Source organism: Podarcis filfolensis (assembly GCF_964270895.1).
Source record: "Podarcis filfolensis genome assembly, chromosome: Z".
Classification (NCBI taxonomy): Eukaryota; Metazoa; Chordata; class Lepidosauria; order Squamata; family Lacertidae; genus Podarcis; species Podarcis filfolensis.
In genome coordinates, this window is record NC_139617.1 from 24,298,092 (window position 1) to 24,422,138 (window position 124,047).

Here is a 124,047-nt window from a genome sequence, read left to right on the forward strand (position 1 = left end):
CTTGCTTGGAGATGTGGGATTGAACCTGGGACCTTTGGCATGGAAAGTTCTACCACTGTGCTATACCCCGTCTTCAAGCATCTCTGTGGATGCACAAATTTCTTAATTAATTCCTTGCAGTGTTGCAAAAATATGATGGGCATGTATTTAGTATAAGACAAGGAGTATATATTTTAATAAAGTGCTTTTAATTTTCTGACAGTAAACATACCATTTTCTTGTAGTCACACGTGTTCCTCATTTAGGAGACCTTCCGGAGGCAACCCTACTGGATCATAACTGAGGGCTCAGTAGGATTGGTCAAGTTGGTTGCCGTAGAATATGTCTTGATGGAAATTAACCCACAGACCAAGAGAGACACAAGCAAATGCCCTAATAATCTGAAGCCCAGCTTCCCAATTACAGATATTCATTCCTGCGTTAGTTATCTTGCATACTAATAGCAAACTCATTCTCCAAGTGAGGACCATCCATGCATAGGAGAGAAGTAGCAGCATGTTTGGAAGCCCAAGATTTGCAGAAATGCAAAACAAAAGAATCCTTAAGAGAGGGAAATCCCAAAACACTCCAGGCATGCTCAGAGGCTACATTGTTCGACTGTTGTACAGTGGGAAATGGAAAACTAAGGGCAAGGGGAATGAAATGGAGTATCCTGAAGGAATGGCTGTCTACTCGGCTAGTTGGCCCCCTTTATAGGAGCACTCTATGCTGCAACATTTTGTTGAATTTAGCTACAAAGAGCTATCATATTTTCCAACCATGATATTAAGATCTATTCAAGTAAGGCAACAGATGATGGAAGCAATCTTAAAAGACAAATCCTACACAGTGGAAAAAGCACTGTCAGGTTTTTGAAAATATGCAGATGAAGAAAGGGGGGGGCACAGTCTATTGGCATAAAGATAATAAAAAAGCTTATGGCTTACCAATACAATCATTTTACTAAGTTGCTGACTTTACTGTAAAATGCTAGCATTTTATATCCAGTTCCTCAATTGACTGACACGTAATTATAATTTTACTAGGTTAAAACTTCTTGAAGAACTCTCAGTTGCATTCAAGTCATTGCTTCAGCAAAGGGAGAGGCCAAATGTTACGACTATATGAAATGTAAGGGTTGATCATTTATTTAAGTTGTGCAAATTGCCTGGAATGTGAAAATTTCAATGGCAATCATATTTTGTGTGCAAAACTCATGTCCTCACATTTTGCCGCAATGGTTTGAAAGCCTTTACATTAGCCAGTATTTCCATTGTGGATGAAAGCAGAACATTAAGAGTGCTACACTTAAAAAGCACGTTGACTTTGCTATTACTTTATGAAAATGCATTGTTACTGTAATTTTGTACTTATTAGCTTTTTTCCCTTCTTAATAGTCACATTGAAAGCAGCGACTAGGTTCACACAAGCACATTTGAAACAAATGGGGTTTGTACATGACTGGTAGTTGAGCCAGACCACTGGTCCATCTAAGCCAAATACTGTGTACTCCTACTGAGAGCTGTTCTTCAAGGTCTGAGTTTCTGAGACTCAAGGTCCATGCAACTTCATATGGGTGCAGACAACTTTCAAGTAACCTGGTCACAAGCCACTGAGGGCAGCCGTCCTTAACCTAATGCCCTCCAGATGTTTTAGAGTATAATACTGATCTGCCCTGGCCAGCAGCTAGTGGTCAGGAATGACATAAGTTCTATTCCAAAACATCTGGAGGGCACCAGATTGGGGAAAGGCTGGTTTAAGGTGTGTAAATCAGCCCTTTAAATTGAACCCCAAACCATATAGGCAACTAATGAAACTAGTACGGAACTGAAGCCCACCTGACCTCCACAAACAACCTAGAAGGCTTTCTGTAGTAACTGAAGTTTCTGAACAGTCTTTAAAGGTAGCCCCACACAAAATGCACTGCAGTAATTTAGCCTGGGTATAACCAGAATGTGTGCAAGTGAAGCCCCTCAATGACCACCCATTCCTCCTGCCCACAAACTACGAACAGTTGACATTATACTTTTACTTGGGCAGGCACAATGGATGTTATTTGCAGGCCCTGTCAAATGACATCTCATCAAACTAAAAGGTCCCCGTGTTTTCCAAACTCTGGAATTATTTAGTGATCACTGAACTTACTTAATCCTTTCATTGCACTTGGGCAAGCAGCTTCCACCTGCAGAAAGAGCCTTTATCCAGCTCTGCCAACAGACGCTGTGCCCAGTGACAAAGCCCTGGCAGGATGTAAAATATTGCCACAGCATGTTGCCCCAGACATCATCTCCCTCAGGGCTGGAGGGGTCCTGATTAATTTGTCTATACTGTTGTGTTCACTCCCCATTTCAGAAAAAGAACTAGATCCTTTCTTGCATACCTCTGTGCAGTATTCACACCTAAGCATAGCATAATGTTAATCCAAAATAAGAAAGACCACCTCAGCTGGCACTTCATCTACCAATGAAGATCAGAAATATAAAGGGATCCCGTTGCTTCAGAAGGATAGAAAGGAGCACACTGGGCAATTTCATCTTACTTTATTTTGCACAGCACCACAGTCACTTGTGTTTAGATTTTGCAATTATATATATATAATAAATGTTGGGCTGGCTTTTGTGTTGCAAACATCAAAAAGCTAAGCCTGATTTTGCTACTGGGAAAATTTAAATATTGTTTTCCAACAGCTGTGTGAATTATTTGCTTTGTGGACTATGAACTGTTGCTGATAGATATGAGTTGTTGTGGGAGGGGGTTTGGGGGAGGTAAATAAAATGCCTGCAGCTGAGAGAGAAGGTGTCTAATCCAGCCTTCATGTTAAGTTGTCTATTTGCAGGGAGCTTTTAATATGGAGAGGTGTTTATAAAAACAAAAAACATACTTTTTGCACAACCTTCAGTTTGTGGTTTGTACAGCCTGTTTACCACCTGCTTCTGCCTAAGAGATACCCAGGAACTGATAGATAAAAAGCCCAAAGGGGACCATGTTCACACATACAAAAAGATACTTCCTCTTAAAGTCAATTACCCTAGCAGTAAATGTTATCTAAGCTACTGTATGGAAGTGGGGGGGGGGACTACAAGATGGAGTGGGCTAAAGAGAGAGAGAAAAAACTAAACAAATTAAAAGTATATTTCTCCTCTGGTCATTTTAATTCATTTTGGTTTTCCACGATCATATAAAGTAGGAAACAACAATAATACAACAACAGAATAATCAAGTTGTGTTTTTTTTGTCAAAGCATATAAAACATATGAAAGCTAAAAGCCCCAGCACAAACTTCAGAAGAACAAGGACTGAGTAAAATTTTGCTCAAGAAATGCAGAAAAAGCGTAAAATACAAGTGCACAAAAATACTGGAATGCATAAAATAAAAAACTACACATTAGGTAAAGCATTGTAAAATATACAGGTTTGCAAAAATTGAAACCGGTGGGAAGATTTGGGGGGGGAATGGGTATAATGAATACACAGACAGTGTCAATAACACTGAAAGACAGAGAAGGGGGGAAATGGCAGTTTTAAACTGAGCTTCCTTTCCCAATTTTACGTCTTCACTTTCTTGGCATCCTTTTTTCCAGAGCTTTCTATGGCAGAGTCTGCTTTTCTTTTTTGTGACTGGAAAAAAAAGGTGAGAAGGGAGAGAAGTCATCATATTTTTGTCCATCTTAACAATGTTTGATGCTGAATGTATATAAAGGTAATGAAATCCAATAGACCATGAAGTTGCCAGTTAAAATAACAACAGATCCTAGATTTCTCTGGATTTCATCCATGTAAGTTCAAAAGCAATCTAACAGAGGCATTGAAAGAAGATTCAGTTTTAAAGAGTCCTAACTTCAGTTTTATGTCTTAAGTTTGCAAGGTACCCAATTTGAGTATAGCACAGCTATTCCCAAAACCAGTAAGAGTGGATGTTCTACAAAGGTTAAGGATAAGACTGATAAGACAAGGAGTGGCTAACTTGGTGCGTTCCAGATTTGTTGAACAGCAACTCAAATCAGCAAGAATACTGACCATGCTAGCTGATCAGAAACATACACTATTCTGTTTTATTGTTGCAGATGCTGCTGCTATGTCATATGTGGTTATGCTTGTTAAATAGCATTTGCCATTGACTGGGCAATGAAAGATCCATCAAGAATTCAGTTTCTAGGTATCAGTGGTCTACGAAGCGCTAAGGAAAGTCACATTAAACCACCTGTGCTAGGAAAGTGCCGTATTTTTCGCACCATAGGGCGCACCGGACCATAGGGCGCACCTAGTTTTTAGTCGGGGAAATCAAAAAAAAAAATCTTAGCCATAGCCATAGCCCCGTGCAGCCTCTCCCTGCCGGAGATGGATCCCGCTGGCTGCTTTGGCTTCCTCTTTAGCCCCACGCAATCCCTCCCTGCCGGGAGAGGCTGCGCAGGGCTAAAGAAACCATAGCCCCGTGCGGCCTTTCCCTGCCGGAGGGGTTGCGCGCGGCTATGGAACTAGCCAAGGCAGCGAGCGGGATGGATCCCGCTGGCTGCTTTGGCTTCCTCTTTAGCCCCGCGCAATCTCTCCCTGCCGGGAGAGGCTGCGCAGGGCTAAAGAAGCCATATGGCACAAGCCTGCATTCGCCCCATAGGACACACACACATTTCCCCTCAGTTTTTGGAGGGGGAAAACTGCGTCCAATGGAGCGAAAAGTATGGTAAATGTAAAGGATGACACAGGGGGTTGCCCCTGTCATTCTACTTTCCTATTATCTACCCTTGTGGAAACCAGTGTGTTAGAGAACTGAGGATAAGCCTTCATCAATACTCCCGTTTCTGACTCTAGCATTTTTGTATTGTCATGCTGTAGCAAGTCAGAAGTGCCAGGAATATGGGAAGGAGGGGATACAAAAGCACAGCTCTTCTGAACTTTCCCACCCTGACAGGTACATTGGTCTCAATGGTCTACAACTGCAGCAAGCTTAAAAATCACCAAGAAGGCCTCCCCCAACCTCCCACTTGCCTTATTGTCACCAAGTGGAACAGAGGAGGGGAGCTGGAGCAAAAGAAGTGGGATAGGAAAGTGGCACATGCACAGAGCTTTCCTCCCCCCATAAAACACTCCATAGCAGTGGTCAGCAGTTGGTTTTCCCAGAAACCATGAAGGTTTCCACCAAGTGGACCAGGTTTATACAGAAGCCACCAATATGACCTTCATCTATTCCCTTTCTGAAAGCAAGGGACCTGAAAGCAAGCTGTGGCCTGATGTCCTAACAGCAGGTCTCTTTCTGGCAAAGGAAGAGGAGAAGGAAACCTCTAAGCATGCTGTGCTATGATTTGTTTCTACCTCAATAACTACAGTACTTTCAAAGTAAGCTACTATTATAGTTCATCTACAAAGCCTGAACCTTGAACTTACAAAGCCTATGACCCACATACTTTAGAGACTGTCTCTTCCTGCATCCAAGGTGGGAAACTTGTGGCCCTCCAGATATTTTTGGGAAGTCCAACTCCTGTCACCCCAAGCCATCATGGCCATCTTAAGGGCCACAGGTTTCCCAGGCCCAATTCAGTTAACATCTATTCTGTGTAATCTGAACATCTGCCACTAAAATCAGGGACCTTGGAAGTGAGGAATTATTCCACCTTGTTTTCATTCCAGAAGGACTGTAAAACCTCTCTACTCATCCTTTGGACTTCCTAAAGTGACTCTTCTCACTCATCTGCTAGTTATTTATGTTTTTAAAATCCTATTTATTTAAGTACTGTTTTATGTTATTCCTCTCTGCATTATAAGCTACTTTGAAAACATGCTGGAAAAGTGCAACGTAAGTATTTCAAATGTTTGGAAGGGGTGCTGATGATTGATTACCGCTGGAGCTTTTGTTCCCCGCTTTTTCTTTTCAGCTCTTTCCTTTTCCTCAATTTCCATATTTTCTTTTTCAATGAGTGATATGAGTGTATTGCAGCGTCTCTGGAGTTCCTGAGAAATAAGATTAATATATATGTGTATATATATCAAATTCTGTGACAACCTCGCCAAACATACAGAGACATTAAGCAAGCAAGACATTCAGAGGAGAAGGTGCAGATCACTCATACCTGTCAAAATTCTAAAATGACACCCACAAAGTCCTTTTAAAATGTGTTTCATGTTAGCAAAACGTATTGTTGATTGTAGCTTTAGGGTGCAGTACAGAGTAATTAAAATCAATGGGTATTTAATGATAAAATTCAATGGGATGTTGACTTTTTCTCTAATTATGTCCTATGAGATTCTACAGCAACTTATAAGGGCTTTACAACTTACAAAGAGACAATACAAATTGCCACAGCTACTGATTTCAGCAAGACTCTTCTAGAGCTTTGCACTTTAGACTTGCCGAGCTGGCTCATCTAAAACAAACTGCAATAAAAGCATGACTAACACCTAAATGAAAATGAAAATGTGCTCTATGGCATGCAAAATGTTTTCAAAAAGTGCATGCATGCAAACACACACACAGAAAGAAAATTCCGTTATCATTCATTTTATGGCAGCCTTTTTACCTTTTCACTCAGTTCCATATAAAACACAGTATCTCTTAAAATAATTAATATAAAATAATTCAGAAACCTTCTGAAAGAGCACTTCAAATCATCCTGCAACACTTCATTTATATCAAATTTCAAGATACTGCTAAAATAAATTGAGATTATGTTTTTAAAAATGGGCTGATTCCACCGCCACTGTAGTATAGTTATTAAATATAGATACCCAGATTCAAATAATCAGTCATTAAGTTAGTGTCCATGGTCCAGTCACTCTCTCTCAAACTAACCTACTTCACAGGGCCACTGCAAGGAAAACAATGGGGGTGGTAGTGAGCTCCTTGAAGCAAAGGCATATACATGTAATAAGGAAATAAATTTTAAAAACAATTAAGAGTACAACTGCTGTACACTACTCCTGGGATCGTTTTGGGATGAAGCATGTTTATAGAAATTTAAATTATGTATAACTAAATAAATAATTTTTTCAGCCTGTTTTGGAGTACAGTACAAACACACAATATGTGCATTTAACTTGCATGATCTCAACCATGTGTAGTAGAAGGCAGGCTGGTTGAAATTGCGCAACTTAAATTCAAGCACGCTGGGTCTGCCTGCATTATCCGGCGCATAAAGAGCTCTTAGGCTCTCTGAGAAACTGTCACAACATCTTGTAGGGCCATCAGTTCCCACAAGAGCATTCCTAGCCTCCAAAGTCCATCCGTCAAGCAGGCCTTGCCCAACAAGCAATGCAGAGAGCAATGAATCATCCCTAACTAGCCGGAGCAGCGGTCAGGGATGATGGGAGCTGTAGTCCAACAACAGCTGGAGACCAAAATTTGAGAAACATCGCCCTAAGCTCCAGGTGGTTAAGATATGTTAAGTGAAGATCTTACAATGTATAAGGGATTATCACCAATAACATCAACCAACCAAAGAATATAATTTCCTATCATATGTTAGGCCATTATGTCCACTGTTGTCTTTGACTGGCATGAGTTCTATGAGGTCTCTGTAGCAGAGGTCTTTTCCACTGCCTGCTACATGATCCTTTTAAAAAGTGACTGCCAAGGATTGACCCCAAGACCTACGGCATGCAAAACACATGCTCTAACTTTCCTCATTGTAACCCACAGAAAAGTTTTCAACTGCTTTTCTCTACAACCTCTATAAGAAATGTCATTTGTAGGAAAAAAGGGAAAAGCAGGTAACCTAATGATCCCCTGAAGTCAGTCATTTTCAGCTCAGTCTCTGACCCCAGTGCTGCGGGTATAAAAGTCACGCCGTATCTATGCAGCTGTCTCATACAAAGGAGTTTTCTTAAAAGCCTCTATTTCAGGCAGAGGACAGAGAGGCTGTTCTCAGTTATTTTTGGCATCTTCTGAGTTTAAAAGCTGCACGTCCGCATCTTCTTTGCACTGAAGCAAACCAGAAACTGGGTCCTGCATGTACAAGCTATAGGATTCACTGGCTTCTTACGTCTTTTCTTAGGAGGAAAGACCTGCTATTAAGAGTTGCTCTGTAACAATATAAAACTTTCTGGAATATCAAGCACTTCACATTGCCTCAAAAATTACCCACTGCTCTAAGCCAGAAACTCATTTTCAGTTGAATATTTCACACACATAGAACAATCCCAACTGTCAAGGGGCGGTGAGAGGAAGAACAGGATCAATTAGAGGCATGGGCACTTTTTCCAGTGAAACCAACATCCCATTAAAAAAAAATTAAAAGACAGTATTCTTTAAAATACAACTAAAATTTGGGATACATGAGAAATGAAAACACATTGCTTATATTGTAAATGTCACATGAAGTTCACATTACAAACCTTTTGTTTAAGATATAGTTATAAAGGGTTGTGGTAAACTAAACCCTACTCAGGGCATACCAAATGAAATGAGTCATGCTCATTAACTTCAATGAGTCTACTCTGAGTAGGATTAAGATAAAAAACCATCCAATATGTTTGTACGGGGATGTAGTTAGCAGTATGCTTCCTGCAGTATGCTTTATGGCAAGACTCTTTTTTCTGATTCTATGATTTCTCTGGACTACAAATGTTCTTCAATTGAAGTGATGTCTGCAGTTCAGAGCCCAGAATCTTTCTTTTCTCTCTCTCAATAAATCCACAACACTAATTTGCACCGAGGGTGTGTGTCGTATATGTAGGAAAAGCAACAGGTGTGGTGATGTAGAGCAGAAAAGTGGTCAGCAGAGAAAGGGTTATGAAACTCCTATCAGTGGGAAAGACTTTAGCAAAAGCTGCTGAATCTTGGCTTAGCTTTTCTCACAGGACAGCTGTGAAGATACGGAGATTACGAATAGTAATCATTTGCTATTGACTTACATAAGGATCAGAAGTGAAAGAGCAAGATTGACCAAAAAACACAACCACCTCAAAACAACAAAGGGATGGGGGGGGGAGAGACTAGGCAACTTATCTGCACTTACTGCCTTTAGATTTTTCTCCCGCTGAACACCAAGAGTATTGATACAAAAATCACTTACAGCTGTTTCTTTTTGCCTCCCACAAATCTGTACCTGCGGGTTTGATTTTGACATAAGACGACATGGGAAGGACGAACAGGAGCACCTTTGTTCTTCCTCAGGAAAACCAGAGGAAGAAGAAATTTGGTCTCCCCAATTCTGTAACTGAAATATAAATGGCTTACAGCTGTTCTATCTTCCCATGTGCTTAACAGCATACTGTATTGTCAGAATTGTTACATTCAAAGTTGTCAAAAGCAGGGAGCTGATAAGACTTTCTAGAATACTTAAATTTTAAGCTGACTGTGTGACTGAAACATGCACTAGATTTGTGGGGGGGGGATGCATGCATGATGGAAGAAGCATTCTGAACATGCATCAGAGACATGCATGAAATCATTTTATTCTGTGTAGGTTGGAATGTGAGAGTAAACACAGACACCACAATTTCTTTAAAATGTCAGGTTTTCAGGTGCTCTTTCTCTTCCTTACTGGTATACCAACATATACAGTGTTTGTGACAATGGATACATTATGTATGGCCAGGGAGTATTCATGATTTACTGAAGATTACCAATGTCACTGATACCACCACAGCAATACATGTAACAAAATCATCAATAATATCTGCTGGTGCTTCCAGAAAGCCTAACGCTCTGCCTCCGGAAAGGAATTTATGAGGAGCACTGAATAGGACACCAACTCCCACATGTGCTGAAGTGCAGGGCTTAAGGACAGATATTTCATTCCAGTGCCAACCGCAGTCTCCATTTCTGAAAGCACTCTCAATTCAGGAATTTTCACATTTCCCAACTGTTAAAAAGTAAATACAGCACTACTTCTTTTGGTCCTCCTTGTATGAATTAAACCTATGGAAATAATATCCCTCCTGCTCAGCAAGTAAGCATGTCTGGCTTTGCTAAAGCTCTAGTAGCAATTTTTTGCATTTCTGTCTATGGTGTTCCCCCCCCCATCCATATCTTATTGACCCCCAAAGCATACAGTCAGTGAATGTTACAGACCTCTTGTTCTCACCACACAATATTCCCTTGTATCCTAGGCTTTAAACAATGTTGTACTTCTCCTACCCACATCTTACTAATGAAGCAATTACAGCTATCCCTAGATACACTAGAACCCCCCCCCCCACCAGAAAATAAACTCCATTGTGCTGGCACTCAGCACCCTAGATAGTCAACGGAGTAAGAAGAGGAGGCATCATAACATTATCATTTAACTTATTAAAAATTGGAACTTCCAGCAAATGCAGAAAGTATCAAGTAAACCTCAAAGGAGGAAGTGCTGTTCTCCACTGCCATGGACAAAAGCCAGGGTAGCCAACCTGGTTCCCTTCTGATGTTGTTGAACTACAAATCCCATCATCCCTGATCACTGGCCATGCTGGCTGGAGCTGATGGGAGTTGGAGTTCCACCACATTGTCTCTCTCTAATCTAAACCACCAATGAAGCAGAAAGACAAAAGAACACCAAAACTTCAAAGGAGAAATCACAGCCCAATGATTCTGCACCAATGGGAAAGGAAGTATACAGAGAACAGTCATATGCACGCCTTAAAGAGAACAGATATGCGATTCAGCGGTGCGCTTACCATTCCCCTCTCAGAGTCACAAAGAAGAAGGGCACTTATGACAGCAGAACATCTAAATGTGAAGTACAAAGTCTGGTGCAGAAAAACTAGAATTTTATAGAAACCATCAAGCAATTTATGAGCTCATACTGTGTAAGCCATATGCTTGCATGAAAATAAGAAACAAAAAAGGATTTATATTGGTTTCTGAAGAGAAGTTTTCTGAAGAGAAATTTTCAAATAAATACATAGAGGGGAAACATGGAAAAAATAAATGTATTTAGGCAGAACTAGGGAGACATCTAGTGGCCATCAGAAAGTAATGATGAATTTCTAAGTAAAATGCATAGAAGCCTTGGTTTTTAAGTATAAGCATTTTGAAATAATTCTTAAAAGATTATAAATTTTCTACCTAGCAATCCTTTACAAAAAGAAAATTCTAGGAATAAATTCCACTGTGATATGATATCATGGGCTACTGAGGCGCGACAGACTGGGACGGGGGGGACGGGACACTCTAGTTCCATTCCCTACTCAGCCATGAAGATTACTAGATGGCCTTGGGCCAATCACATATAAAATCATCCTAGCCTACCTGACAGGCCCCTGTGGAAATAAAAAGTAGGAAATATATGCTGTCTTGAGCTCACTGGAGGAAAAGTGGGATATAAATGTAACAAGCAAACAAATACATATTTTGGTTGGATAAACAAGGTATGAACATTAAGCCAGACATTTCTGACAAGACAAGTAAGAGATAGACAACATTTTGAAAAAACTACAAACCCAACATTATCAGAGACCGGAACTGAACAACCATGCCCTGAACAACCATGCCCTGAAATGCAGTCTGTAAATCAGGTTAAAAATAAAGATTTTTTTTTAACTAAGTCCTTTTGCATCAGGCAAATGGTCGTGCAAGTCCAGCATCCAGTATCCCCAGCAGCTAATTGGATGTCCACAAGCAAACTAACAGTCCTCCCCTGCTGCTGTTCCCCAGAAATTGTTATTCAGGGGCATAAGCTTCTGCACACAGCATATAGTCATTGTGACTAGTACCCACTGGTGATCACAGCTTCCATTATTATTTACTGCCCTTGTAAAGCCATTTAAGCTAGTGGTCAGCTTCACATCATGTGGCAGCAAAATCCATGCTTTAACTATGCAGCATGTGATTCCATCTGCCTGTCCTGAATCTCCAGCCAATCAGTTTCATCAATGATCCCAATGAGGGGGAGAAAAAATTTCTTTATCCACATTCTGCATAATTTTGTATACCTCTTCCCTAACCTCTTACTTATCTTTCTGCAAAACCCAAAAGTTGCAAATGTTGTGATCTTTCCTTACAGGGAACATGTTCCAGCCTCTTAACCATTCTGGTTGCCCTTTACTGCATGTTGTTGTTGTTTTTTTTCCATTCTACAAGATCTGAGCTGTGACCATGAGAATTGCATCCCATCATGATCAGGCTTGGAATTTCAAGTGGAAGAATAGCGACAGCCAGGACTGATAACTCCAGCTGAAGTGGTATGTAAAACACCATGCATAGGAACTACTTGTCCACAGTACATGGTAAAAGGTATACTGCCTGCCAATCATAGGTGTTCAGGCACTACTAACCCTTTGGACATATTTGATCCTTTTGGGAAGCATCCTCAAGGTAACCCTTCTTGGAAGACTTTAGCCAATTTAACAGCATTGAAACCATTATTTTCACACTGCTTCTCCAACTTTAAAGCACCAGACAATAACATTCCTCTTCTCCCAGATCTTTGGCTAATTAAACAAACAGTGGCCTTTTAAACTGGGGGGGGGGGAGGGTGTTTGTTACTATGTTCTGTATTTTTGTAATTTTATATTGTAAACCATCTTGAGATCCTTGGGGGAGGGAAGTACAGATTTATTTTAGTAATAATAATAATTTAAAAGTTATTCCTGAACAGAAGAGAAATTGTCCATGCAATAACAGAAGTGGACAAAAAAACTCAGCTTAGGCTAAATGAAATGACTCTTGGGTTCAAAAACAGAAATTCTACTCTTAATGAAGTGGCATATCTTTCCCTCAAGGCTTTAATTAATTATCAAGAGAACCGTTGCTAAATTGCCACTGTGAAAAATATGTCATCCTCGAAACAACTCTACCATACAGTCTTCCTTCAAAAAACAAAAACATTACAGGATCAACCACATATAACAGATGTTAGTTGTGCAGCACTGCATGCTTCTGGGAAGTACTCCAATTATAATAGCAAACCACAGAACTGCATCAGACACCAATATTAAATCAGCACGTCTATTAACTAGCTTTTTAGAGCATACCCTCCTACCATCCCACAACAACTTCATGTTTTGCTATAAACATAGAAGAAAAACTATTGGCTTCAAGGTCTATCTTCCTATTTTATGGTTTGTCAGTTTTTCTGGGAAGAATTATTCTATGCATCAGCTGATCCTGGAAAATTAGAGTAATTTTGTTTACTTACTGTTAATGAGTGAATGTACAATTGTACCAAAATCGGTCTTTAAACCAGACACTGCATCTGTGACTAATATCAGGATCAGGACAAACTTCCAGATGGCAGCTTCTCCAGATATGGTAGCGCCAGAAGAGAAAGCAGCCAAGTGGTACTTCCTGTTCATGTGGGCTTCGTTTTATATTGGCTGTCTTCACATTACCACTGCTGCTGAATCTGTAGTGCACCTACTTGTTCATTTGCGTAGGCACACACACCCCATAAGACTTTGGGTGCCGAGGTACTTGCCAGCATCTTGACTGGACAGGGCTCATCTTGACTGGACAGGGCTAGGGACATGCGAGAACTCTAAGACTAGAGTTTTAAATGCACTCGTTCTCATACATACTCATTCTGGTGCTCTTGTAGAGTGGTATAATATACATACAGACCAGGATGGAGAGCTTGGTATCCTCTAGATTTTGTTGGACCACACCTCCCATGAGTCATGATCATTAGGTCATGCTGTGGGGGACTGGTTGGAGTTGGAGTCCATCAACATCTGGAAGGGCTCAGGTTCCCCATGACATAATGATTGATTTAATAGCTCTATATTGCTTTTTGATAAAAGTTAACAAATTCAAAACATAAATCAGTGTAACACAATGAAACACAGGAAGACCTAAAACCCTTTGAAATAAAATAAAAACCATGCAAAAACTAAGCTCATGTAAATCAACACTATTTACTTACCATTGCTGTCCTAGATTTGATAAACCAGTCAAATCTAAATTGGGGTGCATTGCGTACACACTGTCTTAATTCTTCATACACGTTTTCTTTATCAAATCCCATTTTATGCAACATGCATATCAAGAATCTATCTTCTTCTTCTGTGTAGTTTTTGCCTTTGTTTGTTCCATACTGTATACGCAGCTGATGAAAAGGTGCTTTGTATCTAGCAATCTAAAGGGAAAAAAGATTTTTACTAGGAATGTGCATATGAATATTATTCAATGGCCATTTATGCTATTTTAGCTGCAGTGGGATTATACTAAAGTCAGCAGCCATTAAATCAGCCCCTAATCAAGACTTTATTTAGCCAGTTGTAAGACTAAAATTGTTACAGCTGGTGTAACAATCCTAATGTGTTTATACTGGGAATTTCAATCCATATGGCTTAATAAAGTTAAACTACTTATCATAGAAAAGAATAACTTTGCTCACCACTGAATTAGTGTAAGCTTTGTACTGAAAAATTAGAAGGGGACTGAGAATACTTTATCAGTGGGGAACATAACCATATGCTGGTTTCTTAGGGAAAAAATTAATCAGAGGAAATATTAATTTGTGGAAAAATTACTTTGACATCCAGGGCTTTTTTGATGCTAATTCGCCTCTGTATTCTGGCCTCCCCTCGTTCAATCTGAGCCATGATCCTCTCAATGTCCTGGAGTTCATTGCAACGTTCCCAAAAAACAGCTGAAAATTTCAAGCGTTCAAAAAAACACCTTAAATGCTTTGTAATAAAATAACATTAATAACTACTTTTATATAATTAAAGCTTTTACTCTTTCCCAATATTGCCTAACACAGTTTAAACAAGGTATATTATCATATATATATTTAGAATATTTTTTTAAAAAACTTACAATGTAGTGAGTTGGACTTCATACAGAAAGTCTTTTTTCCACAAAGGCTCTAAGTCCCTTAAGAAATTTGCAACAGAAAGCAAATGCATCTCTGATGTGATTTTGTGGAAATATATGAAATAATCTGAATCTCCTATAAGAAGGAACTCCAGATGCTTGCTCCAGAAAAGGCCCGCTGAAAACAACCAATGTTACATACAGTGAGGGGGGAAAGTATTTGATCCCCTGCTAAATTTTCTCGTTTGCCCTCTGATGAAGAAATGACCAGCCCATAATTTTAATGGTAGGTTTATTATAGCTGTGAGAGACAGAATAACAACAGGAAAAACCCCAGAAACCCAGAAGACAAAAGTCAGAGATTGATGTGCATTATAATGAGTGAAATAAGTATTTGATCGTCTATCAACCAGCCAGATGGCAGGCTACTTGATATCTTCACTGTATGTAACCAGCTGAGATTAGAAGCACCTGCTATAAGGGAGAGGTCTTACCTGTAATCCCAGCTCGTTACAGTACCTGTACGAGACACCTGTCGACAGAAGCAATCAATCCAGCAGATTCCAAAGTAGCCACCATGACCAAGACCAAAGAGCTGTCCAAGGATGTCAGGGACAAGCTTGTAGACCTGCACAAGGCTGGACTGGGCTACAAGACTATTGACAAGCAGCTTGGTGAGAAGGTGACAACAGTTGGTGCAATAATTCGGAAATGGAAGAAACACAAAATAACTGTCAACCTCCCTCAATCTGGGGCTCCATGCAAGATCTCATCTCGTGGAGTTGCAATGATCATGAGAACGGTGATGAAGCAGCCCAGAACTACACAGGGGGAGCTTGTCAAAGATCTCAAGGCAGCTGGGACCATAGTCACCATGAAAACAGTTGGTAACACACTACGCCGTGAAGGACTGAGATCTTGCAGAGCCCGCAAGGTCCCCTTGCTCAAGGCAGCATATGTACAGGCCCGTCTGCAGTTTGCCAGTGCACGTCTGAATGACCCAGAGGAGAACTGGGTGAAAGTGTTGTGGTCAGATGAGACCAAAATCGAGCTCTTTGGCATCAACTCAACTCGCCATGTTTGGAGGAGGAGGAATGCTGCCTACGACCCCAAGAACACCATTCCCACCATCAAACATGGAGGGGGACATATTATGCTTTGGGGGTCTTTTTCTACTAAGGGGACAGGACACCTTCACCGCATCGAAGGGACGATGGGCAGGACCATGTATTGTCAAATCCTGGGTGAGCACCTCCTTCCCTCAGCCAGGGCACTGAAAATGGGTCAAAGATGGGTATTCCAGCATGGCAATGACCCAAAACACACGACCAAGGCAACAAAGGAATGACTCAAGAAGCAGCACATTAAGGCCCTGGAGTGGCCTAGCCAGTCTCCAGACCTTAATCCCATCGAAAATCTGTGGAGGGAGCTGAAGGTTCAAGTAGCTACACATCAGCCTCGAAATCTTACTGACTTGGAGAGGATCTGCAAAGAGGAGTGGGACAAAATACCTCCTGAGATGTGTGCAAACCTGGTGGCCACCTACAAGAAACGTCCAACCTCTGTAACTGCCAACAAGGGTTTGGCCACCAAGTACTAAGTCATCTTTTGCAAAGGGATCAAATACTTAATTCACTCATTATAATGTACATCAATCTCTGACTTTTGTCTTCTGGGTTTCTGGGGGCCTTCCTGTTGTTATTCTGTCTCTCACAGCTACAATAAACCTACCATTAAAATTATGGACTGGTCATTTCTTCATCAGAGGGCAAACGGGCAAATTTAGCAGGGGATCAAATACTTTCCCCCCTCACTGTATAGAGCTAACTGAGTTGTTTCACAGGGAATTGGTAGACGAAGGGGGGTGGAATTGAGCAGAAAAGAGACAGAAGCAAACTGCTTAGTAGTCCCCCCCACTTAAACTTCTCTACTCTCAATCAAAGCCTCCGATTACAACTTTACATTAAACATGAGCATGCAAATATACTCTAAGCTCTGGCACAGGATGTCTATCATGTCATAAAATCATAGAATTGTAGAGCTGGAATGGACCCAAAGGGTCATCCAGTCTGAAGCAGCCAAAGATGTACAGATCCAGGTTCAAATCCTTACTCAGCCATGAGACTCGCTGGGTGACCTTGGAGCAGTTTGCTTCCTTTCTTTTTTTTCCAGTGCTGTACCTCAGTGGGCAACAGGCAGTCAGCATGTGGTGTTATGTGCGTGTTTGTAGGGAGGCAGGAGCAATTTCTAGTGTTTTCCAATAAATGGCCGAAACTATTTAAAAACACACCTCACCCTTGAAAAGGTACGGCTGAGGCTGCAAAACAGAATTATGTCTGCATACATTAGAACTGCATTTTGGGTTCTTCCAAATTCCTATCACTCAACAAAATCATTATCAGCATTATATTGCTGTCAAGAGAAGGGAAGAATAAATCCAGCCGCTCCGCCCCTGCTTTGCCATCCACAGCGGTGGCAAATGAAGCATGTCACGATCTAAAAAACAGTGCAGAATAGTAATGGCTAAAGGGTTACAGAGTAGCATTCTCAGCATAATCCCTCTGCAGATTTTAAATCTCTCCATGCCGGGACCATGCATTCTTTCTACACTACACATTCTTCAAAATTGCCAACCCTTGTAGAACTACAAAGGTAACCCAACAAATATAACCATTTTGGAAATATTGTTTTAATTATCCAAGATATATTTGGCAAACCTGAATATTCAATAACTTCTTCAGGTGACTTTCCTTCCACTTCACGGGCAATATTATCTATATCATCTCGTCCATATTTTTCATTAGCTTTAATAAACTGGTTGAAGTCTCTTTTGTTCCAGTTTGTAAAACCCTGTTAAGCAAGAAGTTGCCATTAGGTGAAGGAGGAAATGTTTTGCTAGATCTTGCATCTTAGAAGGATACAGTTGGATTTGCTCGTTAATGCTTCGGTACAATGTCACATAATAATTACAGGGGTTAATGATCTTGCAGGATTTCCATAAACATCTATTATCCAAGGTTTATTACTCAGTCATAAAAAGTTGAACGAGTTATTTTTGCACACAGCTCCCCATGCATCAGGGAGAGAAGCTTTTTATTCACGCTTGTAAATGGCATTTCTTCGAAGAAACAAAGTTCAATTCAAATCTTAATGGATTTTCACTTATATCACACTTGAGCAAGCACAAGTAACAAATAAAATTGCAAGAGTATGAGGGCACTTGTCCAGATGTCACTGGCAATCTCCTGGGCATCCTGGAACTAAATGCAATAACATTCTGTTTTGAATACTTACAAAGCAAATGGTGAATGAAATGAACACCTGGATAGAAAGAAAATGGAGCCAAAACACCCATTTCCCTACACCTCCTCTATCAATACAATTGCAAGAACTTCTTGTAGCAGATGCAAAACAAAACAAAACAAAATACCCCAAAGCTAACATTGTCAGAATTTTAAAATCCCTCAGGTTCTTAACCCACTAGAAGTTGATTTATAAGTTACAAGAATAATGGCAACTTTTAAAAAAGAACTTCATGGAGTTTCTAGTAAAAAAAGCTTCCAAATTTCATCTTTATCGTTTTTACTCCTAGATTCCATAGATAATGAATGTCGGACTAACTGCAGACATGGCACTCAATTCACATGGTTGTAACAAACCAACTGTAAATTATTTCTGACACTGTGCATACAGGAGAGCAAACTGTTCTATACAACAGATTGGATCCAAAGCTTCCATTGCTCCAACAGAAAGTCTTCCCCTGGTGGAAAAAAAACCTTCATAGGTCAACAAAAGCAGTTCTTCCATCAAATAAAATCTACTTTCATCAGAGGAAGGGAACGTTTGTATCCACCACAGTTTAACAAGGAATGTCTGAAAAGAAAACCAATGGCAATGAGAGGCACCATATCTACATTTGGTTTTGCTGGTTTAATTCTAATTGCTTTTGGGTGAATAAGAAGTGAAATGCATATTTGTATTTCAAATATTAACAGAAGCCTATAACAGCAGCTCTTCTATTTATATTCTGTCCTTAATACGTGACAAAAAGAGGAAGAATGCTTTCAACCAGCGAAGGAGTAGATAGAGTCATATGGCTTTGGCTTGATCAAAGGTATTACAGAGAAATAAGAAAAATTCCAGGTACTTTGGTATAGCTCTACTTCCAGAGAGCAATACTAGCATTAAAGATTTTTAAACTGCCTACACAGAAACTAAGAGTGATGTGGCTGATATTGTACTTTCAAGAGATTCACTTCAATCAACACAAGGCAATTTAAATTTTCAAAGGACAATTACTAAAATAACCATTTAAGAACACCACTCAAGAATGTGACTACTTACATGCAGAAAAGTATCAGAGAATGTGAGCAAACCCTGCACTTCCTTCCTTATAATATTTAAAAAGTCAAGTGAGCTAAAAATGATCTTCAGAGTAACCCAAAAATAATTATGTAAGTGTCAACAAGACAAGTTAAATGCATAAAGTAAATCTAAGTTTTGAAAGCTGAAGTGGACAGCTAAAGAATGCCTCATTTGAGAGTGCCAGAACCTATCCACTGTAGTGTACACAACTATGCTATTCGAAGGAAGATTAATAACGTAATCATTGCAAGAAGAAAACCATTCACTCTGAGAGAAACAATGTGATCTTTCCAAAGGAACTGTCGAAGGACTTGAGATTCAACTTGACTATTGTTGAGTTCAGCTGCTCTCTTCTCTGAACTCTCATCCACCTGCACCTTTTTGTGGAGAGAAATCACCTGACACACCAGCGACAGCTTAGCAGCTGCCATTTTGAAAATAGAAGAGCCTAACCAACTTTCTCAGTTTCTACACACACACAATCCAAAACAGAGGCACTGTAACTAAATCCCTTCAAATTAATGTAACTATGAGATAATTTGTAAGATCAGATGATAGTATCTGCAGTTTTCCATAGGAAATCTAGTTATCACTGCCTGCGTTTACTGCACATGGCTGTTATCAACCTTTTTTCATCACAATCTAGCTTGTCACACAGTAAGCACACAAGCTTGTAAATGTTCTTCTTTGTTTATAAGTTCTTCTTTTGTTAAAGAAAAGAAATTTAAAAGCCATTTACCTGGGTAAGAAGTCTTTCTTTCTCTTCAGTCTCTTCTGAAGTAAGAGGAGCTGACTCATCAATCTTCCGCTGTTCCTCTTTCTGTACCTGAGCTGCATTTGGGAGGTCAGGGTTTCTGGGGACCTAAAATCAGTGGTGGAATGAATGTATAGTAAAAGAGCAATGCTATTAAAGGTTCTGTATATAGTCCTATCCATCTCCCTTTACTGCCTTTTTGAGAAACACTAGTCGGGTGGGATTGATGCGCTTCTCATCTACTGAGTATTTGTTAGAGAAGGAAATATTTCCCTAGCATGTGGCCGCTGGTGGAGAAACATCTTTTACTTGTGTTTACAGTCCTCAGAAAGTTCTTCAGGCAAGGTGAATGTAGCATATCATAACTCATCCATCTATATTTGTCCTTTTATAGCTTGCAGGCTCTTGTCCATGGAAATGTAATGATAACTGCAACTAGCAAGCAACCACTGCACCTCAAGAGGGTTTTCTTCAAGCCTTTCAGTATTCCCAGATACCACAAACAAGAAAGAGAAGGGGAGGAGGAAATGTATGTGTGTTACTCCAGCGATTAAACAGTGAAGAAGACATTAATTTCTACAGTTAGGGTAAAATGGAATGAACACAAGTTGGAATTATCTGATATCAAAAGAATGTTTAAATGTGTTTTTAGTGCTCTTTATTTCTTTTAATATTTCTAACTTTTCCCCAACTACAGTGATTATTAGAACCCCAAGGCCTTTTCGGCAAGCACCAACCTTTTCCACACCTGGCATCATTTACAATCATTATCACTGAAACTGATCTCATGCAACTGGACCTGTCAGTGCTCTGGACACCTCAGCTGAAACTGTATCAACAGTGGTATCAAGTTCAGAGTGAAAGTGAACAACTTTACCATCGGAGTGCTTAGAAAATTTGTCAGAGCAAGACTCTGATGCTCCATTGCCCATAACCTTTGGGGCATATCTCAACAGTTCATTAACCACTTGGAAAAGCTCTCCTGGGCAGCTAGCTGAGCATGTGAAAAATAAGAAAAAGGTGGAAAAATAAGCCTACTTTGTGCCTACCATGTGGCAGTGATGGCAGCAATCATGTGCTCAGTGCTATTCTCTATGAGATTTCTGGCACTCGCACCCCAGCTGTCACCTGTTCTGCTTCCTTGCCTGTAACTCTCCTGAAAACAGGGGCAGGGGGAGTAGTACATGTTCCTTGTCACCAAAAAAGGGCATATAGGATTGATTGTGTCCTCCTCACCATTCTAAACTGAAAAAGAGCCTTGACAAGAGCACCAGCCATGTCAACTGGAAAATACCCCAGAGCATTCAGTAATCTTTATGATTCCTTAAGTCTCTATGGGCAAACCATCTCAGTAAGTCCCCCCACCTTGTGGGAATGGCCTGGCATGGGCAGGGGGGTGGGGGAGAAAGAACTGCCACTGTCAAGCCAGGCATTGCCAGGAAATAACTCATGCATGGCAATGGAAACACTAAAATACTCCCTACACACTATAGCAGAAAGCATATCAAGGACCTATCTTGCCACATGCATTTGAGCCGTGATGTACTGAAACAAGCTCATGATTGTGATGGTGACCATGAAGTCCCAGGCAGGTGCTTTTAAGGCAGACCCAGTGTGATACTGGAAGTCTCCCGGTATCTGCTCTATCTGGAGTAGGCCATCTTGGCTATGGAGACTGTTGGGCAGTGGGATGGATAGTACACCAGCAAAATCCCTGCTTTGTTCTTTGAACTGACACTAGGCACAGATCCTCAAAGCCAGCCCCCATGCATAATCAGTTTCCTGGTTCAGATAGATTCTTAAGGAAGAGCCATAATGATCCAATTGTCTTGATGCTGCATAAAGAACCCAGGAAAGCAACATAGGGTTAGATCAAGATATCATGGCTTCCCCACCCAAGTCTGAATAATACACGAGAGGTTGGGACCTTCCTCTCCAATAAGACTGTGGATGATAAATGTCTTACAGTGGATGACCTGGTGACCAACTTGGTAACTTTCCTAGTAAGGGCTGTGGGAAAAGCCAACCTATAAATCAATCTCTGCCTGTGAGAGAGATATCTTTGAAATTAATACACAGCTGATATTTGACGCCCAAACACTTGGCCCATATTACACACTATTGGAACTGTTTGACAGGTCAAATAGGATCTTAAAGAACAAGTAAATTATTCTCTCTCTCATAAACTAGAGGTGATGAGAGGGCAACAGAAAAGAGATCAATTTGAGACTATTTAGTTTCCCTTCCTTGGATATAAAAATGCACAGAAGCCCAGCAAGATGGCCCCAGCAAAATATTGGTGTGGATATCCTGAAGTCTATGTGGAGAAATTCAATCTTTAATTTTTCCATATTTGCTAGTCAGAAACTCTGTATTTTCTTTTTTAAAAAAAATAACTGAAGGGCATCATAACACATTCAACATTAAATATTCACATACTGCTTTTGACAGCTTATTAAGTTTATATTAACTGTACTGTCATATTTCATATTGCACCTTGAATTGCAGTGTGGGGTCTTGGTCCTGTTTATCTCTGTGAATGAAGTGGGTGGGGCTTTTTTTGGTAGTTTTATTTATTTATAGATATCTGATGACTGTAATTTTTGTAATACATAAAAACTCAGTAAGAACTTTATTAAAAAAACAAAACCTTGGTAACTCTCCATCCATAGCCTGTCAGACCTATAAGGAAGACACTTCCATACCCGCACCCCACCACTCTTGACACTTCTTCCTGGAGGAAGCTGACACTATTTGGACCCCGGGGTGGGACTGATGTTCTGGGCTACTGAGCTAGCCCACTACTCTGCCCACACGTGTTCTGTCTTTTGAACACCATATGGTCACCAGACCAATTTGAGGAATCAGAAATTGTCCAGAGCGCATGACCTCTCCCCCAACTGGATGGGACAAATAGTTTTATTTGTGTCACTAAGATCCCAGGTACACTATGGAAAATAATGTTATTTTTGGGATTGTGAAATGGAATTCAAGTCTTAGGACATAGATCTTATACATAGGTAAATGTAGCTAATATATTCTTCAGAAGGAAATATCGCTGATTTTGTTCTGTTTTCTTCTTTTATTCACAGCAATCCTTTGAAATTATATCTATTGTAGTGAGGAAAATGTGCCCATTTCTACTACACACTTCTGAATTCATTTTAAAATGATACTTAACTTCACATAACTGCTATTGAAAAGTAACACATTTCCTATCCATCATATCTAAGAAGCCTGAGAGATATCTTCATGCCAGTTATTTCAGGACAAGAAACTGGAGCTTACCTTATCCCTGACATTGGTTTACAAAATGATATTTCACTGATTTCAGCACATATATAATCTTGGCTTCATATAGAGCATGTTACGAGGCAAATTGTTACCATTGTAAAACCATTTTTAGAAAGCATGGAAGTAATTTTGCCTGTGACTATATAAATTAGCTACTGAATATTTCCATTTAAGCATGTCAGTCACAAAAGCAAAGTTTAGAAACATAGAATTAAATAGCTCTGATTTTATCCTTTGAAGATGAAAGACCATACCAACATATTGTTCTTTTCTAAGCACAATATTACTATTCATACAATCTATCTACAGTGGTACCTCGGGTTAAGAACTTAATTCGTTCCAGAGGTCTGTTCTTAACCTGAAATGGTTCTTAACCTGAGGCGTGCTTTCGCTAATGGGGCCTCTTAATGCCGCTGTGCTGCTGGCATGCAATTTCCGTTCTTATCCTGGGGCAAAGTTCTTAACCTGGAGCAACCACTTCCTGGTTAGCGGAGTTTGTAACCCGAAGCATCTGTAACCTGAAGCGTCTGTAACCCGAGGTACCACTGTAATCTATGGTTGAATTTCTTTTGACAATGTGCCAAAAATGCAAATATTTAATGGGATGAATTTGGAAGGCTTATTTGGAAACAATGCATAGAAATTGTAGGGGCAGAGCTGTCAAGCAGGACCAAAGGTGGCAGACAGTAGAACCACTAATGTGGAGGCCCAACCTGACAAAATAGCACTCGGAGCTCAACAGCAGTAATCCTAGAAGGGTGTAGTGGTGGTAGCTAGGGGACATCACTGTCACCACAAAATATTCACACAGCCTTAATGGCAGCACTCTTGCTGAGGCACGTTCAAGGCACCAGAATGTCTGCTGTCCCTATTCCTTTGTGGGTTAGGATCAAGCTTTCTATGATTCTAATGTCTTCCCCCAATGTTTTTGTTTAATTTAAAAGTCAAGCAGCTGCAGGAAGCCACAACTGGGATCAGAAGCTTACATAGAGAGGAGACTGCTCCTCCTTTTCCTTGTTAAAATCACTTTTGATTGTGTTTGCTCTCACTCCACTTCACCCTTGAGCAAACAATGTAATTTATAATGTCCCCCATTTACATAAGAGCAGGTCATCTAATCATTTTCAAAATGTGGATATATGGAAATCCACATTCCTGCTTCATATTAGGGAAGGGAAGGAAAACAGATCCTTACCTTGTAGCCTATGGTCTTGCGATAATAAAGAATCTCTTTTTCAAGGAGTTCAAACAACCGTGGGGGAAAGAACTGGAAATCTTGAATATTTGGCTGTTTCGGAGGTCGTGGAGCCTTTGAAATTAAACATATATACCATTAATGCTACATGTTTGTCTTTGGACATGTTGCAACATGTTTTTATATAAAAAAGGTTATTAAAGGCTGAGGTTGGTGTAACTAGTATGAACTACCAAACTGTCCTCTCACCTTTGGGATTTTTGGTTCACTAACTCGAAGGGCTTCTCTGAAATAGGCATCCACAGCATAGTTGGCTTTGCGTTCTCGTTTTGGAGGCTCTATCCATTCCATCATGCTCAGCTAGAAAACAAATAAGATCAAAACTTTTTTAAAATACCAAAAGATAATTCTAAGTAGCACATATTTAATTGCTCAATTGGTATTGTTGACAGAGGTACTTGTTTTAAGACAAGACTAGAATGCAGAAGACTGGAATGAAGACTAGTGCATGTTTCAATAGATATTAAACTACCTGCATTGCTATGAATGGATAAAATAGCGAATCACTTAGTTCAAGAGGGGTTACTTTAGAATAGCATTTCTTTCAGGTTTTGTTTTTTAATTTCCAACTCCTCTTTGAAACCTGGTAGTTTTTGAATAAGCAGAAGAAATAAGTTTTGTATGTTTTCATGTTCCTCTTGTAAGCAGACAGTAGACTGGCTAACATTCAAACATGAATTATATTATTATGTCATCAGCACAAATACAGTGGTGCCCCGCAAGACGAATGCCTCGCAAGACGGAAAACTCGCTAGACGAAAGAGTTTTCCGTTTTGGAGGTGCTTCGCAAAACGAATTTCCTATGGGCTTGCTTCGCAAGACGAAAATGTCTTGCGAGTTCCTGCGGGGTTTTTTTCCTTTCCCCCCCCTTTTTCTAAGCCGCTAAGCCGCTTATCCACTTATCCGCTAAGCCGCTAAAAGCCGCTAATAGCGCTAATCCGCTAATCCGTCAATGGGCTTGCTTCCCAAGACGAAAAAACCGCTAGACGAAGAGACTCGCAGAACGGATTCTTTTCGTCTTGCGAGGCACCACTGTACCAAACTTCATTGCCACATCCTAATCTGCACTATTAGTGAATTATTATTTTTTAAAAAAACCCTCTCTCACAAACAAGGAGAGAAACCAACAAAACATTCCAAACACATTAACTTGAAACCAGGCTCATAATCCTTGCCTCGTTAAATGAAGCGGGTAGGCCTTATGTTGCCCTGTTGCATGAACTATAACAGAACTCTAGAACAGAGTTCACTTTTCAGCAAGTTTCTTTCACTTAACTTAAGAAAACTAGCAGTTCTTTGCTTTAACGGAATCTTCCAATCCAAGGTCTGCATTTATTTGTAGGCTCTTAAAAGAATGTTAGACATCTACCATGAAATAATTTGCTGCTCTTATAGCTTTATTGTCCCATTTCGTACAGTGATAGATTGCTTTCATGCATTTCTTTTCTTCAGTTATTATTCCCTCACATTATGGACAGAATCCCATTCTAGTATCTTTCTGAACAGAGGCCTCTCAATCTGCCTACATATCCTTTTAACTTCTGTCTTACAGTATTTTTTCCTCTGCATATGCAACAGTTCTACAGTGTTCATGATGAATACATTTTACATTATTATGGACTCCCTCAAAAACAGGTAAGTGAACTGAGTTAGTTTTCTAATGTGAAACATACAATTGTGTCTTGTTACAGCAAGCTTCATTTGTTTTCTCTGAATGTTCAAATTCCAGGCATCAAAAGAAAGATGTGTTCTCAGGACTCTTTCTTTTTGATAGATATACTCTAAGCCTGGTTAATGCCCCTACAAAGTGCTATAGGTAAAGTGAATCAAAGGGGGGAGAGTACATTGAAATCCTACATCTTCCCTACATAACCTGCTCTGAATATTAGGAGTGTTTGAAGTGGAACTATATTCACTTACCGTATTTTTCGCCCTATAGGACACACTTTTTCCCCTCCAAAAATGAAGGGGAAATGTGTGTGCGTCCTATGGAGCGAATGCAGGCTCCTTGGCTTCAGCGATAGCAACAGGAAGCCTCTGAAGCACAGAGGGAGCGCTCCCTCTGCACTCTCCAGGCTTCGCGTTGCTGTCGCTGACGCCTGGAGAGCGAGAGGGGTCGGTGCGCACCGACCCCTCTTGCTCTCCAGGCTTCAGGAAGCTCTCTGCAAGCCATGGGAGCCCGGCGGGAAGTCGCGCCAGGCTCCCATGGCTTGCAGAGAGCTGCCTGCATCCCGAAGCCTGGGGCACGCAGCGGAGCGCACCCCAGGCTTCGGGCAGCATTCCGCAAGCCATGGGAGCCCGGCGCGACGTCGCGCCGGGCTCCCTAGGCTTGCGGATAGCAGCCTGTTCTGGGGGCTGGGGTCGGGGGAAGCTCAGGCTTCCCCCGCCCCAGCCCCACGTCTGGGGCGGAAATAATTTTTTTTTCTTTATTTCCCCCCCAAAAAACTAGGTGCGCCCTATGGGCCGGTGCGCCCTATGGGGCGAAAAATACAGTAACAGTACAATGCAAACACATTTATACTTATCAGTACAGCAGAAAGGTACCTTTTGTTTTCCTCTATAATCTTCACCTTCAAAATTGTACAAACTCATTTCTGTGTCCATAGTGAAGTTTCGGAGGGAGCTCTCACCCATTTTTTGCAAACGCTCATTCATTTCAGCTGTCTAAAGCAGGCCACCAAAAATAAAATGAAGTTAATCTGTAGAAAAGCCATTTTTCATCAATAAAACATAAAAACTGATTTGATAAGATACTTGAAAAGCTGAATCAGACAGACTTGATTCTTTTTTCTTAATTCAAAGCAGATGATTTTTATAGAGACAGAAGATGAGCAACAATGAAAGTAATGGTAACATACAGAATCATCCAAATCCTCTCACCTTTTTTTCACCTCTTTCTAAAATAGTGGTAATATCTTCATCAGTCAGTTCACTGTCCTTGGAAGCAAATACATGTGTTGCTCCATGTCGGATCATCTGTAGCATTTCATCTTTTGCCAGTTTATTAGACTGCTGATCAATAAGTCTCCCTGACACAGGAAACAAAGTCACAGTTTTAATGCAAAACTTCTCAGCTTTTTCATACCAGAGTTATAAAGGGACTCCAGTTAGAACCTGTAGTAAGGCAGAGGGGTAAGAATGAATCCTAATACATGATTTACAACCCAAAAATGCATAAGTTTTAAAAATAATTTCTATAGGTGTAGGTAATGAGCTAAAGTAAGCTTCACATTAAACTAATGCAATTTTATAGATTCATCAAACTAACTCTTGAGCATTTTTTCTTACTTCAGAGATGGAGAACTTTTTGGCTCCATGGGTCAGAAACTTATAAGGATCAGCCTAACTGGCCAAATTTGACCAGTGGGGGAGGATGCTCACCTGACAAAATCTCTTGTGCGGCTTTGCAACATTCCTCCTACAAGCCTGGCCAATCCGAGGTTTAAAAGGGAAACATGGGGAGATTTACAAAGGCTTTAAAACAGCCCCTACACTCCCATTTCAGCCTCTTGAAACAGTAGTGTCCTGTTTGAGGCGCTTCTTCTTTAAGCAAGAGAATGGGCAGCAGCAGCAGGGTAGGTGCTCACCCATCTCACTGCTGTCACTGCCCATCCACTGACTTTTGAAGCACAAGCTGCTTCAAACAGGGCTTTTGCAATGTACTTTAATTCTTGTTCATCAGATGATAGGAATAGGCATGCAGCCAATAAGGGATTAAATCCTTTCCTCCCACCCCAGTGACATCAGCTGATGGGGGTGGTGCAGTCTGGGGAAGATGGCTTCATGAGCCAAACTGGACTCTGTGGCAAGCCAAGACTGGTCCATGGGCCGAAGGTTTGCCACCTCTGCCTTGCTGTCACTGCTAACGAACATAACGTATTTGGAAGGCATAGCCTACTTGTTTGGCATTGAGGGGCACATCAGAAATGTAAGATAGAAGGATGCTGAGCATTCAGCGTGTTTCAGCTGTATTACATTAACATAACTTAGATATTTTTATGACCACAGTGGCCATTCAACTAACATTTGTGGACAAAAGCATTTATTTTGCAATATTCTGGTTCATATGTGAAAAATATGAGACAGGCTTTGAAAATCTTTATGACTTCAAAATCAGAAGAGATGTTGAGCAAAGAAAACAGTCTTCTTTTACAACCATTTTTTGTTTCCAATCCCAATTATTTCACACAGTATTTTTAGAACATCCCCCTGGAATCCTTAAGTGCCTAGAGCATCCAAAAGCTGACATTCTAACAAAGATGTTGCAGACTGCAGAAAAATCCCTTGAGCTTATGTATGGCTTATGAGTTTTATGTTGCCCACCCAGCATTTATATATTTTATTTCTTTTTTAAAAAAACTTGATAACAAATGGGATGCCTGACCTACATAATGTTTCATAGTCACAAAGTTTCAACTACTTCAATAGAGCTTTCACCAGCTGAAAGCTAAGTTCTAATCTGCTTTACAAAATTAATCTTTGCTAACATTAAGTCAATGATTAGAGTAACACTTTACATATCCTAACCATAAAAAGCCTGTTGGTTTTGAGGGTCTTCTGCGTGAATGAGTAAAGAGTGGCCAATAATTATCTATGCTGAAATATCCATGCTACGAAAGAGCCTGATTTTATCTTAAATAATTGCTTTTTGTTTGTATAACAACTCACTCATCTCTCCAAAATAATTGTGTGTGGGATGACAACTGGCACTGTGACTCTTTTTTATGACACGAAACAGAGATGATCAGATAGCAGCTTGCCCAGCAAAAAAAATTTAAAAGCTGGGTTTCCTAGGTGCATTGCAAAACACTCTACTAGAATATCTATCTAACTATCTCTTCCTTTTCATGACAAACATTTGCCGCCTCAGGCACATGATGACCGCGGCCGGTGCAGGGAGGGCCTCCAGAATGGACACAAGAGACTGGTATTGAGTTGAATTATGCCACAACTTTATTGATTACAGAAAAGGAGGTTTGGCTATGGCAATGGGCATGTATCCAGCAACAGGCAGCCTGCCTGCTACCTGATAGGAACTCAGTGGGGTCAACCTTGTGCTGCTAAGTCGCCCCCAACATGGATTGGGTGCCATGACACTGCACAGGCCGCCATTGGGAGAGTTGAATTGGCCTATTTGTCTCCCTGTGGACTCCCAGACAGTCACTCCTCTTGGACCCCTCTAACAGGGTTCCCTTAAAACAAAGAACTCACCCAATGCCTTATCCACCAAAGTTGTGACGGATGCTATGAGGTAGGCAAAAACCTGCAAGCTGGCCAATTCGTTTGTAGAAAATTCCTCCCTATCCCCGAATATGGCAACCACATAAGCCATAGCAAGCTTGCGCGTTTTCCCCAATGGACAATCCCTTAACAGTCTGAGCGGGTGGGAAAATCCTGTGTCGATCTACAAAGAGGATCTGCACCTGGCCACTCCCTTAAATATGCCAGGGGCGGGCTCAGCCCCCATGCTCTTCCCCTTGATGGGCCTTGCAGGCACTGACCACCCCTACCTAGAGGTCCATTGCAGCCGGAGGGGGGTGGCACCAGGTGACCATCCACTCCCCCGGCCACGTAGGAAGGTGACAGGCTCCCCGGACCAGCCGCGGCCGTGCCATGCGGCAAATGCCGCCCACCCGGAGCCCCAGGTGAGCGTCTATTTAGCCACTAACAGTTAAATATTACGCAGTACCTTGCTGTATAACTATTGAGTCTAGCCTCAGTTTTATCTCAGCTCTCTCTACAATTCTCTCTTCAACAGTGTTGTCTGTGATAAGTCGGAATACTCGAACTCGCTTCTTTTGACCAATACGATGTGCTCGATCCTAAATCACAAAAATAGCAAATTTAAATAAAAGCATCCTGGCACATCTGTAATTGAAATTCTGACAGAAGAAAAAAAAACCACACTCTGCCCTGTAATTATTAAGGTTAGCACAAATGAAAATATTTTTCATTGTTGTTTATTTTAATTGTTTACCCTATTTTTAGAAGTCCTTCAAAGCTGGCATGTATTAACATATTCTGTTTTCTCTTTTTCTCAATTCATTTTAACGGCAGCAGCTGCACCAAGACTTGAACTGGGGCAAGCCATTGCAAAATCTACTTATTTTTTTCTTTAACAGCATGAGATACCACTTTTAAACTTTTGCTTTTTCAGCAGGCCTTCAGCTTAGTTGAAGCATGGGAAACAGGTAGCCTTCCAAAGGATATTTACTGGGCTGCAACACCCATAGTCCTATATCCTGGCAGAAGCTGATGGGTGCTGGGAGTCCAACAACATCTGATGGCCAACATGTTCCCCACCACTATCTCAGATTGTTAATAGTGTTTTAGCTCTCCCAAATGATTGGCTTCTATGTGCTTCTGTTTTAATATTTATTTAATTATTTATTTGTTATTTTGTTATGATTTTAGAGGAAATACAACAGCCTAAGTGCTTAAAAAAAGCAGAAAAGTGGATATAGATATCCATTTTTTTAAAATCCATTTTTTTAAAAAATGGATTTCCTAGTCAACAAAGGCTTAGCAACTGCTGCATTATCCACATTCAGAAATATTCTGTTAACTGTTCTCTTTCGGGTCTGTGCAATGTGGCTATGCCCAAATGCATCAGTGTGACAATGTGCTGCACTGCATTGGCACTTCTATGTGTGTACCTATGTTCTGTCTATGAGCATTTGACAGACCCCTATATTGAGATACTAAGACTCCACTTCATCCTTTAACTCTTGCATAGCTCCTTGGGATAAATTCCCCAGTCCACTGCCAAATCTACAACTGAATAGACAGCTACTCCTCCTCTTAACAGGGAATAAATTGGACATTTTTTTCTTCCCTGGATCCCTGCAGTTGTTATGGGCTCACAGCTGCAGGTCCTATTCATACCTATAGTGTGGTGCTGTTGATACCAAGGTCGCAGGTTCGATCTCCTAAGGGACAGCTGCATACTCCTGCATTGCAGGGGGTTGGACTAGATGATCCTCAGGTTCCCTTCCAACTATGATTTTATGATTTTAACACCAACCATGATTTGGTATTATGAAAGATAGGCCCAGGTGCTTCCCCTTCCTCTTATGTTCACCCACACCTGTTTGTTATTACACATGAAGCAAGCCAAAGCCAGGTTCCTAGGCTCTTGGCTCTCTGAAAGATTGCTCCAAGCCTGCCTCTCAGCTCCACCGGCACAGCCTATCAGTTCTAACTATCCTGTTGTCACTACAGTAGGAACTCTAGCTTTGCATGAGACATACCAAGAGTACTCACCATTGCTTGTAGATCGACTTGTGGGTTCCAGTCAGAGTCATAGAGGATAACAACATCAGCTGTTGCTAAATTAATCCCCAGGCCTCCAGCTCTTGTACTCAGCATAAAAATAAACTTTCTGCTGTTGGGAGCATTAAAGGTGTCTATTGCTTCCTATAAAGGGAAAACAATTTAAATTGCGGGGATTTCATGAAAATAACCTGTTTATGGGGTATTAAAATTGCAAAAGTTGCTTATTTTCCCTGGAAAAGCTGTTGGGCTAAATATGGACAAAGTAAGATCACCATGAATCAAAATAATTTCCTTCAACTTCACTAGTACCACAAGGCCCCCTGAACCAATGAATCACAGATAACCTTCTAGATGCTTATTCCTCACAGGTACTGTGTAAATGCATCTTTCACTTGACTGTTTAAACACCAATTAGAAGACTGAATGATATGAAAGAAACTCAAAGGACCATTTAATAACCCTAGATCAATCCCTGTTTATAAGGCATGCCATAAAAGAAATCCTTATTTAGCAAGATAGCACTCAGGGAAGCTTAAATGCCAACAGAGAAATGACTAGCCACCGTATAAGAGCAACTGGACAGCTACTGTCAAGGCTCCAACATGCCTCCAGGATAGAATGGAATGAAAATCCAATGAGCTACATAAATCCTCACCTCTCTCTCTTCATGCGGTGTTTGCCCATCTAATCGACAATACTCATAGCCCCGCCACATACAATAATCTTCCAGTATATCCAGCAGACGGGTCATTTGGCTAAAAATGAGAACTCTGGAACCTGAGAGACAAATAAGTTCTAAGAAAACAATTCATCACACTGCTGAACTTACACTTATATTAAATAAAAGTGTGTTCTCTGTCCCATACACTGCCTCTCCATTTTACTCTATCCTTTCTTCTACAGCTTCTGGTACTGCTCCTTCCCCTCTATAACTTCCCAAGTCCCTTCCCCATACTAAAAACTAGGTTTCCCCATTCCAATCTGATGTCTTCTGCTTCACTGGCATCTCCCTAGTCTCAGGAATTCCACCCCAAAGGTCTACAGCAGTAACAACTGGTCTTCTCAATTTTGGATCCTGATAATTGCAGCCCACTACTTTTCGTCCATTTAAAATACCACTTTGTACACATCTATTTGGCTAAGGTGTAGAACCCTGGGTAGGTGCAATATGTGCCTCTGCAGAACACAGACATATTGCACATCACCTTGGGCTGCCCTGCTGAAGGCCAGGTCTTCTACAAGAGTAATGGCAGGGTTTGTTCCCAATACATTACTTTAAGGTCCCCATTTTTAGGCACTGTATTCTTTGCCATATGAATAGATGGATAAATTAAAAGGGATAAATTCATAGACCCACCCGCAGTGGGAACTAAATCTGCACTCTTTCACAGTTGACTCCAGGTTTTTCCCCATCTAGGCTGCATCCAGAAATGCATCCCATTTGCCCCTTTTCATTCAGTGGGATCCACCAGAGAACCTTAAAATTTCTTTCCCTCATAGTTTCACCCAGGGTTCCGTTTACTTGGTCACGCCACAATGACGAAATACATTTCTAAATGAACAGTGACTCATAACAAGCCCTTCTTACCCTGCTCTTTGAGTTTTGATAGTAATTTATCCAGAGCAACCATTTTGCCACTGTTGGTCACAAGATGAGTATCAGTGGTATACGGTGGGCCAGGCTCGGCACCATCAAAGAGGTATGGGTGATTACAGCATTTCCGCAGCTGCATCAGAATGTTCAACAGCCGCATCTTATCCATTTTTCCAGCCGAATTTAAGATATCAATATCTTTCATTAGAATCTTGGTATACCTAAAAGGTTATTGGACAATTTAAAAACAACTCTTTGTCCTTGGACGTATGAAAGCATACAAATATGAAGGCATCTAAATCCCAGTGCTTTACGTATTTACACAGTGGCAACTGGCATTTATTTAAGTGTGGTTTACGTCTCTAATATTATTTTATTTTTCTGCAAAATGTGATTCTAACAAAGATTCATTAGCACTAGCTGCACACCCATCAAATTTGACAGTGGTTGGGGACTCTCCAAGCACAGACTAGGCCACTCCAAGCACAGACTAGGAGAAAGATAGGAAACAATGGGACAAGTTTCTGCACATTCTGAAGCCCCCAGTTGAGTTTATCCTGAAGTGCTACTATGGGCCAAGCATGGGCAGGAAGCCCTGCTACACGACCATAGTGAAACACAAATACCCATGTCCAGCTTAGCTCAAACACAACCTCCTGCCCCAAAGCTACTGAATCTGGATACTAAAGTGGTAGCCAAGAGATATGCTGCCTCCTTCATCACACACCCGCAAGCCAATTCCTGGCTTACAGGGAGGGACTGCATCTCTGACACCATTCCACTCTTTCTCTGTATACAAATTTCCTTAGTTCCATGTTAGAACTGAGGAAAAATTGTTTTTATACCTAAGGTTCACACCATGTAGAATGGCCTTGCTTCATCTCATCCTGAAACCAAGTTTCTGTCTTCTGTTTCTCTGAGGTGACAGCTCAGAGTATAAAACACAGACAGAACATAGGGAATTGGTTTTATTTTTCATCTACATAGATACCTGTATGGATTATAATACTTAGCATTTATATAGTACATTTCAAGTGTAGAAAGTGCTTCACATACATTGTCTCAGTAATATTTACTATAGTACTGTAAGGTAGGTCAGTACTATTATTTCTCTATTACAGACTAAGGTGCGGGGTTGGGACTGAGATGTGGTAGCTTGCCCAAGGCAATTTAATGAATGTGTAGCTTAAATCATATGTAGGTTTGAAGCGGGTCTTTACTGTTAATATGTTATAGTCACTATGTTAGGCCAGTATAATAGACTGATTTTAAATTAAATTTTAAAAAAGAATCTTACCATTCCCTCTGCATTTTGCTGAGTCCTAGATAAATTTTTACTTCCTTTTTAGGTGGCAAGCTCTTCTCCACCTCAGCTTTTATACGCCGTAACAAAAATGGCTTCAAAACCTAAAAATCAACACATCAACACATTTTACACATTGCTACAACTCTGCGTTTCAAGTATTTGTTTTGCCAGTGTCCTAGACTTCTTATACTGCTCTTGTGATGCCTTTTCCTAATGCTAATTTTTTGAGGCTACTTGAGGTGGGAGAGCATGCAGAATACATGACCATTTCTCATGGTGTTTCTAGGAGCAACAGGAGCAACTAGAAGCCCCGTACACAGAATGTATCTCCTAAAGACCTTGGTATCACAAATTGTGAAAGGGAAGTTTCAAGATGCGCTTCTAAATACATTTACTGAGTGTATAGTATAAATAACTGGATGCTTTGCTTCTGTTGGGAAAAGACACAAAGGCACACATTAATAGTTATGTTAATACATAGTAAACAAATGGCTGCCTCACCAGAATTCCACAAATTCTGTCTTATATCACATCACAATATACACAACACATTTCTCAGAAATGTACATTAAGATGTTACGCTAAGAATAATATACTATTCGTACAATACAATGGAAGAGAAATTAAATTTATTTCAGAAAGCAGAATTGCCATACTTACCGCGTGAAGTCTCTCTACAAGTTTTTGATCACCAAGGCAATTTTTAGTGTCAAACCATGAATCAAAGTCCTGTAAAAGTTATGTTGTTGTTACTGGGTTTGTTGTTACTGTGTTTGTACTTTCAAAACTCAAGGGGAAATTTTAGTAAACTAGAAACGAAGCTGTCCACTGGAAACAGTGTGTCAAGTTCTTCCCTTCTTTAACATCTAGTAAAGCATACCTATGCCCTGACATTATTATATTTCTGCCATGGATGTGCATCACTAGCAGGGGGGCGTACGTGAACAGGCACAAGCAAATGTTGTTACAAATTGTGAAAAGCATCCCTGTGTCTCATATAATGTGCAGATCCACTTAAAATGTGGCCCAAAGTGGCTGAACCAACTTCTCAAAGCAGTTCCACCTACCCCTCCCTTCAAATGCTCGTGTAGACTACACTGACTAAAAGCTAAGTCAATAGGAAACAATGCAGTTCAGATACACCAATACTATAAACTAATACTTGCATCTGAAAGATGCAATGACGATTTAGTCCCTCTCCTCCTGTAAAATGTCCTCTACCCACACTGACCATTTCAGTTGCTCATTATGCAACTTCACCATGTAACAGTACAGTCATACCCATGTTACGTCCACTTCATGTTACTTTCTTTCAGGTTATGCCCCACGGCGACTTCCGGGTTTCACCGCTCGCACATGCGCAGAAACGCAAAATGACGTCACGCGCATGCACAGAAGCGGCGAATTACAACCTGCCTGTGCGCAGATGCACCACTGCGAGTTGCACTCTTTTCATGTTGCGAATGGGCCTCCAGAACGGATTGTGTTCGCAACCAGAGGTACCGCTGTATTAAGAATCTGCTACATAATTTTTTTCCTAACTTCCCTCTCTATTCATTTACCTTCTCTTAAGAATGTAAACCATTATAATATGATAAAAAGATAACTTAAATTATTGGCAAAAGTTAGTTTACCATATAAAGTGTGCAAAACCAAAAAATAGGACTTTAACATAATGTACAATCTCACCTCTGCAGAATTGAAGACATCAGGCAAAAGGAAATTGAGCAATGCCCATAGTTCATGAAGATTATTCTGTAAGGGAGTTCCTGTTAATAGCAACCGATTTGTTGTCTTGAACTCTCGAACAATTTCAGAGAGCTAGGAAATTTTTTAGAAGAGCACTTGTTACTACTACATTACTACCATACTCCAGGATACATTTTATACAAATGAAAGTACATACAAAGTATTTCAAAATGAAGCTCCAAACTCCCATAACCTAAGATAATAATTACAAGCATTATTAATAGTTCAGATGTAACAGTTAGTGTTTTAAATTCTTCATTTTTTCCCTGCCTGCCATTCTGAAAGGAATTATTTTTTAACTTCCTATTTTTTTACTTCCTATTGCTTCCTATTTTCTCAAAGTGTACAAAAAGTTATCCTTCCATTCAAGAGTTACCAGATTTTTCCACTATCCTAGTATTCTGTAGTATTTCTCTAGGTATCTACAGAAATAAAGCTTAGGCTCACCTTAGATTTTTCATTCTTGATTCGATGGGCTTCATCAATCACCAGATACCTCCAGTTGAATTTTTTGAAAACAGACTTCTCTTTAATTACCATTTCATAGGAGGTAACACACACATCCCACTCTCCAGGCATCATAACATCACGGATAAAAGCAGCCTAATGAAAAATGAACATGGTAAACACTTCTAGATAGGTAAGCTGAATAGGGCCACCTAACTCATTTGGAAGCTGCTCCTGCAGCCATATACTAGTTATAAGGGGAAAGCATTTCACAAAAATGAAGAAGAAATGGAAGGTGGGGAGGAAATCAAGTTCCATAAAGGCTAATACGATGACTCACCCCCCCAGTAAATAAATAAAAATCAATGATGACAAATATATATTTAAAAATAAAGGAGGGGAGGGATAAGTGAATGCCTCTTCTCAGATGAACCTTGATGTGACATATGCATCTTAAAATGAAGTATGTCATTCATTAATACATACAAAACTTTTATATCCCGCCCCTTCTCCAAACGGAGTCTGAGGGGGCTAGCAAGAATAAACAACACAGCCATACAAAATCTGATAAAAAGTTAAAAAACAAAATCATAGTAAAACAATAAGAACATTAGTGATGTGTGGTTTAACGTGTAAACTGCTGTGCACAATTATGATGCTATACAAATGCAATGGCGGAAAGGCATTACACTCCCAACTTGAAAAGCAAGTCACTTCTTTACATAGTGCTCACTTACCCTGGCATCCTTGTCTCCAATGAGACAAACGGCACGTAGAGATGGAACCCAACGTTTAAATTCATTCATCCAGTTGTGCAAAGTCGACTTGGGGACCAGAACCATGTGTGGGCCAGGAATGTTTCGGTAATGTTTCAGATAGCCCAGCAATGCAATTGTTTGCAGAGTCTTTCCTAGACCCTACAATAGTATTAAAAATTATTTAAAGTTATGCATCATTGTTAGCAGCACTGAACTGATTTCCATTTATAATAATGAGTAGAAAAGTTTACGAACATGGTACAATTTATGGAATAGAAATCTGCCATAATTTCAATATATTGCAATATGCAAATTACAACTCTGGTTAGAGTTTGTTTTGAGATAATAAAACTACAGCTTCTCATAAGCATTCCTCTGCAATATGCATGAATTATTACAGAGAATGAATTTTTTAATTACATTTTGCTCTTAGCCATGTTACAACTGAATATTTGAGTCTCAGTCTGTACTACTGCTATGCATTATGCATCTTTTCTTTGAATTACACACAATTGTTATTCCTTGACTCTCTGAGTTCAGTAAATTTTCTACATACCAAAGAGAAAATGCCCACATAATACTAGGATATGCTAATGGCAGGCAAGTTGTGATACTTATCTCCTCTGTCACCATACTGAATTCTATTTCCACCAAAGTTCAAAAGACCTGCTGTCAATGAACCCATGAGAAATCTTTCATGAGCTCAGTCAATAGTACGTCAGTTTAGACATAGTGATCTTCATCTAACACATCATGGGTTTGTCAGAGAGAGCAAGCATTGTGCTGCCTTCTCTCGTCTTCTATGCCACAACAGTATTAATTCTGCAGTTTGTTAAGCCATACTTTCCCATTTCATCTGAACCAGGAAACTCTGGTTTATTAATCCTGAACTATAAAAATAAAATGAAACCATGATCAGATCCTGGTCCGTAGTTCAAGATTAATAAACCAGTTTCCCAGTTCAGATGTTATGGGAAAGTGTTGCTTAACGAACTCCAAAAGCAATGTATTGTGGTGCTCATAATACAACACTCTTGATCAAATAAACCATGATTTATTAGACCAAGATCATTATGCCTTAACTGGCAGCACAATTCACAACTAAGAAAATGAATGGGACATTTACTATTTCTTTCAATAAGGGTTGGGAACAGTTCGCAACCATTTATTTATAGTTGTCATCTTAGCAGCCATTACCGTATTTTTCGCCCCATAGGACGCACCGGCCCATAGGACGCACCAAGTTTTTTGGGGGGGAAATAAAGAAAAAAAATTTATTTCCCCCCCAGGCGCTTGTGGGGCTGGCAGCGGGGAGACGCACTGTGCCTCCCAGCTGTCCCCGGAGCTTGCGGGGCAGGCAGCGGGGAGAAGCGCTCTTCTCCCCACCACCCGCCTGCAGACCAGGTCCGGGGACAGCGGGAAGATGCGCTGCGCCTCCCAGCTGTCCCCAGAGCTTGCGGGGCAGGCAGCGGGGAGAAGCGCTCTTCTCCCTGCCGCCCGCCTGCAGACCAGGTCCGGGGACAGCGGGAAGACACGCTGCGCCTCCCCACTGTCCCCGGAGCTTGCAGGGCTGGCGGCGGGGAGAAGCACGCGTCTCCCCGCCCTCAGCCTCCAAACCACATCGGGAGACAGCGGGATGGCGGTGTTCCACCTCCCCGCTGTCCCCCGACCTTGTGGGGCTGGCGCTGCGGCTCTCCTGAAGCCTGGAGAGCGAGAGGGGTCGGTGCACACCAACCCCTCTCGCTCTCCAGGCTTCAGCGAAAGCCTGCATTCGCCCCATAGGACACACACACATTTCCCCTTGATTTTTGAAGGGGAAAAAGTGCATCCTATAGGGCGAAAAATACGGTAATTACTTTCATTACCTGGGGCAAGCAACAATCATGTAGAGGCAACCAGACAGAAAGCTCAAGTAAACTGAGGGTCAATTGGTTCTTCTTTCCTGTCACCCCAATCAGGCACCACAAATGACTAACATGGACATATGACAGGATAAATTTGTTCTTCCATGAATGCCATCAGGGAGTCACATTCTTCTAGCCAATTTCATCTGACTAGCTTATTAGGAATCATAGCTTATCAGAATCACAAAGATAATAAGAAACACCATTGCTTTTAGTAATAGCTGTATGATATCTGAAGACAATGGATTTAAAATCTTACTCCAAATATTCTCCAATTAGCTAATAATTATGGGCTAAGTACGCTGAAGAGACTTATTCCCAAAGTTGTACTAAAACCACCTGGATTACTTAAAGCATAGGAAATGTGGACTCCAATCTAAAACTGTTCTTTAAATTCATGAGAGTTTAAAAAGTAGTTTGAGGATTTGACAAGGGAGACATCATTGGAGGTCCACATCTGGCTTATGGCCACTGACTTCAATGAGAATTACATTTTTATTTAAAACCATTTTTTTCTGCTTGGAGAATTGTCTTCTTCCAAGAGATATACACTTCACTTCCACCCCAAAGATGTACTCCAAAAAGAAAGCTTTTTACCATTTCATCTGCCAAAATGCCGTTCACGCCATTTTCATAAAGGGAGATCATCCAGTTCAACCCCCTAACCTGATAGTCTCGTAACGTTCCTCCTTTAACATCTGCAAAGCACATAAAATGTGACTTTTTATCTATATGCTTGATTATAATATTATTTCCTAACTCGTTTAAGAAAATGGAAAAAGATTTTAATAAATATACTCACACGAAGGCGATTCCTCAAATCTAATACACACATTTGAGGTTTTTCGACTTTCTGAAAGTAGCTCTTCATCCTCCTCTTGCTCTGTGCGCCTATGGCGATAACTGAAGAAAAAATGAAGAAACTAGTCAAACCTATGATGTGCTTTCCACAAGGACCTTTTTGTATGCCACAAAAGTCCTGCCTTTTTTCCTGTAGTAGAGCAAGGAATCTCAAATAAGTTGCTCCTCTAACTCACTCCACAAGGAAGGACTATGTGAATATGAAACATGTTCATTAAAGGGTGGGACAGCCCCTGCCCCAGTTCCTTCCTGCCTACTCAATCAGCCATTTCCTCACACGTTTGGTAGCCCTTCATTTCTCTCTTCACTTCCTTTTGGGGCTACTCTTCATACATGGGACAGGAAAGGAGGATGAATTTAGACCAGTGTCAGGACATTATGCCTACCATCTTTTCCCCTCTCTAGAGCAGCTGAATTCAACTATCTTGGACAATTCTTCAAGCCATGCATCAAAGTGATGCTGAGGAGACACGGTGGTTTGAGGAGCCTCCTGGATGCCAAGACCAGCAAAGCAAAAACCATCCTCAGCAGTGGCCATGAGACAGATACTGCAAAGGCCAGTGAGGTCATGGTTTGCTTCAATCTGCCCAACAGGGCCTGATCTATGACCACAGAGGGTGTTCATACTTGAAGAGGGTATCCTCCCGCTATTAAGTCCCCGCACCTCGAATTCTACTGGAAAACAAAAACCCAGGATTGGCCAGAGAGAGGTGCTTCTCACTGGAGGGTAGACCTTTGTGGGCCTAAGAAGGGAAGTGGGCCTAGTGGCAGTGCACAATCCCAAAACAGTAAAAGGCAAAAAAAATCCTCATTGGCTCTCTTCTCCCCATGCCAATTCCTGGCTTACAGGGAGGGACTGTATCTCTGACACCATTCCACTCTTTCTCTGTATACAAATTTCCTTAGTTCCATGTTGGAACTGAGGAAAAATTGTTTTTATACCTAAGGTTCACACCATGTAGAATGGCCTTGCTTCATCTCATCCTGAAACCAAGTTTCTGTCTTCTGTTTCTCTGAGGTGACAGCTCACAGTATAAAACACAGACAGAACATAGGGAATTGGTTTTATTTTTCATCTACATAGATACCTGTATGGATTATGAAGTGGGCCTAGTGGCAGTGCACAATCCCAAAACAGTAAAGGGCAAAAAAAAAGCCTCATTGGCTCTCTTCTCCCCATGCCTGAATTTGCTGGCCATCTCAGCTTCAAGAGACGGCACTTTCACTCTCTCAAACCACACCCCACCCTTGTCAGGCATAAAAGCCATGATTCGTCCAGCACAGAGCTGGAGAATAACACAGTCCTGAGGCAGCCAAGCTGCAGGGACAGGCAGGGTAAGCAGCAGGCTGCAGCAAAGGTATCAGAGCTTAATCAGCTTCACCCTAGCCTAAGAAGCTAGACCACAGGACCCCTTTTAATGAAGGCTCGAGCCATGATCCTCGCCCCAGCAGCAAACCTAAATCAAGAGGAAACAGGTTCTGCATAGTAGGTGTGGTCCAGTTGCCATGGGCAAGGAGACACCCCGGGAGCCTCAAGTAGAGCATCTTCCATCTTCCATTCCAGGAGTATATTATGGCAAAGGTTCATTGCAAGATGAGGCTGTACCACAAAGTCACAGTCACTGACATGATAGCTTACTCTGTTTTTAGATTTTCTAGGGTTTTTATGGTTTTCTGGGAGTGTTCTAGCTTTAGGCAATTTTGCTTATATGTTTGATGGCCAGGAAAGTAACTCCCATGTAAATTGCAAGTTACCTGTACAGGTTTGCATATAAAAGATGCACTGCATTAAACACACATAGCATTTAATATCAAACAGTAATTTAAATTAAAAAGACATACTCTCCAGCCGAAAGTAAGCACTGCTTTTCATCCTTTTTTATTCGTGGTCGTCCAAGTTTCACTTTCAGGGGAGATGTTGGTGATTTCTGCGCCGCAGGTTGAATAAAATGTGCAAAGAGTTCTGTCTGTTTCAACAGGAATTCAAATCTCTTGGCTCGATCTGTTTTCTATATTCAACGCAACAAACACAGTATTTATTTCATTTATCTTTATTTTATACATTTGTATTTCACTTTTTCAGAAAATATCCTCACAAAGTGGGCAAATGCAGTGTAGAAAAATGACCAAACAACAGAGTACAAAAATACATTTTGAAACTTTTAAAATACCTCAAAGCCTTACAAGAATCCATTCATAAAGAAGCATGGCAGCAAAATAATATATGAAATACAATATAAACTGCACTCTTCCTAATCAAGAATACAATATTTTCTCAACTTCTGTAGTGTAAACCTGAAGATCTCAGAAAAATCTCAGAAAAATACAAGATAAAAACACAAATTACATAATAAAAACAAGAACATAAAGAAACCAATAACACCCACCCACCCATTAACACATTTAAAAGGATACAGGATGTTAATCAGCCAAAGGTCTGACTGAAGAAGAATGTTTTTGCCTGGCACCTAAAAGTGTATAATAAAGTCACCAGGTGAACCTCCCTGGAGAGAGCATCCACAAAGGGAGAGCCACTGCAGAAAAGACCCATTCTCATACTGCCACCCTTTGGACCTCTCATGGATGAGGCATACCAAGAAGGGCCTCTGATGATTATCGCAGGTTCCCAGTAGGTTCTTTGGGAAGAGGTAGTTCCTGAGGTATTGAGATCCTCAGCCATGTAAAACTTCATAGTTCAAAACCAACACTTTGAATTGGGCCTGGAAACTAATTGGCAGCCAGTGCAGTCAGTCCAGGATTGGTGTAACATGCTCAAATTGTCTTGCCCTGTGAGGAACCTGACCACTGAATTCTGCACCAGCCAAAGTTTCTGAACTGTCTTCAGAGGCAGTCCTACGCATAACACATTGCAGTAATCTAACCTAGAAGTTACCAAAGCTTAGACAACAGAGACTATCACTGTCCTGATTATGGGTGCAGCTGGGCTACCAGCCAAAGCTGATAGAAAGCACTCCACACCCGTGAGGCCACCTGAGTCCTAAGCGACAGCAAAAGATCCAGAAGTACCCCCAGGTTGCTTACACACTTCATCCAAGGAAGTATAGCCCCATCAAGAGCAGGCAACCTCCCATCCATCCTGTTTAGGGAACCACCCACTAAGAGTGCCTCATTCTTATCTGGATTGAGCTTCAGTGTGTTGGCTCTCATCTAGTCCATTATCAAGGCAAGACAACAGTCCAGCATATCCACTGAAGGTTCCATGGAGCCAAAGAGCAGTCCCCATCCAAGTAGAAGTGGAACCACTGCAAAGTGGTGCCACCCAGGGAACCAATATGGCTCTACGAAGCAGGAAAGGGCACCCAGGAGCGATCATATCAACAGCCCAATCTATTCAGATGTTCCAGAGGTCAGCCAGCGCTTAGACAGGAGCACCCTTCATATCAGCCAGAATATTCCACAGAACTGTCTTGAAATCCACTGGCTCCATTAGCCGCTGAGGGCGGACCATTCCAAAAGGTCCACTGCCTCTGCAGAGAGGAAAGGGTGCTGAAAGTCTAGATCTCAACACGAAGTGATCTGACCATGACAAGCAACTGATGTCAATATCCCCCATCTTCAGATTACCCTTTCTGCCAAGTTGAGAAAACAAGATCCAGAATGTGACCTGCAACATGCATTGGACCAGTGACATACTGTGACAGCCCCATGGTTTCATGGCATATGCTACACAGTTCTTCTTTTGTAAGGATGGCCTAAGTAAGAAACAGCTGGTGAATTGTAGTGGCTATGAAAATAAAGCTGCAATCCTATACACATTTACCTAAGAATAAGCCCCATTAAGATGAGTAACAACATTTTTTTTATTTGTACCCCACCCATCTGACTGGCTTGCCGCAGCCAACATATATAAAAGCATGCTTAGGAGTATACATGCTTACACTGTGAACCAAGAAGTCCAGAGTTCAAATTCTGTCTCTGTCACAAACACACTAGGTGACTACTAACAAGCCACACTTTCTCTGCTTCCCATCTCCAGCATGGTAGCAATATTTATCATTATCCAGCTCTACAAGTCTATCTGTAGCTGCTTCTGTCCCCTCCCACTAGAGACTAAAGCCTGAAAACTAGACTATGACAAATGTCAGACTAGAACAGGGAAGATCTGGACTCAAATCCTCATTCAGCCATAAACCCACTGAATGACCTTGGATCAGTCACCCTTGGGACATCCATCTTTCTCTCCCCTCCCGCCATGGTTTCTTCCTAAAATGGCTACAGCCAACCTGCAAATGAAAAGAGAAAGGAAAAACTGATCTGTCTGATTTCTCCTGCTCTCTGGCCGATCTCTCTCCCCACCTTTCTCTACGTTTTCCATCTGAAAATAGTTGCAGTCAACCAGCAAAGCACAAACAAACGAAGATATGGGAAAACTCCAGCTATCTGAATCAGCCATGTGTGTAGTGGGGTTTGGGCATATTTTTTTATATTTGAATAAATGGACAACAAACATTCAGATAGCGGGACCTGCATGTATATACAAATGCTAAGCAGTTTATTTTAATTTAAGCTAAAAAGGAGGATAGCATAACATTTCACCACATGAGGGCAACATAACACAGCATAAAATTTCTTGATGCTTTGAGGCCTTTTGTGGGGGAAAACATTTAACATACAGGATTTGAAAAAGAACAGACTAAAACTGAGCAGAGCTCTATTTAGAATAATAAGCAAGAGCTTCCTGTATTTTCTGTTTGCTTCTTCCTTTGCCTTTCTGTCTTTTTGAGACACTGCTCAGGAAGTATGCTGAAGCTAAGGTTTTAAAGAATGAGCAAAGGGGAGATACAAATTTCTTCAAGTCCAAAAATAGCATACACTCTGTAGTAGGCACACAATAAAATCCTACACATGTCTATTTAGAAATAATGCTCCCAAGTAAATGTGCATAAGATTACAACCACACTATCTTTCTACAAACTTGGAAGCAACAATACACAACTCCTTCAAAGAACCAGGAAACCAGCCAGGTGTCAGCTGTTTTTAACTTGAAGACTGTCTTAATGTTTGTCTCCTTACTTACAGGAGTTATTGAGGCAGATTTTGAATACTGGCTAACTGAAAAGTCCGATTCCATTAGCAGCTCTGAGAAACTGCAGGATGGCTGCTATAATGTTATCATACTTGGGCAGCTGAAGTTAATTCTTGACAGAATTTCATAGAAACAAGTGAATGATTAAATGTTGGTTATCATTCAGTTTCCTCTTCAATGGAATCTGTAGACTTTCAGAGCTAATTCTTATTTAGCAAGATTCATATCAATAAGAGTTTCTAATATGGATATTTTCTTACGTTGTACTATACTTTCGCTCGACAGATCCTAAGCATTAGGTCTTTCTATACCACAATAGCCAACATGGTGCCCTCCAATTCTCATCACACCAGCCTGCATGGCTAGTGATCAAGAATGGTGGTAGCAGCAGTCCACACAAAATCTGAAGCGTAACACACTGGCTATCTCTGTTCTATACTGTACTATACTATACTATACTATTTTATATTTTATACTATACTATACTATTTTATATTTCATTCAAATTGTTTAACTTTATTGTCAACAGTGATCTTCATCTTTAGGGGTTTTCCCTCTCAAGGGAAAATCTCTTCTTTTTCTCTACCAAGAAACATTCTAGCAATAGTGAAAAGCTACTATAAATTTCAAACATAATTACAGATTTGCTTGAAATACAAAACCACTGAGTGCTGCCAAAAGTAAAGTAATCAGGCTGGAATGGTAACTATGGTTAATGGCATCCAAACAAAGCAGAATCTGGAAGCCAGCTTGAAATCATGGCTTCATATTCTGGCTTGTTTGGAAGACATTAGCCATAGTTTCCCAATTCTGATATAACAGAAAGCTATTGTTAACTGTAGCTTCCTGGCTTCTCTACTGACTCATGCAAAGGAATGAGCAAACTGGTTGTGCATGAAGCTTGTTCCTATCTCATCTTATTAAGCTAATATTTGATTATGCAAATACAGTCACTGTTTGAACAACAGAGGACAGTGTTACTCTATACTTTTAATGTGTGGAAGAGAGAATTTCAGGAGTGCAACTTTCCTCACTTTTCTGACAAACTGCATCTTCCACATAGTCTTTAAAACTAGTACAGTAGTCTACTCTTCTCTTGTGTATGATCATCCTAAGGAAAGATCACTAGAATATTAAAAAGATTTGTTGAGCATCAGTTTTAGAATCAAAACAATGATTTCTCTCAAGGCTACTGACATGAGAAAATGTTTTTACTTTTTAAGCAGTAGTAAAAACTTCTCACACCAAATGACGGAACCTCGAATAGATGATGTTGTTTGGATTTTAAAAGACATGTAAGACAATTATGTGTAACACAGACTTACTCCGTTCACATATAAAATGGGGGTAGAGGGATCTAATTTTAAACAAGCACAAAGAAAAGTGGACCAAAACCTGCCCTTTTTATTGGCTTACCTTATTGCACTGTGTAACTTTTAAGCAGTTTTCCAACAGACTGGGTCCAATACTACAAATAGGGTAGGAAGGGATAAATTTGCTAAAATCTATGGAAAGCAGTAAAGTAAGATGGGTCTTATGCTTCTTTTGGGTAACAGCAGACTCCTCCACCTCAGCTTTATTATATGTGAAGATACAAACAAATGCCTCAAATTTCACCACACAATTACTTGGGAGCAAGCCAGAGATAGGGGAAAACTGAATTCCACGTAAGCATGCACGGGATAAGGCTGCACATACTACATACACAAACTTGTTCTAGTGATTGATTTGGTGTATTAAGGATCCCCTGAATGGGTTATAGCTTGCTGTTTTCACTTTGGCATATATGAACATCAGTTAAATTATCCTAATTTTATTCAGATACACGTGTATTATTTTTATTTATTTTACTTGAAATACTGCTTAAAAGTGGAACTTTAAAGGGAGGGCACATGTTGTGATCTGCCAGGGAAATTCAGCATTTTAAGTTCATTTATGATGTAGTTTTATTTGGGTCTGGGTTAATTTCAAATGATGTCACCTTGTGTTACTCTCAGACTGTTAAACATTTGTTTTGTGATGGTATCATGAATAAATAATATTTTTAAATGTTTACATATATGCACTTTAAAGCTTCCTAAAACTGTCTAGAAAAACAATCTGTTTTATTTTAGAACAGTTAATATTATGTATACTAATATTTTAACTTCTGTTTTCACCACAACCAAAGCTCAACAAAAACGTAACAAATATATTATCAGATAAACTGCTATATCAGAAAATTTACCATCTTTTCTTCATACTCTGGATCAACATCTTTTTCAGATTTAGATGCCTTTGGAGGGGGCTTTAGTTGAAATGGAGGATCATTTCTCTGTAAACAAAATGACAAATTCTACAATTACTGTGGGTCTATTGGAGGACCAAATTCCCCATTCAACTCACCTCCCCCCCCCCTTGCCTCTGTAAAAATCAAGAAAATACGACTTCTGAAATGAGGGGAAGAACTTGTTTGTGCATTCAAAACAATGCATATACCTCCACCACACCCACTGTGAAAAGTTTCCTGCACTCAGATACCACATAAATTGCTTAAGATTCAAAGAGTGATACAAGTAGTTGTGCCTATGGGCATCTGAACTTAAGATTTTCAAACAGCAACACATCCCTGTGACATATTGTGCACTGCTTTTAAAACTGAGGAAAATTTCAAAAACACATGGTTGTATAACAAGGGGAAACATGTGGGCTGTTGAAAAAGGGAAGTCAAAATTGCACTGGATATGCCTGAAGTTGCTCTTTAGGCTCTTACACAGGGGCAGGGAAAATTCCAGTGCTTTATTTTTTCCAAGGAACATTTTCCATTCCATAAGATCATTAACAGCAATGAATGGATACTAGTTACAAATATATTAGGCACACCTTCCAGTTTCAAAATGTTCATCTTTGTTTACTTAATATAAGTAAAATAAATAAATAAATAAGATCACTCTCTAGGTCAGGGGTTGGGCTAGTTTCACAGGTGGGCAGGAATGGACAGGTGGGCTGGGAATGAGCAAAACTTGAGCAACTACAACATGCTCAAGTATTGCTGCTTGTTCCTGCTGAACCACAATAAGCCAACAATCATACCTTAAATATGAGTTATAGTTTAGGTGGATATACAAGGACAGCAAACTAAACTGATCATCTGTTCTTTTCAGGTCTCTGTGCCCATAGTGGACAGAAAGTAGGTAGAACCTGGGCAACTGGCCAATGATGGTAACTGCACCTAATGAAAACTCCTAAAGAATGTTTCACTATATGGAATCTGCCTGGCTTTTTATGTTTTTAGGTTATTCTTCTTCTGATTGTGTGTTTATTTAACTGATTGTGGTATTGTTTGTTTATATTGCTGTAACACACTCTGGATGGTTAACAAAAATCATAAACAACCTGATGGTCTACAGATTTTGTTGAACTCCACATCCCATCAGCCTGGGCAACATAACCAATAGTCAGAGAATATGGGAGTTTCAGTACCAACACACCTAGAGGACCACAGCTTCCCCATTCCTGCTCTCAACCTGTCCTGTGGACAGCCTCAGTGCACAGCTGCCGTCATTGCATTTAGGCATAAGCAAGAGAAGGTCAAGAACTTGCAAGGAGGACTGCTTGGTTCTCCCACCATAACTGAGCTTCACAGTCCTGCTCCCAGGACCTTTTGATGCTCTTCAAGGAATCTTAAACCAAGGATGGGGAAATTGTGATGCTCCTGAAGTTGCTGCACACCATCAGTCTCAGGCAGCACTGTCATTGCCGAGAAGATGGTATAGCAGATATAGAATGCTGGACTAAGATCTGGGAAACCAGGGTTCAAATCCCCGCCTCAGCCATGAAGTTCACTGGGCCAGTCCCTCACTCCCAGACTATCCTACCTCACAGGGTTGTTGTGAGGATAAAACAGGGGGAGAGAAATACATTCAACACCTTTAGCTCCTTGAAAGAAATGCAACAAGCAATAACTAACACACGCTGGGAACCACAAGTCCCTCACCCTTGCTCTAGTCCTGCCTCCTACAGCAGCCAACCCGGTGCCCCTGGGAAGCCACATAAAACCTGCACATGATGGGTTGGCATCAGCCCTCGCAAAGCCAACCCCTCCCTCCCTCCCACACCACAAGTGGAATAAACATGCGCCTGGAGGATATACACTTCGTCTGAGGGCGTTTCTTCCATACATTAAGTATCAAACAGCAGATTACTCAGGCAAGCAAGGACTTAGCATGGTAAACCTTCCCAAGTCCCTGACCGAGATGGGCGTAAAACGACTGATGAGGCATAGCTGTCAACCTTCCCTTTTTTGCGGGAAATTCCCTTATTCCAGTGCCGTTTCCCGCTGCTATCCCGGATTGTTAGATATCCCATAGACTGTCCCTGGGATAGGTGAGGCTACTGATCCCTTATTTTCAAATCTGAAAGTTGACAGCTATGCTGATGAAGATCAGCGATCCTCCATTCCAGATGTGCTGGACAGCTGCTCCTGTCATTCCCGAGCACTTTTTGGGCATGCTGGCTGGGCGGCTGATGGGGAGGACGCATCTGGAGGGCCGCTGGTTCTGCAGCCTTGGTGTAAACGAAAAATAAATAAATGGGCGCGCGAGGGTAAGGTGGGGGGGGGTGATGGTCTCTCAAAAGGACGGATGCAGTTTCGTATGCTGGCTCCCCGGAGCTTAGCGCTCCGGGTGGGGTTGTTAAAAAATGAAAATAAAGTGTTCCTCTGAGCATACGCAGAGGTTTGAGGTGATTGTGGCGCGCGATCTAGAGGCCGCCGCCGCCCTCGTCCTCCTCCCCGTTTCCCGCGCCGTACCTCCTCTGGGCCGCCGGGCTCCTGTGAGGAGGAAGAGAAAGCGGCCGAGGTGGAGGGCTCCTCCTCGACCTCCTCGCAGCCCGGGCTGGCAGCGGCTGGGGCCGGAGCCGCTGTCAGTGCTGTCGCCCCCACCGGGACAACGACGTCGGCCTCGGCAGCGTCCATTTTGTGTCTCGGCAACCACCGGTCGGTAGAGCAGGAGTTGTGGGGGCAGGAGGGGGGGCGGGGTAGGGACCCCCTCAAAACCCGCCCCCCTCCGTTGGCTCCCCCTCCTTTTCCTCCCGCCGCCCTCCCTCGGCAGCGACGGGTATCGCAAGAAACCGCGAGAACGACGCTGAGCGCTTTCGCGCGCGCGGGAATGGGAAGGCAAGGTTGTGGTTGTTATGGTTCGGAGGAGCGCGTGACGCGAGACAGGAGGCTCCTCCCCCTTTGGAAAACTGCAGGGGCGAATTTTAAGGGTTGCTTCCAACGGCATCGTCGCGCTTTTAATAGTCAATACCGGTTAATTAATAGCATTTAGTCCCGCTTGAGCATTTATATTTTTTATTTTTGGTGCTAGGTTCCTTCCTCACTTTCTTTTTTTCCGTATTGTTTTTTTCATAAGGAGCGCGGGAAGCTGCTTAAATCAAACTAACGATCCACCTGGCTCAGTATTGTCTACACTGGTCGGCAGCAGCTTTCCAGGCTTTCTGACGGGGGGGGGTGGCAGACATTGCACCTGGGTCCTAAAACCCGCAAGGGATGTGCTGTTGATGCTGTAGCGCTTAGCCACAGCCCTCGCCCACCCCCCAAAAAACACATACACAAACTTCCTATTTCCATATTTGAATTTCACCAGCTGTTTTTTCTTTGTGAACAGTCCGGTCTTTTGATTTCATACAGCACATATATGTATGTAATGTATATTATAAAGACAATAAATACTAGTAGTCAGAAGGTGTTGCTTCCAACGTTCCTCTTGTCTGTTATGATGACTGCCTTTATCTTTTATACATTTACAGCGCGTTTAGGTGCTAAAGCAACAATAGATAATCTGTTGAGAGGTGGTTGGGGTTTTTTTCCTATTAGCAATTTAAAAAGTGGACGTTTGCAAGGGAGGGGGAAGTTAATAAAGAATCTTCAAATCATGGCTACACCATCGCCTTACATGCATACCGATCCTTATCCAGACAGTCTTAACTCATGCTCGTTGCTTTCCTCCCTTAGTTTTAAACTTCCGACACTTATGATGATGTTATCATACTGACGATTAGCATAAACACCAAACTGATTAATTAATTACTAATGTTCACGAAGAAGATTTGTATTTCCCCCCATAGCTGTCAACCTTCCCCTTTTTTTGCGGGAAATTCCCTTATTCCAGCGCCGTTTCCCGCTGCTTCCCGCTGCTATCCCGGATTGTTAGATATGCCGTAGACTGTCCCCGGGACAGGCGAGGCTGCTGATCCCTTATTTTCAAATCTGAAAGTTGACAGCTATGATTCCCGCCCCCCACCCCTCTGTTCCCAGTTCCCCGCTCTTTCCAAGCGCTCATAACAGAACATGCGCGAGTGACCCCGGAGAGGGAGGGAGGGAGGAAGGACCGAACTGAACATGCGTAAAGGCGACTTCCGAGGCTAGTTCCTTTACGTTGAGCCCTTAAACCCATAGATATAGGAAAAAAATGAAGAGGAGCACGTAGCTTGAACTGCCATTACAAACTTTTTAAACAATTAAATTTCTATACCACCCTTCAGGCGAGGAAATCAGAAAACTAATCTTCACAGTATTCAACTATAAAGCATGTGTCATATCTATTGATGTATGCAGGCGGAAAGTTCAATACTCCAAACATATCGATTTTTTAAAAAATTGTTATTTGTCTGAATTTTTAAAGCAAATTTAATGTGTAGGTTTCAACATGGTCAGGTACTAATGCAATTTGTTTTGTGATCCTGTACACATCTCCCCAAAAGGAAAAGGGTCTTACTCCTAGGTAAAAGTTTAGGACTGATGCCTTGATTTGTCATCCAGCTGTTTGGTCCATTAGGACTGGTAGGACCGAGGGCTGAGAAGCTCCAACAATAGACAGAGTCAGACGAAATGATAGACAGAGCTAAATAATCCTAGTTTTGTCCCCGTCCTCTGAGAAAGCTCTGTTGGCAGTGCAAGACATGACATTAACATTTAAAAACCTTCCTTTTGATGGCGCCCCAGTCATGCCTGCCCTCAGAGGGGAGCTGTCACAAGATCTTGCATTAGTGATTTAGATCAAGAAAATGGTGCAAGAGAAAGAGTCAAACATTATCAGCTTCCATGCCCTGATCCAGCTGAGGAAAGGAGGGACATGCTTTCAAATACTGTAAAAGTAAATGTTATGTACTGAGTTGAATAGGATCCAAACTGCAGCAGTCTGATTGGTCCTAGAACAATAGGATCCAAAATATATTTCAGTAAATATGTAGGATATCCTATCATAAAGGTAAAGGTAAAGGGATCCCTGACCATGAGGTCCAGTCGTGACCGACTCTGGGGCCAACCTTCTGATCGGCAAGTCCTAGGCTCTGTGGTTTAACCCACAGCGCCACCTATCCTATCATAAAGGTAAATGTAAAGGGACCCCTGACCATTAGGTCCAGTCGTGACCGACTCTGGGGTTGCGGCGCTCATCTCGCTTTATTGGCCGAGGGAGCCGGTGTACAGCTTCCGGGTCATGTGGCCAGCATGACTAAGCTGCTTCTGGCGAACCAGAGCAGCGCACGGAAACACCGTTTACCTTCCAGCCAGAGCGGTACCTATTTATCTACTTGCACTTTGAGGTGCTTTCAAACTGCTAGGTTGGCAGGAGCAGGGATCAAGCAATGGGAGCTCACCCCGTCACGGGGATTCGAACCGCCAACCTTCTGATCGGCAAGTCCTAGGCTCTGTGGTTTAACCCACAGTGCCACCCGCATCCCATATCCTATCATAACATCTCCTAAATAATGTATTTTGCCTCATAAAACAATGGTGGGCTGAAGGTATTTACAGTACTGTATTATTATCATTATTATATTTACATCCCACCTTTCCTCTAAGGAGGTTCTCCCCCTCTCCCAATTGTTTCCTCACCACAACCCTTGTGACGCAGGTTAGGCTGAGAGACAGCAATTGATCCAAGCTCACTCAAGGAGCTTCATGGCTGAGCTGAAACTTGAACCCTGGTCTCGCAGACCAACATTCTAATCAGCATTCTAGTTTAGGATGTACTGGTATACAGGTGAAACTCGGAAAATTAGAATATCCTGGAAATTTCATTTATTTCAGTAATTCAGCTTAAAAGGTGAAACTAATATATGAGATAGACTCATGACATGCAAAGCGAGATATGTCAAGCCTTTATTTGTTATAATTGTGATATTATGGCGTACAGCTGATGAAAACCCCAAATTAACAATCTCAGAAAATTAGAATATTAAATGAAATCAGCAAAACAAGGATTGCAAATAGAGCAATATTGGACCTCTGAGAAGTAGAAGCATGCATATGTACTCAGTACTTGGTTTGGGCCCCTTTTGCATCAATTACTGCCTCAATGCGGCATGGCATGGATGCGATCAGCCTGTGGCACTGCTGAGGTGTTATGGAAGACCGGGATGCTTCAATAGCAGCCTTAACTCTTCCGCATTGTTCGATCTCATGTCTCTCATCTTTGTCTTGGCAATGCCCCAGAGATTCTCTATGGGGTTCAGGTCAGGCGATTTTGCTGGCCAATCAAGCATAGTAATCCCATGGGCATTGAACCAGGTTTTGGTACTTTTGGCAGTGTGGGCAGGTGCCAAGTCCTGCTGGAAAATGAAGTCAGCATCCCCATAAAGCTCATCTGCAGAAGGAAGCATGAAGTGCTCCAAAATCTCCTGGTAGACGGCTGTGTTGACCCTGGACTTAATGAAGCACAGTGGACCAACACCAGCTGATGGCATGGCTCCCCAAATCAACACTTCACACTGGACTTCAAGCATCTGGCATTGTGTGCCTCTCCATTCTTCCTCCAGACTCTGGGTCCTTGGTTTCCAAATGAGATGCAAAAGCTGCTCTCATCAGAAAAAAGGACTTGGGACCACTGAGCAACAAACCAGTTCTTTTTTTTCTTTACCCCAGGCTAGATGCTTCTGACGTTTCTTGTTCAGGAGCAGCTTGACAAGAGGAATACAACATTTGAAGCCCATCTCCAGGATCCGTCTGTGTGTGGTGGCTCTTGATGCACCAACTCCAGCCTCAGTCCACTCCTTGTGAAAGTCCCCAACACATTTGAATGGTCTTTTCCTGACAATCCTCTCCAGGCTGCGGTCATCCCTGCTGCTTGTGCACCTTTTTCTTCCACACTTTTCCCTTCCGCATAACTTTCCGTTAATGTGCTTCGATACAGCACTTTGGGAACATCCAACTTCTTCTGCAATTACCGTTTGAGGCTTTCCCTCCTTATGGAAGGTCTCAATGATGGCTTTCTGCACAACTGTCAGGTCAGCAGCCTTCCCCATGATTGTGCTTCCTACTGAACCCATTGCAGGTGTTATCGATTGAATAGCTACTGCACCTTTTCACAATATTATAATTTTCTGATATTGTTAATTTGGGGTTTTCATCAGCTGTACCCCATAATCATCACAATTATAACAAGTAAAGGCTTGACATATCTCGCTTTGTATGTCATGAGTCTATCTCATATATTAGTTTCACCTTTTAAGCTGAATTACTGAAATAAATGAACTTTTCCACAATATTCTAATTTTCTGAGTTTCACCTGTATCTCCTTGAAAATTGTGTGGCTTTCCACCTCCCAGTGGTTTTCCAATACTGACAACAATTGTCACTCTTCTTCCTCCTGCCTTCACATGCTAAATTAGGCCGCTGAGATTAAAAAAAAAAAGTTTAGGGGAAGCAGTAAAAGATATGTGGTTGAAAGGAGTGAGAGAGTGAGTTTCAGTTTGGGCACTGAAAATAAACTGCTGGGCTAAGCATGCACTCAAGAGACAGCATTTTCCGCCTGGCTTCTACTTTCCCAGGTTGCACTAATTGAAAGACTATCGATCATAAGGAACTCCCTTCCACCTCTAGCCCCGCCTCCTCCCTTGGAATTTAATTACATCAATTGTAAATCAAAGCCTTTAACTAACGAGGAATGGACAACTTGTCAATATCTGGCTCCAGAAGAAACGGGCTCTCCTACACCCCCACCAACAGCCCAGTCCAAATTGCAACAAATCGAACTAGTGGTGCCAGCGCCGGGAATTGGCCCAATCTTCATGGACTGCCGGGGAATCCTAGAAGCTATTCATGCAGAGGAATGAAATAAGGTCTTAGCGGGTGACTGCCTGGACAGACAAATTAATACCCCCAAATTAGCCTTTCCCTCAAAAGGCTCCCCCATTCCTCCGCGTCGCGGCTCAATCAAGCCAAACCCAAAGGAGAATCAACTACTGCCCTAAACATCATCTCCTGGAATGTTGCCAGCTGGTCCAGATGCCTCTCCCATTCTACAGACATTCCCTTCTACCGTCAAAACTTTAATATCATCGCTCTCCAGGAGACGTGGGCGGCCAAAAATCCATCACTGGAAGGATACTACACATATGCAGTGAGAGCAGTTGCAGGCAGAGGACCAGGGAGGCTCAAGGGGGGGTTATGCATCCTAATTTCACTCTGCCTAAATGCCACCTGTAAGGAACTGTCCCCTCTAGAGCACCTAGCAATGGCCCTACTCATATCCTGGGGAAACTGCAGACATCTGGAATAGACTGGACTCTTATGTCAGGTTACTGCTAACAGACTATCCGGGAGCAAAGGTCCTGCTGGTAGGCAACCTAAACGCAAGGCTAGGTCCTGACGACCCCAGTTTAGAAACTAAATACAGGCAAAAAATAGGGTACCTTGACGACTTTGGCCCGGAGGCCTTACAACTACCAAGGCAGTCAAAGGATCAGCATTCAAATTTTGCTGGAGCCTGCCTCCTTAAATTCTCTAGGCAGCTAAGTCTTCATATCCTAAATGGTCACACCATGGGCGACATCCCCGGGGAATATACACTCATGTCTGGGGTAAGATCCAGCACAATTGATTATATGTTGGTGGACAGTGAATTACTAACAAAAATAGTGAATTTAAAAGTGCTCCCATTCATAGAGGGGGACCATTTCCCTTTGCACCTCCAGGTGTGTCCGTTAAACGAGTCACCCTTCCTGAGAACAGTATACCCTGTAGAGATCACCGCATTAGAGGGACTTGGTTGCCGAGTCAAATGGACCCCTGCACTTGACTCCAAACTGAAGAAGATTCTAACCTCTGAAAAACTCCGTACAATTTTAACTGGCTTTGGAAATAATCCTAGGCCTGAGGACCCAGTTTCCAAGTATGAGAGCCTGCTCCAACAATTAAAACCCCATCTTTTTAATACCACAGAAAAAAGGCCATCTAAACCAATAACATCAAACAAACCCTGGTTTGATCACACTTGCTTTGAGGCAAAGAAAGCCCTGCAAAATGCTTACAAAGCTGCCCTGACAGCCGAAAACTCTGTCAGACACCAAGCCTATCTTGCCGTCCGTGCCCTAAAAAAAGAGTATAAAGACCTAATACGCCACCAAAAGAATGCCTATACCAGAAAATGTTGGATAGAACTAATTAGTGCAGCAAAAGCAAAAGATCAGACACTATTCTGGAAACTGGTAACTTCTGGCACCCATAAAGCTATTTCCCCCTTAACCTCACAAATTTCCCCTAGCCTGTGGGTCTCATTCTTCCAATCTTTGTACGAGGACGCTGAACCTCCACTACGGAATTATAATATAGAACAACTGGCTAAATGGCCGCCTGTTTCAGTAACCGAAGTGAAATCATATATAAACCAACTGAAAACGGCCAAAGCCCCAGGCTCAGACAGCATTGCGCCAGAAATAATAAAAGCACAGGCGGATTGGTGGGCACCTTTCTTAGCCACCCTCTTCACCTACATAGATGACACTGGCCGCATCCCAAGGGAATGGGGAACAGCCATAATAGTCCCAATCTATAAAAAGGGCAACAGAGGGGACCCAGCGAATTATAGGCCGATTAGCTTATTAAGTGTGATTAGTAAACTCTACTCAAAGCACCTCCTTAACAAGTTTACAGAATGACTAGAGAATGAAGATATTCTGGCAATAGAACAAGCGGGCTTCAGACCCGGAAGGTCCACGACAGATCACTGCCTAACGGTACAACATCTCATCGACAAATACAAATCAGGAGGCCAGGCCTCACTATACGCTGCCTTCGTTGACCTAAAGGCAGCCTTTGATACAGTCTCCAGAACCAGACTCTGGGACAGACTACAGGAGACCAATATAGATAGAAGGCTCCTGCTCTTAATTCAGGCACTGCATGCAAACACGGCTCTTAGAGTCAGGTGCAGTCGCCTAGGACACCTAACAGACCCTATTAAAACCTTCAAAGGAGTCAGGCAAGGGTGCCTATTGGCCCCTCCACTATTTAATTTCTATCTAAATAACTTAGTATCTGCACTCAATGACTCAGAGCTCCACCCGCCGAAGCTTGCAAATCGGCATATTTCGGTCCTGCTATATGCCGATGATGCGGTAATTCTATCCAGAACCCCCATTGGACTCAAAAGAGCACTAAGAAAGCTCGCAACATACTGTGAATCTGAATGCCTCAAAATCAACTATCAAAAGACCAAGATACTTGCTTTTGGAAAAAAACCAAAGCTTAGAAGCTGGGAACTCCAAGGCCATAAATTAGAACAATTCACAAACTACAAGTATCTAGGAATGGTGGTACAGGCCTCAGGAACCAACAAACTACACATAAACTCCATCGGGAGTTCAGCGGAAAAAACCGCAAATTGTATCCTCAAATTCTTCAGAGCACAAGGGGGCTTCTTTGTCCCCGCAGCTCTAAAACTATACAAGGCCAAAACTTTGGCACAACTCCTCTATGGTTCCTGTTTGGGCCCACCTTCCTCTGCTTTCTCCCCACTTGAGAGAGTTCAATCTAGATTTCTTAGAGCTCTCCTCCAAGTCCCCAGATGTGTCTCTAAGACATGGGTTAGATTGGAAACGGGGATGATGAGAGTGGAGGCTAGCATCTGCCTAACATCAATTTACAAATGGCTGACATTGAACCTGCTCCCCCGAGGGAGAGCCCCATTGATCCTCTGTGACCAATTCCAGTCGGGCTGGCAGACTGCAGTTCTGAACACCCTCCGAAAATTGGGTTTTGCCCCTCAAGCCCTTCTAAGTCTGGGCTTGGACCAGGCAAAAGCTACGGTCAGGCAAAGAATATTAGACACCGAGAGACAGCAGGACTGTGCAAGGTGCCCCGACTATAGAATTGGAGAAATCGAGAGATATATAGCCACACCAGCAGTATATCTCTTCTTTCTCGTATCTAGGGATGCAAGAAGGGCCTTTATACTTGCCAGAAGTTTGGCTCTTCCCTCGCCGGTCCTGGATGGAGCATTTAGAAGGGTCCCGTATGCCCAGAGACTATGCACCTGTCCATTGGGAGAGATAGGAAGCCCAGAACACTTGTTCTTTAGATGCCCCTTTTATGAAGAGGCACGTAGTAAGATCTTTGCTCCCCTACTGGTGAGGCTCGCCGACCTCCCACAAAAGCAAAAATTTGACCTTTTGCTGCTAGGCAAAGATCAGAAGATGACATGGACGGTCGCCAGATTCTGTGTACAGATCTGTAGGCGCAGACCATCGCCCATCTCAAAATAGTCTGGCATGAAAAGTCCCAAACACGGCTTCATGGATGATTCTGAGTCAACTCTCTGAGTCAGCTTATAGTTGTACATTGCTGCTAAATTTAGTGTTGTACATTGTTTTAATTGTCTGTTTTAACCATATCTGCACAGCAGTTTTTAATGTTGTGAGTGTCCTCTATTTAAGAGGCTTTTACTCTGCAGGCTCTTATAGTTGTTTTAACTGAGAATCTTTTAGTTCTTTTGCTCTCACAGTTGTTTTAACTGCGTGTCCTTGTTTGTTTTTAGTTCTTATTTGTTTTAGTTATCAGTTTTTTATCCATCCACTATCCGTGTCTAATCCTGTATTTTATCCAGATGTTTTATCCTATGCCTTATCGGTTTAAAAAATCCTAACTGCTATTTTATCTATATGCTTTTTAAACCTGGTCTGAGACCGTAATAAAGTTCATTCATTCATTCATTCACCTGGCTTCACTTTGTGGGTGTCAGCATTTCAGGGGAAAACAAAGTAGATCCCACTGACAAGTCCAAATGTTACCCACTCTTGAAAGACAGCTCAGAAGTTAGTAACAGCAGTGGTGCTTCCTTCCTACCACTAGAGAGCACTAGATCCCTACTTAACACGAGCATGGGGTTTTTAAACAGTAGTAAAACATGGCATTTTTGCCTTTCAGTGAAACATATCCTACATGCAGGCTGCTCCATTAGGACAAATGGGGCACTGCCCCACCAACTTCAGTCTGCCCTTAGCCAGCCCTCACCTGCCTACCTCCTTATTTACCTTCAACCAGTCCTGGGGGTGGCATCACTGCCCGTCAGCTTCCTCCTCTTTACTACAGTGGTACCTCGGGTTAAGAACTTAATTCGTTCTGGAGGTCTGTTCTTAACCTGAAACTGTTCTTAACCTGAAGCACCACTTTAGCTAATGGGGCCTCCTGCTGCTGCCACGCCGCCGCTGCACGATTTCTGTTCTCATCCTGAAGCAAATTTCTCAACCCAAGGTAATATTTCTGGGTTAGCGGAGTCTGTAACCTGAAGCGTATGTAACCCGAGCGTATGTATGTACCTGTATCTATCTACCTATATCTATCTATGTACCTATATCTATCTAACCTGAAGCGTATGTATGTACCTATATCTATCTACAGTGGTACCTTGGATTAAGAACTTAATTCGTTCTAGGTGACGGAATATATGGAATTGGCGGAAATGACTGGCAGAATCCAAGACCTGGGAGAAGAGTTGGTGGAAGAAGACTGGAAGAAATTTAAAGACTATCTTCAGAAATACTGTAAAATTAATGAATGTTAAAATGATGTTGGATTGAAAATAAGTGGCATTAGCAACAAAGTTAATAAGAATATGCAAAAATGAATTGATAATGGATGAAAATATAGTTATAATATGTTAAGATACAGAGTTAAGATAAACGAAAGAGGGTAAGGATTTGCTGATTTGATTATTTAAATGGGAATACAAAAAGGGGAGGTGTGAAGAGGCCAAGGAAATAAGCTAATGAGTTCAAAGTTACAAAAAACGGATTTGTTTTTAATTCTTTGTTAACTATTTGTCTTTTGTATTTTGTATTTTTATCCCTCTTTTTTCTTTTTCATGTATTTTTCTATGTTCTCTTTTTTGTATTTTTTTCTTTTTATATGACCTTTTTTCATTTTGTAAACTTATGTTTGTAAAACTTCAATAAATATCTTTTTAAAAAAAAAGAACTTAATTCGTTCTGGAGGTCTGTTCTTAACCTGAAACTGTTCTTAACCTGAAGCACCACTTTAGCTAATGGGGCCTCCTGCTGCCGCTGCACCACCACTGCACGATTTCTGTTCTCATCCTGAAGCAAAGTTCTTAACCTGAGGTACTATTTCTGGGTTAGCGGAGTCTGTAACCTGAAACGTATGTAACCTGAAGCATATGTAACCTGAGGTACCACTGTATTGCTGTTGCCCGCATAGAACTCAAGCAGGATATCTGACATATATACAGTAGAGGGCTTGAGCCTGTAATATAATGTAATATTTAATAATCGATATACTGTAAGAGGGCGCTGTGGTCTAAACCACAGAGCCTAGGGCTTGCCGATCGGAAGCTGTTGCTCGGTCCCAGCTCCTGCCCTCCAAGCAGTTCGAAAGACCATCAAAGTGCAAGTAGATAAATAGATACCACTCCGGCAGGAAGGTAAACGGTGTTTCCGTGCGCAGCTCTGGTTCGCCAGAAGCAGCTTTGTCATGCTGGCCACATGACCCGGAAGCTGTCTGCAGACAAACACCGGCTCCCTCAGCCTATAGAGTGAGATGAGCGCACAACCCCAAAGTGGTCTGTGACTGGACCTAATTGTCAGGGGTACCTTTACCTTTACCTTTATACTGTAAGAGACCACGAAACGATACAGAAATGAAGAGAGATGTTGAAGCTAGCAGGGTTGAAATTACCTAACTACACTCCTGGTGTCCTGGCGGGGGGTGGGTGGGGACCAGACAGCACACTGCCCACCCACCACATACTATTTGTAACCAAAAGAAAAAACATGAAAGAGGGAAGAGAAAATAAGAATTAACCAGTAGAAATAAGAAGGTAGGAAAAATGGCAAAGAAGGAAAGAGAAGGAAATTGAGGAAATGCAAAAAAGTGAGGGGAACAAGAAAAAATAGAAGTGTCTTGAAAAGAGTGGGGGAGGGATGCCCCCCACTTATTTGGGGAAAACAATTATCTCCCTTCCTTAAGCAATAGTGGGATAGTGAAACTCCCTCCAAAAAGCATAACTATGAAGCTGAGCTCCCACCCCCAAGCAGTGTATAAATTTTATGAAACTAATAATATAATAAAATAGCAAACAAAAATACAAATCATTATGATATCACCTGGAGTACTGCATCCAGTTCTGGGCACCACAGTTTAAGAAGGATATTGACTAGCTGGAATGTGTGGAGAGAAGGGCAACCAAGATGATTAAGGGTCTGGAAACCAAGCCTTAGGAGGCACTTAGGTGTGTTCAGCCTGGAAAAGAGGAAACTGACAGGAGATGCGGTAGTCATCTTCAAATATCTACAGGGCAGTCACGTGGAAGATGGAGCAGGCTTGTTTTCTCCTGCTTTGGGGGGTAGGACTCAAACCAATGGCTTAAAGTTAAAGGAAATGTAAAGGTAAAGGTAAAGGGACCCCTGACCATTAGGCCCAGTTGTGGCCGACTCTGGGGTTGCGGCGCTCATCTTGCTTTACTGGCCGAGGGAGCCGGCGTACAGCTTCCGGGTCATGTGGCCAGCATGACTAAGCCGCTTCTGGCGAACCAGAGCAGCCACGGAAATGCTGTTTACCTTCCCGCCGGAGCGGTACCTATTTATCTACTTGCACTTTGACGAGCTTTCGAACTGCTGGGTTGGCAGGAGCAGGGACCAAGCAACGGGAGCTCACCCCATTGCGGGGATTCGAACTGCCGACCTTCTGATTGGCAAGTCCTAGGCTTTGTGGTTTAACCCACAGTGCCACCTGCGTCCCTTAAAGGAAATGAGATTCCAATTAAACATTAGGAGGAACTTTTTGACAGTAAGAGCTGTTTGACAGTAGAATGGTCTGCCTAAGGAAAGTTTTTAAGCAGAGGTTGGATGACCATCTGTCACAGATGTTTTAGTTGAGTTTCCTGCACTGCAAGGGGTTGGACTACATGACCCTCAGGATCCTTTCCAACTCTGCAATTCTATGATTCAGCAAACTGAAAACATTGCAACCCAAGCCTCACAAGTGATCCATACCGACAAGGGTGGGTGGGGAAGGGGCACCATCACCTTTCCCCCCAGCACTATCCCTTTAGTTATTTATCCTCGACATCCAGTTTAGTGTGTGCAACGCTGCCCATTCTCCAGACAGCCAAAGATGGAAGCGGGGCTTTTCCCTTTGCCTTCAATGTTGCAATGTTTGTTTGCACAGACCGGCCAGCCCACCTTAGCGGGAGTGCCGCTTGTGCTGTCCCCTGCGCCCAGCCCAGGTTTTTCCGCCTGTTGCTCATTTCTTGGGCGCGCTCGACACACACACACACACACAAAGAGGCATAGAGTTCTGGCCAAAGGTCTGGGTGCTGGAATCCAGGCCGGGTTTTCACGCCTCTGCAGCCGGGCTGCTAGGTCTGGCTGTGTTGGGAGGAGGAGGAGCGGAGAAGCGCAGAGGGCGAGAGGCGCAGAAGCGGCTGCGCTTTTGCCAAGAAGGCTGGTCGCCGGCGGCAAGCGCCAGGGGTGTTCTTGCGCACTTGGGAGCGCGCGTCCGCTCCTGCTGCTGATTCAACCCACCGAGCTGCTGCCTCCCCGGCATCGGGAAGCTCTGGCCGGCGACGGTAGCAGCAGCAGCTGCCCAGGTAAGGGAGCAGCGAAAGGGAGCGCCCAGCTTAGTTCAGCCTGGCACGGGCGAAACTTGCCGGGTAACTTTCTAGCCCGCTCGCCTTGCCCAGCAGGGGTGCATTTGCCAGCTTGCTTCTGTCCTCCTCTCCCCGCCCCCACTTCTTTCTCTTGTTTATTGCATTTATAGCCCACCTCCTCCTCCAATGAGCGCGAACTGCTGCGCCTGGTTCTGCTCCTTCTCATTTTATCCTCACAGCAACCCTGTGAGGTAGGTTAGGCTGAGAGAGGCAGTGAGTGGCTCGAGGTCACGCAGCAGGCTTCATGGCTGAGTGAGGGATTCGAACTCTGGTTTCCCTCCTCCAAAGTCATAGTCGCAAAACTCTTCACCGTTCTATTGGCTCTCATTTTCTTCCATTCGGGACCATGTGCCCCACTTTACAGAGACAGTCCTGTGTTTGAAGGGCAGCCGGGTCCAGACCCGGTTTTAAAGTTCAAGCGGACTTCCTCCCCGTTTTCTCCTGACGTTCCGTTTATTTATTGCACATTTTCATCCTGGTTTGTCTGCTGCGGGGGCTAGACCATGTTGCCTAAAGCAGTTCTTATACAACATCGTTTTCTTTAATGCAAACAGTGATGTATTTATTTTAATTTTTGCGATGGACTGGGTTTGTTGTGCAATAGGCACCCGGTCAGCTATAATTAGGCAACCTGAATTTTCAGGTATATATAAATGTTACTATTTTCAAGCGAGATTCAGTCTTGAAAGTGTGCATATTGTGAAGTTTCATTCAGCTATTGCAAATGGCTTGTTGGCAACATGTCTTATCAAAAATTTCCCAGAAAATGTAAATTTGGATTAAAGGGGTGGGTGGGAGCTGGGTGCAATACAGTCTGTCATTTTCACCCCAAGGACTTTGTGTAGTTGTTGCAAAGAAAAAAAATGTATGCATGAGGATGAGCACCCATCCCACTATACTCACTTGCATGGGAGCGCCCCTCTCCCTCAAAAAGAACCTCTAAAAAGGAGAGTCTTGAAGTTGCCCATCACCAGGGATCACCTGGGCAGCAGAATGGTGAGATCCTGGGTGTTCAAATGACTAGTATTATTACTTCAAAATTTGCATGTATTAAAAAATTGGCATATGAACAGCATTTTTATCCCCCTTCAGCAAAAAAGTGGGGGCTCCCAGAGCAACTTATTCTTAAGAATACAGTAATAAGAAAGTCCCACTCAAACTTACAGTTTGAAAGACACAGAAGAAAAGGGAAAGGGAGTGGGAGGGAGGAGGAAAAAGAAAACCCCAGGCACCAGTTCTTAGTTACAAATATGCTCTTAGCTCTTCATGCAGATCGTTATCCTTTTGGGAGGCAGGTGGTGATGCATTTTCTTTCTTTTAGCAGTGCTCAGGTGTGACCTATCTTTCTTTGATTGCTTCACACATCCTCCTCCTTTTTAACTTGCCACTCTGGGTTGGGGACAAATGCGTGATTGTCATGCGGGCAATGCCAGGTGTATGCAGTCATCATACATTGCAGGTTTGTTTGCTCAAGGGAAATATGACTTAATATGCTCTTAAGCCTATACCTTGAATGATCCAACCGCTTATGCATGTGACAAGCACTTGATTGCAAATGTGCAAAGACTAAAGTAGCACATGTGACATTACATGTGTGACTACAATTAACGGGTCTAATTTTTTTAGAAGTTAAAGAATAGCTGTGGAATGAGAAGTGATCAGGAGTAGGACTAAAAAGCACAGGGAGCAATGTTTAACCCTATCCCCTGCAGTCACAGTCCTGATGAAAATCACCCTCTTAAGCTGCTCTTAAACCTTAGTATGCCTCTGAATACCAGGGAGGCATTATGCCTTTGAATACTAGTTGCTGGGAAATCACAAGTGGCGAGAACACTGTGGCACTCAGGTCCTGCTTGTGGACTTCCCAGAGGCATCTCATTGGTCTCTGTGAGAACGGGATGCTAGACCAGATGGGCTCCTTTGGCCTGAGCTTCCACCATATATGTACAGGTTACTAGTGGGGGAGCTGGGATTGGACTAGTTCTCACAGCCAAATCAGAAGGGATGCAGAACCAAGCCAGTGTGCTGTACTGGTTAGAGTGCTGGAGTAGGAGCCAGGAGACCAGGGTTCAAATCCCCACTCAGCCAGTGAAGCCCACTGGGTAACTTTAGTATATGTGCTGCCGAAGCGAGCGCTGGGTAACTTTAGGCCAGTGGGTAACTTTAGGTCCACTGGGTAACTTCAGGCCAGTCACTGTCTCTCATCCTAACCTACCTCACAGGGTTGTTGCGAGGGTAACAAGGGGAGAAAGAGAGAGAGAGAGAGAGATAGAGAGAGAGAGAGAGAGAGGGAAGTGTAGAGAAAAGATGGGATGTGAATGTAAGAGTAGAGAATAAATGAATAAGTATTACTGCAGCTAAGGATAAGGTTAAACCACAGAGCCTAGGACTTGCTGATCAGAAGGTCGGCAGTTCGAATCCCCATGACGGGGTGAGCTCCCGTTGCTCGGTCCCTGCTCCTGCCAACCTAGCAGTTCTAAAGCATGTCAGAGTGCAAGTAGATAAATAGGTATTGCTCCGGCAGGAGGGTAAACGGCGTTCCCGTGTGCTGCTCTGGTTCACCAGAAGCGGCTTAGTCATGCTGGCCACATGATCCGGAAGCTGTACGCCAGCTCCCTCGGCCAATAAAGCGAGATGAGCGCCGCAACCCCAGAGTCAGTCACGACTGGACCTAATGGTCAGGGGTCCCTTTACCTTTTATTACTGCAGCTGTAAGGGGTAGGGGAAAATTTGGACGCCAGGTTAACCCCCATAAGTTTTGCCTCTGTAGCTGTGCCCCTTTTACGACTATGCAACAGAATTGAAACATTGACCAAGGCAGACATTTTGGTTTCAGTGGCAAATCACCTTCTTATCCTTTCTGCCCCCTCTACCCTCCTTGTTTAACATTCACCTCGAATAGGAGTTCTGGTGGAGTGAAAAGATTGCACACTATTTTGTGACGATTTTGATTGAACATAATAAAGAGATTTTGGATTTCCCCCCCAAAAATAAAACTTTCAAATTATTATAATGATGTAATGTATGGGTCATCTTATACTCGAAGGTCTGAAGGAAACATAGATAATAAACAAGTAAATGCAAACAAATATTATGTACACACAGAGAGACACACTGATCATAGGAGTGATCACATGAAATGTCCTTCCAAGTACACATTTCCCAGCATAAAATGGGGTTGGAGTGTTTTTGTTGGAGTTTCTGTTTTGTTGTTATATCTTCATTTTAGATCTTGTGATTTATGTGGAAATTGTTCAGTTTGGTTGTGTATTTGTTGATGTTTTATTTATTGTTTATGACTATTTTGTTATGTTGCAGTTACGCATTTTTTTATGTTGTAAGCCTATTTGAGCTCAGTTTGAACTCTGTGTTAGCCAACCTCCCTTGCAGGAGTTGTTCAGGTTGTTGTAACGATAAAATAGGGATAGGGAGGGGAACCATGTATGCTATCTGGAGCTTCTTGGAGGAAAGGTGGGATAATCAACCCATCCATCCATCAATGCAGGTGGTTCCAGATTCCAGGTAGGACTGGTAGGACCCATGTTCTGACTAAGCATAAGGCAGCTGCCTATGTTCTTATGTACCATTCCCCTTGACTTTGGGTAGCACTTGCTAATCTGTTTCAGGCAGCAAAATGACTTGGACTTTCACCTGTTACAAATTACAACAGAACCATGAACCTGAAAATTAAAATACATCTCTAGTCTTCCTAAGTGTGCTTACTTGAAAATCCATCTCATCAAAACCACAACTGGAGCAAAAAATGTTCAGGGTGGGAGTTTCCATCTGAAATACACAGTTATGTCTCTTCATCCTGAAATCTGATGTTGAAATAGCTGGGGGAGTACGAACATAGTTATCGTGCCTTTGGGATAGATATGTGATGGGAAATACCAGAACAAACCAAGCAGCAAAGCTTCCATTCAGAAAGGGCATTCCTGAATGAAAAGCTTTGCTCGCGGAATGCATTCCTAAGCGCTTCCTCTCAAATCTATTCTGAGACAGGGAGGCAAGAGAAGGCTTCGTGCCTAATGATAAAAGGAGGAGGGTGGACTTGGTCTGAAGGCACCTGGTCTGGTCAAGATCTGGATGGGAGACTGCACATGAACTCTATATATGCTGCTATGGGTTTTTTTCCAAGTTATATAGAAAAGTAAAGATAGCTGTGTTGGCTCATAAGAAACAGGAAACAAACAAACAAACAAACAAACCATGTTAGGGTGATACTTTTATTAGGCCAGTCAAAATGCTATAAAACAATGTGCAAGCTTGGGAGTTCTCCAGAACTCCTACCTTTGTTTATAGTCTAATCTGATGAAGGATTGTGGGAAACGCAAAAGCTTGCAAGCTATTTTGTGACATATTTTGGCCAATTTTCATTGGCCTTATAAAGGTGCTGCCCTCATATGGATGTGAGTTTGTTTGAGTTTGTTGCTCTTAACTCTCCTTCTCCCTGCCACCCAACCTCTTGTGCATTTCTTTTTCTCATACATAACCTCTTTTTCTTCTCCTTCCCAGCCTCTAACCTTGCTCTCTCTCTTAATCACCACTACTTAAATTCTGTGTGGGGGTCAAGTGTGCTCTGCCTACCCCTAGCTTTTAGCTGCCCTGCCCTCTGTCCTGTCTTGCATTCCATCAGTCCCACTGCATTCAGGCGTAAGTACTTCTTGTTGTCAAAGGAGTTAAGATTCTGCAGTGAGGTTTGTTTGATTCTGCCTTCCTTGCTCCTTCGATGAAAGTGGAGCGTCACAGTTCAAATAGAAGATTCCAAAGTTGCGGGAGGCTAACAGCCCTGCTCCCAAGATTTTTCAGTATGCTTGGAGGGCTATGATAAGATGGAGCACCTGTGCCCTTCCAGATGTTGTTGCGCTCCAACTCCCATCAGCCCCACCAGCTTGGCTAGTGAGCACTTTGTGATGGATGTTGGGAGCTCAGCAAGGTCTGGAGAGTCACACACTCCCCATCCCTGGTTTAGTCCTCCCTCCCAGCTCAGTACTTGCAATGCATCAGTCAAAGTGTGCACAAAGTAAGCTTTCGTAGGATTGTAGAATTGTAGAGTTGGAAGGTAGCATGAGAGTCATCTAGTCCAACCCTCTGCAATGCAGGAATCCTTTGCTCAATGTGGGCTTCAAACCCACGACCATGAGACTAAGTGTCTCGTCCTGTACTGACTGTGCTATCCCAAGCTTTGCTTGACGTCTTTATCTGAACGAGGTGCCGTTTAAGCCCCAGCCTCTCTCACTTTCCTGTTGTTCATTACAGGGCTCATTTCATGATTTTCTTCTTGAGAAAATGTACTCTCCATGCACATAATGAATTTTCTCCACCTGGCAAGGACAATGTGCTCATTGTGTCGCTGCCTCACTTTTGATTGCACTATAAATCAATAGTGTTATCTGCAACTCAGAAAGGTTGTAGCACAACCAAACGAGCAGCAAATTATCTTGAGTAACCTTCCAATAAAGTCACACGAGTGAATAAAAGCCCATTCTGACCATTGTCAGCTTGCTGTAAATACACCTTGGGGAGTAAAGCACAGGTCCCCTTGAACTGAGAAATCAAATAAATGTTTGGAGGTGATGCCAAATGGAGCCATTTGTCTTTCAAGGAGCATGTTGAGATGATACAGATTGGGGCAACAGTTTACGGAAGCTGCCATTTGGCAGGCACCACTATTATGCTGACTGATGTGCGGCTGGTGCAGTTGAATAAACTGGCTTGTTTCAGATTGTTCACCTTGAGCAACTGCAGATTGTTACACCTGTGCAACCTTTTAAGGCTTTGATTAATGCTATGCAAACCATAACTTTTAGCACTAGTTACAGTTGCAGCTTGTTCTCTTTTGCTTGCCAAAGGTCAGCTCCTTTGAACCTGTGAGGTGGAAGCACTGAGTGGCTCAGAGGTGGAGCTAGTGAAGTTACATACATGCCTGTTCACCCGCTTCCAGTTGCAGGACATGCACCTTTACGATACAATAATCTTTATTGTCATTGTCCCATACAGAACAACGAAATTGAAAATCTACATCAGATTTACATACATTACAGGTGTGCTACTCCAGTGGGTGCTCCCAGGAGCTGGTCTCCTGGTCACAGGTAACGGGAACTTACACATAGGCACCTAGGGCTTCTCTAATCTCCAGTAACTCAACCACTGAGGGAGATCATTTGCATATTCCAGCCAATGTATGTTTTGTATGCAAAACAGAGGCACGAGAAATAGAACTTTCCAGTTTCCAGTGTTGCATAGGACAACAGCTTGGAGATCTGTTCAGTGTCTCATTGTTCCATCTAACAATATGGAAAGTGAAGAGGCTACATCCGGTGGCCTAGGCTGGTTAAACATGCTACACCTATAAAATCAACACTATTTCCAAATATTTAAACTACACCAGTTAAGTCTCTTAATGTTCCACTGTCATTATGGGTTCTGAGTAGCGTTTTGTATCCATGCAAATGGTGTAGGAATGAAGTCCCTTGTGAGGAACCTTCAGAGGAGTGTGTTTGTCACATGCTGGTGTTGGATGAGGCAGGGGGCAAAAGTAGACAGAGGAATGGATGTAGTTCTTAATTTCTAGTGTAGGCTACATTCCAGTCACTAAAGTCCAAGTGATCAACATTTCACATCTGCACCCCTCTCCTTCCACCTTTCGTCCATTAAACAAGAGGGGATGTGCTGGAACATTTTATTGCAGGTCCCACCTGTTGTAACCTAATAAGAAGTCTTGACAGCTTGGAAGTAACAAATTGCTTCTTCTTCTTTTTCTTCTTTTGCATTGCTTCCACCTTGAAGCTGGATAACTGAAACAATAAAAGCTTTCAGGGGAGCATTTCTGAAGGGTGAGATTATTTCTTGATATTGACAGAGTCAGGCCTTGACCCTCGGGGTGAAAAAACACAGGTGGGAGAGCTGCTGTTTTGTGATAAACCACACAGCTCTCTTTGTTTTCCAGTGAGTGTGTGCCAGCTCAGCAATTCCTTCTACACTGAGCTGGAGTTTTAAGGCGTTTGAAGCACACCTCATTCACTTTGGCCAATAATGGACGTTTTCACCTTTGGTTGGAGGTGATGTGCACGACTGGTTTTTCACAATTTGGCCTGTCTTGGGTAGGATGCAATAGATTAAATAAGAAGTTTTTTTAACCTCTGCTCAGAACTTTTGCTTCAATATGGGGAGTGGGTGATGCTAAAGCAGAGTTAACCTGTAGCCCTTCACATCTCAGAAGTGGAGAGAAATTAATGAGGGAGAGTATGAAACTCAAGAGCTACCAGCTACTATTTTTTAAGTACATTGACATCACCCCCTTCCACTAATTCCCCCCTCCGGCAATTAGAATCACGTGAGGCAAATTAGAGGAGATGGATTTACAATTTAATATTGCGACAGGTGGTGGCACCTGTTCGCCGATAAACCTTGGCTTAACACCACCAACGAAACTTCCATCTTATTTAACTACCTTATCTGTGGTGATGCACAGGTATGCCTTTATAAAGGCTAGATTCAATGTTTTCCCATCAAACGTGTTGGGTAACAGACTCTCCAACGGACAGATCTCACTTCTCTGTGACTGTAAAAGTGGATCTATAGAATCGTTATATCATATAATCTTCTGTTGTCCATTATATTCGGCTTCACGGTCCAAGTTTCTGGCCCCATATTTATCGAGAATTTCTGACAGACCTCAGGAAGCCCAAATAATATACTTATTAAACGACGAAGATACAAGTAGATCCCTTGCAGTCGCTAGATACCTGATTAATGTTTTATTTCAAAAGAGGAGAAATGGATCACTGTATGACTCTGACAGAGCTAAACTTAAGAACCATCAATAAGTGCCAGAACTAAGACGCATACCCCCCAAAATCTGATGGATTTGAATTGCGGTTTACATAGAGGGAGCTTATTGTGTATAGTGTTTACTTAACTGAAGTAAAATTGGTTTTATATGGGTGTTTTAACTTGGAACTGTTTAAATTGTATTGTTTATGGATAAATTTTGATGTATTGTTTTCGATATGGGCCAATGGCCGCAATAAATCTATAGAATAGAATAGAATCACATGAGGAGGAAGGAGGAGCAGTACTTGCTGGGTCCCTCCCTTGCCATCCCATTTTCTGTGGCCCCCACCCCCCTGCTGCCCATTCACTGGAGCCGAAGGACTGAAGAAAGATGCCTGCTCTGTGTGAATAGGCCACACTTCCACCTTATATTTAAATCACTATTATACCACTTTAAGAGTAATGGGGCTGTAGTTCAAGGATGTTGAAAGCTGTTAGGAGACCTCATATTCCCCTCACAGAGATCCAAATTCCTAGAGGGAGGGAGGACTGTTTGTTAAACCAAACTGTAGATCTCTGAGGGTAATTGGCAGGGTGTATCTCTAATACCGCTCAACATCCTTAACAAACTACAGTTCCCAGGATGCTTTATGGGAAACCATGGCAGTTAAAGTGGTGCAAGAGTGCTTTAAATATATAGGGTGCAGATGTGACCATAGACTTCCTGCATGATTTAGAATCTTGAACATTCTGTGAAATGTAGGTCTAACAACTCTCAGGACCATAACCAACCAATGTTCCCAGGATGCCCTGGGGGAAGCATGATCATTCCGGGGTCTAAATCATACACGGGACCTACAAAAAGAGCCAGGCTTCCTATCTCAGACGTTTAGGCCCAGCATATGGACAGATCCATCAGGGGATGTGTTCTTGCTCTCTCCATGCTATTTCCAATGCATCAAGAGAAATGACTGAAGGGAGCTGCTATGTTGCTGATGCAATGTAAGAACAGTGGAGCAGCCCCTGCTCTCTGCAGCTAGTCACTTTCCTCCGCTTGAGTTTTGCTTCCACCCTCGAAAAGCTGTGTGTGATTCATAGCCTGTCCTATATCACGTACATGACATTACTGGCCTTGAGTGTGTTGGATGACGCTGTCTCAAATTCAACGGCCAGTCCAGGCATCTTCTGCAAATAGGGCTACATCCAATGCTGAAGTTCCACTGGCACAAAAGACACCTGTGTGTGCTGGAACGCCTCTTCCTCTCCTGTCCTCTTCAACTTCCCACATTCTTTCAAAGTCAACTCTGGAGAGTTAGGGAGCTGGAGGGAGAGGAAACAGAAGTCCCATTGCACAAGTGGAATTCTGTTCATTGTTGGATGCAACTGACAAAACTGAGGGGGCACCATTTTGTTCTTTGCCTCAAGCAGCACAATACTCTATTCAGGGCACCCAACTAAATGACAGTTTGTCATGCTATTGATTGGCAGTTGTGTACTAAACTGAGAGGGCAAAAGCCCAACACAGTAGAGGCCTTGATTTTTTACTTTTAACGTACCTTTCTCTCCTCTCTTTTTTCTTTCTTTCTTTCTTTCTTTCTTTCTTTCTTTCTTTCTTTCTTTCTTTCTTTCTTCAGGCTCATAGCACAACACCTACCCATAACAACCACATGTCCTGCACAAGATAGGTTAGGTTTTCTGGTTGTATGCACCACTTCCGTGAAGTGATTTACATGAAGTTTGAAAGCAAAGAATAAGAATTCATAGGGGTCATCCACATTACCACACACACACACACACACACACACACCGGTGCTTTAAAGCACCATCTCCATGTGTGGTTTTGGAGAGGGTTTTTGCCCTGGTGCTTTCCCAGTGAAAACCCACTCTTTGCCTCTGAATTGGAACAAATGACAATTCACCATTTGCTAACAAAACAGATTGCCGTTTTCTCAGATTAAGGATTTTGTAGGGAAAGCAGCAGGGCAGGGGAAGCACTCAGACACGGCGCTTTAAAGTTCAGACCTGTGCCTAGAAATTCAGCACGAAAGGAAACCTGGATGAGCCCATAGTCAGGGGGAAAGCATCCAGTCATTTGTGTTCTCCAAATGCCCAGGAAACCAAAAACAACTTTGCAGTGGTGACTGGTGCGCATTGGAACTGGTAGGATGGGAAGCTGACAGTGGGTTGAGCTAGAGCCAAAGCTAGCTAATTCAAGTTTCGTCCCCTTTCTCCTCCCTGAGGAGTTCTACAGTGACAGTACCTAGAACAAGGAGGAGGAAGTTGACAGGCCGTTCCACCCCACCCTACCCCTGGGCTTGCTGTTGATGGGGCAATGCTCTATTTTGCCTACTGGGACAGCCTCCAATTGCATCTTTGCTTGGCACTGAAACAATGACAAAGTTGGCACCAGGTGGGCCTCCGCAGGGAGCGCATTCCATAGATAGGGAGCTGCTACAGAAAAGACCCCTTTTCTTCATCACCACCTTCTGGACTTCCCTTCTTACCATATACATAGGGTCTGGGTAGCTTATATAGGGATTGTAACAAATAAGGACGTATTTGCCAATATGTGGTAAGAAGGTAATGGAATTAATAAATATTGGGGAGAGGGAGGAAAAATAATGGTATTGTAAGAACGGTAGCAAATGCGACCTACAGATGTATTTGATTTGAGTGCTTCTAAGGCATGAGAAGTAGCAGCCCAGGGACTTGGCTCATGGTTGCTAAAACTGGGGAAAGTGCTAGCCAGTTCCCACAACTGATCCGTGGCTAAGGAGGATCTAGGACCTTATGTTCATGAACAAAATTACCAGTTGTAAATAACATGGGAGAGGTAAATTTGAATGATTAATAACTTTCAAAAGAAACTAAACACTTACTCTGTTTTCCATTGGAATCAGAACAAAACTGATTAAATGATTTCTGTGGATATATTAAGCATGAATTGATTTTGCTGCAGTGTCATATATTGATATTATTAATATTTTTTAAAAAAATAAAAACACACAGTGCCCAGGACCAGTCAAGTTGAGCCAAAAAACCTGAGTCAGAAAATCTGAAAAGTGCCTTTTCCTGGCAATGAAAATGTAATAATAATTCTTTGCTACCTTTTCATTATTCCCAGAATCACCCGCTGCACCCTACCTAATGGTAGGGCTGGCCTTACATATGTAGGGGAACACTGTTGTTGTCGTTATATAATGAATTAGTAATTATTATCATTTTACTCCTGCAAGTGCCATAAAGTTTCAGAATCTGTTTCTGCATCAGTTTTTGCTCAGTCCCTGCTGGGAACAACTTGATGTTTCAGTGCAGAATGGATTGTACTATGTTTTCAAGTAATTCCATTGTTTCACCATTCGTACTGCTATACACTCATGGCAAGCCAATCTGTCAAGTCACCCAAGGACATGGGGAGGTAAAATAGGAGCTACTTAGCAGCATGCAGGATCAAAATGTATCTCAGCATGGCAGGCAAGATTAAAAATGTCTTCTCTTTTGAAAACCAATTATTTATTAACTGCTAGAATGGGCTTTAGAACAAAGTGGTATGCATTGGTTTAGAGGTCTGTTTAAAGAGAGATGTTAGGTTGGCCACTGGACTGAACATCTTATATAGCTGCTCTGTATTTACTTTTATAGAAATATTTATATGCCACTTAATTAAAATAACCTCCTTAAGTCAACTACATAAACTAATATAAAATGTATTCTTAAAAAAAGCAATTGCAAATGAACTTCAAAATGTTAGATATATTAAAATTATCAAAATATAGATCGGATCAACAGTTTTAAAAACAAATGCGATATACAAAACATTGTTATAGGTTGGAGGGCTGTCCTAAACAAAACAGTTTTTGACAGGTGTCAAAAGCAGGTACCCATGTGGTGCCTGCTTAATTGTTGTTGTTTAGTCGTTCAGTCGTGTCCGACTCTTCATGACCCCATGGACCAGAGCACGCTAGGCACTCCTGTCTTCCACTGCCTCCCGCAGTTTGGTCAGACCCATGTTGGTAGCTTTGAGAACACTGTCCAACCATCTCATCCTCTGTCGTCCCCTTCTCCTTGTGCCCTCCTTCTTTCCCAGCATCAGGGTCTTTTCCAGGGAGTCTTCTCTTCTCATGAGGTGGCCAAAGTACTGGAGCCTCAGCTTCACGATCTGTCCTTCCAGTGAGCACTCAGGACTGATTTCCTTAAGAATGGAGAGGTTTGATCTTCTTGCAGTCCATGGGACTCTCAAGAGTCTCCTCCAGCACCATAATTCAAAAGAATCAATTCTTCGGCGATCAGCCTTCTTTATGGTCCAGCTCTCACTTCCATACATCACTACTGGGAAAACCATGGCTTTAACTATACGGCCTGCTTAATATCAATAGGCAAAGAGTTCCAAAGTTGGTGCGGGCTGAGAGGTGCATCCAGCTTAAAGTGCATCCGAACTGCAGGTTCCAGACCTCTCTGCCTGCTGTCTGTACTAATATGGAAGGAAATGGGACAAAGCAAGTACCTTGGTGGAGCAGATGCCTCCTTTACCCAAGCAGGAATGACTCTGCTGCTCCCACTGTGACTGCTAGACAGAAATACAGTTGTATTTATGACATTGGCTGGGTGATTTTGCCCTGCAGGTGCTATTAAGTCAACAGCATGCGAACAGGAGATTGCAATGAAAACTTTTATGGCTTCTTTTTTCTTCTTTTTTTCTGAGGCCTCTGGAGGCTCAGAAGCATGTAGAACAAATATAGCACAGGAAATGCACAAAGTGTACAAAAGCCTCATCTTTATGGCTGAATGCACGATATGCACACCATACTGGCAAACAGCTTCAGACTCTGTTTGCTTTTGCCAGCTGGATACTGTGAGTTTAGCAGCACTGAAAAGAAGGGTCCAAAAGACTGGTTTCCTGAAACCCCAGCATTTTTTGGTCCGATGAGTTTTCTCGGAATTATGTATAGCCTGGGAGTCATTCTGGACTCACAGCTGTCCATGGAGGCACAGGTCAAATCTGTGTCCAGGGCAGCTGTTTACCTGCTCCATCTGGTACACAGGCTGAGACCTTATCTGCCTGCGGACTGCCTCACCAGAGTGGTGCATGCTCTGGTTATCTCCTGCTTGGACTACTGCAATGCTCTCTACATGGGGCTACCTTTGAAGGTGACCCAGAAACTACAACTAATCCAGAACGCGGCAGCTAGACTGGTGACTGGGAGCGGCCGCAGAGACCACATAACACCGGTCTTGAAAGACCTACATTGGCTCCCAGTACGTTTCCGAGCACAATTCAAAGTGTTGGTGCTGACCTTTAAAGCCCTAAACGGCCTTGGTCCAGTATATCTGAAGGAGCGTCTCCACCCCCATCGTTCTACCCAGACACTGAGGTCCAGCACCGAGGGCCTTCTGGCGGTTCCCTCACTGCGAGAAGCCAAGTTACAGGGAACCAGGCAGAGGGCCTTCTCGGTAGTGGCGCCTTCCCTGTGGAACACCCTCCCACCAGATGTCAAAGAGAACAACAGCTACCAGGCTTTTAGAAGACATCTGAAGGCAGCCCTGTTTAGGGAAGCTTTTAATGTTTGATGTATTTTAATATTCTTTTGGGAGCCGCCCAGAGTGGCTGGGGAAGCCCAGCCAGATGGGCGGGGTATAAATAATAAATTATTATTATTATTATTGAAATATACTCAGAGTCGCAAAGTGATTTCATGCTCTTTATTCAGCTCATAGTGGTGAGGAGGAATGAGTGAATGAATGTCCTCTCAAAGTATCTGCTTTATATACATTATTTACACAATGGGCTGCACATGATTGGCTAATTCCGGAATTCTACTGTAAGCCAATCAAGTTGTGGATTCACTTCTATCTGGAGCATGATTGGGTGGTTCCTGCCAACCAATCATACTGCTGCATTGTTCTAGGACCAATCAGACTGCTGCCTTTTGGATCCTATTGTTCTAGGACCAATCAGACTGCTGCAGTTTGGATCCTATTCAACTCAGTACATAACAATTATTATTATTATTATTATTATTATTATTATTATTATTATTATTATTGTAGAACCTTTTTTAGCACACATAGTTCAGACCTTTAATGGAGCCGGTTGCTATCTAAATAAATAAATAGTGACAATTTAAAATAATATTGTAAAGTATTGCAACTTGTTACAATTTTTAACTTAACTTATAGAGCTCTATATTTGAGGAAATTTACCCAGAAGTAATTCCCCTTTTGTCCAATGGCGCTTAGTCCTGGAAAAGTATGTTAACATGCATAGGGTGAAATCCTGTCCTCAGAAATAAGCCCATAGAATCAGGGATGAGTAAGAAATGTAAAGGTGAGTCTCCTTCATTTGCAGTTTCCCAAACGGCTATCGAAATTTTCATTGCCTTTTTTTCTTGCAACTTTCATTGCAAGTTTTCTCCAGCCAAGTAACGTTTACCAAAAAAATGCATGCACTAGGGTGAAGTGTGCATTAAAAAGCACATGTCAGTGGGTGTAACATACAAATGTGAATTATATCAAGGGAAATTGCTTTGCAAAATCCCACACGAAAATGTGTGTTTTAGGATAAATTGTCATTTATCCGAAAGTGTGGAGAAGTATGAATTTTGAATTGTGATCGTGCTTCAGTTTGCATATTGTTTTGGAAAGTGTGAATTGGGTATGTTCGCCTTCAGATGTGAACTGAACTGAATTTCTCTCTCCCCCCCCACCCATCCTGAATTGCAATACAACAAGGAGTCTTACAGCAGCTTGCAAATTGACATATGCTAGCATTGTGTCATAATCACCTTGTTATCCTTTAGACTACAAGGCTCTTCTTGGTAATCCTCATAGTGAGCAGATGCCCTTTCCTCCTTATTACAGTTAAGTTTGATCTGGCTGAAGCAAATGGGTCTTTCCTCTACAAAAACAAAACATTAAGGCAGTTTGTGTTGCCTGCCTACTCACTTGGTTTCTCCATGCAACTAAACTTAGGCTAAGATTATATCTCATTCTCATGCTGCTACAACAGAGAGATTGTTTGCAGTGAAACGCACACACAGTGTTGCTTGCTCGAGGCTCATGTGCTCAGGAGTAAGTAAACATCCTTGATATTCACATGCGATCACTGCATTTATCTAAAAAGGCATCTCATTGGGGTTGTTTTTTTTATTATTCCTCTCTTCTCAGGAGCAACTGAACCAAACTGACAGACTTCTCGGTTGAAGGAAGCAGATGCTTAATTCTCTCCTGCATCCAACAGCTGCCCTGTCTTCTCATTTGGGTGCCTGGGAAAGCTGACTCATTTACACTTACACCCGCACGTGGACAGAGTGAAAGGAGGAAAAACTCACTGGGAGCTGCAATTGTTTTGGTTGACACAGGCATGCCGTATAGAGGACCAGAGCCTGGAAGAACAGATCTGTGCTTTGAAACAGTATCCTGGATCCTGCAGGGGGTTCTTCCCCAAGGTATGCCAGAGTAAAGTGCTCCCTACTGCTCCCTGTACATTCTGACTCAATACATAAAAACTATATCCCTTCAGGCTCTCTATTCTGGTTTTTCATGAGCCCCTCACCACTGTAGCTCCTGCCTCCAAAGTGCCAATGCTTTGATTGCCCAGAGAACGCCAAGGGAAAGATGCTGGATCTCAGCTTCCTCACAGAAGAGGAGTATGGGAAGCTGATGAAGGTGCTGCAGAGGGATGCTGAGTTGAAGAAAAGGGATGGAGATCGTATCAGGTAAGAAGTCAGGGCTGTAGCAAAGTATTTACAAATTCTGAGAGGTTAAGTTTCTTGTAGTGATGATGGTGATGATGGTGGTGATGCAGGGGTCACCAGCATGGTGCACACAGGCACAGTGGCACCCTTAATATTTGCCCCTGGCACCCAAGAAGCCTCTGACCCCTCCCACTCACTTCCCCCTTGTTCATGAGTTGGTAAGGGTGGTTGCCTCCCCTGCACCTTGAAAAGTACTGCTCAAGTGATGCTCTTTCTCAATTTCCTCTTTTATTTCCATGTGCTTTATTGAGCTCACATTCCACTGGATTTGGCTTTAACCCAGATCCCCTGGAAAGATAAAGTGTGTGCGTGTGTGTGTGTGTGTGTGTGTGCATGCATGCACATGCTTTCTTCTGTTTTGGTGGGGATCTGATCTGGGAGAAGTGGGAGAGAAGTGACCAAAGCAGGTGGCACCTATGGTACCTGCTCAAAAATCTGTATGTGCCCCAAAACCTGAAGTTCAGTTGTTCTCCCTGTGACAGCAGGTTTGCTTTTTGAAATGTGAATGAAGCAGCATACAGCGCTGCGAGAAAAAGGGCAATTTCCCGTATTCGTGCTTGAGAAGCTGTCCATTTTTCTAAAAGAAACCCCCCAAACTACTACATTTATGCTTCCATCCTTTCCAAAGAGCTTGGGGTAGTGCATGTGTCTCCTACTTTTATTATCACAACAGTCCTATGAGGTAGGCGTAGCTAGCTGCTTGGGAGCCCAGGGCAGCGCAAATGCCCTGCACCTGGGGGTGGGGTAAGCTGCCCACAGGGCAGGGCAAGCTGGGGTAGATCACACAGTGCAGAACCTCCACAGAGTCTGCAAGCCCCACGTTGCCGTTTCAGGCAGCGCAGAGCCTGCAGGTGCCCAAGCCGCCGCGTCACTCCCCAGGAGAGACATGTGGCTCGGGCGCACTGCAGGCCAGGCCCCGTGATCACCATCCTCAGTGATGACACTCGGGGTGGCCCCCACCCCCCTTCCCACACCACCAGGTAGGGGGAGGCTTAGAGACAGGGGGCTAGGATTACTCAGCTTGAGTAGGAATTTTAATTCAGGACATCCCAGCCCTAGACCCCTTACTGTTGTTAGTATCTGTCTGTCTTAAAAGACAATGGAGTGCGCCTCCGGAGGTGAAGTCAAATCACTCCGTTAGCAGCATTGCAGTGACCTCCCCAGGGCACAAGCCCAGGCAGGGTATTTGGAGGTTCTGGGCTGCCCAGACAACAAGACCCCCATCCTGGTCTTGCTGATGTGGTCCAAAGGAAAGCAGAGCAATATGTTTGGCACCAGCTTGGTGTACAAGGTAGCATCCAACCGGCTTAGGGACTCTACTCTGGATTTGTGTAGGGTTTACTCCTTAACCTTTTCTTCTCCCGAAGATATCGTGCAAGGCGTTGAAGGGTCAGAGTTTTCCTTCTCCTAGATGGGCTACCTCCCAGGTTGACGAGCCCCATCTGTCCCTCAACCCATTATACCCCCACTAAATAATAGTTTGACCCAAGGCTTTCTTAAGCTGGAACTCAGTTCTAGCACCTCTCAGTGCAATTGCCATTATAAGAGAAGAAGGGAAGTTTTCATGGTGAGTTCCAGCACCTCTTTTCCTAGAAAAAATAGCACTAGTATGACCTAGCCCAAACCAGCTTTCAGTGACCTGTGTGGGAATAGTGATGATCTCTGCCCTTATGGCTGCCGCTTCATGAATTCTTGCAAATCAGGGATGGAGGAACTGTGCTCCTCCAGATGTTTGTTGGACCAACTGAAATCAGCCCCAGCCAATATACCTGATAGTCGGGGGTGATGGGAGTTGTAGTCCAGCAACATCTATAGAGGCCTGGCAGGGGCTGATGGGAGTTGTAGTCCAAAGTTCCTGCAAGGGACCAGGTTGTCAAAGGCTGCCCGGGGGATGGGGGGAGGTTTACTGTCCCTTTTACAAATGGCACCTTCCCAACCTATTCGTTTACTTTCAAAAACTGAATGTTTCTTGTTGGCGGGAAAATCTTTATTGGACCTTCTTCCAATAAAGTCTAATATTTGCACACTGGTATAAAACAGTGAAACACAAAATAGTCGAGCAGAGCAAACACAATAAAAAGTCAATAAAGCAATAAAATCAGAAGAGAAAGTGGGAGGAGAGACGATGAAAACCAACTGACATGCTGCACGTCCTGGACAAATCAAAATGTTTTTATTTGGCACCAACAAAACCCAACAAATTTGGCCTTAGGAGACTCGTGCAAAGGATTTTACAGCAACTGTAGTCCTAAATTAGCAGTGAGCTGGGAATTTCTCCAATTTCTTTTCAGCCATTCTCCAGTTGGGCCACATCCATGCTATACAATCAAAACACTATTATACCACTTTAACTGTAATGGATTCCCTCAAAGAATCTTGGGAGCTGTAGTTTGTTAAGAGTCTGCAGGATCTGACCAATGGTTCATCTTGTGCAGCATCCTGTTCTCAAGGGGCCAGCCAGACGCCTGTGAGAAACCCACAAGCAGAGGTACAATTCCCAGAGTTCTCTGGGAAGAGGGATTGATTGTTAAGCTACTCTGAGGGATTGTAGCTCTGAGTGATCAGAGACATGGTCTGGAATATCCCCCCAAAGGCAAAACTCTCCCTATGGCTAAGCTGTTCGTAGTGACTTAGCAAACTCTATTCTGGTTTAGGAACACAAGTTATAATTCACTGACAGACCTTTTCTTCATGTAGAATGAATGTACATACACGGCTTCACAATGGCAAGCTTCACTCCCAACCATCCCCATATATTCTCATTTATTTTATTTAGCAAAACCTATATACCACTTGGGACGCGGGTGGCACTGTGGGTTAAACCACAGAGCCTAGGGCTTGCCAATCAGAAGGTTGGCGGTTCGAATCCCTGTGACGGGGTGAGCTCCCGTTGCTTGGTCCCTGCTCCTGCCAACCTAGCAGTTCAAAAGCACATCAAAGTGCAAGTAGATAAATAGGTACCGCTCTGGCAGGAAGGTAAACGGTGTTTCCATGCGCTGCTCTGGTTCACCAGAAGCAGCTTAGTCATGCTGGCCACATGACGGGAAGCTGTACATCGGCTCCCTCGGCCAGAAAAGTGAGATGAGTGCCGCAACCCCAGAGTCGTCCGCGACTGGACCTAATGGTCAAAGGGACCTAATGGTCCCTTTATATACCACTTAATCAAAGAGTATCTCTGAGTGGCATACAAAAAATGGTGTAAAATGTTCATTCAAAATTAATAAAATCAGACTGATATATTATTAAATTCAGGACTTTGGCTCGGCCAGTAGAAAAATAGAAATAAAATGATTTGTTACTGTTTGTTCCTGGGACAAATTTAGGGTGTTGCTGGTAACATATAAAGCTTGCCAAAGCTTCTGACCACTTTATTTGAAGGATTTTCTTAGCATATATATTTGCCCACTCAGCCACCTTCAACTGCAAAACTGGCACTTTTACAAGTGTGATATAATATTCTGTGAGAAATACATATTTTAGTGTGGCAGCACAAGCTCTCTGGAACTCCCTGCTTATTGATATTAAGCAGGCAGCTTCTCTGGATTATTTTTGACGCCAGCAAAAGAAAAGGTGTTGGGTTTTTTTAGGCAAGACTACCTAGACACATAGGGCTCATCCACACTTCATTTTGTGCCCCTTTTCTAGGCAGACATTCATGGCTGCCAGATCTGTATCCAAGTGGTTTTGTTTTGGATTATTTTGGTCCTGGTGGTTTCCTGGCGGGGGGGGGGGGACAACATGTTTTACTACTGAATCAGAGCAGTGGCAATCAGATTTCCCACAGATTGCTGTTTGTTCCAATTCAGCGGTAAAATGCAGGTTTTCTCTGAGTGCCTCTGTGCACTGTGTAAATGCAAGGCTCTGGCACTGATTTTCCTTTTCATTTCTGCTAAGGCGATTGGAAGGCTCACTGAAGGATGAAAAGAAGAAGAAATTTGTGACTGGACAATGGTTCCATGAGGTGAAGGCCCAGCGCTTCCAGGAGGCATTGGAAGGCCCAGAACTACTCCGAGCATCGATTAAAAAGAAAAAGGGTAACTTTGACCGTAAGTACACAGTAGTAAGCCAGAGGCACGGTTCAGATGATCCTCTAAACCAGTGTTTCCCAAACTTCAGCTGGTTTTGGACTACAATTCCCATCATCCTTAGCTAAGCAGGACCACTAGTTAGGGATGATGGGAATTGTAGTCCAAAAACAGCAGGAGTTCCCCCATTTTGGGAAACCCTGCTCTAAAACATGGTTTGGATGGCAGAAAAACACCACAGCTCATGTCCTCCCTTCTCACACGTGTCTTACAGAAACTACCTTCATAATTTCTAAGTCCTGTTGTTGGAGCACTAGCCATTGTTTGTCATCATAGCAATCTGTGGTTAGGAAGCTTGCTAGGTATGTTACCTGTAAGTCACCTTGGGTCATTTTGAGAAAAGTGACTAAGAATGTAATAATGGTGACAATACTACTTTTATTATTATTACTATTATTATCAACATTATTATTTCTCTATTTATTGTTATGGCCAAAGAACCTCAAAACAACATACAGGAAGGTTTAAAACTCAAAGTGATGTTTTGAGCGCCTGAAGTTTGCTTCATTTGCAGCTCTAGAAACCCAAACACTTGGATAATGTTTTTGGGGTTTTGCTGGCCCCAAAAGTAGGAAAGAGGATGATGTATGTCGGGTTCCTTTAATCAAGATGGAAACAGTTATTCCTGCTTCTGCTCTCTCACCTATACCTTCCAGCTAAAATCCACATGCATTAACATTCATTCTCATATTCTGGCTGTGCTTTAGCACATGGAATATTTTTTGGAGTTTAGTCATTTGTATTTTCCAGTGGTGTAGTGGAGGCAGACCTTTTCCAGAATAGAGGTAGTGACATCTACCTCAGTGTCAGGGTAATTGACAGGCTCTCCTTGCTCTAGCACAAGAGTCAGCAACCTTTTGGCTGGTCCACCGTCCCTCAGACCATGTGGTGGGCTGGACTATATTTTGGGAAAAAAAATAAAAATGAACAAATTCCTATGCCCCACAAATAACCCAGAGATGCATTTTAAATAAAAGGACACATTCTACTTATGTAAAAACACGCTGATTCCCAGACTGTCCGCGGGCTGGATTGAGAAGGCGATTGGGCCGCATCCAGCCCCCAGGCCTTAGGTTGCCTACCCCTGCTCTAGCAAGTGAAAAAGGAGATAACAAGGCTTTCAAGTTTGTTTGCATCAGGTTAGCATATGGAAAGTCAGAGTGAGGAAAACAATCAAGCAGTAGCTGAGTACTTCAAGTTTTCTCCTTGATAGAGTTCCTGCTTTCACATGAGCAGGGTCAACACAACACTTTTTTTGCTAGATGATTTGCATTTCTAAATAAAAGCGAAAGGTGGCATTTCAGCTGGCTCAACATCTTTGATTAAAACTCAGTGTGTTTTGCAAGTTGTGCAGTCAGAAGTAAGCCCCAATGACTTCAGTGACTTTTATTTCCAGGAAACTAAGCATAAAACTGCAGTCATGGTGATCCTAATGAATAGGGTATACTACTTTGCCCTTAAACACTTTTGGGTGTGTGTAGGGATCAACACAGAACACATGAGCAATATTCAAGATGCTGGTGTATGAAGCCCTATACAGCATGCGACCAGGATACCTGACAGAATTATCTCTCACCTTGTATTGCCAGTCGATCACTGCATTCTACAGGCAAGGGCCTCCTGCAGATACCATCTTATCAGGAGGTCCATTACACAAAGTGTGGGAACTGGGCCTTTAGTGTGGTGGCACCTACCCTTTGGAGTTGCCTCTCCTTAAATATTAGACAGGTGCCATCTCTCTTGTCCTTTTGGAACCTAATGAAGACCATCCTCTTTCAACAAGCCTTTTAAGTTGAGGTGTTTCCCATTCTGCATCTGTATGGGAAGTGTGCTTTTAAGATGTTTTTAGTGTTTCTCTCTTGTTTGCTGCCCTGGGCTCCTTTGGGAGGAAGGGTGGGATATAAAATAGGCAGAGGGCCTTCTTGGTAGTGGTGCCCCTCCCTGTGGAACACCCTTCCATCAGATGTCAAGGAGATAATTAACTATATAACCTCTAGAAGATATCCGAAGGCAGCCTTGTATAGGGAAGTTTCAAAATGTTTATTTTTTATTATGTTTTTTATATGTTGGAAGCCGCCCAGAGTGGTTGGGGCAAGGCAGTCAGATAGGCAGGGTACAAGTGTTGTTGATGTTGTTGATGTTGTTGATGTTGTTGTTGTTGTTGTTGTTGTTGTTGTTGTTGTTGTTGTTGTTACTACTACTACTACTATTATACTGTTGCCTACATTTTTGGACTCCCTTTGGGATCATAGCTCTAGGGGCCATTAAAATGCACTTCAAAATTTACCACAAGTATTGTCACCTTATTGGATCTAAATATAATCTGTTTTGGATACCAGTGTAATAGAGAAGATGGATGATGATGATGATGATGATAATTATATTACAACATTTATATCCCACCTTTCCTTCAACGAACTCAAGATAGTTAGTATATGGTTCTCCCCTTTCTCATTTTATCTTCACAACAACCTTGTGAGATAGGCTAGGCCTAAATACAGTAACTGGCCTAGAAGAGCTTCCTGGCTGAGCAGGGATTTGAACTCTGGACTCCCATTGCCCTAGTCCAGAGCTCTAACCACTGAACCAAACTGTCCCTACTTCTGAGAGCAAAACAAGTGCAAGTGAATGTTCTTATAGAACACTGAAGGGGAACCATAATGTACTCTTCTGCGGCATTCTGGGGCCTTGCCTTTTTTCCAGGAAAAAAGAAAGAGGGGGGTTATTGCCTTGCACTTTGCTTGGAAATGCACAGCACTTTTTGAAATGGAACAAATCCGACCTGACGGAGCTTTTGTGAGGTAGATCATTAAATCTGGGCTTGAATCCACATCCCGCCAGCCTGAATTTGGCACTTTGCTATCAGGGTGCACTGGTGGGTAATAACACTTTGGGATGATTCATATGATCACAGAGGCAGGCCAATTAAGCCTTGGCTGAAATATTACAGGGCTGCTGAGCAATGTTGCCCAGCCTCCAGACGAATTCATTTTCTTTCTTTCTAGTGAGGATGGAACACAGTAGAATCTGAAAAAGGTTAGGTGTTGATTCCAGGAATCCAGAGCCTTACTAAGTACTCTGGAGGGAGGTTTTCAGGGAGGATACTACTTTTTGCCCTGTTCTCCCATAGCATATTGTGCACTGTGGGAATCTTGTCTACACATGCATGTACTTCTATTTTCCAGCATCTGTCTTCCCAATGAGGAAATGTGTGTCATTTATACTCCCCCTTCCCTCCAAGAAACTCGAGGAGAAGGCCTGTAGGAGTATTTCCTTTTGTAGGTTCTGACTCACAATAAAATAAAGTTCCTCTGAAGCCAGGGAGTTGTAGGCCTCTGCAGGAGAAATGCAGAGAGCAGAGACACCCCTTTTACATCGCCTTCATAGACCTGACAAAGGCCTATGACCTTGTCAGCCGAAAAAGACCATTCACACTGCTCAACAAGCTAGAGGGCCCACCTAAGCTCCACAAGAAGATTGTGTCCTTCCAGGAGAACATGCACAGCACCATCCATGATGACGTCCATTCATCCTCTGATGCCTTCCCTATAAAGAGCAGTGTTAAACAGGGCTATGTTCTCACCCCAATTCTCTTTGGCATATTCTTCTCCCTAGTGCTCTCCTATGCTTCAGCTCAATTGAAGATGGTATGTACTTTTCATTCAAGGAGCAACAGGGCATGTTTCTGGGCCATGACAAAAGTGTGGCGGGTCCTTATCCTTATTCTTTGCAGATGTTGCAGCCTTGACAGTGCACTCCAAGGAAGCCCTGCAGAGACTCATCAGCTGTTTTGCCCAAGTCTGCAGGGAGTTCAGTTTTACCTTCTGTCTGACAAAGACCAACATCTTGGGTCAGGACACTGCTAGCACTCCATGCATCAGCACTGGTGACCACACACTTGATGAGGTGGTAGATGATTTTGTCTTCTGTGGGTTTCATCATAACCAGCAACCCCTCCATTGATGATGAGTAGGACAAGCGTATTGGCAAGGCAGTTATGGCTATGGGTTGCCTCTCCAAAAGGGCATGAGAGAATGTGATGTTAATACTAATATGAAGGTCTACCAGGCTTGCGTGTTGAGCACCCTGCTTTATAGAAGTGAGTCATGGACAACTTATAACCATCAGAAGTGGTGCCTCAATGCCTTTCACATGTGCTGCATCAGGAGGATTTGAGGTATCACATGGCAGGACAGAGTTTCAAGAGATGTGCTCTCCAAAGCCCACAGTCCCATTATGTTCACACTCCTGTCAACCATGTCTACTCTGGCTTGGTCTTGTTGACAAAATAGAAGATGACAGGATCCCCAAAGACGTGCTCTACAGGGAACTGGCTGCTGGCACCAGGCCAAACTGGAAGACCAACTCTGCGTTACAAAGATGTCTGCAAGCATGGCATGAAGGCTGGCAACATTAACCCCACCGTATGGGAATCCCTTGCAGACAACCACAGTGCCTGGAGTCAGACAGGTTGTTCATCCATAGTGGTGACCAGAGGAGGAATGGCCATTGGAAGGAGCACAGAGAAAAGAAAGGTCATGGTGCATCTGGAGTAGTATAACCGGCCACCTTCATCTCCCCCAGCTGCAACAAAATATGTCTCTTCCGTATCCGTCTCTACAGCCACAGCAAGCGCTGTGACTCCAGCGATTTGACTTTCCTCCTTCATTGTTTCCTGAGACAAGATGGATGGCAACAACCTGGTATCACAGTGATGCTAGGTACTTAAAAGATCCAGAACTCAGCCCCATAGCACAAAGTTGCACATTTTACTTTTTACATAAAGATGCAAATTTAGACCGCTTCCTGGCTGGAGGTGGAGACAAATTCTGGCTTTTGCTGTCAGGGTTTACTTCAGAGCTATGGATTGACAACAGGATTTTCTGGATGTACACAGTATGTGAATTGAGCCCTCCACCCTACCTGCAATCTGTTGTCAACTGCTTCTTGTGTACATATGTGCTTACATACATAATAAAACTGAAATAAGTGTTGTCCAACATCTCACCTGACTTTTCTCACTCACTTTCACTCTCTCTCTCGCATATATAGTTCATTTGAGGGGGCCAGTTTGCATGGCCCTGGATCCAGCATGGATTAAAATCTAATAGAGGAGTCTATTTTTGAACTAGTGGAACAAGTTCCTTTGCAAGATAATGGCCGTAGCTTACCAGCTAAGTACTGTCATTAGTCCCTTCATCTAAGCAATTACTGTTGGTCTGAGCAATTAAGCGCCATAATCACAGGCTAATGGGTGGGCTTCACACACACACTCACCTGGCTGGTATATTGAAGTTCAGGGGCCAGTGTGTGGGTGTTAGCTGAGCTAGAAGCAGGTGGAAGCCATAGAGACAGAACTGTGTTTGATTTATGTTTGATTCCAAGGCTGAAACTATGAGAGAAGCAAGGCCCTCTTGGCGTGTTAATGCTGTGAGCCCCTCCATTGTAGGCTCAGTTTGTATGTATGTGTGTAAATAAACCATATATCCTAAAGATACCACAGTCTCCATTGACCCTCATTCCACGGAAACTGAACCCTGTGTAAATGCTTGGAACCCCTGGAATCTCTCACCTGTCAGAGATTGTGGTAGCAGGTAACAATCTCTCTCTCTCCCACTCCATCCAAGTATTGCACATACTTAAGGATATGTTTGTATTTTGCAATACATTCTGGACACAGTAATAGTGCATTAGTGATGAATATTCTGCTTTTGTTTGTTTTTTTATGCTTCCTCGGGGCAACCAGATTATTCCTGTTCAGAGAGGCCACAGCAAAACAAAAGTGGGACAAAACTAAACCCAACCATTTGTGTTATTAAAAGTTCTGAGAGTTGTTAGGAGATCCCTGTTCCCCTCAAAGAACTCCAATTCCCAGAGTGGTTTAATAATCAATTCCTTTTCCCAGGGACCTCTGGGAATTGTAGCACTGTTAGATGAATAGCAGCTTTGCCTAATATAGTGCATTTTACCCTAGAACATGCATTTCTGCACACATTATCTTGCTGGTGAACTGCAATCCAGTTCGCTAAACACAAATGTGTGCAGAACATCATAATTATGAAAAGGTATGCATCAAAATGAATATATGTGAAAACAACATACAAAAAGTGCATTATACTAGAGAAAATTTCTTGTATGTTAGGAGAAAGGAATGTAGAAATGTGTGTGACCTTTAGAAACAGATGCAGAAATGAGGCAAACCAAAACTGCTAATCCCTGACCTCAACATGTGGGTAGGTTGATGTGGGAATAGGTATTCATTCATTCCTTCAAGTACTCAGGTCCCAACCATGTTGTGCTCAGAAATGGACAGTTAGGCTGCATGAAAAGTTTCATTCAGATATTAAGTGTACTTAAAAGAAGTCATCCTGAACTTGTGCACGTTTAAATAGCTCAGCAGATAGGAATGTTGCTCTTTTCGAGGTCAATAGCATTTTCTTTGTCACATCACTGATAATAACCCAAAGGTCACTTGAAGGGATTTTACTGTCAAACTAAACTGCAGCAAACATTGCATTTGAATCCCCAGCCCTTCTCTTTGCCCAGTAGTACTATGGCATTTCATTTTTTTAACAAAACTTAACAGTTTTCATAGTAATTATAGACTTCTAGATTGTAAGACTAGAGTCTTAATTCATGAAACACTCTAAGCCAGAGTGTTTTCAACCTTTTTGAGTCCATGGCTCCCTTGACCAACTACATTCTTTCTGCAGCACCCCTGTGGGGATCAGGAGCCCAGTGATGTCACCCCTTGCCTGCAGAGCTGGCAGCCTCTCACCCATTTTTGAAACCCTCCTTTGTGAAGTGTTTCCTCAGCCTCTTCTCCTCTCCCCTCTCCTTGGGAGTCCTCCAGACAGCTGCTGCTGCCGCCCCTGGTCTCTGAGCTGCCTTGCCCTGCCACAAAGAGAGATGTCTCCTCACATTAACTTGCAGGGCCTGGGACTTGTCTGTCCATTCCCAACAGCAAGGGCTGGCAGACTAGCTGGCTGGGCTCCCTCTCCTGCTTGCTTGCTTACTTTGAGGCCGATTCAACTCCTGGCAACCAGCACCCCTTGGCCTGCGCAGAGGCACCATTCGCCTGGGGAGCTTGTAGCCAGGGCTGCTGCAACAAACAGCTGTGCAAGCTGTTTGGGAGGCAGAGACGCAAGAGGGCATTAGAGGAGGAAGGGAAGGGAAGAGGGATGGAGGCCCGTGTTGCCCGTGGCACCCCTGACCATCATTCAAGGCACCCCAGGGTGCCATGGCACACTGGTTGAAAACCACTGCTCTAAGCCAAACTTAGGTTTAATGAGACTGTGGGCAAGCATGCGGGCTTCCAGAGTAGATATTGCAGCCACTTTACTCCTTCTCCGTTCTTTTTGTTCCTATATGAATGTAGCCAAAGTTTAACTTAGCGTGATATCTAAACAAGGACCCATGGTTAAGCTCTCTCCTCACTAACTATGAGCTTGGATTTGCTCTTCCCAGGTATAAAAATAGTAGATTGAAATAATTAACCCTGGCTTATAAATGCAAGCTCCTCTCTTGGAGCTCGCATAGCCTTGCTAAGCTTGGGAGCATGGCCGCAGGGCTGGCTCAAGACATTTGGCTGCAGAAGGTGCCCAGCAGGTTGTTCAGTCTTACTTCATCACTGGCAATTGGGCAGGGTCTTCCACCCTGCGTGAGGAGAGCAGGCTAGTTTAGGAACCACATGGCACACCAGCTCTATCCTCTTACTATTTCACCACTGTTCCCTACATACTTTTAGAATTTGAAGTTGACAGAGCATAACAAAAATAATAAATGCAACTTGAATTACTTGGATTGATGCATCTCCGAAGTTCTACTGTTCATCAGGTCTTTGTTTCAACTGGATACTAAAATTGTTAAAGCGGTTATAGTTTTTGAAGAGCTGGACCTTTAACACAACAAAGAACTAAGCAAGTTAAACTGGTTGGGCAACAGTGAGCCAGAGTGTCACTTGCCGTTTCATTCTAGCTGTCTTCCTTCTATGATACTATTTCCTAAGGCAAGTTTAGTATACTGAAAGCACCTTCTTTAAACAAGCAAAATAGCTCGTGGAAATGCTTTTAGATACAAAACTTACCATAAAAGGAAAATCCTTCTCATCTCCAACCTGATATGCATTAAAGTTTTCTCAATGTGTTGCTGATCCACTGAATTGTGGGTGTTTTAGTTCTGTAATGATCCCAGGGAGGAAAGTTACAGTAAAGGACAAATATTGTGCAATGCAAGATCAGTGGCACCTTTTTGATTGGTGTGGTGTAACCCAGTCTAGACGCATTGAGTATTTACACAGGCGTGGGCTGACTTCAGTGTTTATGATTAGTTTTTATGATGTTTCATTGCTATTATTATTAGAACCACTAGCAACCTGCCCATTGTGTCTTGGAAAAGATGCAGAATAAGTACCGGTAATAAACAATATTATTATAAGCATAATAAATACACTGGTACCTCGAGTTACAAATGCCTCAGGTTACAAACACTTCAGGTTACAAACTCCACTGACCTGGAAGAGTTACCTCGAGTTGAGAACTTTGCCCCAGGATGAGAACAGAAATCTTGTGCCGGCGGTGCAGCGGCAGCAAGAGGCCCCATTAGCAAAAGGACGCCTCCAGTTAAGAACAGTTTCAGGTTAAGAACAGACCTCCTGGACAAATTAAGTTCATAACCAGAGGTACCACTGTTATAGCAATAAATCAAGTGTGCATTTTTGAACCTCTTAACTGGTAAGACATGGCTCAGGGGTTGGCAAGGTTTACCTTGCCTGGGCCGGTTGACTCCAGCAGAGATCCCTCTGTGGGCCGGATTGTGCATGCTTGCGAGTGCATGCGCCTGTGATTTCCAGTGTCTGCGTTTGCACAGACACAATTTCTGGCATCCGCATCTGCGCAGACGCGATTCCTGGCGCCGCGGAAGCGAGTCCCCCTGCCACGCTGCACCGGTTTAGCGCAGCACGCGGGGACTCGCCGAGCGGGCAGCTCGGTTTGGGCCTGGTTCGTGGGCCAGTTAAACGACCCCCGTGGGCCGCTTGTGGAATGGATTGCCAACCCCTGACATAGCTGAACTGAGTAAAGCACTCTTGCCAAAGAACATAGCAATTGCACCAATGCATTTAATTCAAGGTGTGCATCTTAGTGTTTAATGCCCTAAACGACTCCAGCCCCAAATGCCTTAAAGACCCCCTCCTTCCTTCCATATATCCTCTCAGGTGCTAAGATCGGTAGAGGAGGCCTTCTTGGTTGTTCCTCCATCCTCAGAAACTAAGAAGGTGGTGACCCAGGAAAGAGCATTCTCTGTGGGTGCCCCTAAGCTGTGGAAACCCCTTCTGACAGAGCTGCATTTGGTACCTTCATTTCACAGCTTTTGACCGTACTTCTCACTGGCTCTGCTTTGAACCCCAAGTGTTTCTGCCAGGCTGAAATCATAGAATCATAGAGTTGGAAGAGACCACAAGGGCCATCGAGTCCAACCCCCTGCCAAGCAGGAAATGTGTCCTTGAATTCTAATAATGCCTTTTGCTTGGTTGGGTGGAGGATAGAAAGTGGTGTGTGTGTGTGTGTGTGTGTGTGTGTGTGTGTGTGTGTAGTTCAATGGTAAAATTTACATGGATTGCTCTGCTCACTCTGGCCCCACCCACCACTAGCATGTGGCCCTCAGAAGGTTGCCCAGAGTGGAATGCGGCCCTCAGATTGAACAGTGTTTCCCACCCCTTTTCTACACACACTCTTCTCCATCCTCCTTCCAGGTAAACAAGAGTCCTAGGACCAGTTCTAGACAGGCAAAAACACTCAAGGAGGGCGTGCAGCAGGGTGGTTGAGGGGTGTGGCTGGGGAGGACAGGGTGTGTCCTGGGGAGAGTCCTGAGGGTCAGATGGAAAGCTTGGAGGTCCACATTTGGCTGAAGTTTCCCTACCCCTGGTCTACTGCCAAACATCCAGTTGGCACCTACCTGGGTAGTTTCGATGCCTCCATGCTCTCTTAAATATTTGTGTGAGCTGCATTGTTTTCCTTTCATCCGGTAGGTACAACACAAGTCCCAACTCATTGCTTCTTCCTGTGCCAGAGCAAACAAAGGGGGGGGTCCTCCTTTTATTAGCTCTCTTCGCCTCCTCCTGTATTTGCCAAGATCAGAAGACTTTGACTCAAAACAGGAAGTAGCTCCCTTAAAATCCTGGAGTGGATTAATTTCATTGCCACGTCCTGATTAGCTTTCAAGCTGGGTTTGTTAGCTTGCCACCCTGGGGAAAAGGGTGGTCTGTGTCTCTGGTTATGGCTAAACCCTGTAGGGCAGTTTTCACAAAGCTGATCTGCAAGGGCCATATGCTACCCACTCCCCAGTTGATATCTGTTCCCCCAATCACTGCTTCCTTGAACAAATAACTCCCCTGCTCCCCCAACACCAGCACATTCCTTCAGTCCTTTCAGCCATTGCTGTTCTTTTAAGCCTGAGCCATAGCTGGAACTAGGAGCTGTGTGCTTGGAGTTGGGTCAGAACCAGTGGGAGGGGGCAGAATCTATCACTACTCAGTACAGAGGAACTAAGCCAGGCTCAAAAACAAATAAAGTTCTACTCAGGAAGACCACAGTTGCTCAAGCAAGGTTCCAGCCAAGACAGGAAGTCTTATATAGTTTTCCCTGTCTAGAAGGTCCCAGTGGCCAGCCCAGGTGGGTAGGGCCAGTGCAGAGCCTAGAATACTTCACTATGTGGGAAGTTCCTCCAAACTTCAATACAGTGGTACCTCGGGTTACATCCGCTTCAGGTTACAGACTCCACTAACCCAGAAATAGTACCTCGGGTTAAGAACTTTGCTTCAGGATGAAAACAGAAATCGCGCGGCGGCGGCACAGCAGCAGCAGGAGGCCCCATTAGCTAAAGTGGTGCTTCAGGTTAAGAACAGTTTCAGGTTAAGAACAGACCTCCGGAAGGAATTAAGTACTTAACCAGAGGTACCACTGTATGGGGCAGTTGCTCACAGAATCCCAGTTCTAGCTCCAGAATCCTGGGAACTAGTTTGTTAAGGGTGCTGGGAATTGTAGCTCTGGGGATAAACGACAGCTCCCATGATTCTTGGGGGGAAGCCATGTGCCTTAGCTTGGCATTAATCATACAGAAAACACTTTCTTATGTAAAATACCACAGCCATCAACATTAAAAAATAATTGATTTAATCTCACTGACTCCTTTCTAACAGGTGAGAATAATGAACATATCCCAGAGAGTCCGAAAGACAGGAAATCATTCTTACTACCAGAAGCAACAGTTTTGCCTTCCGCTATCTCAGAAGAAGACAGGTAATATTAACAAAAGAGAACTACACACATGGAACTCATTGTCAACGAAAAATGTGACAGTCAAGGAATTGGTGTGATATTGCTTGTTGAGATTCTTATTCATACAGTTCCATCTGTATATGCGGCACTTCACTGACCATCAAGGTGCCCCAAGCACCTGCAATTTAAATATAGATGGGGAGGGAAGGAAGAAGACAACACAGAAAGTCAAAAGCAACAAGGGGTGTATGCTAGTCCAATGGTTCCCAAACTCCCCACCACCACCACACACACCCACCCCAACCACTTGAAAATTGTTGAGGGTCTTGGTGGACCACTTAATGGGTTTTGTTTTTTTTGCCTGCTGCAGCAATTGTGATGTGATGTGCTATATGTTGAATCATTTCAAAGTGTATATTATTATTATTATTATTACTACTACTATTACTATTACTATTAATTTAATTTGTTTACCACCCTTCATCCAAAGGCCCCAGGGCAGTTCACAACAGAAAAACACTAAATGAGAATACAAAATACGTAATAAAACAAAAACAAACCAATAACCCCCCCTCCCACAAGCACATTTAAAATTATTTCTTATATATTGTATTTTAGTTTGAATTCCATAGGATTCAAATGGGTAGGTTTTGTTCACATACATACACACTGCAGACTCCACAAATGAAGCAGTGGCCCATGGACCACAATTTGGGAACCCCTTTGCTAGCCAGTGAAATTACACATACTTAGAAAATGGAGACAATTGGCACCACATTGGTCTGAGAAGGTCCGAAATGGATCTGGCATCAGTGAGAACACCCAAAGAAGGCTTGCAGTTAAGGCCTTTCCCATAGGTCTCCACCAGAGGGTTGAAGCATTGAACTTCAGAGGCCAGCACTTCAAGACCCCCCAGTTGCCTGGCCTGGCAAGTCTGTTGTCATCTTGTATGGACAGCAGGAAAAGCTATTATGTATTAAATACATTAGGACCATCCTCTTTAACTGAACTGCCAGTGCCTATTGATAGCAAGTAAGGTATATTTAAAGCCCAGCGCTGTGGGTTAAACCACAGAGCCTAGGACTTGCTGATCAGAAGGTTGGTGGTTCGAATCCTCGTGACGGGGTGAGCCCCCATTGCTCGGTCCCTGCTCCTGCCAACCTAGCAGTTCAAAAGCACGTCATAGTGCAAGTAGATAAATAGGTACCACTCCGGCAGGAAGGTAAACGTTGTTTCTGTGCGCTGCTCTGGTTTGCCAGAAGCGGCTTGGTCATGCTGGCCACATGACCCGGAAGCTGTACGCTGGCTCCCTTGGCCAATAAAGCGAGATGAGCGCCGCAACCCGAGAGTCGGCCACGACTGGACCTAATGGTCAGGGGGACCTTTACCTATGACTCTGTTACTGGGATCCCCAATGGGGAGCACATGGGCACCACCATGTCCTCAGATACCCTATTTTGAGCCCACCAGGGCACCCTGTGCTACCCATTCATTTCTTTTTAAATGAAGGCTTTTGTGTTTGGTTGATGAGGGTGGTCCGTTTTGGGGTGAGGGCATGCCAGCCCTTTTTGGGGGAGGATGTAGTTTTGTCTGTTGTGTTTTTTGGTGGGGGTTCCTCAGCATCATTGGTGTTTCTTCTGTGAAGGGAGTATCTTGCACGTGTCCACAACAATTTCTCTGATTTCCAAATGTGCCCCTAGGCCCAGGAAGGGTGGATATCCTTGCTCTATCATATAAAGCTTTGCAATCAAGCACTATAGAAAACCTCCTCCTCCTAGCTTTGTTTTTGAAAGTCTTGCCATTTTTCCTGGCTATTCACAGTGAAATCGCCTCCTTAATTCATGCTCTGAACTTAAGTTTGAACCCTGCAGACTGTCAGGTCCTGTTTGCAGGCTTCCCAAAGGTTGGATACTGTGGGAACAGGATGCTGAACAGATGGGCCTTTGTCCTGATCCAGCCACAAGGCTCATGGTTTACTGTTCTGTTCAGAAGACATCTACCCATTGAAGACTTGGGGGATGGTCACAGCTACTTTCAGCTATTTAAAAGCTAAAAATAAACCATGCAAGGAATTTTCTGTTGATTGCTTCCCCATTTTGTCAATTGCAAATACAACAATTCCAACGAAATGTTAATCATTAAACAGGCACTAGCACCTGAGATGCCGAAACAGTTGGATGCCATTTGCCAAACTGTTTATTTAAGGCTGTAACTGCTTCCCTTTTGCAAATTGGGCTTTTTTGCCAGTTAGTGCAGGGTGAAGTATTTTGTAATCCAATCAGCTGATGGAGAAACATTGGGGGCCAGTCCTAATTTGACTATGTCTGGCCTCAAACAACTAGTCCAGACTGTTCCCTGCTAAGGAAGCAACTCCTTCGCATCTACTGCTCCCAAGATCCAAAACATTCCAAGAAGACAGACTGGAAGCAGAGTAAGGAACTATTTCACCAATGGCACTTAAAGTACTTATGAGCTATTGGTGTCTCTCTCTGTTTGTAAGACAGAAATGCAGTTTATAATGTGCTTGAATGCAAGTTTTTAAAGTGATGAACAAACATGAGGAAAAGTTCATTATAAGCTCACACTATTTTTGTGCTGCCTGTTACTTGCAGCATTGTAACTAGTGCCAGAAGCATTATCTTCTGAATGAGGCCTGCCTGGCACCAACACTGACATATTTTTGGTGCCACAATAAAAACCTTCCTTTTCATTCAGATGTTGGATGGAATTTGATCCTGCTGGGACAAGCTTTGTTTTAGTGCCTCTCCATATTGCTGATTGGTTGTCCCCCACCAGCAGAAGCTGGTGTTTTTATGTTTTGTGTATTTTATTTTATTTTTGTTCAAATTTTGATGCTTCTTGTTTCTAACAAAGGGGCATAGCTTTGCATATAGAAGGTCTCAAGTTCAACCCTTGACAGCTCTAGGTAGAACTGGGAACCTGTCTGAAACCCTGGAGAGCTGCGGCCAGTCAGTGTAGACAATACTGATGTACCAGTGAACTGCCTCAGTATAAGACACCTTCCTAGTTTGGCGAGATGCTGCTTCGTCACTGTAGACAGTATTGAGCCAGATGGACCAATAGTCTAACTCGGTGATACACTACATGTGATAGACCTTGTGATAGACCCCATGTTGACACACAACACACCCACTCAACCATGTACAATAACAGCACCCACCATCTGCATTGAACAACATTGTTTGTATCTTGGCCTGTGACACCTCATATTATTATATGATTTAGGACCTCCTCTATACTTCTGACTGTAAATTGTTTTTACTGATTTCAATGTTGTCCATGTCAGAATATCATCACTAAACTCCCATTGGAGGGTTCGTAGGGCTGCATCACAATCCTGGATTTGCATGAAGTCAGGCAGGGGGAAGGGAGCAAAAGAGAAGGCAGGTTTTAGACAACAGTGGAGGTTTGAATAAAGGAAACTGAGCAGTGGGGAAAGTGGTGATTTTTAAACAATGGCAGAGGTGTGAGTAGAGTGGGCGGGGGGGGGGGGAAGAGTGGCAGTTTAAGACAAGGTTTGACTACCGTGAGAAGTGAGCCAGGAAAGGCTCTGTTGTATTAGCCTCAAATATCCCATAGCACCTTCGCACAAAAACTATTTTGCTCTTGGTACTGTGAATTGCCTTCAACATGAAGTTCCAGATCCATTGTTGTAATTTAGAAGAGATACTTTAATAATGAGCAGACCCCCATCTTTATACAACACCCATGAACTGAAGTTAACCTTCTGTCATGGAACAAGCTGGCAGGATTCTGTTCACTTTCAAGACACAGTAGCATGCTGTATATCAGCATGGGGTGGTTGGGTGCAAAGGTGGCTGCAAATAGGAGAGTCCAGAGGGGATTGCAAAAAAAGAGGGAGGCGGAAGCATGAAAGAGGGAACATCAAAGGGTCTGGAGAAGAGGAAGGGATGGTAGCTTCATAACTGGGGAGAGGGTGAAAAAGGGTTCTTAGTAGTTGTAGTCTGTGGGAGGAGGAAGATGCATGAAGTTACCGCAAGGGTGGTTTACATGCAAAAAAAAAGGGTTGCACAAAAGGAAAGGGGGGCAGAGACATGAGTGTGAAGGCAAAAATGGGTGCAAAGTGAGGCTGCAGAATAGAAGAGAGAAGTGGCTTCAGAAATATGGTTGGGAAGGTGAAAAGTGAGGTTAGTAGTTGTATGGGGTGGGAAGGGGAAGCTCTAGGGAGTAAATATGGGAGAGATAGCGGGGGGGGGTGAGTAAGGCAAGCAGGGTAACAGTCCCTAGTATTTTCAAACTGTTGTAACCAATACATGATCCAATGAGATTATCCAATACATCACCATCATCTCAGGATTTGTGTCTTTGTTCTTTCTCTGCAGGTCATGTGAAGCTTCTTTGGATTCAGCAGAAGGACACAGATCCAAACCAAAGCCAAGGCTAAGGTTGTCTACTCTTCCATCCTCTGCAGAGAAGGTAGTGTGTCCAATGGAAGTGGAATTGGCATTAATTGGCAGCTGTAGATCTAGAACAAACAAACGAAAGTCCTCTTTAACATAGGTAGGGATGGGGAACCTTGTTGAACCTGCCGCAGCTCCCATCATTCCTGGCCATTGACCATAGTTGATAGGGCTGATGTTAGTTCAGCAACACTTAGAGGGCCAAAGGTTCCCCCATACCTGGCATAAAGTATACAGAACATATGGAATCTGCTGTCACAAGGTGTGGTGATGGCCAATGGCTTAGATGGGGAGGCTGTACACAGGGAGTACTCAGGGCGGTACTCAGGGAGGGCAGGTGTTATTTTCTGGTCCCAAGGTGGAGCTTCCAAAGCACAGTTGGGCAAGGCAGAAAAAGAGAGAGATTCTCCTGGGCGATGTATATAACACTTGATTGGAAAAAAAGCCCCTGCAAGTAGTTTACATCTCAGGCTCCCCCCAAAACACAAGAACTGCACCCAGATGGAATGTGTATGTGTGCACAGGCAGCAGAACTGTAGGAAGAGAGGGAGAATCTCATGAGTGAGCTCACATCCACTTTGTCTTTAAAAGCTTGGTGGGTGGGGTATGTCAACCATTGGGACATCTTTGTAGCCTCTGTTTCATTATGAATCTCTTCCCTTGGAATCATGACTTCTGCTGCTGAGCCTGTACCACTTTTCACCTGAATAAATATCTCTGTCATCTGAGGGCAGTAATTCCACCAGACTGCCTCAGTGGGATAGCTGGGATTTGGAGCTCATTTCATCAGCTTTGTTGGAGGCCCAGCTCCACCAGGCATCTCCTGCCCCTGAACTGTGGCCAACTGGTTACTACAAGAACAACTGTTTAATAATAATAATAATAATAATAAATTTTATTTATATCCCGCCCTCCCCAGCCAAAGCCGGGCTCAGGGCGGCTAACAACAATCAAATAATCAAACAATCAAATAAACCAACATTCTAAAAATATTTCATTATAAAAAATTAATTAAAATCAAGTTGATGGCAACCATTAAGCAAAACTCTGTGCAGGTTGCCAGGGGAGGGAGTCAGGCTGCACCCTGACCAAAGGCCTGGTGGAACAACTCTGTCTTGCAGGCCCTGCGGAAAGATGTCAGGTCCCGCAGGGCCCTAGTCTCTTGTGACAGAGCGTTCCACCAGATTGGAGCCGCAGCCGAGAAGGCCCTGGCTCTAGTTGAGGCCAGCCTAACCTCTCTGAGGCCTGGGACCTTCAGGATGTTTTTTATTTGCAGACCGTAGGTTTCTTTGTGGGACATACCAGGAGAGGCGGTCCGTAGGTACGAGGGTCCTAGGCCGTATAGGGCTTTAAAGGTTAAAACCAGCACCTTAAACCTGATCCTGTACTCCACCGGGAGCCAGTGCAGCTGATATAGTACCGGATGAATGTGGTCTCGCAGCGAAGACCCCATAAGGAGTCTCGCCGCGGCATTCTGCACCCGCTGGAGTTTCTGGGTCAGTCTCAAGGGCAGCCCCACGTAGAGCGAGTTACAATAATCCAGTCTGGAGGTGACCGTCGCATGGATCACAGTGGCTAGGTCAGGACGAGAGAGATTAGAAATTGGGGCCTGAGCGTAGCTGTCAACATTTCCCTTTTTTAAGGGAAATTCCCTTATTCCGAATAGGATTCCTCGCAAGAAAAGGGAAAAGTTGACAGCTGTGGGCCTGAGTTGTGAATTTGATTTTCCTCTTCCCTCCCTGTCCCTTTTCCCTTGTGTGTCGTGGTTCTTTTTTTAAGGTTGTAAGCCTATGGGTAGGGGCTGACTGTCTTGTCTAGATCGTATGCAAGCTGCTCTGAGAGCCTTTTTTGGCTGGAGAGCAGGGTACAGATTCTCTTAGTAAATAAATAAGTCGTATTTTCCTCTTCAGAGATCAAGCCTAGAAGATATCTCTCCAGCAGACAGTGGCGTTGGTATAAGTCCTTTCCTGGTTACAAGAAGCAACTCGCAAGGATATGGAAAAGGTATAGTGCCTGGCTAGCTCTGGTCCATGGGGTCACGAAGAGTCGGACACAACTAAACGACTAAACAACAACAACATGCTTCATTTCTTGAAGTTAAGCATTGGGAGCTTCTATTCAGGGAGGCACATTTACAGGGGAGAATCAGCAGGTGAAGGAAGGGTAAAACATTCCCCTCCTACCCAGTAATTCTTCCTAGTCCATATTCCATCCCTGCATTGCCATCTGAGATCAGGTGGTAGGTGAGCGTAGCAGCTTACCTGGATGGGGCCACTGCAAGGTCAGGCTCCTGTGAGTTGAACCAGCAGAAGCACTAAATTGGTGGGGGTGGGCCCCACCGATGCACCCATACAGTCCCAACTTCACCTCTGCTCCAGCCCCACCCAGGTCAGCAGCAGCAGCAAATGCTGGTCTCAGCTCCACCATACCGTACACACTTCCACTGGAATTGGGAATCCCAGGTTTGCTTTGCAATGTGTAGGTGCACCCTGCGGCTGGGGCAGAATGCACTGCTTTCTCCAGAGCTGAGAGAACCATAGGAGAGCACAGAATGAGGACATCCACATAGCCCAGTTGGATGGTATGCACTTCCTGATAACAGTCAGTTGCCCATAATAAATTATAGGGTACTGTATTTGCTGAGTAGGCTTTCCCCAACCTGATGCCCTCCAGATGTTTTGATCTTCAGCCACCATCATTTGTGAGCATTGGAAATGATGCTTGGGGTTCATGGGAGTTGTATTGCAAAACCTCTGGAGGAAACCAGACTGGAAAACACTAGTTCAGAACACCTTGTAATTGCAAAGCAGTTGGGTGTAGTTCTGTCAATGATGCTCTGAACAGGGCCTTGGGGTTCTATTTTTGTTGCAGGTCATGAAATACCCTCAACAATATCCAGAAAGCTTTCTGAAAAGGATCTTGATGATTTTTCTTACTCAACTGGCGGGGATGTTGCAGATGCTCCTTCAGAAAGCCACACATTCTCACCAGTTCCACAGGAAGAATTTAGCCCTTCCAGCAAAATACCCGTGAAGAGGATGTCCAACAGAGGATCGTTCCAACCTAGCACAGTTTTAGCTAATGGAGCTGAGAATCCCGAGTTTGGCCTAGCAAAGAGAGAATCACCAAAGAGCTCAAAATTACCCACTCTAGATTGGGAAAATGGCCGTTCTGTCAAACAAGGAGCCAATTATACAATCTCCTCTAGCAACAATAAAGATGAGGAGATTGGTCTGGATCGGGAACACTTTAAGAACCTGAAGAACTTTTGGGAGAAGGGTGGGGAGCCCCTCTTGACTAATGATGTATCTGAAATCTCAGCAGAAAAGGCCAGCACCACAGAGGCCAATGGAAGGCCATCAAGACTGAACCGATCTCTCTCAACCCAGTCTAATAACAGCCAAAATGGTGACGACAAGTTCACTTCTAATATACACCCCAAAGCCAGAATCCCCTACAGGAAGCCAGTTGCCTTGTCTTCCAGTGAAGATGAGCCCACTTACATAGCTCCTCCTAGGAAAGGATCGGGATCTGCAATCCCCCGGTCCACGTATGGCAGAAGCAAAGGGGCAATGACCAACAGAAATAGCCTAAGTGATGGGAATGGGAAGCAGTCTCCAGTGGAGGAGGAGAAGAAGGTACCACGTTGCACAAGGAGATCAAAGTTGCCGATTCGAGTGCCATCAGTCAAAATAGAGGCACCGGCTAAAGAGCGGACTGGCATCATTTTTGAGCCAGAGACCCCTGCTGATGAGTTTATTATGGCTGATGAAAGCAAACGTAAGACTGATTCTTTAGCAGGTAGGGTTCAGATATTGATAGAGTCTGTATCTTCAGAGGATGTTGATAAAGTTGGTAGCTTTGTGGAAATAAGTTCTGACTTGGGCTCTCAAGACAACCTGGAAATGGAAAAGAAGCAGCTTAAAGATGGGCCTAGTAGCCTTGCAGAGGACCCACTACAAAACGAGGCTGTAGATGAAAGAGGAGTCGCTCAGGAAGTGGATTCTTCCATGCTTTCAGGTACTGATGCTTTGCTAGTTATACATAGTTTTGTGCTGGTCAATACAAAAAACACAAAAACGTGAGGTTGTACCCAGATAAGTTAGAGTAGACTCATTAAAGTTAATGAGCCTAAGTTAGTCTTTTCCATTAATTCCATTGGGTCTACTCTGAGTAAGACTAACATGAGCTGCAACCCTGTACCAACATGCACATACCACATTGCCAATCAAACATAGAAAATATTAAGTAAAATATTGTCATCTGTTTAAAAACATCTAGGATAGTAAGCTACCATCATATACATCTTAAACAACAATTAATCTACAATTTGGTGCCTTATCTCAGCTTACCTATAAACAGCCATTTTTATTTACGGAAATACAACCACCATAATTATTCCTCCAGTACAGTTACCCCTTCTCTAGGCTTGTCTTCTCCAGGGGCTAAGGAGCCTGTGCCTCTTCAGATGTTGTTGGACTCCGACTCTCACCAGGCCAGCTGGCATGACCAGTGATCAGAGACAATTATCTACTATGAGGACTGACCCTGACAGTGAATGAGAGAACCTGAGCTCTATGAGTGTTCCATCAGTGGATGGTCCAGGAAGATCAGAGTTGTAGTCTAACAACATCTGGAGAGCCACAGGTTCTCCACCCTTAGTCTGCTTAGCCATGGACTAAAAAACTGGAATCAATATTACAAAGAGCTCATCTTCACTTGCAAGCTGGCAGCAACTGACCTGGGTGGCCAGCAGTGCATTAATACAAACTAACCCAGTGTCTGGGAGAGCTGCTGGAGCAGAACAATGTAAGCCAGAAGGCCCAGCTGTGTACACAAGCTCCAGGACCACAAGCCGTAATCTCTAGATCAAATAAACAAAGAATAGGAGGGGGAAGCTTAGGGTGAGATGGAAGCCACCCTGTTCAAACCTTGGTTACAATAATGCCAATGTCTTACATTGTTTAATACACACCTGCTTGTTTTCCAATTTATTCCAGAGGGAAATGAACATCATTCTCCGGCTGCCAAGAATTTAATATGTGCCAATGGCTATAGCCTTACGAAGAGCTTGGTGAACATTTATACTACCACAGAAAGTAAGTAGTAGCTTGCTTCAATCCACTGGTCTTGCTTTTTCTAACAAAGCAAGCTGGCAAAAGTTACCGTATTTTTTGCTCCACAGGGCGCACCGGACTATAGGGCGCGCCTAGTTTTTAGGGGGGGGAATAAAGAAAAAATGTATTCCCCCCCCCAGCCCCAAAGAGCAAAGAAGCTAAGACAACGAGCGGGATCCATCCCTCTGGCTGTCTTGGCTTCCTCTTTAGCCGCTGGCAGCCTCTCCAGCCGGGAGAGGCTGTGCGCGGCTTTGGATCCCGCTCGCTATCTTGGCTTCTTTTTTAGCCGCGGGTCTGGGGCGGGGGAAGCCCGAGTTTCCCCCGAGCCCAGCCCCCAGAAGAGGTCCAGGAGCGGCAGCAAGGTTGCGCGCAGCCTTGCCGCCGCTCCTGGAGCTTGCGGGGCTGGGGGCGTGCTCTGAAGGCTTGCGGATAGCTGCCTGAAGCCCGGGGAGCGCAGCGGGAGTTGGTGCTGCGCTCCCCGGGCTTCAGGCTGCAGGCTGCTATCCGCAAGCCTTCGGAGCGCGGGGGGAACTCCCGCCGCGCTCCTAAGGTTTGCGGATAGCTGCCTGAAGCCTGGAGAGCGAGAGGGGTCGGTGCGCACCGACCCCTCTTGCTCTCCAGGCTTCAGTGAAAGCAACGCGAAGCCTCGGGAGCGCTTCCTCTGCGCTTCGGAGGCTTCCCGTTGCTATCGCTGAAGTCAAGGAGCCTGCATTCGCTCCATAGGATGCACACACATTTCCCCTTCATTTTTGGAAAAAGTGTGTCCTATAGAGCGAAAAATACAGTATAACACATGGAGCTGAACGTATCAGTCATACATAGCAGGCTTGACAAACCTCCTGGTTTTGCTGCCTGCTGGAGAATAAGGAAACAGAACAGGGTGGAGGAGTCCAACCATCTGGAAGGCCTTTCAAGACATTTGCAGACACCTGCCTTCAGGTGTTCAAAAGGAATATGCTCTTAGAGTGGAGTGGGGCTGTGCATGTTAGCCCTACTCCTTCCCTGCCCCCCAACATTGCTGTTCCTGCTGGAGGAAGTTGTTTGTTTTGCTAAGAGCTATGGCCAAAGCTAACATTATTAATTACGTAATTAATTTCAGTGGAAGGGGAACATCAAACGCAGTGCAGAAAATAACATAATTATTAATGTAACAATTGTGAAGTTAAAAAAAAAAAAGCTACATCAAATATCGGTCATACTCACCTGATCTCAAACGAACATGTGCATTGCAATGATTCCTGCACCTGTTTCCAGCAGAATTCTGTATCACCCAGCTGAGACTGGCTTGGCTTAAACAGCCCTAGTCTGTTGGAAGATTGTAAGTCCATTTGGCTGAACACACCTAAAGGATTCTTCAAGAATAGAGTGTGGGGAACCAGTTTTGTTTTTTAATTGTATTAAATTTGTTTTAATTTGTGGCTGATCTGGTAAAATGTGGGAAATCAATTAAAAATGATTTGGCAAGGGGGGGAAAGGATTCCTGAAGATTTGGAATCCTTTCTTATGAGCTCCCACACCAGTACAGTGGTACCTCAGGTTACATACGGTTCAGGTTACATACGCTTCAGGTTACAGACTCCGCTAACCCAGAAATAATGCTTCAGGTTAAAAACTTTGCTTCAGGATGAGAACAGAAATCGTGCTCTGGCAGCGTGGCAGCAAGCAGGAAGCCCCATTAGCTAAAGTGGTGCTTCAAGTTAAGAACAGTTTCAGGTTAAGAACGGACCTCCAGAACGAATTAAGTACTTAACCCGAGGTACCACTGTAGTGGATTTATAAGGGGTTGTTTTTACTTACCAGTGAAATGCAGAAGTGGTACAGGATGACATTTTGATAAAGACAACACGTGGACAATGCAACAGCAACAACCCCTCTGATCATGAACACCACCGATTCTGTAACAGACTCCTAACTATTTATCTACACAATTTATTAAATCCTTTGGCTTATTTACACTAATTTCACCGAATGCTTTTGGCAATACAGCAATTTTTATTTCAACCAACAGATGGCGCTGAATCCATGCGTAAACGCAGGTATTCCCCTTTAACTGTTTTAGTTGCCATGCTTTTGTAATGGGCTTTTTAAAGGCAATTAACTCACTGGAACCCAGTTCCGGCGACTTTCAGGTAGGTGCCATTTCTGTTCCAAGAGAACGGGGGAGGCGTTCATGGTGAGTTCCAGCACCTCTTTTTCTAGAGAAATAGAAAATGGCTATTTATATTTTTAAAAGAAAAAGAAAAAAGAAACAGGCTTAAGAATATGTGAGTGCAATGCAACACAGATTTTTTTTAAGCTGCTTGGTTTGCCACAGTCTCTATATCTAATGGTTTATACAGGTAATGAAACAGGTTCTGTTGCTTCAGAGCACAGGATACAATCTTCATGTTGATATGTTTTCTTTTATTGTTTCCAGCGTACACTAAGCCTCAGGTGCCAAACCACCAGTACCTTGAGCCCGAGAGGGCCAAAGACTTTAGCAAATCCACTCCTCTCCTGCTGTCTGAGGTAGGACTATGTTGGTCTGCCTGTATCATGTTTACTAAGTCCTTTTGCTGCTCAGGCTACAACTGCACCAAATATTTACAGGACTTTTATACCACTTTAACAGTCACATCTTCCCTGCAAAGAATCCTGGGAGCTGTAGCTTGTTTAAGGGTGCTGAGAGTTGTCAGGAAACCCTTATTTCCCCTCACAGGACAGCAGTTCTCAGAACTCCCTGGGTAGTGGGGTAGGAAAGTTGGAAATAATTCACATGCAACCAATGAGTCCCTCCTAGCTCCGGAGGCTTAGTTTGGTCAGAATCAAGCATGCACTTCCAGAGTTAAGGATAAATATGTTACGTCTGGTAAATGACCCACCATAGCCACTAGAGGGCTAAGGAAAGATTGAAAGAACCACTTTCAAGGGAATGGACTTGAAAATGAAGTAGGAACTGTTTAAAGTTCTACCCAAGATAAACTTAATTCACATTTAGTGCGCCTGGCAATTATGGCAACTGCTTTCTGATGTTTTTGGACTAAAACAGTTAAACTTAATTAAACCGAACAACTTTATTCCAAGCCCTGTCTATTTTAATAAGAAAAATCAGATGGATATCCCCCTTCCCACAAAAAGCATTCTGATGCATTAATAAAAATCGGGAAGTCAAGAACCATAGTCATTCAACAATCATCTTCTGCTTGCACCGATCACATCCCTCCATCCTTTCAATTCCCATTGCAGCAAAACACTCAAACATTCCATGACCAATAATTAATATCCACCTTGGCTTGATTTGCAGACGGAATCAGACACAGCTTCAGAAATCAGCTTCCAGTTCAGCAGGCACAAGAAGACACCCAGTGTGGGGAGCCACTCCTCTGATATGGCCTCCGTCTCCTCGGTAAGCAGAGGCAGATTTAGAGGAGCGTGATTGATTTGGCTGCACTGGGCGTGAAACCTCAGGGGTGCCGCAATGTTGCAACTATTATTTAGAATTGAATGGGGGGGTGCTAATTCTGGCATCACACAGGGTGCCGCTGAAATTTAAGACCCCAAGGACCAAGATCTGGACCAAGATCATCTAATGAAATTCACGGCTGAGAGAGGATTTGAACCCTGGTGTCCCAGGTCCTAGTCTGATACTCCAACCACTATACCACACTGTCTCTTACTGTCATTTGTTAAGAATGCTGGGAATTGTAGTTCTGTGGAGGGGGTAAACTACAGTTCCCAGGATTCTTTGGGGGAATCCATGTGTTTTAAAAAGAATGTTGTGTACACAGACCAAGTTGGGTCATTTCTCCACATTATAAAGCAATCCTGAACCTATAGACCTTCTAACAATGAATGAATGTCTCTCTTGCACCTTGGACAGGTGAGTGGCAGTGTCCTGAGTGTCTACAGTGGTGATTTTGGGAGTGTCGATGCCCAGGGACAAGTTCAGTTTGCCCTGGATTATGATGAGAAGAACCGGGAATTTCAAATTTTCGTTTGCCAGTGCAAGGACCTGGCCATTGTGGATGAAAAGAAAGGAAGGACAGACCCGTAAGTGGAGATTAAAATGTTGAAGTAATGTTGTAGCAAAGCATGCATTTCATAAGTGTTGCTGAGGCATTCCAGCAGTTCCCCTTGGGGACCTTGTGCTAAAATTCTAAACTCTGGAATTGGGGTGGGGAGTTAAACAGCACTATCACTTCCAATTAATTGTAAGAGTTTTTTAGGACTGGATTCGACAGTATCGCTCCCTGATCAGTCTCATACATATGGAAGGGGACCAGAGCATAGTGCTGACCTGGATTCCATTACATGCCTGTCTCTGGCATCCTTGGACATCTGCTCAGGACCATAAGATTCAAATGTTGCCTGTACAAGTAATATCTAGTACACGTAGGAACAGCCTGCATGGTCAGTTACCAGAGATTATCTGGGAAATTTGCCATGTGCATTGGATTTTCCACATATAGGTGGAAAATTGCAGCCACAAATGGACATCCCAGGAGGGAAGTAATAAAGCACTCAGAGTGTGCATAGAGGGCAGGTTGCTATAAAGCCATCTTCATAAAATCATAGAACTGTAGAGTTGGAAGGGTCCCCAGGGATCATCTGGTTCAACCCCCTGCAATGCAGGAAGGTCAACTAAAGCATCAATGACAGATGACCATTCAGCCCCTGCTTAAAAACCTCCAGAGTCCACCACCTTCCAAGGGAGTCTGTTCCACTGCCAAACAGCTCTTCCCGTCAGAAAGTTCTTCTTGATGTTTAGTTGGAATCTACTTTCTTGTAACTGGAAGCAGTTGATCGTTGGACTACAACTCTCGTCATCCTCAGCCAGCTTAGAAATTGTAGTCCAACATAACATCTGAGGATCCGGACTGAATAATACTGTGCATTTAGCTTTTCTCTATGGCTGGTGGGCTGGGCTGATGAGAGCTAGCACTCAAACCAGCCTTTAGCTGACTGAATAGTCCAGCAAACTGTGCACAACTTTGCAAATGAAACATCCTTCATTTTGAGAGGAAGAATGCAAACGTTCCTTGTAAAAGAACACTCTACTTCATTGCCCTACCCCAGTATATATCTCTTTTGCCACCTCTCTCCCAGGCATACAAAAGCCTTTTGATGTCTCTTGAGTTCTGGCATGAACTGGTGTCTCCAGCCTGCTTACCTGCAGATATATCCTTTTTCTGCCTGCCCCCTGCCAGTCACAATCTCTGCCCAGCAGGTCACAGGCAACAGGAAGTCATGGGGGACCTCAGATGGGAGATACGTCAGGATCTTTATCCACCATGAAGTTCTAATAATAATAATAAATTTTATTTATACCCCGCCCTCCCCAGCCAAGACTGGGCTCAGGGCAGCTAACAACCAATAAAAAACAAGTTGATTGAAATGCAACCTAAAAAACAAGATTAAAATACAACATTAAAACAATAAATGCAGTCTCCTCACAAGAGGAGAAAGGAAAAAGAAATAGGGGGAGGGAATCAAATTGACTCCAAGCCAAAGGCCTGGCGGAACAACTCTGCCTTACAGGCCCTGTGGAAAGAAATCAGATCCTGCAGTGGCCTGGTCTCATGCGACAGAGCGTTCCACCAGGCCGGAGCCAGTGTTGAAAAGGCCTTGGCTCTGATTGAGGCTAATCTAACTTCCTTAGGGCCCGGGACCTCTAGGGTGTTGCCCTAGAGGTCCTCTGTGGGGCATACCAGGAGAGGCGGTCCCGTAGGTACGAGGGTCCTAGGCCGTGAAGGGCTTTAAAGGTCAAATCCAGCACCTTAAATCTGACCCTGTACTCCACCGGGAGCCAGTGCAGCTGGAAAAGCACTGGGTGAATATGCTCCCATGGCAGAGACCCCTTGAGGAGCCTCGCTGCAGCATTCTGCACTGGCTGGAGTTTCTGGGATCTTTATCCACCATGAAGTTCTCTCTTCCAAACTGTACTGCAGGGCATTATCGCAGATAAACTCCCTAACCCCCAAATGAGCAAAAAGGAAAATATGCATTCTTCTTTAATACAGAACTGTCCATATAAAAGCATAGCCCATACAGACTGTCAATTTCAGCGAAGTCCCAGTCCCAATTAAACATGAAAGTAAATATCACAAGAGCATTCTTATAATATGAGCACTCCTAGATCAGGCAAAGGTCCGTCTAGTCCAGCACTCTGTTCTCACAGTAGCCAAACAGATGCCTTTGGGGAACCTGCAAGCGGGACCTGATTGCAACAGTACTGACTCCACCTGCAACTTCCAGAAGCTGGTATTCAGAGGCATACTGCCTCTAACAGTGAGCATAGCTGTCATGGATAGTAGTCATTCACAGCCTTCTCCTCCATGAATTTATTTATTTACTTCGTTTATTTTAATTTCATAAAGTTTATGTTCTTGATTGCAAAGAAGCCCTCAAAGCAAGTGGCTTACAAAAAGTACTAAAACAATTGTTAGCAGTAGCAACAGTTTAAAACAACCATTTGCAACATTTTAAAAAAAAATAAGCTAAAAACATATTAAAGCACAAGTCAACATCTTGCCTAAGCAAAACTGTTTATCACAGTTTTATCACACCATAATGAAGGTGCCTGCCTGATGTCAAATAGACAGGGAGTTCCAAAGTCTGGATGCCTCCACACTAAAAAGTACCAATTTCTTAGAAATGTGCATTGAGTATTATTACCGTATTCTTCGCTCTACAAGACGCACCAGACCACAAGACGCACCTGGTTTTTGGAGGAGGAAAACAAGAAAAAAAATATTCTGAATCTCAGAAGCTAGAACAGCAAGAGGGATTGCTGCGCAGTGAAAGCAGCAATCCCTTTTGCTGTTTTGGCTTCTGGGATAGCTGCGCAGCCTGCATTCGCTCCATAAGACGCACACACATTTCCCCTTACTTTTTAGGAGGGAAAAAGTGAGTCTTATAGAGCTAAAAATACGGTATGTGGCACCTGTTATACTGCCAGTTCTGCAGATCCAAGTGGTTGAATGGGTATATATGGGGTCTTATCCTCTTTTTAAGGGCATTTAAGTTGGTGACCAACCCTACATTTGTCCCTGGCTCCACCAGATGAATTATAACTCAGCACAGACACCATGTTGACAACCCAGCTGCTGCTGACTGTCAGGCGTCCCCTGTTTGTATGCAAGATCCTAACTGTGTTGAATGTTAACTCGGTGGCTGCCTCTTCACAGGTACGTCAAAACCTACCTGCTTCCAGACAAAGCACGGATGGGCAAGAGGAAGTCATCTGTGAGGAGAAGAACTGTTAACCCTGTTTTCAATGAGGTGTTGCAGGTAAGGAATAAATACCTAGGAAGGTTAGGATTTGTGGCAAGGGAGGAGGTGGAATCGAGGATATAATTCTGAATCCAATCTCAGGCTCCCATCACACTAGAGCTCAGGACCACTACTGAGAATATCCTGTCGAGGGCATGGCTGGCTGCTGGCTGGGACCATGAACAGGAATTAAGAGGTGATGATACACTGCAGTATTTAGTTTCAGGCCCCATTTGTTGTTTTATAAAACAAATGTGTAGAAGTGCGAACTACATGGGGCTACATAAACAAAGTGTCTCCTCTTTTAATTTATTGTGAGCAAAAGCTGTGTTTAGCTTCAGTTGAATGGGATAACAATGATCCCTATATACCAGAGGTCAGCAAACTTTTTCACTGTCCCTCAGACCTTGTGGGGGGCTGGACTATATTTTGAAAAAAATAATGAACGAATTCCTATGCCCCACGAATAACCCAGAGATGCATTTTAAATAAAAGGACACATTCTACTTGTGTAAAAACGTGCTGATTCCTGGACCATCCGTGGGCTGGATTTAGAAGGCGATTGGGCCAGATCTGGCCCCCGGGCCTTAGTTTGACTACCCATGATATATACATATGCATCCTGTTCTTCTGTGAACTGTCTGGTGGTCTCCTGTCCAAGCGATTAGCCAGCTCAGTGCTGCTTAATTCCATCAATACTATGCCCCCGCCCCCAGAACCCTCCCCTCAGCACTATGAGATGGTGACCATTAAGAGAACAGAAGTAAAAACAAGGTGTGCAAAGTGATAAAAGTCGCTTCTCCTTTCTCCTCAGTACAAAATAGAGAAAATGGTCCTGCTGATTCAAAAACTAAACCTCTCCATTTGGCACAATGACCCTTTGGGACGCAATAGTTTCCTGGGCGAGGTGGAAATAGACCTTGCCAGCTGGGACTGGCAGAACAATAAACTGAACTGGTATATGCTCAAGCCACGGGTAAGTATAGTTCAGCAGGGATCCTGATAAATATAGGTTCTTATATAGGGTGAAGGGCTTAATCATACATTCACATTTTTCTTTTAAGAAAACTTCAGTTATACACGCGCACACACACACATTTCTGGAACAGAGCCAGTGTGCTGCAGTGGTTAGCATGGAAGGGCTAGGACCTGGATGACCAGGGTTGTAATTCCCACTTGGCCATGAAGCTCACTGGGTGACCTTGGGCCTGCCACTGCCTCTTGGCCTAACCCACCTCACAGAGTTGCTGTGAGGATTAAATAAAAAGGGGGAGATCCATGTGCAGTACGTCACTTTGAGTTCCTTGGAGAACAAGGTGGGGTATAAAAGGGGTGGGGTGTTGCCTAGCAACCAGTTAGAATGGCATGATCCTTGCTGAGGTAACGCATGCTCTGATTGGCTATGTAGCTCTGAGGGAGTTTTCCTCAGTACGTATTGTGGAATTTCTTAAGGCCAGTTCTAAGAAAGGCAAACTCCCCCCATTCATTTCTCCTCAAACTATATACTCTTGTCCAGCTTACCTTAGATCAACAAGGAGAATTTCAACATAATTTTAAGCAAATATCTCCTTTAGTGCAGCATTTCTACTTGCCTACTGTCCTTTCCTCCCCTCATGCGCTATTCTGGTGGCTTTACTGATCCTCCTGAGCCAATTTGGGGACAACCCAAAGCCCTGTTGTGCTAGCAGAAGTTCTTGTGCAGGCTTCCAATGGTGGGAACAGTTAGTCAAACCTGACCCTGTTTTCATTCTCTCTGGACTTTGTCTATGTTCTTCAAGTGCTAGCATCGTTCCCCTACACACACACACACACACACACACACACACACACACACCCTGCCTTTCTGCTTCCACTCCTGATCACAGCCTGCCAGGGCTGCATTTCATTTAAAAACTACTCTCAACTGCCATGGAAAAGAGATCAGCATTGCCCCTCACATCTAGTTTTGCCCAGAGGCAATTTTGCTGATTTTGATGGAAAGAAATTTGATTGAATTTTCAGCATAGGTTTTCTGATCACCAGCTGATTTGAAATCCCTCACTGTGGTTTTCTGCGCACCATGCTTCTCACAGTCCTTTCTCTTTCAGATCCTCCCAGCCATCAATCATGTCGACCATCGGGGTGTGATGAACCTGTCCATCAAGTATATCCCACCAAGCAGCCTAGGTAAAAACACAACAGTGAAGATTTCAGAAAGCGTCTCCATGTTACTACAGGGTTGGGTACCGTGCACCACCCATTCTCATTATTATATATTGTTGGGAATCAGAATGGATTCCCCACCCCCGCAAGCCACACTGCATTTATCAGGGCTTCCCAAACTGTGTTCCATGGACCACCAGTGGGCCTTGAGCTTCATTCAGGTGTTTCACAGCATGCCAAATATTCATTTTGATTTTTTATCTGCTTTTATTTCTTACATACTTTATTTTATCATACTGCAATTTGAACTCTTTGGAACACAAGTTGTACTAAAATGTCACCCTGGGACAATGTGTGGAGGGAGAAAAGCTGATGACTGAAATTGAATCCCTAAGGATCTCAAAAGAGAGAAGAGAATTTTAGAATTCTCCCCACAGCCCAACAGCACTAAATATTGGACAATTAGGAAGAATAGTTGGACCACCTGAGAACAGAATCATAAAGACCTATGGGGTCCTTTCATGCTGAGGTCTATGTTGTTCTCCCCTCTTAATTTTCATAACAGGCCTGTAAGGTAGGTTAGGCTGAGAGGGAATGGCTGGCTCATGATCACCAGCAAAGCAATCCTATGCATGTGAAGTCAGAAGTAAGCTTCATGGTATGGAATGGGCTACCTTGCAAGTTTGTCATAGCAAACTTCTTTTCTCTTCAGCACATGGGGGGAAAGAGCTGTGGCTCAATGGGATGAGGGCCATAGCTCAGTGGGTTGCATGGAAAAGGTCTCAGAATCAGCCAATTTCACCTCAAGATAAGGCTACAGAAGACCGCAAAGCCACTGTTGGTCAGAGTAGACAGTACTGGGATAGATGAACCAATGTTCTAACTCAGTTTAAGTCAGCTTCCTATGCAGGGCCAGCTCTACCATTAGGCAGTGAGAGAACCCCCTCAGATGGCATGTTCTGGTGGTTAACAGCAGCCTCCTAGCTGTACACAACTGTCTCTGTGAGGTAGAGTTGGCTGGGAGACAGCGACTGAGCCCAGGTCACCCAACGAGCTTCATGGTTGAGTGGGGGTTTGATAGATCCTTGTCCCTAGTTATAGGAACATAAAGAGCTGTCAGACCATTGGTCTCTCTAGCCCACTGTTGTCCACAGTGACTGGCAGTGGCTCTCCAGGATTTAAGGCTGTGGACTTCTCTCACCACTGTACTTGGAGCTGCTGGGGATTGAACCTGGGACCTTCTGCATGCAAAACAGATGCTCTGCCACTGAGCTACAGTATTCCCTATACTTACTGGCACCTTTCCTAGGCCCTGTCCACCATCAAGTCCAATGTTCTGGCCGCTCCACCACATTTCACTCTCTGTTTAGACTTGTTTTATTATAACTACGAATTGGTGGCACTTGCAAACTTAAAAGTTTAAGGATTTCTATGCCTACTTCATGGCAGGTCCATTAACTCCTCCAACTGGAGAAGTCCATATCTGGGTGAAAGACGCTAAAGACCTCCCACAGTTACGTCCTTCTGGAGTGGATTCCTTTGTGAAATGGTATGTATGTCATTTGCTGTGCATGTGCGCGCACACAGAGAGAGAGAGACGTACTTGCAGTTAACATAAATTCCTTTTCTGACCAGGGACATCTATAATCCCAGTGCAGAATTTTAGTCATATTAGGAAGATGCAACCCCTTAAGTAATATTTAAATGCTGGACTGAGACAGAGCCAGTGCTGATTTGTTCTCATTGGGCAGAAGGCAGGGAGACCTACCGTAGGTGGCAGCAGAGCTAAAGACAGGCAGGGTCAACTAATTCAAGTTTTGTCCCCATCCTCATGCCTGCTGAGTTCTGCAAGGGCAACCGGGAGATTAAAGAGGGGGAACCTGGCAGGCAGTGCCACCCCCTGGACTGTTTTGCATGCAAGAAGCAGGTGGGAGCCAGCCAAGCTTAGAATGAGGTTGGAGGGGGCACCAAATGGGCCAGCCTCCATTGGATAGAGCTGAGAATAAGGAGGCCCATGGTTTGAAGCTCCCCTCCACTGTGGACTCGCTTGATGGCTTTAGGTAACCCCCCTCTCTCAGCCTCAGTAGTTTCCTTCCCCCCCCCATTACATTATGGGGGATATTAATATCCCTTACAGCGTTGTGTTGCGAGGATTACAGGAAGATTAGGGACTGGAATCTGGTGGCCCTCAACCTAATCTCATGTGGCCACTAATTCCACTCAGGTGAAGGGAAGCCCAGAGAGGGAAAAGGAGGGGAGCCAAAATGGATGGAGTGATGGAATGAACAGAGGGGGAAAGCCCTCTGCAAGCAGTTGGTCCAGGTCATGGACTAGAGCAAACGGTCCATCCCATAGCAGCCTACTGGGTGGCAAGGGACAGGGAGAGGTAAAGCGAAGCCAGAGAGTTGGGCTAGAGTGCTGGGGCTTAGGCATCGCTCTCTTTTGGCTCTGGCTTTACCCACCACTGTCATGTGGGCCCTGAGGAAATGCAGTCCTTCTCACAGTACCCTCCTCCTGAAGTTCATTCCATAGCTCAGTTGGTAGAGCATGAGACTCTAAATGTCAGACTCACGAGTTCAGGCCCCACGTTGGGCAGAAAGATTGCTGCATTGCGGGGTGATGGACTTAGACCTCAGGGTCCCTTCAGGCTCTACAATTCAAAATTTTTAATTGATTTTCACAAAATTAAAAACACACTAACAAATAAACAAACAGACATAAATCATAACCTTATTAAAACTAATCTCCTTAACATTGTTAAGTGACTTCCTCGTATTCCCCCTAGTTGAATTTCAGTGCATATCATTTTAACGGTTTTCCAAATCAAAGTTCTTATAATTTTAACTTAATCACTTAACATCACTCTTTCTTCCCAATTCAGCATTAAACATAGTAATTATCAAGCTCTACAATTCTGTGGACTATGCAGGCAATATACTTTGAACTATTGAAATAACTATTCCAGTGTTAAGTAGTACGCAGCATCATCACACGGGGTGTTCAGAATGACAGCAGCATCCTCCTTGCTGCAGTTTCACTGCCCCTTGCCAAGGCAAGGCAAGTTTGGGGGAGCTCCAAGTTGATGGCACTGGTGCCCTTCTGGTCCTCCTGACCTCACCGCCCCCCATCTTATCCCGCCCCACCCTGGTCACAACAAATGCAGCTATACCACTAGGAGGGTCAACCTGCTTCTGCTGCTCTGCCCCCTTACCCTCAGGTTCCACTGCTGGTGTAATTACTATTATTGTTATTACTTGTTTGCAGGAGAGGGGGTTGGTATTTGAAGGAACATGCAAATAAAGAACTGTTGGCATATATAACATGAAACACTGCTTCTTTTTAAGCTACATCCTTCCAGACACCAGTAAGAAGAGTTATCAGAAAACCAGAATTATCAAGAGAGATTCAAACCCTGTCTTCAATCACACCATTGTGTATGATGGATTTCACACAGAAGATCTGAAGGATGCGTGTGTGGAGCTGACCGTCTGGGATCATGAAAAGCTAACCGATCACTTCCTTGGTGGCATCCGACTGGGAGTAGGGACAGGTAAGTGGGTCACCTGCTCTCATCCTTTGATTTTCATTTATGGGAACATGGAACACAGTCTGTCATCAAGTAATTACTATGACTACAAAGAGTTGGCATCAGAATGTTAGCCCTGGACTGTATTTAAATAAGAAAGAAAATGTGTGTGTGCTGGGAAGGCTTTTCTTCAAAAGGAGGGCTTGGCTGAAAAGTAGGTTTTGTTTTGTTTTTCAATTTTTTTAATTAATTTTCCTCATTTTTAAACAAACCAACCAACACACATCATAACTGAACTTGGTCCAATGTTAATATCATAGTTAAATGACTTCCTTAAATTCCCTTGACTGAATATCATTGTAACGGTTTTCCAAAATAGTATCTCATAAAATTTACTTAATCCTCTTAACATCTTTATCTAATTTTCATCTTAACTTTAAACATAATGTTTTATAATTTCACATATTTATATCCTTAGCCTATCTGTTATTTTGCAAGTATTTCTATTTAATTTATCTTAGCATATTTGAATAAATAGTCTTTAAATTTCTTCCATTCTTCCTGGTATTCCTCCTCCTTCTGGTCACGGATTCTTCCGGCTAGCTCCGAAAAGTCCATCATCTTCATCTGCCATTCCTCCACTGTTGGTATTTCTTGTGTTTTCCAATTCTTAGCTAATAAAATTCGAGCTGCAGTTGTGGCATACAAAAACAATCTAACATCTTTCTTGGGCAATTCCAAACCTGTTATTCCAAGAAGAAAGGCCTCTGGTTTCTTAACAAATGCGTATTTCAACATTTTTTTCCAGCTCATTATAAATCTTCTCTCAGAAGTCTTTCACCTTGGAACAGGTCCACCACATATGGTAAAAGGTACCCTCCTTTTCTTTACATTTCCAGCATAGATTATCACTGTTGTGATAAATCTTTGCTAGCTTTACAGGGGTCAACACCATCTATACATCATTTTCATTATATTTTCCTTTAACATTGTACATGCAGTGAACTTGACCCCTTTCCTCCACAACCTTTCCCAATCTTCAAACATTATGTTATGTCCCACATCTCTTGCCCAATCTATCATCATGGATTTAACTTGTTCATCCTTTGTATGCCACTCCAACAGTAAATTATACATTTTAGACAAATTTTTAACTTTAACATCTAACAACTCGGTTTCCAATTTAGTTTTTTCCAAAGCAAAACCATTTTTCTTATCTATTTTGTACAATTCATTAATCTGGTAGTAATGTAACCAATTTATTTTATCTTTAATTTGACCAAATGGTTTTAATTTAAATCCTTCATTATCTTCTAGTAACAAATCTGAATATCTCAACCACTAGGTTTCCATGTTTGACTTTTTCTGAGCCTTTGCCTCCATTGGCGAAAACTATCTGGGTGTTTTCCTTTCTAAAAGATCTTTGTATTTAATCCAAACATTATATAGAGATTTCCTAATTACATGATTTTTAGAAGCATTATGGGCCTTTACTTTATCATACCATAAATATGCAAGCCATCCAAACACATTGTCAAATCCCTCCAAATCTAAAACATCAGTATCTTCTAGTTGTATCCATTCCTTAATCCAGCAAAACTCTGCTTCTTCAAAATAGATCTTCAAATCTGGCAGGGAAAATCCCCCTTTTTCTTTGGAATCTGTTAGTAATTTATATTTAATTCTGGGGTTTTTCCCCTGCCAGATAAATCTAGATAAAGCTTTCTGCCATTCTTTAAAATATTTCATATTGTCAGTAATTGGGAGGGCTTGAAACAAAAACAACATCTTTGGCAATACATTCATCTTAACTACAGATATCCTGCCCATTAATGACAATTTCAAATTCGACCAAATCTCCAAATCTCTCTTAATTTCATTCCATAATTTCTCATAATTATCTTTATATAAATTCAAATTTTTCACTGGCAAATTAACCTCGAGATATTTAACTTTTTTCACAAAGACTAGGCCCGTCTTTTCTTGTAATAACTTCCTTTCCTCATTGTCCAGATTTTTCTCTAAGACTTTGGTTTTGCTCTTATTTAACTTAAATCCTGCTACCTGCCTGAACTCCTGTATCATCTCCAATGCTTTTACTGCACTGGAATCTGGTTCTTGAAGTGTCAATACCAAATCAGCAAAGGTTTTTAATTTGTATTGTTTGGATCCTACTACTATACCTTTGATTTTTTTCTTCTTTTCTTAAATAAGAAAGAAAATGTGTGTGTGCTGGGAAGGCTTTTCTTCAAAGGGAAGGCTTAGCTGAAAAGTAGGTTTTTTTGTAAGATTCAGTTGACTTCCAGATTTTGGCGGTTGTGGGGGGGACTTAATTTGAAAGCTAGTGGTTGCAGTGGGTTGCTTTTGTTCTATTTTTTACTTATTTGATTGTCCCTGGAAAGGGTAAGTCTCAGATAAATTGGAGTCTGGCATCCCATCCGGAAGCTCTCTCTCCATCTAAACTTGTAACCTGTTACAGTTTACTTTCCCTTTAAGAAGGTTCAGCAGCTTTTAGCAACCTATGTTCATTTGAAGCTCCAAGTCTGCCTTGGGGTTTTAGAAGAGACCTGGAGAGGCTGTTAACCCTAATGGAAGTCCCAGCCCATTCTCATCACCAATAACTTAATTTTCAAATAATACTGTTAAAGAAAATAAAATTACTTATTGGTGGCCATCACTGCCTCCAGTTCCATAGTTTGACTACATATTACGTGAAGAGCATGTCCTGAATCTTCCAACGTTCAGCTCCATTGGTTTTCAATGAGTTCTTGTGTTGAGAGAGAGAGAGGAAGTTTTTCTCTATCTACTTCCTCCATGATGTTCATAATGTAATTGCTCCTTAGGTATATAACAGTCCTGCAGAGAATGCAGGAGACTCAGAAAAGAAACAGTTTAGCATAGGACAGCCCCTTCCTGCAATTATTTCTACAGTGATTCACCACATCTTTCTCTCCCCCACCCCCCAAAAAAGGTATTAGCTACGGGATTCGTGTTAATTGGATGGATTCCACACAAGAGGAGGCGGTCTTTTGGCGGGAAATGATGACGACACCAAATGAATGGATTGAAGGATCAATGCCTTTGCGCTCCTTGGCAGGGAAAAAGAAGTATAAATGAAACTCTGGGAACTCTATGAATCATCTGAGATGAAGTTTTGAGTACAGGTGACAGACAGGAGAGGACTGTTGACTGCCAGTAAGCATAAGGCTATTTAGATCATGTTTGTGACATATTCCAAAGAAGCTAAGTATTGTTTCTTATCCCAAGAGAGATCTGAAAAGATATAATACTGATATCACATTTCAGCTTAGGTAAAAAGCACGGAAGAACTACTGTTTACCTCCACAACATTATGTACTACAAATTAAGTTTTGTTTTGTCTTTAATTAGATTTTGGATATGTACCCAAAAGGCAAGGAAGAAGAGGTGTAAATATTTTATAGGTTTTTGAATTTTCTGTTCTATTACTATTCCCATGATGGTTTTGTTTGTTTGTTTTTCTGGGCAGAGGAAGTTATAATAAAAACTGTGGTGTAGCATTCATCAGCGAGCACAATATCTCTTTTGCTGAATTTATTATATTGTTCTGTCCTGGTTCAAATGGTTTTGTTTATTTTTCATAATTGGAACAGCTTGGGGTTGTATCTGGCATAGGTATCCTGTTACCACAAGGACTTACACTTTAGCAACAGAACTTCCCTCTCCCTTTGTGCCCTCTCCTCCTAAATACCAAGGATGGTTGGAACCTTAAGGAAAGATTTGGGGGCACACAGGGGAGGAGCGGAAGGAGAACTTCCATTGAGCAAGTGGAAGTCCCTTGTGCCATCACAGGAATGACTTTGTTGAATACAATCTGTTGAATACAATCAGTTTTTATAACTTTATGTTGTGATTTTGAAACCTGTTGTAGGAGATTATTGAGGATAGGCAAGTAAGAAATGTCACAAATAAATATAAATAACTTCTCTTTTTCAGTGTTGCCACACCCTTTATGTTTCACTTTAAAAATGGGAAATGCTTGATAAGACCAAAAAAAAAAGAAAAGTAGGTACAGCACTTCCCACTATTTTTGGGGGGTGGGTCCGGTAGCCTGTAACATGTAAACTAAAATATCCTTATGTTTCATGGTGTGCAATGCTTATGAATGTTACCTGTAAGTCATAAACATCTCTTAATGCTGTACCCCTCCTGATATGGGTCTGTGAATATGTGCCTTGAATGTTAATTATATATAATAAACCTGAAGATCATGTTTGTGGTTGCTAGCTGTTGTTTAGCCCCATCAGTGGGCTTTGTGCTTTCTAGCAGTGTTGGGGGGGGGCTTTTTCACCTTGAGGGCTGCATTCCCTTCTGGGCAACCTCCCAAGGGCCACATTGGAGTGGTGGGTGGGGCCTGCTATAGAGGGCAGTCTCCCGAAGTATGCATGTATGATTTGGGGTGGCCCAGAGGTTATTGTGAGATGCAGACCTCCAGGTTGCTATTTGTTACTGTCATTAGGGATCATTGCAGATAGACTCTCCCAGCTATGGGTGGTATATCCATATCTGCCCAATGGCACTTCCTCCTTCATTCACCAAGGGAATGTGCAGAGAGGGGAAAGCATGGGTAGCCTAATCAAATGCATATCAAGTAACTGCTCCCTCCATTGTGGATGGCAGGGTTTAGAATCAATTTAGACTGAAAGTAGCACATTGAGGAAGAACACAAACAATTTCGGGTTGAGAAATGAATGAGTGTGTACACACAGCCATAGTACTGAACACCTTCAGCTCATGATTCTTGAATATGATGGTTACAGCCTTTTCCAAGATGTTCTGGGAACAGAGGGGCTGCTGTTGCATAGTGACATCTGAAAAAGAAAACGCATGTTGCAGTTCAATTGATTTATTGTTTCTGTCTCCCAGGTAACGCAGATGCAAGCACTGTTGCATGCATGGTGTCCTACAGCGCTTGTTGTTGTAGTCTTCTTTTCAGCCAGGAGATTGCTAAAATCTCCAGCTGCTCATTAAAACAATTAATTTTGCATCCTTTTACTCCTCTCAGGTTAAAATGCATCTGTTGCTCTCAGTGTAGGCAAGTACTGCGCTGCAGCAGGCAAAACCCACCTGGGACTGACCCCAGACAGACATCTTATGATTTTTCCTCTTTGGAGTTCATGATATGGCTGCAACTTTTAAAATTTTGAGGTCCGTTTTATTTTATTCTATACTATATTTATTTTTCTATTTTGCCCTACTTTAGACCTCAGGAAAATGTGTTCCACGTGCTTCTTATTTTGCTTCTTTAATGCTGGTCATTGACTGCAACAATAAAGTTTTGGGACAATACGAAAGACATTTCCCTTCTGTGGATGCATATAGAAGTAATGGCAAAACAGGAATTGGGAGAGGGTTTTGCACCATCAAATAAAGCTAGCTTCCTTCATCACTCAGAATCATGGCAAGTGAACATATCAACTGTTCAAATATTATTCTAGGCTAAGATGTCAATGATTCAAAGGGGGTTTGCAGACAGCCTGTTTCTTCAGCATTCACCTTTATCTTTATGCAGGGTAAGATTAGATATTTCTGGTTGTTTAATGAGTATTCATTCTTATTTGTTTACAAATGATACTGCATCAAAGCAATTGCTACCCACACTTCCCAGTGAATTTTCCCATCACTTTCCTTATCGCAAAAAAGCCTGAACTTTTAGGGAAGCAGTATTGTTACACAAGGTCTCCCAATCAACTACAATTGAATTGATAGCATGTGATTGAATCTTGCCTGAAAGTAGTGATAGACTGGAATTTTCCAAACGCAGGCATTGACAATCCAAAGGCTGATTCACTGCCCTCCTCCTCTCTCTTCCTGTGCCCCCACCCCAACGCTTCTATGTGTTCTCTGCTTTTTAGTGTGTTATTTTAGCAAGTCCATTTATTCATTTCAACATTCATTCATTCCCTAGATTTTTATAATGATTATTCAGGGATAAAGGAGAGAGGGGTTTTTGATGGCACCAATGCTAGCCAATCTGTACTGCACATAGTTTGCTCCTGCTGCAAACTCAAACTTTTTTTTTTTGCCTGAGCTCAAGCTTGAGAAGTGAAATAATTGCTTCTGAGCAAAATGCAGCAAATTAACTTTCAAAGCACCCCTGCCACCCAGTTACTGTATGCTTTCCATGTCTCATAAACTGCACAGAAATCACCATAGAGATCACCATCAATCACACTGAAATGGGAAACTTTGTGTAGCTCATAGCCCAGCATGACTCAAGCTGGTTGTTCTAAGAAACAGCTTTTTCTACTTAAGGTGATTTTGCTTAGCTGTACGGTTACAATTTGTTAACAGAATTAGACCCAAAGTGCCCGGTTCCTTTCCAGCTGGCAGTTCCTCTCTCAAATGATAAATACTTTAATACAACAGGTATGCCTTTGAAACAAGGTTTGTTTATAAAGATGTATGACAAAGAGTTCCAAGAAACTAGGGTTTCAAGCTGTGTGCACATTACCATTTACTCTGACTCTAATGTGCTTCCACCACAGGTGTGTGGAGACAATTGCACATGACGTTAGCAACCATCCACAAGCACCCTTTGGTTTCTTGGCAAATACTGCTGTTAGGTGTGTTTTTTCCACAGACCAGCTGTCAAGTGATTTGAAAGTGTTGACTGTGGTTCAGCTGAGGTGATGTGCATTTGAGACAGTTGTTGCACATGTGCAAACGACAGCTTCATTAAGGGCTTTTCGCCACAGAGCTTTCCTCGCAGAAACCTGGTCTTAAAAGCTGAAGTGCAACAAATGGCAATTCGGGTTTTCTGCAGATTCAGGGGTAAAGAGCAGGTTTTCACAGAGAAAGCTCCAGAGCAGAGAGAGAGAGTGCTCAGACACAGAGCTCTAAAATGTGGACCATGTCTGGAAATCGCAGAGGAAAGATAAATGCAGATAAGCCCTGAACAGGAGTTTAGGGGGTTGCAGGCACGGGGGAATCAAACTGGTGATATGCATTGACTGAAGACATCTTCACCTCCTCTCTGGTGTGTACCGCAAAGTATATATGAGACTTGAATCAGGAAGGGGGGTGGGGAAACAACCTCCCTGTGTTTTAAGCCTCTAATGCGTACAGACATGCCCACTTGAGCTGATCATAGCTTTTATTACACCATGTGGTGGTTTTCATAAAATGCCAAGGATCAGCTTTCACGATTGCTTGCTTCTTAATTAAATTTCTGGCACTCAGAGAACAAAGGAAGGCTGGGGGGTGGGGTGGGCTGGGAACTGCAGTTTCTAAGTGATCAGAAAACATGGGAGGATGCATAGTGTTTCAGTGCGTGAAATAAATGCAAAGTATTATTTAAATCAGAAACAACTTATTTGTAATACAATTAGCAAAGTGTTAGGATGCACACACTGAATTCAGACCCCAAAGTTTTGGCTCTATATAAAGGTAAAGGGACCCCTGACCATTGGGTCCAGTTGTGGCCGACTCTGGGGTTGCGGTGCTCATC

At 43.0% G+C, this 124,047-nt stretch overlaps 2 protein-coding genes and 1 long non-coding RNA gene across 4 annotated transcripts; 1 reads left to right on the forward strand and 2 right to left on the reverse strand.

Annotated features, from left to right (window-relative positions):
• Positions 1-3,108: 3,108 nt before the first annotated feature.
• SMARCA1 (SNF2 related chromatin remodeling ATPase 1) lies at positions 3,109-50,448 on the reverse strand. Its single transcript, XM_083595848.1, has 24 exons — positions 50,049-50,448; positions 47,487-47,573; positions 42,055-42,221; positions 40,154-40,254; positions 39,949-40,049; positions 37,427-37,606; positions 36,690-36,845; positions 36,183-36,314; positions 35,154-35,222; positions 34,485-34,594; positions 33,182-33,408; positions 32,249-32,370; positions 31,582-31,734; positions 30,008-30,140; positions 27,199-27,347; positions 26,863-26,982; positions 24,508-24,618; positions 24,259-24,372; positions 19,755-19,877; positions 17,368-17,500; positions 14,365-14,483; positions 13,755-13,967; positions 5,812-5,922; positions 3,109-3,597 (listed from the first exon to the last, which is right to left on the reverse strand). The coding sequence occupies exons 1-24, from the start codon at positions 50,211-50,213 to the stop codon at positions 3,526-3,528; spliced, it is 3,168 nt and encodes a 1,055-aa protein (XP_083451974.1). The 5' UTR covers positions 50,214-50,448; the 3' UTR covers positions 3,109-3,525.
• Positions 50,449-62,759: 12,311 nt separating this feature from the next.
• On the forward strand, positions 62,760-120,810 carry LOC310754217 (synaptotagmin-like protein 2). Of its 2 annotated transcripts, XM_083595872.1 has the most exons (17): positions 62,760-63,126; positions 78,130-78,680; positions 82,614-82,765; positions 94,002-94,101; positions 98,445-98,538; positions 100,433-100,526; positions 101,394-102,542; positions 103,523-103,621; positions 106,056-106,147; positions 106,923-107,024; positions 107,499-107,668; positions 110,806-110,908; positions 111,705-111,866; positions 112,978-113,056; positions 114,482-114,581; positions 116,377-116,582; positions 119,530-120,810. In XM_083595872.1, exons 2-17 carry the CDS (start codon positions 78,580-78,582, stop codon positions 119,673-119,675), a joined length of 2,949 nt encoding a protein of 982 aa, XP_083451998.1. In that variant the 5' UTR covers positions 62,760-63,126; positions 78,130-78,579; the 3' UTR covers positions 119,676-120,810. The 2 variants fall into 2 exon arrangements, with proteins under 2 accessions (XP_083451998.1, XP_083451999.1); XM_083595873.1 differs by lacking the exons at positions 62,760-63,126; positions 78,130-78,680; positions 82,614-82,765; positions 94,002-94,101 and adding an exon at positions 97,518-97,567.
• Positions 98,510-107,009, reverse strand: LOC310754405. The gene is made up of 3 exons (XR_014543807.1): positions 106,906-107,009; positions 105,743-105,834; positions 98,510-98,587 (listed from the first exon to the last, which is right to left on the reverse strand). It is a non-coding gene; the product is annotated as an uncharacterized lncRNA (long non-coding RNA).
• Positions 120,811-124,047: the final 3,237 nt, after the last annotated feature.

What these genes read in the sequence shown, in the direction of transcription:
- LOC310754217 (XM_083595872.1), top strand. Translation starts at nt 78,580, where the DNA reads ATGCTGGATCTCAGCTTCCTCACAGAAGAGGAGTATGGGAAGCTGATG. An exon ending in TTCCATCCTCTGCAGAGAAG is followed by an intron (nt 98,539 to 100,432) that starts GTAGTGTGTCCA and finishes TTTCCTCTTCAG; the next exon opens with AGATCAAGCCTAGAAGATAT. An exon ending in CTCCTCTCCTGCTGTCTGAG is followed by an intron (nt 106,148 to 106,922) that starts GTAGGACTATGT and finishes CTTGATTTGCAG; the next exon opens with ACGGAATCAGACACAGCTTC.
- SMARCA1 (XM_083595848.1), bottom strand. Translation starts at nt 50,213, where the DNA reads ATGGACGCTGCCGAGGCCGACGTCGTTGTCCCGGTGGGGGCGACAGCA. An exon ending in CAGAGTATGAAGAAAAGATG is followed by an intron (nt 42,222 to 47,486) that starts GTAAATTTTCTG and finishes CGTTGAATATAG; the next exon opens with AAAACAGATCGAGCCAAGAG. An exon ending in ATTTGAGGAATCGCCTTCGT is followed by an intron (nt 40,050 to 40,153) that starts GTGAGTATATTT and finishes TGTGCTTTGCAG; the next exon opens with ATGTTAAAGGAGGAACGTTA.